The sequence below is a fragment of the Drosophila teissieri genome, chromosome 3R, assembly GCF_016746235.2.
Source record: "Drosophila teissieri strain GT53w chromosome 3R, Prin_Dtei_1.1, whole genome shotgun sequence".
NCBI classification, from domain to species: domain Eukaryota; kingdom Metazoa; phylum Arthropoda; class Insecta; order Diptera; family Drosophilidae; genus Drosophila; species Drosophila teissieri.
The window spans coordinates 14928793-15050688 of NC_053032.1; the positions used below are offsets into that span (position 1 = coordinate 14928793).

A 121896-nucleotide genomic window follows, 5' to 3' on the forward strand; every position below is an offset into this window, starting at 1 on the left:
TGTTGTGGGCTAGTGACTATTGGCTGTTTGGTCCTTTTTATGGTGGGAACATCGAGAATCAGCAAAAAAATCAATCTCATTACCTAGAAATGTAAGGGCTAATGATCCAGAATAGATAGAAATATTTACTGAGTGAAGTACATAATTATATTTTTGTGAGGGTACAAAAAAATCGTAAAATAATCAAGCTAGAATGCCTATAAAAAAGAGCTGCAGAATGAAAGGGGATATTTGACAAAAACAAACAGATATAAAAAATAATAAGAAAGGGTACAAAAACTAGATATATACATATAAATAAATTAGTTATTCTGAGCAAAATACAATTTTGCAAATCAATACGTAATTTAAATTGAAATACACCTTTTAAGGAACATAAAACACATAAATTGCAAAATACACCTGAATAGCCAGCTGAAAATACCCAACTCTGGCATAATATTCGAAGATAGTATATTTTTTACACCCCCCGCTGCATAATCGGGCCATAAACATATCATATTCGTTTGTTTTACTCGGCAAGCAGCAAGTTCGTTGCCTAAGTCTTTTGTTTTAGTCCGCTTGCATTCCCTTTTCAAAGTCGATTGTTATAAACGGTTGCCTGCCAAAACACGGCATTTATGCCAGCCCGGGGCTTCCGTTGAAATGTTAGTCGTATTCTGAATCGCAATAAAAACCCCCCACCCCCGCTGAGCGAAGGACCCTAAAGGAATTGCCGGACTAAACGAAGCTTTGCAGGCATCGTCCAAAATATGGAACAATGAAGAGGGAACCACAAATGACATACAGCATCGGTGGCTGGAATTTTGGAAGAAAATCTAATCATCTGTTGGCACGCCCACCAACCGACCACCGATCTTCTGCGCCCAAAGGCGAACTGGAAAACAAGCAAACGTATTAATTAAATGTGCGCAACGCCTCCCAGTTTTCAAGCTAGTTCCTCCCATTCCCGACTCATTGTGTCAGTTGGGATGGATTCCTTTGCGAAAACGAAACCCTTTACTGGCATCCCGCTGACCCGGAGATGCAATGGTCCAAGTTCGCTGTAAAATCATGATTATTGCCATTATGGGCTTATTAAATATGAATTGTGAGGCCCCGAAATCCAGTCTTCCCTCTTTCTGACTTGTGACAAAAGGCATAAGTCAATGCGGAGTATGCAAATTCCGGGAGGCGTGGCAGCGAGCCGAGCCCAAGGAGTCGAGCCGAGTCGAGTTGAGTCGAGGATTAAGTTGCGCTGACATTCATTCAGGCCAGGACCCAGATGAAACCCGGAGGATCGTTGATCTCTAACAGGATTTGACAAAAGTTAAGCCACAAGTGCCTGCAGCTCGGATCTAATCCAGCCGAAGGGGGAAGGTGAGGGCCCGGACAAGGGAGCTGGGAAAATCCCAGTGACTCTCTCGGCTCAGGTAAATCGGTGGCAGCAATTTCCAAAATAAATAAACAACATTTGACCGGAGATAAATGTGAGCCAATTATGCCAGTCTACACTCCACTGACATTTGAAACGCTTGTCAACGGTTAAATTTAAACAAAATATTTATTTTGTTTATGCACCCAAAAAACGGCGATTCATTGGAAATAGCCAACTTCTTGCTTTCTTTGTAGATGGAACATGAGCCTATCGGCCGGAAGATCGAAGGCCCGTGCTCACGCTGGCCAGTCTGGCTTTTATGGCCAATTTACCAACTAAATAAAAGTAAAACGTAACAAAATCTCTTGGCCCAAAGATGCGCCATTAATTCCAAATATATTACCGAAAGTAATTTGATATTTTCACTCGCACGCCAACTACACAAAAACCCCAATGTAATAAAATTAATTTAAATTCTTCATCTCCCCACCGGCGAACCACCAAAGCCCACAGCGAATGAGTAAGCGCCTCCATCTTGAGCTCGAGGTCCCATAAAGCTGGTCGGCGAGAGCCACAAATATCTGTCGTTTATTTAAATTTAGCTATCAAAAATGTTTACGATCCACATAACTGACTAAATCACCATAAACACCCTGTTCCGTGTTTGGAGTCGCATCGAGATTCGGCCCTCACCTCTCACCTGGAAATATCTCTGACCCCCAAGCCCCTGCTCCTCCCGTGCCTCTGCCTCATGTGGCAACATGCGGCGCTTGGATAGACAAACTCTTTGGGGCATCTTTGCTGCCTCGACTTCGGCCTATGATCATGATGATCATGATTGTGGCTGGGTTCGCCTTCCCCTAGGTGGTAAGTTGTGGCAACAAGTGTCTGCCTGCCACACCAGCTTCCCCCTGCCCCTGCCCCCTCCCTCTGCTCTTGCCCAACCCCTGACCCAGACTCCTGCACCATCTTTGGCACTTTAGCGTGCTGAATGCGCTCATTTATGTGAAATATGATACGCGCCATAATATGCAAAAAAAGGAAATCAAAGAGGAGAAAAAGGAAAACATTTTAATCAATTAATTATCCAAACGAGCCGGCCAGAAGGTGTTCGTGTCCGTGTGGTACATGTAAATAATTTTAAAAGTTGCTTATGTGAAATGTGGCACTTAAATAACGCAGCGGGTGCGATTTGGCATGGAGGAAAAGGTAAAGGAAAAGGAAGAGAAATGGCCATTGGGGGTATCACTTTGCAGATGTAAATTGGTTATTTCTTCAGCCATTAACTACTGGCTTATTATTTGTAATCAATAAAATGTATGTATCAGTAATGAATAAATAAATAAATAAAGGGATTATCTTAAATCCTTTTGAAATACTACAAATTGTAAATTATAAACTATTTGTAGAACTTAGTAGAATTTAGTTGAGCTAGAAGCCACGTTTCTGAGAGTATTGAAATGTGTATAGCTTTTTTATCTTTTCAGATCAGTCACTCCATGAAAATAGATATTTAAGCTGAAAATATTTTGTAGTGTACGTTTTCTATAGCCCCTCAACACATTGTCCTTCTAACGTTTAAACATTTTTTCTTTGTTGCTTAGAAATTTTTGATAAATGCTATTCAATTAGGCTCCCTTGTCGAAAGAACGCTAATCGCATTTTATTGATTTTAAAACGCTTGCCAATCTCCTCAGATTTACCTTAAATTCCTGAACCCTTTTTTTATGACTGCCTTTTTCTGCGATCAGCGATCTCTCTGCATAATTCCCTCATCCGCAGACTTTTTCATTTGTGCTCTTCTTAATTTATTAATGAGCCCCTTGAGCTTAAGACTCCGAAGTTTAGGTTTTGTATTTCGCTTTTTGGAGTCTTTTGTCTCGGCTCGGATACCTAATTAAGTTTTAACAAAATCTTATAATTTTCGCCGTGCATAACTTAGCCCGTTGAAGGGGGCATTTGATTGCTTTCATAAAATGTATTATTTATTTACTTTTAATTGGCTTCATTTGATGATTTTAATGATGCGCAAATATCGGCAGCAACAATTTTTATTCACGCTAATAATATTCATTGTGCGGAGCCAGGTAGAAACAGGTTTTCATTTCGAATTGCGGGGAGCTAATGATATCACACCCAAAATATCAAGGGGGATACACTATACACTCGTTCGCATGAGATGGAAAGTGAAACCCATTTCGACTTCTCTCACCTTCACCTGATGCACTGCGTCCCGTGGTCAGAAAAAACACGCAACAGGGGATCGTACCCATGCCACTCCCCCTTCTAACCGCCCCCTGCGGCGCGAGATGATGCCTCAATCGCTGGACGGTCTTTACAATCTCATCGGAAATCACTTAGATCCCCATAAATAAGACTTGCATATGGGTATACATGTATGTATGTATGTATGTACATTCGTGGCATGACTTGCGTTCAGGAAAATTGGAAAGAAAAAAATCCTCGCCGCGCCAGACAGCATTAATTACGCCTTACTTAAATTCTAATACCCTGCGACTACAAAAATTAAGTTGTTGCCTCTAACAGTGACGCGAATTATCGTGCTGAGCCGAGGCATCTGGCTAGGAATCAGAATCTTGGACTCGGGCTCAGGCTCGGACTCGGACTCGGACTCAATCCCAACCAGTTGGTCACAGCGGGCTCCCTAGTCGACCGAAAAATGCCAATTCATCGGGGGACTGGGGCTGCAGACGCCCCCGCACTCCAATCCAAGTATTAACGGGCATTACAATAAGTATGAAATTAATATTAATTTCAATTAATGTCAAATATTAATGTCCACAAAAGCGTCGAACATCATTTGTTCGCTGTCATTTCTTCGAGTTGTACGTTGTTGGTCTTGATTTTTTCCATTTGTGTTGGATTTTCTGTGGGTCCCTTCTTTATGGCTTATACGAGTATCTGGCGATTTGATTAGCTCGATAGTGTCACAAAAGGCCGTATGATTTATGGGCTCGCTGCTCTGAACAAATGTGGTGAATCAGTCGCCGTGCTGAATGAATTTGAAATTTCTTTCTCAATCTTTGAACTTTTATATGTACATATGTATGTATGTATGTATGTATAGTGATTTTTGCCTGGATCACATCAGATAAGTGGGCACTCATTAGGGCTTATAACGGACAACGGACTGGTGGAAGACACACACATTTTTTGACTTTCCCACCAGCTCTTTGTCTGTTTGCAAATTAGCAACATTTTCGATTTTGGCCAGCTCGTTCGCGGGGAGAAGATCGATTGCTTAATTAAGCCGCGATTTGACAATGTCAAGTGTCCGGCCACAGCAAGGGGGCGATCTCTCAAGAGCACACTGCGAAAAACTAGGGACCACATACTGCATATTTTTGCGAATTAAAATAGTTTACCTCTTGTACCCAGAAAACCTCATGTCAAACAGCCATATTGGTTTACTACTACAAAAAACTAGAAGTGAGTGTTAGTTTTCGATTTGGTATCTTTACCTCTAGCCAAAAGGATTACTAGATGGTATGCATCGGTATGAGTTCTTGAAGAGTTGTAATAGTAATAGTTATTTAAAAAAATATGTATCCTAGTTAATGTGTTTCTCTCAGTGCACCCACAGAGACAAGTTCACCAAATACCCGAAACCAATCCCCCAAAATCCCCATCTCTAACATGCAAATGAGGCGTTGGCGTTATCGATCGCAACATGTGTAGAAACGTATTTTGTATTTTGTATTTTGTTTTTATTACTGTCGATAAGTCGTTATAAATTGGGTTAGAGGTGCGTTCCGATCACAATGTCTTATCCGACCGTCCATCTCCCTTGCACTGCCCACAGCACACTCGCTCCATCCCTCTCTTGGCATACTTAATACGCTTTAAAGGCCTTAAATGATTGTCAAGAGATTTGCATAATTTGGTGGGGTTTGTTTGGCTTGTATTTGTATATTATATGGCCAAACCAAGATGTATACCCGCAGAGTTCAGTTCCTATGTTGGAACATTTTAGAAACATGCGTCAACATAATTTTAACGCCAAGCAACTTAGCATAATCGATCTTATCGTCGTCTGATATATATTACGCCATGTAATTTATGTTGGCCTGGCCCTGGTTTGGGCCCTAAATCAGCCATTAGAGCAGCTCGTAAGCGCGATCGCTGCCCCGTTCCCTTCCAGCAGGCTTAGAAGGAAGTCATAAACCAATTTGGAGCAGCGCCTGGGCCTGGGCCACTCTTTTGGCCTCATCCTCATCCCCTGGTTGTGGCCCTGAATGGCGCTGCTCTCGTGCCTGCTTAATATGTTGGGCATGTGGCTATATTTAAACAGAATCTCGTGCGTACGTGATGTGCTGCGATCTTAAATGAAAACGACGTGCTTATCGCGTTACTGAAGGTAGTGGCGTATGCGAAGGGGTTCAAAAGGGGTTTCAGATAGATAGATTGATGTGCAACCAAGATTTTCTAAAATATTAAGAAGGGGTCGTCTGAAAACTAAACACAAAGCTACATATGTTGACAGATCACTTAAATGCCGAGGAAGGTTCACAAGATTTTCAAGTCCCCTTTCTAACACCGCCTCTGGTCAACGGCTAGCATCTTCCAATGAAAGTATTTTTCCTTACAACCTGTAATTGTCTTAATTCACACTTTTCTTTATACTGATTTTCGTTACTACTTTTTACGGGGAAATGTCGATTACAATCAATGCCTGGCCCCTCATTTTAGTGGGCAGTGCAGAACGATTCTTAATGAACTTGTTTTTCAGTTGACATTCCCGTTCCCCAGCTCCTAAGCCATTTGGATTCATTCATGGCGAGGTGGACTCTTCAAGTGCAACTGCAGCATCCCCTGATTGATATAGATAAGCAGCATCCTGTTTCCTCGGGATCGCTGATCACTGATCACCGATCACCGATCAGCGATCATTGTGCCAGGCATATTAATGAGGTCGGAAGAAGAAAGCAATTAGCAGGGCGGAAATACCATCCGAACCCGTAGCCAAGTGACAATTGGAACTCGGATTGAGGCGCCCACATCTTTCGCGTTGGTTTTTGCTGGACTCGAGATCTGTCAAGCTGAAAGCGCGAATTAGTGTTGATTAAATTATGTTAATTTTTACCCATCACCTCTTCTTGTGGTGCTCATTGGATTGGGTTTTTGTGCGTTTTGTTATTTTTAACTCGCCAACTGTCAGATTTCATTTGTAAGACACTAAAAACGTTTTGCTCTTGCAACCTCAAACAGACAAGAGATCACACGTGTATATGGGTAGATGTGTACTCTTATTGAGAAGGGTATGTAGCAGGGAACTCTTATTATAAATAATCTAAATTATGATAGCAAGTAACTTGGAGCAATGCAAAAAGTGCCCGATTAACATTTAAACTTTTGTGAATGAAGAAGACCTTTTACTATGAAAATTAAGTTTCACCTTGATATTATTGCTCTGCCATAAATTTGGTTTGCAAGTTCACGGATTTATTAAGCCCAAAGAGCATCCCACCTTCGTTCTTGCTGCTCCCGAGGAAGTCTGCATTTTTTTATGATCTTTCGCTAGGCCCGCATCGTGTTGCAAACAGCTTGTCCTTGTCCGAACTGTCCACACAAAGCGCGACAACAGCCGCGAGACAAAGAGCAAAAAATGTTGTACGCAAGTCCATTTAAAATGCATTTACATTAACATTATGATGAGGACCGGCATCGAGAGTGCCGGATCGGATCGGATGAGATGGAATGGGATGGGGATCGGTTTATATCGGCGGACTGACTACCTCTGTGTGGCCAGAATGAGGACCAGAGCTGGGCCAAACAATTACAATTGTATCCCTGCGATTCCGATCGATCGCTGCGATAGCTTTGATGTCGTATTTGGTGTGTTTTTAGTGCAAGATTTGGCGCTTTTTTGTTCGCTTTTCGCTGGCCGCTGGCCGCTTTTCGCTTTTTTCTCATTGTTGTTTCTTTGGCGTTTTTTTGTTTTGTTGCCTCAAACAGAGCGGCCAAAGGTACGGGCGATACTTTGTAGAAATTATTGTTAACAACAGAAACGACAGCCACGGCATCAGCCAGAACCAAAGCCAAAGAGTTGTGCCCAGAGTGAAAATATTTACGAGCCAATCAGGCATTTAAGTATCACATTACAACGTGTTCAATGTTCGATGAGTTGTCAACTCGTGTTTGTATCTGTATCCGTATCCCTATCCCCACCATCCCCATTTACCTCTTTTCTGCCCTAGGGCCGTTTGTGATATGTAGTTTTGTAGCTTTTAAATGCATTTTGTTTGTCTGACTGGCCCAATAAAGCACCCAAGGTTCGCTCTTTTATTTAGATCGGTTTACATGGACACGGACACGTCGTTTGGCTGGGGATCCTCCATCTCCATCTCCAACCACTTCCCCATCCCCATCTCCACCTCCATTGGAATTTAATAAGCGTGTTTCGCTAATTTCCCGCTTGTCGTGTTAGACGACATTGAACTTGAAATGTCAGCAAAAGCGGCATTCCCAGTCGCCGATTTTTTTCTTATTATTGTTTCGAGTGTACCATCTAATTTAGGATCGTGTTGGCTGTCAATTTGTGCGCAACATTTTGTGTTAATTTCAGCGAAATCCATTTCAAAGTGAGCCGCCTGGTCAGCAAGTGTCGCCGTCCCAAATCGTCGCTCGTTTGCTCGTAAACATTGCGCCAAGTGAGCAGCCATAACTCATACGCCGCGTTGGCTGCCCACGATTGCGAATCTCTGAGCTAAACTCAGGGCATCGAGCGCATTTTGATTGTCAGCCTGACTTGGGGTTCTGCCCGGCAACCAAGCAAATGACAAATAAATTTCAACAAAACGCATTTAACTGGGAAGCAACGATGGCAATGTGCTACAATGGTTTCAAACTAATTATAGTAATTACGGGGGATTTCCTCGAACAGTTATTCTTTTATTGTTTTATTAAAGACTACCCCTTACTATTTTTCATTTTATTTAAAAAAATGTATAAATTAAGAGTATCTGTCCCACTGTCCACCTAATTTAGGCGAGAAGCTACAAAATCCAATGCAAACACTTTCACGAAATTGCCCAATTATATTAACAATAAACTCGGCTCTCCCGCCTCATCCCTGGCCAACACCCACGCCACAGAGCCCCCATCCCAATCCCCATCTCATCCTCCCGATCCCCATCACATGTGGCCGGGTCCGCAATTTATATTTAGCCAGCCCACGTTGGACCAGAACAGGAAGCCTGGCCAAGAAACTGGGAACTGGAAACTGGTAACTGGAAACTGGGAACCATGGAGACGATGAGAGCGCTGCGATAAGGAGCAAAGTCGAGGGCGTCGCTAGCGCTTTGCGACTCTGGCTATAAAGCCATCATATTGAGCCAGACGATCCGAGCCCGGGAACCCCGAACCCCGGACCCCTCCACCCGCTGAACACGAGATCCGTACTTAGTCAAAACAATAAACGTGGAAGGTGGAACCTATTGCGAACGTAAATTAAGTCATTAAAGAATGCTAAGTTACGGGGGGAGCTAAGTTACTTTGACTGCGACTGCGACTGCGACTGGGTCGTGGCGCAAACGAGGCGGAGACTTTGTCGCCCAAGTGGTGGTATTGGGGCTACAAAGTCTTGGCTTTCCCCATTCCATGCCCCCAAAACGGGGGGCTAAGTAAGTCATTAAATTTGTCGCTAGACACGACCATGTTGGCCACAATGGCGACAATCCGCGCCAGCTGATGGCGGAACTGGATAATAAAATTAAGCAGACGTAGAGGCAGCCCAGTAGTAGTGGTGCCAGCTCCTCCATTCAGAAAGGAAGTGACAATTGGCCAGGCCAATGAAGACATTTGAGCCACAGTCTCATGCTCCGTCTCAGTCTGGGTAGTATCCACTTAGCAGTGTGGGTGCTGATATATGGCCCATGGAATCTGGCTAAAGTCTGCGATGTTTATGGCCAAAAGGCATAAAATTAAGACCTTCTCCCCAAAGTTGGGCAAAACGCATAAAAGCGCTAATTGAATAAGCAACCCAATGGATCGTGAATCATTATTAGACATTTATGCACGGCTAATGTTCGCGAGTAGGAAGTCGGACGAGAACGAAATCCAATATGGTGCAGTGCCAGTGTAGCCAGAGTAGCTTGCAATAAATCCCACATACCAAGATATATATCTCTGGGCGAGCTTTCGAGTTCCCACAGTTTTCTTTGATCAGCGCTGCTCATTAATCGATGGGCAAATTAATTATGCTAAAACCCAAGCTTAATTGCAAGCATTTTTGGCTTTTTAGCCACCTTATCAACAAAGCAGCATCTGTGGCAAAACTTAACTAATGTTCAATTTAATAAAATTAGTTAAACTCCCTGCAGGTCGTTCGGTCATTTGAATTTCTAAACTGGTGTGCTGTGCTGTGCTGTGCCGTATCTCAGTTTCAATATCTGAAACCCATAAGTTTGAGCGCACCAAGAGATTTATCTACAGGGACTTATCTACGCAAAACGCTTGATTATACGAGATGGGATGGGTTATTTGAGGGGGAGGGGGACACGGGAAAACGCCCGCGCTGAGATATCCGAGTATCGCATTCAGATTGGGTCCGAGATTCGAGTTTTACGTACGACATGACGATTGTTTATGAAACATTTGGCTTAATAAAGTAATCATGGCATGTTTTACGATCACCTCGCCATCGCAGACCCCTCCCACAAAAACCGCGGGCCACTTTCTATGCAAAACGAGTTGGCAATATGTTCGGCAAAGTGCGAAGCCCATTAATGCCCCGCTGTTTCTCAAAATATCTTCTCGGGGATTAATGAGCTTTAATTTGCATTTAGCTCGCAGACTCAGGCTCAGGCTCAGACTCAGACTCAGTTTAGGTTTCTGACCGTCTGAGAACAAAAAGTATCTAGAGACTATAGCAAAGCGACTCGCAGATTATGGCCAAGCGTGCACAAATTGACATTTATTTATATTTGAATGGCGTTTAGCATTCGAGCGGCTCTATAAGTCGCTACTTTATGGCTCTGCGTGGGCTTTCAGTGTGCCAGCTCTGAGCAGGCAATTCACAAAACTTTAATCATATTTAATATTTAATTATTTCAGTCGATCGCACAATGGACACTTCCGGCAAAGGTCAAAATATGAATAATATGATGGATAAATTTATGCCAAAAAAACTCCGCTGTTTGACATGCAAATGTTGTGTTTTATGGCCAATTTGGCATTAATTACAATAACTCAACAGGCCGCGATCGAAAGTCCAGCAGTCACATGCAAATTGACCCGACCTTTTGGGCCCTTCACAAGTGGGATTATACCGTTTGAGTATGGCCGTTAAAAGATTCAATTCACCGTCACTTTCCAATTGAAACCGTCGAAAAGTTCGGATCACAAAAGGTTTAAAGTATATAGTATCGACTTAGATGATTTCAGTGTATATAAGGTAACATTGTAACTTGAGTCTCAGTCTTCAAGCCATTTACCCTGAGATATTATATTTTAATAAATATATGCCTATCATAAGCAATTGAATAATTGTAAAATAATTAATTAATTCAAGACTATACCTTTGCCTTGCTATATACATATATACCATAGGGTTATTTTACCGATAGCATGCTACTTTTTATAAGGCTATCATTTGGTATCGATGGCTTGCCACATCGGCATTGTATCAGAGGCTCAATTTATGCACATATTCGCACCTTTCCTCTCCCAGCGGATTATCTGCAAAGTGTTTGTGCCGGGCTAAATAACAAATTCGCCCATCAAATGCCACAAAGACTCTATCAGTGGCACACGGTCCGCACAAAAAAGGCAGCAGATTGAACCAAATTTCATGGTCCAGTCAGCCACTCAGCCTCAGCCTCTCAGCCACCGGCTTATTGTCACCTCCAGCCTCAACTCGATCCCGAACTCTCCAGCTTCAACTGCAACTCCGATTGCGATGCCAATTCCGATGCTGCCATTTCCATCTCCATCGCCATTGTGGCCCAATGGATGTGGATGTGGCTGTGGCTGTGGATGTGGAGCTGGACCCGTGGGCCGTCTTGGCCCGAAAGGTGCTAAATAAGTTGCTCGAGGAACCACTTTCGTCTCCCTCGTGTCGTCGTGGGCCAATCTAAATATCTTAATCTGGGGGACTGCCTGAAAATTGGCTGCCCGATTCGGTGCGGTTCGGATTGGATCGGTTCGGGTATGGGTTTGAGTATGGGTATGGGTATGGGGACTACAGTTTTTGGGACGCGTTTGTTAGTGCGTAAGCTTTTTGATAGAATTGAACGATTAGAAGTCCATAAAGCGACAAAAACATGACAACTTACGCGGCGGCTTTGCAATACAAGGCGTTGCCAATGCAAGGGATTAATGATGCCACAGCTTTCCGATCCCGATCCCCATCTGCGTTGTTGTGCTTGTTGTATATATCTCGGTGTCGTTGTCGCTGAATATCAAGTCTGGCAGTCGCTCAGCGGCAGCTCCAAAAACCCAGCTCCCGCCACGAAGCTGGAGGATCAGGGGAGCAGTCGGATTCAGCCCCAGCTACCAGCTCCCAGCTCGTTAGTCGTTTTTGGTCAGACGAGATTGCTGCGACAAAAACTGAAAAAGGGTGGAGAGCGCACAGAAAACAATCTTTGTATAAGTCTGGTATCTGAGGGCGCAGCACTTCCCCATGGAGATGACAGTGTGGTAACAGGTACATCGTTAAAAAAATGGAAAATTATTTATATTTTACGATTCCCTACGTAATTGCATAGTTCAATTCAAATACTAATCGCACCCTAATGAGGTATCTGTTTTGCGGAATAATGATAGGTATTAATGATAATAAAGAATTAATATTTTGGCATAATAATACGCATTTAGAGAAATACAAAATGAATGTGGTAAATAGTGAACACAAGCGAGAAATTTCAGTTATTCAGCTGTATGTAATGTTAGGTGTTCTTAATAATAACCAAAGCACAACAATATAATTATAGTAACTTAACTCATTCATACGTTACAACAATGTAGTACCTAATTACTCTGTTTGGGCTAAAAATGTTAACATATTGCTAACAACTAAATATAATCACTTAAATGTAAGAAAGGCGTAAAACTATGAATATTAATTACTCAGTACTCAGACTTAAATAAACAAAATATTTTGTATCTTCGATATACATATACCCAACACATTTCTTAAACTAAAAAACTAAAACTAAACTAAAGTAACTAACTATCTGTTAGATAAAAAAAATGATCTCGTGAGTCACGCTGCCATCCCTAGCTGCAAAGCCCACAAGCGGAGCTACAAATAATCGCCATGATCGTCATCTTCGTGGCTGTTGTTGCTGTTGCCGCATTTCTTGGCGGATTAAGGCGGTCGTCGGGCCAGACCCAGCGACGACTCTCTGTCGTCCACACGGAGTGTCACCGGATCGCACCCCCCATCCCGCAAGCCACCCCGCACCGCACGCCCGGACCACCGCATCCTCGGCCACCACCATTCCTTTAACTGGATCTCCAAGGTGCATTGTCCCTGCAGCCCGGAGACCATTGTGCGCAAGACGGCCCATTTAAAATGTGCGCAAATAGTTGCGCATGCGCGCAGTTAATCTGAGGCAGATACTCGGGGCAAAGACAGAGCCAGGTTGTGTGAGCCAGGCTGTCTGGCCTGGCTGAGGCCGAGGCTGGGTTTCTGGCTAAGCACAGCTTGCTTGTTAGGCCAACGAGTCGGCCTGGCACTTTGGAGTGATAGTGATGGAAAGTGACGCGTTCATGTTTTGTGTCATTTCGCAGCCATTTGATGTATTGTGACAAACATTCTTCGCCCGGCCGCTTGATTTGTCCGTCTGCCGGTAGGAAGTTGATTTCTCATTCGGTTCTGGGCACAAATCCGCAGCGGTCGAGTTGTAAAGACTTTGCTGTGGAGGTTTACGAGCGTACGAAGTTGGTAGTTGCAATTTGTTTGTGATTTGCTCAAGTAATGGGGGAAACTGTGTTAGACAAAAAAAATATACACGAAGAAAAATGATAATTATATGGCAATAAGAACAAGTTGTGGTTAAGTTGTAGTTATAAAATTTATTTAAGCATTAGTTAAACAGCCATCAAATTATCAAATCCTTCCAACACTATCTCCTAACCATCGCACTTTCAAATCAGAAAACAAATTGATTTCCGTTTAATAAATTTACATACATAACACTTGAACTGAGTTTCCAATTAATTTATTTCATGTCAACCTCACATCCGACCCAAGCCAATCGCAAAATGTTCAAACCATAAAGGACAATCGAGAAAGGACCAACAAATGGAACCCAAAATATTGGGAAAGCAGCATTGAGGAGCCTATAAAACCCCAAAACCAATAACAATATCAGTAACAATATACACAACAATAAACGAACGAAAACCAATTTACAATTTTATTATATTTTCGCACACGTATCAAGGAGGAGAGAGGGCAGGATCCAGGATCCTACAGACAAAATGGCCGAGTGCGAGTGGGAGGGATGCAATCAGAGTGAGAAAGGATGATGAGTGAGCAAGAAAACCAATAAAAATCGAAATTGTCGGATGCGAAACGGCGCGGAATTGAATGGGAATCAATTTGCTTGCGAATCATTGAACAAATTGAAAAGGACATTCCAGCATGCATGTGTATATCCACAGGATAATGCACACATACACACACACACACACACAGAAATCCACTGGTACTTCCCGGGACACAAGAGAAGAAAAAGGGGGGGAAAATGCTGAAATTGCTTGCAAAACAAATAAACAACAAGGATGGGGAATGTGAGCGCATCCCGGCAGCCGGAACTGAGGCAAAAGTGTTATTGATCCTTAACCAGGAAGCTGGCGGGGACTTCCATGCAAAAAAGGCACGTTATGTGGCCGGGATAAAGGTCCTCTCCCTGTCCCCCTCACTTCGCTTCCTCTCCCTCCTCGACCAGCTACCCGTCTCTTTCGGTGTCGCCCTACTGCGATTATGTTTGCGCAGCCATCTTGATTGGCAATGTTATAAAATAAATACACTACGAGGGCGGCGAGGGCGGCATTCCCGGCATGGGGGCGGGGCACTTTCCGGAAACTCGTGTAACTCGCCGTATTCGGGGTGGTGCGGTGCCCCCGTGGCTGGCTCACTGGGTGGGTGGCTTAGAGTCGGTGATAGTGCTCTCGGATTAGTGCGCATTGCCAGGAGCAATTGCTGCGGGATTCGGTCGACCGACGAGCACACAGTGGTCGTCTAAAAGGTATGGTCAAAACTTATATACAAGTAATATATAATATATAAAATATATATGATGGTCCATAGTTTCTTAATCTTATATTAGGGGTATTTACAAATTATAAATAATAATATAATAAGAATAATTTAGGTACTTATTTTAGCGAAATTCCGTGTACCTTTAATTTCACCATGTAATAATTTTATTCAAATTGTGCCTAGTTTTGACCCACTGTGCCGGGGTTGGATGAGGGTTTTCTCTGGCTGCTGGTGGCTTATTGGTTTTCAGTGCCGTGCCGGCGGAAGGATAATGTCAACGGCTGACTGTTTGCCAAATTGAGCAGCGCAAAGTGCGAGGTGGAGGCTGGCTAACAGGATTCGGATTCGGAATCGGATTGGGAGTTGGGAGTTGGGAGTGGTTAGGCCATGAGGATGCTGGCGATGCTGGGGCTGGAGAGAAAGGACGAGTGAGTATGGGGTGAGTGGATGTGACTGTCGAGCGATGATGACAAAGGCAATAATAATTTCACAAAATCGTTTGTCATTTACGCATGGCAAACGGTTTTGAAAGTAAACAGCCGGGTCGTCATGGGTCTCTGGTATTCCACGAGATGGGGTAGATCCCGGGCGGTCTAAGCTTTATGGCGGGAAAATGGCAGTGGCACCCCAAGGATATTTATGGCATATAGATATTGTTCATTTCGCTGTTGGCAGGCAATTTTGTGACTAATGTTTGTTTAGCTGTCGTTGGGCATTTGCGGCACTTTTCGGGAGTTGGGCGGCGGGGTAATTGAAGGGTTGGTAGGGTAAACTTTCTGGGGGTTAAGTTGGCGAATTGGTGTTGCATCAGGAACACTGTGAAAAAAATATTCAATTATTCCTTTAAGAACTAGAAAGATGGTTTGACAAATATAAAATACATAAATAATACAAATAATTTAATACTTCGAAAGTGGAATTCTAAAGAACGTATTTTTGATCTGATCCGATTAGTTATATTTTATATTAAAGCCCCTTCTCAGAGAGAACATTTCTCCCCAAACAAATTCTTGTGCCTTGTGCTAATTTTAGCGCGATTTCGACAGCGGAGCCCCACCCATTCCGGTAATATTATACGGTCTACCGAAGCCGTTGAAGCATAATTATGATGATTTATGGCAACCACACCAGTGCCGCGGATCGAAACAATGCCAACCGAATGGCAGCGCCCACGCCCAAAAGCGTTTAGCTAAATGCTATATGAAAATATTATTATATTGATTTATGTGGCTGATCTGCACAATGGAGCGCCTCAAAGGAGAAGCCTTCGGAATTAATTTCCTGTCATTAGGCGGGCATTGTGATCTGGCGAACTGCAGATCGGATTTCCAATGCGACAAAAACCCCAAAAATCTGAGTTTGAAGGGGCTAACAACATGCGGCGGACCAAGGCGAATACAAATCCAAATCTCACTTCAAACAAAAAAGATCACCGAGCAATAAAGTTGAGTTTTATAACAATTTTAGTTAATTTCTGTTTATATGGCCCATCATTAACAAAATTGGTTCCGCCAAGTTGACAGCTTCGAAAACCAACAAAAAAACTTGTTCAAATGGACTTCATTGCTCTACCAGCCGACCATTGTTCTGGTCGGGGTTTTATATTGGAAATGTTTATTGTTTTTCCCCCCGAAGTTATGTAAATTAGATGACCACGGCACATATCATAAAAGTTGAGCGAATTCCAAGCCAGCGGCAACGAGGCGTATGCTTAATGTGCCATTAAAATCAATGACTTGACATGCCAGAAAATGCTATTGTCGAGGCCCCCAAAATCTGCCACTCTACATACTTGACTATTTTACGAGCCCTGGACCAATTTCGTTTATCACTTCATGGATTACTGGGTGGTCCACGGTCCAGCTCAAGTGCCGCATACCCATCCCTCGAAAACAAGTAGCTCGAAAACACATGTAACCGTCTAGATCCCGGATTCTCAGATCCCATTCCAGTGGCTCGTCGCTCGGTTCTTATGTAATTATGCATCCTTTGTCATGCCAATCAAACCGAGATGGAAATGGTAATACGACACAAGTGGCACGCAGTCCGTGTGTCCTTCGAGCACTTGAATGGATATTTAAATTTTATGCCCAATTAAAAACACGATTTCAAGGTCCATAAATTCGAACAGCGATTTCGTTCCAAATTAGCATTGCTTAGGGTTTTACTTTAACGACGGCTGGTAAGTGAAGAAATATATGCTTTATTAATAGGTTTCAATAACAGGAGATTACACTCAAGAATAGGTTGTGATGTTGCATGAAGCCATTTATTTAATGTGTTTGGGAACAGCATTTAAAAATGGTGTAGTAGGTTTAGGCTAATAAAATGACTGAAACTGCTGGAAATACTTGAAATTTAAACAGTTTTAAATCATATACCAGTATGACATTATATAGGCATTCGAACTGCTTAGCTTATTACTATTATTATGATTAAAAGTGATCAGCTTTAATTTGGGTAATTACTATTAAGTATAGTATTCTTACAAATCACTATTTTCGTAAGTGAAAGGTATTTCCTCATTTTATACAAAACGCACCGTTTTAAATGTTTTTGTCTCGTGATTTTTGTTGCTAACAGTTCATTAGTTAACCGCATCAGCTAACAGCAAAAATAATTTGTTTTTATTACAATATCAGCAGAAAAAGTACATATTTAAAAGGCCTCAATTACCGTGGTATATAAAATCCACTTCACTTGACTGTGTAGGGTATATAGGGTGTGGTAAATGGGACTTATCCGTCTCTTTCCTTCCATTGCGCAGTCTCTGGACCAAAATCCCGAGAGCAACACGATTATCTGAGCTTCCAGTGAGTGGGCTTAGATACGAATACGAGTAAGACGGGTAACTTGCAATCCACATGCCCCAGTGGGCGTCGCCCATCTGGTTATCTGAGTATCTCAACATTCGGGGGCACTGGAAGGAAGCTGTTCGTCTGATCTATTATATGTATTACGCAAGCGTTTAGATAATTGTGTCGCAGCCGTGAAACAACAAAAAGTGGGAGCCCCTAATTTATGTGAGGCAAGTGCTCGCTTTGGCACTCATTTAATAATTGCACGAGGCCTGGAGGTCTCATTACCAAGGACGACCCATCAGCCCACTGACCCACCAGCTCCAAATCCAGTTTCCATTAACTGGGTGGGTAATTAACCGAAAGCACAGTGTATAAATGTGACAGAGTTGGTCAGAAAAAATACACACATTGCATTAAAAAGCTACAACTAAATGCTTTAATCATTAACTTAAGATCGGCTTCGTATATTACTAATAACTGAAGTTATAATACTTTAATATACCTTATAACTTATTTTTTGAGTTATATCAAAACGGAATACATATTTCGTACCCCTTCAAGTATTATAATTTGCTCTACTTTTGATAGATTTGTAGTACCTCAAAGTATATACATGTAATATGTAATATACATATATGTACATATGTATTATTTATGTAAGGTCGTCGTGGGTACATCGAATTCAACAACTTTGTTTACGCTTCAAACAAAAATTAGGACAAAACCGGGATTTAAAAAGTCGGAAGCGATGCGACAGCCTCTCAATGAAACGGAATGAAAAATAATGGAAATATCCAATCGACTGAAAGCGCCTGATAAACGACTCCAAACGTACAAAACGTTTGATTTAACTCGCGGAGTTAATAATATTATCGGCTTAAGACATTGTCGCCGATCCGCTTCGTTGTCCGCCAATCGATTTATTAAAATGTCAGAAACTAGTTTCCTTGCCATCCACCGCCCGAACTGCCCGATCTGCTGGCGTGATATATATTTTGATTTTAATGCGTTATAATTTCGCTATAAATCACGCGCCCAGCTTATGACGAGCCACCGAAGCCACCGCGAACGCAACCTGCTTCTGGGTGTCTGAATTGGTTTTATCGGGTCCGTATTATTGTATCCCTAACCCGACGCGATAAGTTGGCCCGTTCCTAACACCTTCATTGAGCAGTCGAAATTTATGGGCCCGTTCCAGCCAGTTCCACTTCAATTCAATTCGAATGCAGATTCCCTGGCCAACAGTAGCGTATTGTTCGCTTTCGGGGGAAATGTCGTCCAAATAGTTAAGCTCCGATAATGGCTTTTTAAAGAATTTCCCCCGAGGTTCATGGCTTACAACACTCGTCGTGTGGGGTGCCTATGCCACCGAATTGAAGAGCTGAGGATTGTGAGATCTCCAAGACGAACCACCCAGATGGCAAACGGTTTTTTAAACGCTCGAATTCCAGAAGCAATTTGCATAAGTCACGAGGGGCATTCTTCCCTTTATGAAACCATATCACCGGCTAATAAGGCTTGTATATTTTGGTATTATCAAATGTTATTGATCGGATGAACTCGAGTATATGTGCATCGGGAAAGTGGAGATCCGCTTTTTTGTGACTGCGATTCAAGTGATAATTTCGGGCATTTGTTAGTGTCACGCTTGGTGGGCATTGAAATCCACTTCTTTTTAAAGCACCTCCCATCATAATAGTTACTATATTTAAACTTATAATTTGAAAACATTTTTAAACACATTTTTAAAGTTTACATTACCGTATGTTATATATTTATTGCAAGTATACGAAGTAAAACCTTTTTACAGTATGTATTCGTTATAAACATTTATTTCAATTGTTCAATACAAAATGCATTAGCAATAAATATTGCAGGACGTACAATCTCATGCCCGAACCCTTTATAAACACATTCTGTCCCAGTTCTCATACTTGAACTCCCAACCCTCGCAAAACTGCAACCCCTCTTTCACAGCCATTAACTGCCTTTGTGCGTATTGTCAGTAAGTCAGTTAGTTGGCCATTGAGGCCATCAGTGCGTCAGTGGTTCGGACCATCACCATCGCCATCACAATAACCATAAGCATACCATCCGATCCATATCCGTCCAATGCGTCCAATCCGTCCGATCCGTCCGATCCGTCCGATCCGTCAACCCCGTTACGCCGTTTGTCGCCGTTAATTAGAAACTATTCAAAGTCTACTTAAGTGCGCACTTCCTGTGCTCTGCGTTCCGTGGAAACGCTCCACTTTTCCCAGTTTCCCAGTGCGTGTGAGCTCAGGCGTAACTGTATACATATACACAAATATATACTCGTACTTATATTCCCCGACCGATACTGCGTGTATATCTTGCGGGCAATAGTAATTGCGGCGCTGCCTCGAAACTAACGAGACAATTTGAAAATAATTGCCTGATATGGCGGCCATTAGGCGGAGTCTGCTCATTGGTTGGTAATTTCTGCTCACTCAAACACTCACGAGTGTTTGGGGTTCGCTGAACTTTTATCTGTCAACGATGCTCAAGTGCCATTGAGTACCCCCTTTCTTCAGATGTGGCGTGGTGTGGGGTCCGGTCCAATGTCTAGACTCTAGACTCTAGGGCCAATAAATGGCTGCGGTTTCTTTCGCTTGATACTCGAAATGCTCCGCTAATTGCGCACATTGTTTCAAGTGATTTGTTTGTTTTCGACTGGCAGCGGAGTTGTTGATTGGCTTTTTAGATTTAATTAGGGAAATATGTGCATGCTAAACTGTGAGAAAATTGTGCACATACCTAAACTCTGTTCCACTTAATAATAAATTAAGAAATTACCATTTTATACTTGTTCAAGTTAAAAGTTTATAAAATACAATGCACATTGAGTTAAAGTATGCAAATATATCACTTACTAATAAATTAAGAGTTATTCAGTCTATCTTTTTAATATTATATCTGCAACATATCTGGAACACATTGTTTAAATAAATGATCTCTTTCTTCGAGTGTACGCAAAATATAACTCAGCTTCAACCTTGCCTCTCCGATCAAGTTTCCAACGAGATTTATTTACTCAACTCAATCAAATGCTGCGACTAACTTCGAGCGGCTTAATTAATTAAAGTCAATCTCGATTTGTGGCCAATTAGTCTTGGGTTTCGTTTGGGCCGTTTTTTCTCTATTTCTTGCCCAATGCCGCCGGCACTTTTGGCTTTATGTGGATCAGGTTAATTAGCCGGCTCAAGCTGTAATTAACTCTTAAAATAAACAATCAATTTGATGGGCATTTGATTTTTCAGACGGCGATTGAGCGCAGTAATTGCTTAATTTGATTAAGCGCGCTGGCCGAGTTGGTAACGAAAGTCATGCAATGGACGAATAAATCATTCGATTAGGGAGCACCGTCTGGGAGTCATCGCCACGATCCACGATTTAGATTCCCATCCTCAACCACATCCTCATCCTCAGCGTCATCCTCATCGTCATCCTGGCTGTCCAACTGTCTGAGTACCATGTTCACATTTCACCCCAATTACCTTATCGCCGGCGACCCATTTAACTTATAATGTTTAACATCAACCCCCCGAAACGCGTGTGTTTGTTCTTGTGGTTGTGTCGATGTTTGTGTTTTTGTTTCTGGCTAGGACTCGGGAATCGGAATCGGGTTCGGATTCCCACTCCTGAAGTACATGCATGTATATGTACCTCATTCCCGAAACCACCACCGAGATTAACGGATGAAGTCAGCGCCTCACTTGAAGTCCGACCCGGGCAATTTTTCGGTTGGCATTAAGTGTTCCCCAGGGTGAGATAGATTTCCAGCCAAACAACCCATCGACTTTACATCATTTTCATGGTCGTTTTTCCATTTTGCCGCTGCGGTTGAAGCGGGACGGCACGACTCGGGCAGCGGCACTCTTCACTCTGTCAAATATTAAATTACGCTTGTTAAATTGTCTTGTTAGAATCAACTGCACAGAATCGACGCAATTTATCATATTTTAATGGGCTCCACTCGAGGAATCGAGCATTGAGCATCGAGCATCGAGAAATTGCTGCTTATCGGGAAGATAGAGAGTTAGGAGGTTTTTTTTTGGTTTTTGTCTCGGAGGAGGGGTCTTGATAATAGTGTTGTTTCCACTGGGACCCCGCTCTTTTCAGAACCGATGAGCAATGAGTTGTTGATTTCATTTGTAATGGACTTTTATTTCACTCGCCCAGTGCCGGGTGTATAATTTTCGACTTTTTCCCGTTCGCCTCACCTAATAATTGAGCAATTGAGCTGGAACACGAAAAGCGCCTTAACATTTGAACTTGGCAGAGTTCCGCAGGATATCAGCGCATGCTTATTATCACATTATGTGCTCATAAATATTCCTAGGCAGGCTCCAGTCCCAGTCCCAGGCCTTCATTATGGCGAAATATATTTATCGGCCTGTGTGCATTGCCCCATGGACGGCCCAATTCTGATCCGCGGATTGGGGTATCCAAGGTATCCAAACCCAAACACCGAGTTATTGCGCTTTTTATTGCAGCAGGATGGGGAGTTGGAGCCCGAGTTTAAGCAAATTGTTGGGGTGGCGAGAAGCCAAGATGAATGGCTGGGTGGGTGAGAGAACGGATCAGTGGGCATGACCGCAAATTGGCGGAGAGATGGGCTTATTGCCGGGTCAATGGTACTGTGAATAAATAGAGAGATCAATCGATGGCTTCGTTTATAATTCGGGAAAGGTTATCCACTGCAGGTAACTTTGGGCAGAATTAATCTTCTCGCTGCTTTCCTTAACGAGCATCATCCAGTTCTTGAATCCAGCACTTAAATATTCTGAGACTTAAAAAGCATCCACTTAACAGGTCAAATCATTGTCCATCAAGATGTCCGCACCCCGAGCACAAAAACTCAAATTAATAAGGTCCAAAAAAGGGTATATACTTCGATATACTCGTATACCGGTGATATCACGCAATGCCTTCCAAACTTTGCATATTGAAACTTTTTTAACTGTTTATTAACGACAAATTATAATTAATTGCAACGCTCACGTGATGGAGATCGAGCAGCCTGCAGATACATTTCAGCAGGCCCAATTTATTTTTGGGCTGCAGGTGTGAATAGGCCACGCCAAGGTACCAACTCGGCCCTCGAGTCAGAAAATAATAAAAAGAAATTTGCACACAAATATCTGGGAATCCAAAGTGCAATATGCCCAGACATGCAAGCCGGGTTGGGATGGGATGGGAGGATCAGGAGAAGCTGTAGCCGTATCTGCACTGCAGAAAATTAACTACTTTTATTGCAATGCCCAATCAAAAGTTTAGCTAAGATGATTGCATCAATATTTTCAAAGAATTCTGTGCATTACTTAAACTATACTTTTCTGGATTCGAAATGTTCATATGGAAATGGAATATATTGGAATTATACAAAAATTAAAGATGGGATGATGTAGCTAAGATTCTCAAATGAACTCGCTTTTTTTTTTCTGTGTGTGACTACATACGCAGCTGAGTGGATGTGGATGACGTGCCAGGCACAGCAGGACTTTTCTCAATTCGGGGCTCGGAGTGGAAGGCAAATGCTGCACAAAATTATTAACACGATTTAAAACACTTTTATGGCATCGCCCGCTGTGAATGAAGTTGTTATGCATTTTATCGCGAGATTTCGCTGAAATTCGCATTCGATAGTCAGGGCGAGGATGGCGCGGGGAGGGCAAACCAGTTGGCCTGGCCAAATGAAATTAACGCTTCGGCCGGCGGTTTTAGCAGCACTTACTTAGCCATTCCTTTTTTCCTTTTTTTTTTTTACTTTTTTCATTATTTTCTGTTCGTCTGGCAGGGCGTGCAAATCAATTTTTGGGAACAATGTTGTTCGCTTCTGCGGTGAAATGCCTTTATTTTCGAAATGGTTTTCTATTGGCTTGTTATGACTGCGTGCATTTGACGCTTTAAATTCCGTAGAACAATCTCGGGGAGGAACAACCCTCACATAAAGTGACAATGCCGAACCAATTCAATTTGAAAATTTCGATTTAATTGTCCTTGTGTTTTCGCTGCATTGTGTGCGTTATTTCTGCCCAATTGGGCATTTATTGTTCGCCTGTTGACTTGGCACAAAACGTGCTAAACCGCCAATCCCATAGAGTGTTTTATTTTTCCAGGGAATCCACACAAAGACGGATACTCCTCCTTCGCTTGAAGTTGAATTAGTTGAAAGCGGCGAGCACAGATCCTTCGGTGGCAATTGTAAGACAATAACTGGACAAAGGACTGGCTGCCAAAGCACGCGTGAATATTTGTTATAAATTTGTCAACCATCGCCCAGCTGCCACTCCTGGCGACTCCTTGAAGATCCCAGGCACGGATAGCGATGCGACACCTCCTCCGAGTCATTGCATTTCCATTAATTAAAGGCAGTCGTCGTCCGGCTGTTTTATTGGCCCTGGAATATCTCAATCTCCACACCCGTGCCCCTGGCGATCCTTTATCCTTTGTCCTCCTAAGTGGACATCGTTTATTGCACGCTTTGTCCGCCGGCCTTTTCAAAATTAGTTGCGCTATTCAGTTGGCCTTCTTTCGGATCGTCATCGGGCTGTAAATTACCCCAGTATATAGCATTAAATATATATATATATATATATACAGACATGTATCTCCCCTCCACCGATTCCACTGCAGTTGCCGATTGCACCCACACGATCCTTTGTATCTGCATCTGCATTCAGCATTTTGCAGTTTGCGTTCGGCACTTCGCATTTGGCACATGTCCCCTCGTTCGGCAGCTGTTGCTGTTGCTGTTGCCAATTGCGATCCAGATCCCTCCTCGACTTGGTAGCGAAATTATGCTAAATGACTTAATTTATAATGTTTTGTTGGGCTGCCAAAAGTGGAGGAAGCGTGCAATGCGTTCGCAATAAAAACGGAATTCCATTGCGGAGTGTAAATGTCAAGCTAGGGGTTGGGGTGCACCTCGATAAGGAATTAGGGGTGTGAGTACGCATTACTCATAAAGGTGTATGAGCAGGCTAATTCCGTATGTAAATTCGAAAATTACAGTCGGCACTTTGGCGTGGACTTATTTGGTGGTGGCAGCATGAAAGTGAAAGTTGCAACCGAGTACAGAACTATTAAAACCCCTATCAATATTCATTTTCACTTCTAGGCAAGGAACGTCTTGGAAAATTTGTAACTTAACAGCACACATGCATGATTTCATCAACTTGTAATCAATTTATTTCACTTTAGCTACAACATCTTAACTACAAGGTTAATGAACGAAAATATCTTTATGATATAATATATTAACTCACTGTATAAGGTTTGCATTTTATATGGGATCCCCTTTTCCTCGCCGATCATCATTAAACCTGAGCCAACTTTCATTTATAACAAAGTTGGTAATTTAATAGTAATCGTGTTGCCGGTGGAAAAGCACCTGCCTGTCGCCGAACCAATGATCATGCCAATGCCCCGTCCCCCCGGCCACCCCTTTGAACCCCTTTCCGAGAATCTCCGCCCATGATCGCCCCTTGCAAGCCCCCCTTTCAAAGCGATCCACGCAGGCTACAAAGTTGTCAGGCCATTAAGCTGATTGACTTGAAATTCGGAGCTCATTTCCCATTACAAGTTGATCAGTTTTCTGCGGGCAGCGACGGGGGCATTTGGGCAGGGGGGTAGAGGGGATTCTAAGGAATGCCAAGGGGAAAAATCGATCCCTTTTAATTTTACGGCTTGTTTGCTTTCACACTATCAATGGTGGGGCAGAGTGAGCGGGAGGGGAGCATCGGCGACTGCTCCACTTTCTGGCCGTAACCACCTGCCTGTTTCCCCCCTAGACCCCCACCTCTCCTCATCCTCCTCACTCCCCTCACCACTCCGCCCATGGCGAGTCCTTGGGCTGAACGCATTTCCCGTTCGCAATTTTCACTCGATCCCCGTCTGATTATTATATTGTACGCACATGTTCCGCCATTATGGAGTTATTATGATCAATAAGACAACTTAAATGCTGCAATTAAGTCGGACCAGCGATTTCCTCCCCCTGTTCCTCCCCTCGCCATCATCTTCCTCACCGTCTTCGGGTTGTTCACTTTCTGGTCTCGCGATCGCGGCCAAATTTGAGACTCCTCAGCGCCAATGGCATCGAATATATATGTACCTATGGTGGTACAGATGGGGGTAAAACAATAGCGCTCTAAAATATAAAAAACTGTTATGTCAAAAAATGTATGTGAATAGTAATAGTAATATCATTTAAAACGATATTTAAAAATTGTAAGTGAAAATTTAAGAATGTAAGTATATGTATATGCTTGTGTTGTTGTGCAAATGGGCATTGCATAATATGACTTAAGTGATCTGTTAAATATTATACATAATAGCTAAACTCTAACAAATGTTACTTTTATTACTACTAGCACGTAGATAGTCAAATATTTGAGAGTACTTACACATTCTTGTGTTAGGACCAGAACTATTATTTTGGCCACAGCTGTTCGTAGTTGTCTTCTCTTATTTTCTCGAGCTACTCGTAATTGGCGCTTAATTCTCCTGCGGGATCATTTAATTTTACGAGCCCGGCCAATTGATTATAATGGACGCCATCAAACTTTTACAACATGCTAAATGCACGCGTAAACATCGCGATCGTCGAGGGGCTTGGGCCTCTCGAGGATCGGATCTTCGGTTCGAGGATCGCTCATCGTCAATCAGTGGAGATGAGATGCAGAGATGCCAAGATGCCAAGATGCAAAGATGCAGAGATGCGGATGAGGAGCGATCGCGGTCCATGGAACGATCGGTGTTTGTGTTGAGTGGTCGTCGCCATTAGGCAAATTCAACGATCGATTGCCGCTCCACTGTTCCACTGCACCGCCTCACCCACGGCACCACTGCACCACCGAACCAGCGAACCACTGAACCACCGAGACGATCACGGATGCTCCAGTCCGGCCAATTTGAGTTTTATCGACGGCAGCAATTTGCAGTTACTTGTGAACTACCTGAGAAGCCGTTGCAGATCGCAGATCGCAGCGGATCCCAAAACCCCAGACACGCATCCGTATTAATAACCACAAAAAATAACGATCGATTGCGGTTATTAGAGGCAATTTGGCCAGCAACATTTTCTCTGCACCGCACAGCTCTCGTTTTTATATATCCTTTGAAAATTTTTTGTTATTTCTTTTTGTTGTTTGATAAATCGTTCCAAATTTATTGGTTGATTAAAAGTTATTGCACTATAGCGCCTAAGTGGTTAATGATACCCATACGACTACCCAATCTGCACACAAACATTTGCTCTAGCCAGAAATGAATTTGATTTTAATTGACAAACGCGTCCAGCAAGTTGCAAACAAATTGGCCAGCTCGATCAGTCCAACAACTTCATCATGGCCGGTTGATTGATCAGGTTGGCCAAGGAATATGTGATGGGAATATGGGTATGAGTACGACATGGGCGGGGACCTGGCTCCATTAGCCATCCAATGACAGCTGCACTCCCCTATTCCCGATCCCCGATTCCCGAGCACCGATCGCTTAGGCCATCCTCCTGCAACCGGGACATGTCTTAATGACACATAAATGATCCCCGTGTGTTTCAGCCTGGTGCATTGGCAGAAATTGTCCATTTCGCTATGAGTGGCCCATTGTCCTTGCGAGACAGTTGTGTCCTTGTGTCCGCTTGACCGCTGGCTGGGGTGTCAAAAACGGGCAACCTTTTGACATATATATACCCCCCGACAATGGCCAGTCGTTTAAAAGGCAGACAATGGATGGAAAACCGGGTCTAAAGTGGCACTCTCTTGACGGCTCTTTGTGCGACAGCTGAGCCAGGATCGCAGGAGCGCAGGATCACAGGACAATGGACTGAGGATCAGGCGATCGCAACGTGCCGCCGGCTATTTACATATGGTTTGGGACCAAGTGTGAAATTCTTTCGGGACTTCAGTTGTTCCCTTTGAGGTCTCAAGTGTGCCTCAATTCATCTAAGATGTTTGTCGAATAATTGACTCAACGTTTTTGTGCCCAGAAGTGGGATATTGCGGAAAATGGCTTAGGGTTTTACTTCAGAGTCTTTGGAATTACATTTTCACAGTTTAAAGGATGTGATTGATATGGCATTAAAATACAAAGGAATGGTTCAATGGCTCATTAGATAATGAAAAGTTAGGAAAATAGTCGACACCATTGCCCGACCAGCTTAGAAATAGCGAAACAAACTTGAATTTACTTGGGAATACCTTCGAATACTTTTCTCTATTTCAGCTTTGCGCTGAAGTATTTCATTAACTTTAAAGTTAGTTTGCTACCAATTGTGCGAAGTTTGAGAGCGTGTGAGAGCAACAGGAAAGACATTGTACCACTAAGTATATGGGTGCCTGCAATGATCGATCGATCGATCGGCCGATCGGGCGGTTGGCCAAGTTATGTATTTGCATACCGGACATTAAGCCCGGCAAATTACCAGGCTCGTGTGCTCGCAATTTGCGATCGTGTCGGTAATTGCCGAGTAGCTGGGACACACACTGTAACCGAAACTAAAACTGATGCTGGGGCTGGAGCTGAGACCTATAGCCTGAGATCTGAGACCTGAGACCTGAGCTTTCCCTTTATGGGACGGGCCATAAAAACTTATTGACAGGCCAGGGACAATTACCAAATTGTAAACGCTGACCAGGCCCTCGAGCGAGCACGCCGTAGAAGCTGGAACAAGGAATCCAGGGAACAAGGTGCACCGGATTCTCATTAAAGCGCACTTAACGAGCCTCGATTTATGGGCGACAAAGTGGAGCCTCGATAAAAGGGCGGCCGGCGCGGCGAAAACTGGGCTAATGAAAGCGTTAATGTAAAGAGGGCAGCTCGCATTGGATCCTCTTACCAAACGATAATGATGATGCAGAACGATGTGGCATGGATCTACTTCCCTGCACTTTGTATTTGCTTTAAGTCACCTGGATGCGAGCCAGGTATTATTCATAGGTTTGTTTGTCCCTGGCTGAAGACTTGTTTTTACGTTCTGTAAGTACATGTTAAAAAAGTGTACATATGGTTTCGCAGGATTCTAACTTTAGCATTCATATTTAATATTTATTTATATTCTGTATAATAATAACTATTAATGTTAGGCATGCACATGTATATTTTAAGTCGTTTGCTTATCAACAAGCTTTAAATGTTTATTGCTTAACAACCTTTGTTATGTAGCGGTATTAGATAAATCTCTATATGTTGGAAACCCATTTAATTTGCTCCTAAAAGTTTGCTGTAAAATGTGTCCATCCCAGATATCCTTGTCAGAAATCCTCTTTTCAAAATGCCATAAATATTTTTGCATTTTAGATTATTAATGGCAGTTAATAATGGTTAAGAATACATGTAGTTGAACTAAAATAAATGTACCCACCATCTGTGAGCACTTTTTCTCGCTCTGTACCTGTGTATCCGCCTCCGTGTGCCACGTAAGTCATCCTGGAGCAGGGCCAAGATTTCCGCTGGTTGCGCGGCCAGGAATTTGAATTTGAACGCCAGACATTTGGGCGTTGCACGGTTGTAAATTCATTTGTTAAACGATGCGCTCATAAAATTTGCGCCCTTTTTTTTACGGCCCCGAAGAGCAGCGAAGGCTCAGGGCTAAAAGGCTGGAGGAAGAAGTTGGCAACGACGGCAAAGAGGTTTGGGCCAACAGGACAACTGGAGGCGTGGCCGACTTCCATCTCTGGCAGATCTGGCAGCAGTGCCATTCTGGCCCAAACCCCCTGCCCCACCTCCCGTTTTCGTTTCCCCCAAAGGCAGATAAAAAGTTCAACAGCAGCGCGATTTATTTGGCCGTCGTCTGCGCAGACACGGCGCCAGCTGAGCAACATTTTTTCGGCCGGCCAGGAGTTTAGACCCGGCTAAATTTCCACTGTAATTATATGTCTCACACAAACACATGCATGCGAGAATTGCGAGAAGAAATTTCAGCTAATTTGCCAACATTTAAATATACAAAAAAGGGAACCTCAACTCAACTCAACTCGACTCAGCTCAACTGGACTCGACTCTTCTCGTCCAGCTGCCCCTTAGAGCGTGTTAATTCGACATGTTTTCCGCCAACGGACCAGGGACATCGGGACATCGAGACATCGGGACCCATTTAGGCCGAGTATTTGCACTGCCATGTGAAATTCATGTGGATTTCATGGAATAAGAACTCGCGTAAAAAACGTCAAATTGCAACACCTCGCGGGCAGATACAGATGCAGGGGTCCAGATACTCGCACTCGCACTCGCACAGATACACGGCATACACAGGCGCACACAAGAATCGTGGGGAAACACAGAGTTCCAGCTACCCAGAACCGCAGGCTCGGCCAAGTCCATAAGTCAGTGGGCCCCCACGTCCTTTGGCCCTCGTAATAATTGCGTATCTGGCAGATGCAATTTATCCGTGAATTTGTTTTTAATTTTCAACACATTCGCTAATTTGATTTTTAACTTCGTTTCGAGCACTGCCTCGGTCTCAATCACAGACAGCCACGGCCAAATTGCTGCACCTAATCGTGAGTGTGTGGATGGGTCCCGAAATCGGGATGAGGGCCCCTGAATAGGACGACTCCAACACCCGCTTTCATTTATAATTTGTGCAACTCACTTTGGCCCAGAGCTCTGCACTAAGAGGGCCAGGCTCAAGAGCACTGCAAATAAACAGTGTGCTTTTTTAAATAACCATTTATATATTTAAAACTTTATCATCACAAATATAGAATCAAAACACTACTTGATTATTCCTTTAAATAATAATAATAATTTGGTAAAAATAAATTTATTCCGCACTTTAATAATACAATATACAATGAAACAACTATTTACTGCTATGAACTGAAATGTTTCAGATACTTGAATCACATTCACCTTGTCGAATAGTGTAATCCCTTTAATTGCTTTCGAAATTTAGCAGCATGCGAGCTATGATCGATTTTTTTCGCTGTACAATTCAGTTCCCAAGTTTGAAGTGTTTTTTCATCCGCCTCTCCCTGGGCTTTTTGTATCTTTTTTAGCTGCACGGGGCGCTGCTTGTTAGTCGCGTAATTTATGTTCCACCAGATACTCGTTGGCGTTGCTTGGACCAACCGACCGACCGACTTGGCTGGGATCCTCCCGATCCTCCCGATCCTCCTGGGCCTCCTGGTCCACCTCCTTTTCGTGGTGTCTCCGCTTGTCTCTGCTTATTTTCTTATCCGTGGTTATCCGCATCGCATCGCGAGTTGTTTGCGCAGGCGCAACCCAAGGGCCACGGGCAAAATATGGAACGAAATAAAACTACAAATCGATTTTCAACGCAATGCGTTCGATGGCCTTATCCTGGGCTTCTTGCCAACAAATTCACGGTGAGCGTGAAGGGATTAGGGTCTATTACGGGCTAAGACCTAATTGTTAAAGCCATTTGTTTACCAAACGGATTAGAGCCATCATAAGCGAACGAGTTTATAAAATAAATAATTTTTTATGTATTTACTACGTTTCATGTTGCATTGCAACGTCATTAATCACTGACTGCGGGGAAGAGGATATTTGATAGGCAACTTTTCAAGTATCATGGGATAATGCTGACCCATTAAACTTTGCCTCCCCCTGGTGACCTCATCGAAATGCCCGTTCTCGTATGTATTTACCAACAACCATTTCCCCCTCGGTTTTTTTTTCGCCCAAATCGCCATGGCTCGATTGCCAGTGACTTGGCCCGGCTACCACTGCCAGCCACTATAATCCACACCTTGGCTTTATGGCCAATAATTTTGCAGGCAACAAGAACATGAACCGGAAACATAACAAATCATAAATTAAACCCTCGTTAAGCGAACTTATTGCCATTGCTGGTCGACGGAGAGGTCTCGCCCATGCGCCATAACTGGCCAACTGAGACTCTTGGCCAAAACCCTCCACTTCCCCTTCCGAACCCGAATATCGCCATCGCCACCGCCATCGGTCTCAAGGAGTCTGAATTCTGGCCAGTTCTGCTCCGGTCCGGAGTAATTTGCTTCATCTTTATGCCTTTCAGTGCGTGGCTGTGAGTTTTATTTTATGTTACTACTTGTTTAAATTATATTGCGCTATTAAGCGAATTTAATGAAAACGCTGCAAGGCCTCGAGAAAAAGAGGCAGTTATAGGATTTCGTTTTTTTTTTCCTCCCCCTCCACTTTTTCTCGACTCCAACCTCGTTAGGTGTAAAAAAAGAGCAAAGCCCAGCAAATCGAACGTGTTTGGGCTGATGGTGATGATGGGACTGGTGATGATGGGTCTGGCGAGGATTGCCGGGGATCAGGGCTGGGACTGGCCAATTGTTTCGGCCAGATCGAGCAGCAAACAAAAAAAAAGAGCGCGATAAAGATAAAAATCCCGGGGACAATCAGTGGACATGCCGCACAAATTGCGCTTAATCCATTGGCATTTCATTATTAAGCAATTTTGCAGCAAACAGCACACAAAAACCGAAAATCCGCTGCAGCGCGCGGGGCAATTTAAATTTTTATGCAATTTGTACAAAAATGCTGTTATTCTTGCGCAAAAGTAGCATAATTATTTCCGAGAAACAGTCGCAGGCAGAAAAGACAACGAACCGAAAAAAGCGCGCTTGTCAACCAAAATCATTGCGGACGACACATTATCCTCACGGCAAAACGATGCTAATCCATCACGAACCCTCAAGATCAAGCCTCGGGCTTTTCAGCCAGAGACCACTGAGTACACTGAGAAAAAGCCTATAGAATAGGTACATGCTACAACCTACCGACCCTACCGAAAAGAGGTCGTAAATATAGATTTTTGTGGAACCATTAAGCTTAAGAATAATTTAATTTGAAGAAATGAAAATTATGGTCTCTAGTTGAGCTCCCCTTTTCCCGCAGTGCACATTCAGCAGACGAAATGTCACTTAAGCATGTGAATGGCCGGCCGGGAGAATCGGAGTCGAGATCCGCGGACGGATTCCTTTCGCTGGGCTAACCAAGTGCGATCTGGGATCAGAGATCGGTTATGAGATCAGAACAAAAGAGCTCTCACTGCAAACGAGGCCGTTGGAACAAACCCCAGAGCCAAATCACGACGCACAGTCTGGCAAGACGATTGTCGATCCCCGATCCTCGATGGTCGATGGTCGATCGGTGAATTATGCGCGACATCATTTTAAATCGTTGTAGCAACGTCAAAGCTAAACACCGATCAGGTCAGCCAAAGCAGCCAAAAGGAGGGCTTACACAAAAAATAAGTCAGTCAGAATCGGTGGCAGACCCAGACCAGATCCCCAGCCAGATCCCTTGTCCAGAACCAGAACCATTGTCTTTGGGTAGCAGCCGCCCTAATTGATGCAGCACAGCCATAAATTTTGATCGGCCAACGATCCGCAATCCCCAGCCTGTTCCCCTTGCAGCTGCAGAGGGTCCCGAGATTGCCATGAATACATCAACAAGAATAGGCCCCTTTTATTTCGCTCAAATCCACGTCACTCGCTTGGTCGATATCTGTACCCGAAACATCCTCGTGCTCCACCTACTCCTCAGATCCTGAATTTGCGACTTTGGAACTGGCGAACGAGAAGGAGTACTCCACTTCGCGATGCTCATCGGGCTTGTAATACATCCCAAGGTCTCCGGTTACCAGCTCCCGCCTGGCCACCACGACGGGATCGTCCATAAACAATATAGTTTGCCTCAGATAGGTGCGAGGTCGCTTGGGACCTGTGGAAAATAGGAGTCTAAACTTTCCCTTCGGTCGGCAGAAGCCAATATCTGAGTAGAGAACCACGGCTCCAAGTGGACTGTCCGTCAAGCCACGAAGCTTAAAAGGAACCCTGAAGCTCTGATCGTCTATTTGGGCAGTGCGGAGATCGATGGTTTTCAGAAGGAACTTCTCAGTTACCATCTGCTCCTTGGCAACGTAATCCTCTATCAGCGATACGGGTTCTCTGACCATATAGCTTCGACCAGGATAGTCCGTCTGCGGAAGGATATTCACTTCGATGGTCTCTCGTGGATGCTCCGCGATTCCGCAGACAAATAGATGGGCCACATTGGGTATGATGAGACCGCCTTTGACCAGCCACTTTTCCCTGGCATAGATCACCTCCTTGAAGAGCGATTCCACAAAAATAGCGTGGCTGTGAAATAATCAATCAGTTAGTTGAAACGGGAAAATCAAATCCACCTACCCCACCCACTCGGACACTATTATATCCACCTTCTTCAGGCCGCAGGGCAGGACTATCTCGTGAATATCACCCTCGACAAACTCGAAGATATCCTCCTTCTCGTTGTCGGTGAAAGCTTTCCTCACAAATTCCGCACTTTCCATATTGCCCAGCGCCATTACTTTGACAGCACCCGCTTCCACGCTCATCAAACTGAGTAATCCACTGCGACAACCCACGTCCATGACTATCTGTTGAAAATCTGGCATAAGTAAATAAATTTAAAAATAAAATATATGTAATATATATTAACCTTATCCTTGAAAAGCCTTTCGTATCGCTTGAAAACCCATTCGTACGCCCTGGTGGATATGACATCGTTCAACATGCTGTCCGCCATTGCTCTCAGAAGATTCTTCTCCAGATCCATGTTCCACTTATTCAAGAATTCTATTTTATATTATAACTAATTCTACTTGTCAAACTTTGATAAACTTTGATTGGTTACTTTAATTCGTATTCAAATCAAATCAGCACAAAGAAAAACTTATTAGTACATACAATACATTTTATTTAAATGGCCTTTTTCATGTTTATATTAAATGTAAGACTTGGAAATCGTACCTCATATTATCCTGGTTTCCCATTTCACGACCCAATCAGCGGCCATAAATTCCAAATAGATTATCGCCCGGCATTTCTCACAGTTCCCAGGCCTTATCGCCATCCAAGTGACACCAATTAGTTATGAGCCAATTGTGGGATCGGACCTTCTTATCAGCGGGAGCAGCGACAGGATACTCTGCGCTCCAAATCTGGGCACCGGGCTAAGCTATCTCTAACGAGTCTCTAATTTATAGGTGACTTGGTGCGCAGTGTCCCGCTCCGTTGACAAATGCCTGCAATTTGATACCCAAACAACACGAACGAGGAGGAGTAGGACCTGCGCATGGGGGCATACAAATTGAAACGTTTTCTGGGCCTACACTGGCTGGCTGGCGAGGATCGGATCGGATGGGATCCATCTGGGTGCTGTTTTTGTCTGGGACTTTGTTAATGCGCCCAGCGGGATGTCCACCGAAATCTCTGCCGGGGGATGCGAACAAGTGTTGACCGAAAATCAAAGATCGCTGGCTCATTTGTGGCGCTTTTGTGCGCGCTAGATAACCAATATTTTATAATCATGTCCAATAATGGTGTGCATATTAATTTCATGGGCGCATAAAGCAACTTTATGGCCTTTTAAGAACTGCCATTAACAAAGCCCGGTCCGTGCACAAACACAAAACGAGCTGACAAGAGATTTTTTGGGCAACCTCGAGCATCGAGCATCGAGCATAGAGAAACATCGAGAAATGAGACAATGCAAATGGCTAAAATAGTAAATAGAGTTATAAACGCATAAAAGGCGTTCATTGTGGGCCCACGGCGTTGGCTTTCACAAATTTATACGAGGGGCCATCAATTAATTAGAGGCGGAGAGGGACACATTTTCACATTCTCCCCTCGGCAATGACCTGGCTTCGAAATTAATTTGTTAGGAAAGTCGTTAACATTTCGGCTGTCCACTTTCTAAGCCCCGCCGCGGATTGATTGTCCACCGAAAAAAAAAACCCAACCCCTGGGCAATTGGAGGCCCTCGATTAACGACCCATTTTATGGCCCAACACTCTCATATTTCTGAATTCCAAGTGGATTACAGGTTCATCTCGCTGAGCAGAAGCTCTTGAAGCTCTCCACTCGCGTTCTATCGCCACGGAAGCTGATGTGCAGGTCAAAGTTCATGCAACGACCATCCTGACCAGTGGGCGCCATGGCCAGCACTCCGCGCACCCGATCCTTGCTCCTCACATACAGGGGCTCGTCCAGATGGAGCACCGTCTGCTCCCAGTGGGTCCATGGCGAATGCGGCGAGGTGGACAGGGTAACCGCTTCTGCCGACTTTCCGGCCGGAAAGCGCACATCAAAATAGAGCACCAGCATATTGATGATTCCAGTTCGCTTCACTTTCAACTGAAAGTTCGATCGAAAGTCCACTGGCTGATTGGGGGCTACAGTCAGGTGGGTGGAGTGTATGAAGCACTCGTCGGTGAGCAGCTGCTGGATGGGCACACACTCCACCAAGGCCTCCTGGGAGAAGGGCTTCCTCACACAGCTCATGTCGATGCCCTCCACGTTGCTCCAAAAGTTGAGATTGGCCAGCCGATGCGGATCATGGGCTCCGATTAGCCACAGGTTTCCAGCGCTGGGCAGGATTAGCCCACCACGGGTAAGCCACTTGTCCCGGGCAAACAGCACGGAGTTTATCATGGCCTCCATATAGAGAGCATTTCTGGTAGTGTAAAATACCGGTCATTTAGAAGCATCATTAATTAGGCAATTCCTCTTACCCCATCCACTCGGAGACTATGATGTCCACCTGCTTAAGGCCGTCGGGCAGCTCCACCTGCTCCACCAATCCCTTGACCACCCTCACCACATCCTCCTTCTGATTGTCCCTCACTATTTCCTCGGCTAGATCCGCTATATCGGTGCATTCCACGGCTATAACTTTGCTGGCTCCCGCTTCGGCGGCAAAAAGGGATAGTATGCCCGTGCCACAGCCCACATCCAGGACGACCTTGTCCCGGAAGAGCTCTCGGTTCTGGATGATGGCGTCGCGAAAGGCCTCCGTGCGTACCGAGTCCCTCAGCATGTTCATGTGGGTCTCCAAGCGCGAATAGGACTGAAAGTAGTCGCTATCCTTGCCCTCCAGGAAGAGCAATCTTTGGTTCGCCGTAAGCAAAGCATTGCGAGACATTTTCAGGATTACAGAATTACAGTTCCAACAGAGTTGTCGTTTGTGAATAAATATTAAAGTTTTTGACAGTATTGACAGATGGAAAATAGGATGATATGACTGAAACATCATTGCCATCCTGCAGTTTTTTTTAAGTTAAAAGAGGAAACTATCATATTTATGTAGCTAAAGTAAAAGATATCAGTAGAGTATCAGTATCCTAATGTTCAGAAATTCCCCCACATTTGGTCACAAAATAAAACCATAAAAATTGGGAATATCCACCATAAACTGACGAACAATACTACGTCATTCTATCGCCATTATTAGCATCTGAATGGCCGGAGCCAGATAAATCAAAATTTTGCATTTAATGGTCCCATTAAAAGCGACCAAAAAAATCGCCCCACTCAAAAGTCCGTGAAAGAAATGTGCCGCCAACACCTTAACACCAGGCCATAACTCGCTTAATCCGCCCAGCCCCGAATTTATTTTTATGGCCAAAACTTAATGATTCCCCTGCCCTGCCTCTGCTCCCCTGCTCCACCATCGAGCACTTTCACTGTGAGCAGCCAAAATTGTGCAACTCGTGGCGAACGGTAAACAAAAATTGTTTGAAATTAAAGGCGGAAAAATGCCCGTCATAATTTTTCAAGTGTCATAAAAATAACTCCATAAGCAGACGCAGCTAATAAATTGGCTCATTAATCAATTTAGTCACAGAGCAACAATAAAAAGGAGCACACACGACAATCGAGCATAATAAACTATCATTTTTAATGTTGCTAAATTTTATGCTAATTTGCCATTTCTGGCGTTCCATAATTAGGTTCGCTCCTCCGGCGGGGGGCCGTTTCAATTTTGTTCGATTCTGCGATTGCGTTTGGGCCCGGCCAACAATCGCTGCCATTTGTTTTGGACGGCTTTAAAAACCTATAAAACTTTTGGCACAAATCAATTAAAAAGCGACGTAAGTTTCCATTAGAGTGCCTGCCTTCGCTGTTCCCAATAAGAATGCCACCCACTGAGGCGATTAAAATGCGACGATGCTTTGCATATTGAATCGATGCCAATGATGTCTGCTCTCTTGCCAACTTGGAGCCCTTCCATCACCAAGTGTTACCACATGTTCGACATGGGCCAATTATGCGAGGTGTGGGTGGCGAGGCGACCCACCTTGATGGTCGATTTTCACCTGCTGACCCACAAGCCAAAGCCCATAAAATCGCACTTTTATGGCCTTAACTCAATCGAAAGCCTTAAATGGAATTTAATTATATATTTTCTAGATAATTAAATAGAACTTGATTCGATTTCGTTTAAAATACAATGATATTTTTGTTTTTAAAACTTATTGTATTTTATAATACAAATTCATACTAGATTAAGTTTATACTAAAAACTTTCAGTTTCAACAGTTCTTGTACAGATTTCTATTAATATTTTTGTTTTTAATGACTCCGAATTGTTACTATATAAGTCAATAACTTCCTTCAGTTCACTAAACTGGGATCTTTAGTAATGTAAATATATTTAAATATTAATTCAAAATTTTTCCCCATCCCAAAACCCTGTTTAATCAAAGTCATCCATTTGACTCCCAGTTCATTTGACCCGAATTTCTTTTCCCATCCGACGGCGAGTCAAATTGTAACCACAGTTGAAGGACAATCAAGGGTGGCTGAAAATGGCCGGGGAGGGTCGATTGTAATCAACCACTTCATCAAAAACAAATAATAACATGTGCTCCCTGAATGCTCAACAAGCGCGACACCAAAATGATTCGAAAACAGGGGTTGATTTGGCCTATTCATAATCGTTTTAATAGAGTGAGAACACAAGTCGAACAAAAGGCTAGGATCTCATATTGATATTCAAAGGATATGGAGTTACTACAACTTCATAGAGCTGAAATCTCAAACCCCTGTTTTGCTGTCGAGTGTAGCTTTCATGTGCTCAATCAGTCATCGATTAACGCACGATTCCAATCCTCCCATCCCGTCCCAATTTCAGAATTTCAGAATCCCAACCACTTTCGGGTGTTAACGATGAGGCAATTTGATTTTAACGGATCTGCCAATAATATTCCGTCCCAACCCCTCCCCCTTCACACCCTTCTCTGCCGAATATAACGCTGCCGAAAAAAAAAAAAATAAATTAATTGCTGGTTGTGCAAAAGTTTGATTGATGCACTTGGCTTGGCAAGGGAATAAATAAAATTTCTGACACATGGGAATTTTAATTAGAATGCCTTTGTTTCGTACCTCAAACTGCCGACCTGGCCCAAACAGACCTTTCCAGACCGACTGGCTGATGAAGTCGTTTCGATAAAATGCAAAAACTGTTCACCACCCCGCGTCATTTCCTTTGCCGGGCCTTCTGTTTCGTTATTTTGTTGGTCTACAAGAACAGTGCTGTTGCTATCTATCTCCAACTGAAAAAACAAAATACAATTGGGGAACAACATGTTAATTTATTTTATTCGGAAAGTCAAAAGTACATATTACTCAATGACTTAAATTCTGTTTTGTAAGGGGCAATCCTGTAAAACCCATATGTATTATTTAAAAGCTTATTTAAAGTAATGTAAATTTAAAACATGTTGTTCCTGTTAAATGTTAAATTTGTAAAATGTAGAAAATAAAACCAAAGATTTACTGCACTTTTCTTAGAAGTTCCTTCAGAAATTTGTGTATTCCAACTGCTTGTAAATGCTATGGGCACCTTTTCCTTATTTAAAATATAAAGCCAACTTTGAGCTACCATGAAAGCCAAGCCGCCAGCACCGATATGCGAATGGCTTGCCAATTAGCGCCCCCTGGCACCCAAGTGGACTCACGATTTCCGAGCGGCTGATAAATTAGCGAAATTTTAATTTGATTTCCTTCACAAATTTCCGCCGAACTGGGCATGGATGTGGCCATGGTGGACTGTGGGGGACTGGATGGCCGGCCGGGTGTCGGAGTGTCCGGCCGCAGTGGACACAGAAGCCGAGGCAGCAAATAAACTAAGTGAATTTATGGCCCCAGGGCAGGAGCGGCACACGTGTGCGACATGCCCACACATTGACACCTACCAATAACCAACTATCAAGTACCAGCCATCCAATAACCGCCTAACCACACAATCCACACTCCCCACACTTCATACTCCACACTCCAATAGGGCTGCAGGTCCCTGGGCGCTTTGGATCAGATCGTCTTGGTTCGGTTCGGTTTAGTTGGGTTTGCTTGGGTTTTTTGTTTATGCTGGGCAGGCACAAACGAGCTGACAATGCCCCATGTCAGGGCGACGGTACGTGCGGCCAAACAAATTACAGGGAAATTGCGTCACCTGCAGGAATTTCCACTCGGCATTGTCAAATGCCATCAGAAATCGTTGGACATGTTGTAACATTAATTTGACATTTTACGGCCCAGGACAGGGATCGTTGGCAATGAGGTATGTATGTTTAGGCCGAGGAGTACCCCATCCCAGGCATCCATATGCATATCGCACGGAGGACTACTTAACAATCTGGTCCAGACCGCAGAGCAGCGCAGGACAACGATTAACCCCCCAGCAGACAGCTGTCGAGCGGACCAAGGATGCTGGAGCCACCAGGAGATCTTGCAGTGGCATCTCGGGCACTCGGAAAAACATGGGGTACTTTAAAACTCAGTCTATGAAGGTAACACACTTCTGAAATTATTAAAAACACCAGAACAACTATAGATTGCTGATGAATTTGTGCCTTTTTGATTGATCAGCGCATGTTGCTATCTACATTGCTATATATCGAACGAAAAGAAAGAAACCAATCTATAGTCTGGAGACTACATTTCCCTCAGTGCAGTTCCAGCTTGGGATGCAGCTCCTGGCGTTTCGCTCTGCCAGCTGGTGCAATCTGTTGGAGCAGCGTAAAGGCATTTCTGGCACTAAAACAAATTGATGCGGTCGGGAAATCTCATTGCCGGCTTAGTGAATCTGATTTGCGGTCATCGGTCATCCTCTCGTTAACCCAGATTCGGATTCCCGTGCTGGGTTCTACAGATGCCAGGCTGCTGCTGCGATTAATTTGCTGCGGTGGCGATAATTTGTTAATCGAAGCATCCTCATCGCAGCTTGCACTCCATCCAGAAAGTTCTGGCAATCCTCTCCCCCTGTTCCTGCTCCAGTTGCAGCATTGTCCAATTAAATCTGCCGAAAGTAGGGTGGGAATCTTCGATGTTGATTCTGCTGCCCGGATTGTTGGTTTAACGGCCGGCGTTCTTTTACGACGGCATTTAGCTAAACTATCCAGCAAACACCACTGGGGAGACTCATCCCTGGGGTGGCTGCCTTGATAGGTGAGCTGCCCATGCTGATGGTGCAGCATTTAATGCGGAAACGTGCCCCAAGTCGAGCTTCGATTAGCGACTAGCCTGGATGATGTGTGCAGGTCAGCAGTGGAAGATCACGCAACAACCATTATGGCCAGAGGCACGCCCACGCCTTCTTAATGGCCCGCCAATTCCCAAAATCCGTCTCGGTTAAATCGAATCATGCTGCGTCCTAAAAAGGGAGTTCTTAAATTTCCATTACTTCGATTTTGCTCATCTACTTTAAACAACTTATAACAAGCGTCCATTTTGATTGAAAACAAAATATTAAGTTTAGTTTCGTTAAGTCTGAGTACATTTAGCTTGATTATAATATAAGTCTTTGTTAATTGTAATGACATTTCAAAATATCCTTTTAAATTATACATTTGAATTTCACGCGTAATCAATATAGTTATCAACAAAGTTATCAACTTGTGTATCCAGAGTCCACTGAACTACACAAATCTATTTCATAACTCTAGGAAATAAAAATCGATTTCACACAGCTGAAGTATTACATTTAAGTTTATAGTTTGTGTGCCAAGAAAAGAAAAAAACGTGTGACAATTAGTTCATCTAAGGCTTAAAGATTTAGTTCTTAAATGGTGAGCAATTAATACATAAATGTGCGACATAATTTCAACATGTTAAACGCCTAGAACATTTCAACTAACATTCTATTCAACGCATATTTCAGTAAGATGCGTGTAACTAAATCATTTTGTGGTAGTTTGTATCCTTACATTCTCACTAACGATGGCGTTGGCAGGACATATCAATGGGCGTATCCCTATAGTATATCTCCTCCACTTTCAGCTCCTCCAGTTCTTGTGCCTCTTCCTTCCGTGTGTACTCTTCGATGTCCTCGAGCATTTTCATTAGATCATCCACCTGCTTGTCGAGCAGATCTTTTGAAATCTTCTCCTGTAACTTGTAGACCCCTGTCTTAGAATTCACACTAGGCAACTGGGGCTTTGAATGCTCCACAAGCTCCGTTGAGTCCTGCTGTTCTGGAACTTGCTCCACCAACTGAGGTCTTGCCCGCTTCAACTGATCTTTTGAGACCGAAATCTTTGATTTCCGATTGGCCAGCTTCTCCACCGTATCCAATTTCTTCGATTTCAGGGAAACTAACTGAGCCATCGAATAATACCGTTCGGAGACCTGCTCCTTCAGCACCACCGAATTTGATTCTTCCTGCTTCTCCATTTGACAATCTAAGGCAGGTTTCTTTGAGTCCGGCTCATTCTCCTGATTGCTGAAGACCTGCCCCACCGAATTTACCTCCTTATCCTGCTCCGCTGCTACCTGTTCTTTGGCACCCTGCTCCTCCTGTAGGTGGCCTCCATGTTCGGTAACCATGTACTCCAGTTCCAGGTCCTCGGCGTCGACGCAATCGCCGTTGTCAACAGCCAACTGCTGGTAGTACCCGAAATCCTTATCGGGATTTGCGAATGCCTGGCGGGCGTGCATCATGGCGCCCCGGAAAGTTGGATTGCAGACGTATCCCTTTGGCCGGACCACTCCTAAGCGACGCTGGTTCTTCTCGAAGTCGACGACCTGGTTGCGAGGCACTTTGGCGTAGTTGCAGGTTCCGTAGAAGTACACATTGTAGGCCGTGGCACCGACGCGGTTCAGGATGCGGGCTGGCCAGGCGCGATACCCGCGCACCTTGGCAAACACAAAGTCGCCAATCGTGAAAACAGGCATCCTGGCACGGCGACGACCCATGTTTTCCACTCAAATTTGCTTATTTTGCAGGAAAATCGGGTTTGGCAAGCGCTTCTTTTTAAAGTTCTGGAAGGTGAAGAAGAAGATCGTTTTCCTGGAACTATCATAGTGCTGCCAGATCGACGCATGACAGTGTGCCAAAGCTCGTGGCAGTGTTGACTAACGCGTATGCCCAAATATTTAAATTATTTGTATAAAGTTTAAGTTAACTTGTGTAAATTGCATTCAAAAAATCTAAAATGTTCATTCCTAGAAATTGTAACGAAACATACACACTTTAAACTGTGCTTTTAAGCCAAGAATAAAGTTTATTGAAAGTGCATATTGATTAAAAAAAGAAATAAATTTAATGAAAATATATTCTCATCAAAGTAACCCCCATTTTGATCAATGTTTGATTACATACATATGTATATTTAAAGAAACCACCCATTCCGAATGGCAAGTGAATTTGGGTCATTTTGGTGGGCGGGCAATGTTTCCTTAATGAGCAAACAGCATTTGCATTAATGGTCATTTGCGTAGAAATTTGCACAACACGCTACCTGCACTCGGATTTTAGCTTATGTATGTATGTACATATGTATGTTAGTTATTCTGCGCCTCTGTGCGTGTGCAGTTCTGTTTTGAATTTTCGCTCACGTTCGCCGTATTATGCGCAAATTGGCTTTTTAAATTGTCGACTTGTTTAAGCTAAACGCAGCTACACTTTATGGCCATGTTCCGTGCTGCATTTTAAGCCATGCGAAATTCCACTGAGCCCTGTCACACTCGCCCTCCATTCGCTTAACTCAATTATAATAATTTTAATTTAGCACAAGCATGGTCTATAAAATGGCAAAATTGCATTATTTACCAGGCGTAATTACAACAATATTTATATGCTAATGAGCCCGTCACTTTGCCCTAACGATGTGAAATTAACCAGGCCAAAGTTCTGGGAAATGGTTGCTTCTACAGGCCAACCATTTTTATTCGAGGGTATTCCACGGCTGTTCTGACGACCTCGGCGGACTGTCAGTGCTCACAACTCAGAATTCAATTGGAAAATGCAATTTACGAGCCAGCCACGAGACCCACAACTCTAATACCCCACAGTCCAGTTCCCCACCCCGACTTTTCCTGCATTTTCCTGCACATTAAGCCAGCTGAAGGCGGCTGGGTGCGAGGGGGGCAGTGGGGGGCATAAGCTACGCATGTAATTTGTAAGTAATTTTTTCAACTATCATCGCACCAGACAAGCGACAGCCACTGCGGTGACGACCACGCACTTTTTACAGAGAGAAAAACACGCATTTAAATCTTAAATTCAAATGGTTATCTTGTTTCTATATTAAACGTAAAAGTAGCAGCTTTCTTCCTGTGCAAAACCCGAAATGCATTACAATTACCTCTGATTGAGGGAATGGGAAAGCCAGGCCAACGGGCACAAGCCAACGCGTTAAGTTGAAGAAATTAAGTAACGAAAGCAGCGAATAGGATTGGGAATAGGAATGGGCCCGAGAATGGGGCATGGAGCATGGAGCATGGGGCATGGGGAACGGCAATGGCAATGGCCATGGCCAACGACGGGCAGGCATAAATTATGAATCATTTGGACGCTTCCTTATGACACCGAAAGGCCAGAAGAAGCCACCTAGCCATGTTTTTATAGTCGGAATGAAAGCATTGGGAGTGGAGAGTGATTAACAAAAGACGAGTATGGGCGACTAACAAGTATTTATGCTGCCATCTGCGACTCGGTTTTTTCCATTTTATTGGCTTCATTGACTGGAAATTGGCCAGATTGTTTGCCTTATGTTTAGCCAAATACTAATTGAAATGTCTGCATTGTGGCGGCGATTTACCACTGCACTCCACTTCAATTCAATGGGCGTGTCCCTCTTTAAATGGCAACTGGGGACATGGGACATGTAATCAAAACTGGGGAAATCGGGCAATGCCATCAGGTTCAGCTCATCAACAGGTTTTTCAGGAGGAAAGGCATTGGGGCTAATGAATGGCTCCGTTCGCTAATTGTGCTCCACGAGAACGGGTTAAACGGGAACATGGGAGGGCAATCAAAATCAGTTAAGCTGTAGCCACATGAACTTAACTAGGAAATAAAATCACACCTATATTATGATAGGTGTGCAGCCAGGAAAATACACAACCGATCTTTATGACATGTCGCTCTTATCTCAACTAAAGTGTTTTAAAAACTGCTTTTGCACCTATTGACTTAGCTAGCTTTTAATAAAGTCTGATATAACAAATTAACAAAATTTAACCAATTGATTAAGAAATCTGTAATCTAACATAATCTAAAATCTAATTTAATATATTTTCCAATAAAATATGTCGCATGAATATTTGTGTTCCATGATTTGAATGAAAAAAGTTTGCTTTCCGTATTGGGGAAACTCCACCTTTCAACTTCCCTGCAAGGCACCGCTGAACAAAAGACTTAAGACACGAACTCGACCACCCGACCACCACTCATTTCCTGCAACACTCGCACATTGCACATTGCACATCGCACATCGCACATCGATTGTTTGCATAATTCGCAAGAGCCCAAGTCAATTAAGTGGCTCCCTAATTAAGTGATTAAAACGCACGCTCAAACACCGTGGAACAGAAGCGAGGAAAATAGTGAAAATATATGCAAGTTCATAAAACAAGCCGCACGCCTCAGCAGCCGGCAGTTGAGTCCACACCCGCAATTTCATACAGAAAGAAATGAAAGGCAGAGGGGCTTTGCAGTTTTTCCAGGAACAAACGCGCTTTTGCATTTTAATGCGGCACAAATCAGGCGGCGAGGCGAACCAGGCCATATGGACAAATGTGAATGTGAATGTGAATATGGGCGATTGGGGTGTGAGTTGGGCTGGATACACGCACACACGCCGCCTTGTTTCTAGCTAATAAATGTTTTTTTAATGAATAAATCACTCGGCGATAAAGATCTGCTTAATAACGTTCATTTAAAGAAGCGAAAACAAAACACACAACCAACAACGGCGCGAAGAAAGCCAAGCTGAGCGGAAAACCAAACAAAATCCAGCCGAAAGCCAGCACCAATGAGTTGGTGTTGAATTCAGACACTTAACTCTTTTAACCCAATAGAGAAACTTTGAATGATTGCGCCCAGCAACGCAATATTTCCTTGCGAGAAAGAGAAATCCCCCTAGAGACTATTTGCCAACGATTGAGCAGCTAAGTAATGCACTTGCTGATGTTCAAATAAAGTGCGGACATGGTAGAAGCTCTGTTAGGAATATGTTAGAGGAAGTCTGTTAATAAACTCTTCTAAGCACTTTTTAGGTATGTATTGGGTATATGATAGGCGAGACACGCGACAATAAAGCTGTCCATAGTTTTTTGTTACCTCTGTTGCCCTACGGATTATTTTATTTGGTTTGTCGTAAGTCCAACTGCAAGCTTGTGGCTCTTACTACGAACTACCGTCCTAAACTCTCGTCCGCTGCTGTGCACACCCAAGGCCTTGTCTGCTGGCTGTCTGCAAGTGCCACAGAATTTATTTCGTACGTCTTCTTCATGTCCATGTCGAGTCCATTTTGATGGCGAGCACAGCTGAAGTATGCGAATAGCTCAGCTGCGATATGAAAATTAATAATTCCCTGGAAGTTTTCGTATGCCAGGCACACTCAGACGGACTCGCTACCTGGGAACGTGTTCTCGGAGTTGTCCAGTGGGGCAATCATCAATGTCAATTAAATGTTAAATGTTGGAGGCCACTTGTGGGAGTTCGAGCAGGATGCAGCTGACCACGGAGAGTTCCTGGATTCCAAGCAGATGAAGCCGTCTTCAAAACGCATTACTCCGATCGCCCACTCAAAGGGGTTAATCCCAAGCCCGACATCGCTCCATCACTCCCTCTCCGCTCCGCTCCGCGGAACATAAATCTACGCCTCCAAATCTACATATTAACGCCAGAGATGGGGCCACTCAATGCCAGCGGACAGCGCCAACGATCACTTACTTTATGATCACTTGAAAACCAATCAAGCACAATAAATAATCGCTCTGCAGCAGGGACAAGCTGCGATATTGAAAATCGCCTCGCATCCAGAAAAGATACAAAGATAGCCAGTTGGGAAGGCAAACTGCAAACTGCAAACTGAAAACTGCAGGACTGCGACTCACTCGTACACATTAAATTATATTCACACTTTGGCCCCCAGAAAATGAAATGGTTTTAAATACGGAGGAAAGCCAAACAAGACGGCGATCGCATTGGGGATCAGCAAACAGCTTCAGACGGACCACAAGACACTCGGAAAAATTCGCAGGTTTTGCTGACTAAACTTGCTCAATAAAATTGCAGAATATTTTTAACCAAATATTGGGCATTTTATTCAATGAACAAGTTTACTGTTTTCTAATGGAGTAGAATAATGCATAGATTTATTTTAGTTAATTATTTAGTTAAGAATGCTATTCGAAGACAAATATGTACGTGGATATCCCTTTTTATTCCCAGTGCAGAAGGCAGGATGCGCTTTGGCCAGACAGTCGGACACTTGGACGCGAAAAGAGGCGGGACTGAGGCTGCGGAGGACTCTTGACCAGAAGACCAGGGTCTGAAGACATCTCTCCCTGGGCCACGCTGCATTTGTGTTTTTTGTGTTTCACTTTTTTTTAGTTCCTGCCCCATGCCTCCGACTCTGTGGCTCGCTTATCATCATAACAATAATGTTAAAGTGGCAAAATGGCAAACTATGCGCAAAATGCATAAAATTTATAGCCAACTGGTCCGGGCACTGGCCAAACAGATTTGTATTTATATTTGTATTTGTTATTGTATCTGTATCTGTATTATTGGCCCATGTTTTTGCGAATTTCACGCTTCCGCTCTTGTACGGATCGGCGGTCAAAAGTGGGACCCAAACCGAACACGATCACAATGGGACACATGCGGCGGCAGGAGCCGATTCTCTTGTGCTGACCGTTGGATCAGCGGATCGGCTTCTGTGGGGGACACCTGGATACATGGGTGCATGGGTATCCTCAATGAGGCACATGCAGGGTGAATGGTGTAGTCGCGTGCATAATCTTTCTCTGAGTAACTATTTTGAAAAGCCATCAAAATGATTTACAAATTCCACGATAATAGTTACCTATCAATTAAGCGTGAAATTTGCGCACTTGTGTAAGCCAGAAATAGATTATACCCCATTTGCAAAACGCTTTCGAAATTAATTATCTTTGGCCATTTTCCCCTGCCCAATCGCTTTCACCATTATTTCTACAATGGCCTTCCACAGATTAATGCCGGTTCAAGAGCATTCGCATAGATCTACATTTGCCCGCGGGATACAGTGTATAATTGGTCATCTGGGAGCCACTCCCTTCGCATGCTTGGCCAAATGTAAACAATTAAGTGGCCAATGCAAATATGAATGAGATTTTCCCCCACAAGCCAATTACTCAAGGCCCGAACCGCTGGAAAAACGAGGAAGTGAGCTGCCAATGAGCGTAAACAGGCAAACACCTTGAAGCGCATAAATTAAACCGCATCGACAGGTCGGAAAAACTCGGAAGGAGTTGCAGTGGAGTGGAGTTGCAGTGGAGTTGCAGTGGACCGAAATTATTTCGGATCCAATCCAGTTTGTGGCTGCAGGCTGGCACCCAGAAGATGGCCAAAAGTCGAGGAATATGGCCAGAATGGCCAGAACTCGCGAGTGAGTGGGCGCTGCCAATTGAGCCAATTGAAAGGCCACAACGCGTATACGCCCCGTTGCACTCGACTGGCCATAACGATGGCTTTATAAACGGCTAAGTCGTTCTACCCCCACTCCCCCATTAAATCGTATAAACCGCTAGACTAACTAATGAAGCGCACACGCATAACTTAATACCAGCCATTCGACATTTGTCGAGCTTGTTGTGGCATTTCGTATTAATAAAACATCCAAGACAATCAGGCGGGCAGCCCAGCAGCGCACAAAAGAGCCAACTAATTTTTGGAAGCGTTCAAAACTCGTTTTTAACACCTCAGGGGTGGAGCCTTTCGTCGGTGCGAGGGAGACGGAGCACCTGGCGGGTGGCAGAGGGAGAGGGACTGATTTGGTGGGGGGGCCATCACTGAAATCAAGTCACAATAATATGTAAATGTTCTCGTGTTTCGAGAGCGTCGAACATTTCGCTGTGGCGATTAATTAAAGACTCATTAAGAATTTGTTCAACTCGGGCGATTAATTAAAAGGCTGTTAAACGTGAAAGGGGCGAAAACAAAGAGTAACCGTTGACTTAAACAATCTAACTAATGTCCATCAAAAGACTCGAAACACAAACTTGACATACATACGACATACCAGCCCATTGGCAAATAAGTAAAATATTTAAATGGCAATTGATATATTACTGTGTGTTATTTCTTTGTACGTAAGAAGGACAAAATTTGACTCAGACTTTACCTTAAGACTTGGCAACATGATACGGATGTACCGCACTGTAAAAAGGGGGATGACAAATGCCTTCGGTGGAGCTGCTGATAAATGCCCACCAGTTCGGGGGCTGTTTGAAAAATCGTTTGGCCAGAGATCACGCAACGGCCAAATTGAAACGTCACCAGTCGCAAGCGGCCAAGATTGTTATTGTTGGCCGACTGGTGCTGTTTCTCCATGAATATTAACACATTAAAATGGTAAACGTGGTTGAGTGAAAAATTAACCCAAAGCAGCCGAAATGCCGCTGCGGCTGCAGCCTAAATTATGCAAAGTCATCAAGTCAACGTTATCCAAACATCAATGGCCTGCAAGGCCTGGGAAAAAATTAGCATAAGCCCAGCGTTCGACGGACTGAAGAGGAGCTCCTGCAGCCTGAGGGAGGATTCGCACACTCCGGAAAAGGGGGCTTACATTTTTGAAATTCCTCTATGGCCAAGGAAATATTTCAATAATATTTACTCCATAAGATATATGAGCTTTTCCTTTAAAGATTGATTCAATTTTACATACTAGCAATGATGACTCTATTGAAATTGGGAAATACTCTCCCTACTTTCATCTAAACTAACGAGATTTGAAATTAATTTTGAAGATTTGTTTAAGTTGAAAGCGTTTAAAGAAAGTTTTTGGAAACAGAAAGCTTTTCCTTTAATATAGTAAATATTTAGCTAAATAGTTAGGAATGCAAGAACAAGCGTATTTAAATTGGAAACATATTCATATTCCCGCATTATACATTTTTGTGAAAGGAACTAGTAAATTTGTGCGAGTGCAGAAAGGCCGAGTTAAGGAACAGGGAATGGCCCAGGCATCGCAGGAATGCCACATTGATGCAGTCACTTTGATAGCGCGACATTAGCAGCAATTTATATGCAAATGCAGCAGCGCAGGGAAGAGGAGCGAATGGGATGCAACGGCGAGTACCACAAACTGATTGATGGTCTCATTTCAAAAGATGCCAAAGTGCGTGAGCCAGAAAGCAAAAGGCAAGGCAAAGAACAAGGCCTGGAGACTGGATACTGGAGACTGGAGAGGATTGGGGCAGCACTGGGCCATGTAGGCCAGCATCATTAATGCGAATCATTAGCAGTGCGCGCTGATAAGATCGGGTGCAAATTATGCGGCAGTCGCAGCTGGAACAAAGCCCTCGAAAAGTCATGCCCTCCAACTCCTCCCTTCTGGCCATGATTATGATGCTCGGTTGGCCAGGGATTCCCGAGGGGCGGCAAGTGCGTAATTTTTAATTGCCAATTAAAATTGCTCCAATGAAGATGTGTAAGCCGCTCCAAAAGCTAGAACTGGAAGTCCTTCGGCCGTAATTAGGGGATGGACTGAATTTACCTTATTACAATTATTTGGGGCGTTCACCAAAAAAGCTTTGTAATTGGTAATTCATTAAGTATGAATTACAATGCTAAAATAATTTCGTTGACATAGTTGCGGAAAAAACAAAAAATGCTTCGTGTATTGTTATGATACTTCGTCGTTAAATACAATTATTAATATGAACAATATTTAATTAATTAATTTGACATAAGATAAGCATTTTTAAACTAAAATAAAATTTTGAACTTTAAAAAAGGGAAATAATAAAATATGAAATTGTACTTCGAATATTTGAATTTCGCGCGTAGTTCAGTATTTCTCATTTCCAGTATTAAGTATTTCCAGAAGTGTGGCCAGCTGACCAGCCTTCCATTGGCTCCAGCGGGCCGTTTTGGTATTCGCAGCGAAAAACATACTGAACCAGAGAAGCCCACACAAATTCGCAGCTGGAGAAGAAGGAAAAGCCATAAAAGTGTGGAAATGGAACCCAAATAGGCCACAGAAAGCAGCAAAGCAGCAGGAACAGGATGAGCGGCGAGGAGCAGTCGAGTCTGCTGCGCGTACTCATCAATTGTGCGGAGAAGGCGGCCAACATAGCCAGGACATGTCGCTCCAACGAGGAGCTGCTGGGACTGCTGGTGCAGGAGAAGAGCGGATCGGAAGCCAACGAGCGGTTTGAGCACGATTTCAAGACCCTGGCCGATGTCCTCATACAGGAGACGATCAAGCACGAGGTGGCAGCGCTATTTCCCGCCATGCAGGATGCCATCCTGGGCGAGGAATCGCCCAATTTCACCAACAAACTGGGCGAGAGCGTCACCATTGCAGTGGGCGCGACTGAGGAGGACACCGCCTCCTGTCTGCAGGCTGTCCTTAGCGGGCACGAGGGTGCTGCCAGTGCCCTGGCTACAGAAGTCCATCGGGAGGTCAGCTTCAGCAGCGAAAAGCTGGGAGAGATTGCCCAACTGCCGGATGAACTGGATTACGCCAATTTGGGCATCTGGATCGATCCTATTGGTTCGTAGCTCCCACAACTATTTTAATAGTTTCCAACAGGATATGTTACTTTTTAAAATTACACCGCTTTATAAATCGTATATTTTTACATCCGTTTAGGATGAAGTAGATCTGCCCACTCCACCTTTCGATTGGGATTATAATTTATTATATTTATACATCCAATGAGAGCAGAATGAGTAATTCTCGAACGCATTTCTAGATTTTGTTTGTTTATGTGTGTATTCCTTAGAAGTGATATCACCATCAGAAGCAACGCCGAACCGACGAGCTAATACACTTTTTCGTTCTTTAATACAATTATTTGTACTTTTTTCTGACTCACACGAAATTAAAATATTTGTATCTTGCAGACGCTACCGCTGAGTACATTTCGGGCGACACCATGTTCACCGACTTCCCGGGCATCACATCTACCGGCCTGGACTGCGTCACCGTGTTGATTGGCGTCTACGAACGGGACACTGGAGTGCCGGTGATCGGAGTGATGGCGCAGCCCTTCGGCGAGAAGCTGGAGGAGAACGTTTACAGCTCCTCGATGTTCTGGGGCGTTTGCCTGCCCACGCTAAGGGCACACAACTGCGATTTCGAGGCGCGCGATGAGAACCGTCGTTTGGGTATCTTCTCCAGCTCGGAGCAGTCCGATATCCTTCAGCGTTTCCTCGATCTGGGCTACGAGTTTGCATTTTCTGCTGGTGCTGGGCATAAGGCCTTGAAGGTGATTACCCACGAGGTGGATGTGTATCTGCTTAGCAAAGGGTCCACCTTCAAGTGGGACACTTGTGCTCCCCAAGCCATTCTCCGTGCCCTCGGCGGAGATGTACTGGATTATACGGCCAGTGTGGCGGAGCAGAGAGCAGTACCACTGAAGTACCTGATTGAGGATGCTGAAGCTGATGCCGATTGGAAGCGAAATGCAGGTGGTATAATCTCTGTGCGCAATGTCGATGTTGTGGAGGAGCTGCTCACCAAACTGGCTGAGCAATGAATGTTGTTGTTATTTGTTGTAATCTCATTATTGCTGTTGTAATTGATTCGATGTGTGGCTAACAGTGAGTCGAATTCGTAGGGATAGAAACCATTGCATGGATGTTGTTAATAAATGAAACCGGCAAACTTGTAAAAACATCTATTCACAATCGTTTTTGTACAACAAAATACATGGCTGTTTAATTACAAAATGTCCCATTGCCAAAGACCCCAAATATGCGTTTCATTTGCAATTAAACTTAGTATTGTTTGTTTTCCTTACTCAACATTAGTGTGGATAAAGGTTGCTTTATTAAGTGTAGTCTACTTATTGGAGGTTTTGTGGTACAAACAATGAATTCTGAGCATTGAAAAAATTCAAGAAATTCTGCAAGAATAACCAATGCAATAACTAAGGTGTTAAGTCTCCTAATCGACTCACTCTAATGTGCTTAAATAAATGTAAAATATTATCAAAATCATGTTTGAAAATACACTCTCGAGTACACTTAATTCTACGATCATATGCGGGAAAGCGATCCATGTTGGATCCAGTTGGTGCGGTGCGCTCGTAATATTCTGCAGATCCATAGAACGAATCGGAGCTCCAAAACTCTTTAATTTCTCGAAGCCTGCAATGAGGGGATTATTAACAAGGTGGGCAGAAATTGAATGGGGTAATGTACCATCTAAGTATATAGCACTTCGTGACATAGACGGCATTTAGCAGAACCTGGGCCATCGGTTTCAAATGTCCTTGACCTCCTGACCTCCTGACTCCCAGCTTTTATCTTCGCTGAAGGGCGCCAAGCAATTGGCTTAAAGCGCATACAAATAATTAGACGTAAGAATATTGTAACCACTTTACCATGGCACGTAAACCCGAAAAGCAATGGTATGTTATCAGAGTTAAGCTCAAGCTTATAAATGCACTCTTAAAAAAGTCCAAAAGTTGTTATAATAAACGCTAGAAGACACAATCTTGTGTTCTTGATTCTTTTAAGCATAAAGTTTAATTAAATTTAATTTAAGAGCTTCGTGTCACGACCAAGACTTATCGATAGCTGGCGCCAGTGTCACTAGTAATTTGCCCACCTCTAACCTTGTTCATAAAAATAAAAACTAGCGTTCCATTTATTTTCCTATCGGCCCGAGCGCTATTTCCAATCCATTTACACGTCTCAATCCTGGAGTACAGAGCATTTGGTGAGGCGACTACCGAAAACCACTCGACCGCTTCTGGATGTGGGTGAATCAACAGTGAAGTAGCGAAGAGTCCAAAGGATACGACCCAATCCACTTGCCAACGTTGGAGAAGGAGCCGCCATGAATGCCCTGCGGCAGTTCTACCTGGAGATCCCGGTGGTCACACGGGCCTACACCACGGTGTGCGTGCTGACCACCTTGGCGGTGGTAAGTGCCTCCCGGATTGCGTTCTTAATCGCGGATGACGTGTACGTGTATTATCGTTGATTATAATTGGCCAACTTTCTAGCATCTGGACCTGGTGTCGCCGCTGCAGCTCTACTTCAATCCCACGCTGATCGTGCGCAAGTTCCAGATCTGGCGCCTGGCCACCACATTCCTGTACTTTGGCACCATAGGCATAAGCTTTTTCTTCAATATGGTGTTCACATATCGCTATTGCCGCATGTTAGAGGACGGCTCTTTCCGCGGACGCAGCTCTGACTTTGTCATGATGTTTATCTTTGGCGGCGTGCTAATGACCTTCTTCGGAATCTTCGTCAACCTGTTGTTCTTAGGCCAAGCCTTCACATTAATGCTGGTCTATGTGTGGTCACGCCGCAATCCGCTGGTGCCCATGAACTTCTTCGGGGTGCTTAACTTCCAGGCGCCTTACCTGCCATGGGTTCTACTCTGCTGCTCCATGATCCTAGGAAACACCGTGTGGGTAGATGTCATCGGCATGGGTGTTGGCCACATCTACTACGTGCTGGAGGACGTCTATCCCACACTGTCCAACGGCTACAGACTGATCAAAACCCCCTACTTCTTGTAAGTTCCCTTCGAAATGGAATATAACTGTTTCAATAACTACTTTTTGACCGTAGGAAACGTCTCTTCAATGAGCACATCGAACGTAACTTCCAGACGGCTGCCGAGGATCGACCTGGCGGGTTTCCCTGGGGCGGCGAGGGTCAGCCCCTGCTGCCGGAAGAGAATGCAGATGACGGACAGGATGAAGAGCCAGCGAATCCAGCAGCGCCGGCTGCTGCCGTGCCGCAATAACAAAACTAGTAAACTTGATTGTTAAAACGTTCTTCTGTTCAAAACGACGACGATGACAACAATGTTGTGTACCCCTCCGCCACCTTCCGTTTGGTGCTTGGTGTAATTAGGCGTATAGTATTGAGAGAAAGGCGTGCAATAGTTAGCCAAAGTTGGTGCAGAGCGTGTGTGTATTTCATTTATTGGTTTGTTTTCTGATGTAGAGCACACTTTCCATCCGAGATGTTCTTTAATTTATAATTTAGCCCCAAGGGATGAATCCACGACAGATTGAACCTACACTGCACATGTGATTATATACATATATACAAACATGCCACAAATAAATCATTATGTAAAAAGACCAGTTTGCACGTTTCAAATCCTTGAAAACGCTTAGAAATGCAAAAACGTCTTCATTCCTTATAAATCTTTATTATTTTCGAGACTGAGCTTTATAGGTTTTACTGTGAGATAAAAATAGTACTCAAATGCGCGCCAAGCATTTGATACGTTGCCACCTGTCAACTCAAATCGAGCCTTAATTCGAAGTTAGCCAACACTGGCTGCCTCAAAACAGTTGTTATTCCCTCAATTATTTTTTAGTCAGCTGCTAAAAAATATAGTCTTAGAATGTTATATGTGAAATAAACTCAGGATGTCCCGAATTTTGATGAGCCAACTGACCCACCCGCAGCGCGTCCGCCTGCTGTACAAAACGATCCTTCGCCTGCACAGAGGTGAGATGAAAGATGCCCCTTTGCCATAAATTGCATACATTTTAACTGAGACTTCGGCACTCCGTAGGTCTTCCAGCGGAACTGCGTGCTCTGGGCGACAACTATGTGCGGGACGAGTTCCGGCGACACCTCAAGTGCAATCCCATGGAGGCACAGCTATTTATGACAGAATGGGCCGTAAGTTTTACGTAATAAACAAAAAGGCGCCATTCTAAGCAAATCCTCCATTGCAGCGATATGCGTCCACAATCACCCAACAACTGGGAATTCGAGGCAAGCCCAAGGGGGATTTGGGCGAAGAGATTGACCCGACGACAGTGGAAATGCTGAAGGACGACCAGGTAGTCCAACTATACGAGCTGATGCTGGCGGCCAAGGGAGTAGAAGATGTGCAAGCCAAATAAATTAGTTGATTATTTTATTTTCACTGTTTCTCCAAGACCTTGTACTCGAATTTGATGCCATTCTCCTCCTGGAGACCAAGTGGCGTGTCCGAATCGGGCGTAACCTCGCGGAAGCTGTCCGGGATCGCGGGAAAGAAGGTGTCGCATTCGAACTTCTGGTGGATTTTGGTGATGTACAGCCGGTGACATCTTGTCGAGGCCATGGCTTCCTCGTAGACCCCACTACCACCCACAATCCAAATGTTCTCCACCTCGTTCTTGTCCTCGAGCGCTTTCATGGCCGCCTCGAGATTGCGACACAGCAGTACTCCCTCGGGCAATTCGTTGTCCTGGAGTGTGGTGCTCAGCACTATGTTCAGCCGATCGGGAAGAGGTCTCTTGCCTTCCGGCACTCCGAAGTAGGTTTTCCTGCCCATCACAACGGCATTGTGCTTGCTGGGATCGCTTGTTCGCTTGGTGGTGCGGCTGAAGTACTTCAGCTCGGATCTGTGGACATGAAACCTATAGCTGCGGTGTAACCTTCATTGCCACTCACCTAATGCGCCACGGGAGATTGCCATTGATGCCGATCCCGAAATTCTCGCAAACTGCCACGATTAAATTGAAGCTTAGCATCCTGAAACTCATAAACTTGAAAATGGTCTTCCGAATTATCAAGTCGAACAGCTGGTATACAAAAAAGCGGGAACCGATTTCGATTGCAAAGATTACGTACCGCACATCGGTATTAAAAGGGACATTTTCGTAATAATTCTGATCAGGATCGTAGGTCGGTTTCGCCCCACTCCCATGTAAACAATGTTTCCAGTATTCAATGTGCCACGTATTTATTTATTTTTAAATTGATCCACTTTTACCATATACATATGTAGGTAATAAGGTGTTCGTTTACTTTTACCAAGAAGTCGAAAAGACTCTTTTGACAAAACTTTACATTTCAAACGTTTTTAAACCTGATTATTTCCAAAAGGTTACAAGATTTTGATTATCAAAATATGTTTTTTATATTTGTATAGCGCAGCGGTGGTGTTCCGCTTTGTTATATATTGTACAAATTGTGGGTTACCAAACACAATCAAATTTTAGGTACTACTCTGGTCCCTCCAGCAGCCAGTAGGTCTCCATCTCGCCCTTGCCCTTGACCTTGACAAATCCCCGTGCTTCCACCTTGTAGCCCACCTTCCTCACCTTCAGCGCAGTGTAGTTGGATAGCTGGATCATCCAGGGATCGCTGCTGCTCTCCATTCGCGAGGCGGTGTTAACGGTGTCCCCAAACAGGCAGTATCGAGGAACCTTCATCCCAACCACTCCTGCAACCACGGGTCCCGAGTTGATGCCCACCCGTATGGCCACTCCAGGAAGGGCATGGGCTTTGACCTTCTTCATCACCCTCAAGGCCAAGTCGCAGGCGTGCTCGGCGTGCAAGGGATTCACATCAGGAGCACCCGAAACAGCCATGTAAACCATGCCCACGGTCTCCACTTTGTACACAAATGGGGAAATGATCTCCTCGTCCAGAGCCGAAAACACTTTATTCAAGGTGGTCACAGCCTGCATGGCATCCTGGATGTTGTTGGACCCACTGTCATAGACATTCAGCACCTCGATGAAGATGACGGACACTTCTTCGAAACTCTGACACACGTGTTCCTCGCTCTTCCTCATTCGCTCTGCAATGGGCCGCGGAATCATGGAGTACAGTAGCTCATCGCCCTGCCGTTTCCACGAATCTGCCAGTTCCAGCGACTTTTCCAGCTCGTCCGATCGCTGCTCCTCCTTCTCGAACATGATCTCCAGCTTGGAGCAGTGCTGCCATCCTGCCATCACTAGCTCTCTACTCAGTCCATGCGGATTGAGATCGTTCAGATACAAACCAATTCCGTGCAGCTCATCCAGATTTTCGATTAGAGGACTGCACAGGAAGATCAGCGAGTCCACATCTTTGATGTAGAACATCTGACCCTTCAGCAGGATGGATCGGAGTCCCACCGAATGGCGCCTCTGTCCGGTGGCGGGATCGATTTCGTCCTTGGAGGTGCCTGCGCCAGCTGCCTCTTGCTTGGCGTTCTCCGCACTGAACTCCTTGGCACTGGCCAAGGCCATGGCCTGCGCCTCGTTCAGGCTGCTGGCTTCATCAAAGTTTTCGAAGTCAAAGTTCAAGGCCGCATCATAGGCGGCACGGTTGTGACCCGTGCGAATGAGCTCGAACTCGAAGAGGACTGTTCGCATCTGCAGAATGGTCTGCCATTGGATTTGAGTGTCCTTGGGACGGCGGCACTTGAACCGATCCAATATGTGGCTGCCAATAAAGGTCTTCGGGTTCACCCCAGGATTGTGCAGAATCCACGTCTCGACAATCTTCTCGCCCGCAAGTGTGATTTTCATGTCGTGGTCCAGCACAATGGTGAAGGGAAACAGCTCGAGGAACACGTTCAGATCCACCGACGGCATCTTGAGCTGGGAAGGATGTGCGATGACATTGACCCGCTTGGCCATATAATCGCGATTATCGAAGTCCAGCCGATACTTGACAATCACGGTCAAAGGACCGTCCGTAAGCTTGATGGGACCGGCTGTGCCGCCGCATATGTCATTTTGGCTCTCCAGGACGTAGGCAGTCATGTCCAGGCCGTAGAACTCCTTTGCCACCTCTGTCATCTGGCCAATCAGGTACTTGGACATGCCAGTTCGGCCGCTGCGGTAGAGGATCACAGCCCCATCGTCATCCATGTTGGTCAACTGCATGCTGGGCGACTTCATCTTGGGATACGTGAAGCGCATCTGCACGTGGATGTTGTCGATGGACTGCAGGAAGTCGCAGAAGTATCGCCCTGTGGAGCGGATCATCTTGTCGTAGCCGAAGTTGCTGAAGAACCGCACAAAACAGCGCCCAAAGAAGTTCATGCAGAAGTCGAAGGACTCGCCCGTGCTGGCGGACAGGGCAGCCGCAAAGTCCGGCATCAGCTTGTCCGGATAGATCTGGTGGGTCTTGAAGCTCTGGTGCTTGCAGTCGACTATCTGGCAGACCTTCCGCCAGGTCTCCATGCCGTACTCCTGCTGGATGTAGTGCTGCACGCTCTCGTACAGCATTCCGTACATGGTGGGGCAGGATGTGAATGTGCTCGGTGCTCTGAAGTCCTGTCTATCGTCCAAATTGCTTTCGCAAAAGTTTTCCTGTAACGAACCAAAGTGGGCAGTCACATAATCAGGGGTGGAGGTCAGACAAAGTTTTTCCATCGTTCAGAGCTGGTAATTAGGTAAACTGTGTTCGTACCCCGGAGGATTTGGGGCAGTTACGTTGCCTTGGGTCAGGGATTAGGCCAGCAAACTCGTATATAACTCAAGTGATTGATAGTGGCTTAGGATGTTGCTGAAACGGGCCTTGCTCCAATTTGGTAAGTTAAAGTGAAAATTAAATTGTATTCTGTACAAACTAAGAAAAATCTGAAACATGAAACCAATTTAATAATTGTTTTGTTGCCTGATCCGTGAAATCTACTTCATATTTTAAGAGACCAATTTAAAATCCATTTAAATAGTAATCAATGTAAGGTGACATATGTATTTTCAAGCCGTCAAAGGATATCGCCTTATCTAGGCGGCAACAACACTCAACGAAAGTGTTCTTTTCCCTCGTTTCATTTGATTTATTGCCCCGACAGTTTAATTTGAGTTCATGTGGCAGACACACGCAGGGAATCCTGCGGTGGGAGGACTCTCCTCAAGGTCCTTCAAGCCTGTCACGTTCTCGGCGAAAGGAACATAGCTCACTGTGCTTAACTTATTTCCGTTTCCTATTGCCGGTAATTCGCTGGTGGCAGTGCCGGCTTTTTCATTTTTTCCCACAAAGACTAACTAACTGAGCCATACATAAATTCTCGAACATCCTTGACGAGCTTGAGTGTATTTAATTTTGGCAGAAACATGCAAATTTCCGAGAAGCCCAAGGTCGTAAAAAGTAGATAAAATGCTGTTTGAAAATGCTGTTTGATTAATGGCCAGGGAATCTACATTGTCAAATAGAAGATAAGCGCAATGCTTAACTTCTGCTCCTTTGTAGATTAGATAATAATACTCAGAATTTATGGTAGCTATATAAATTGATTAATAATGGATTGGATGCTAAAGTTAAAGGGATTATAGTGCTAAGCTTTGTGGCCAAGTCAAGTGTAGCCTTAACTACAAGATTTAATCCAAATGATGTAGTATCTCTGGTTGATAGCTTCCCAATCCTTTGACGAACTGCCTTCCTTGCCTTGACGAACTGCCTATATATCTCTTTGATTAGTAGACCGTGAAATTAGCTTATTATAGCCCCAGCAATCCCCATACCTTATATTGCTTTCCTCGTTCCAATCCCCTAGCTGAGTTGCAGCAGGTTCTTCAGCATCGGAGTCGCGTTTGTCTCGCTTCTGTGCCTCGGAAAGAGTTTTAATTTTATCCACGGGGCATTTGCCTTTCGCTTATTTATAATTTAAGGAGGCATATACGCCTGCACACGCACAGCAGCCCCGGATGCGTAAAGTCGGGTGTATATACGCGCACTCCACGGCGAACTCGCACTTTTCCGGACTCCGTGTTGCGTCGTCGGCAGTTGCTATTGTTACACTAAATTTGTTTTGCCGCCTGTCGCTGCTTCCTTGGCTTCTGGCTGCCTGATTTGCTTTTGCTTCATGATTTCCTCTGACGGACGAGCTTCGTGAGTCTGTCGGCTCTTTCGCATCCGTCGGATCCGTCGGCTTCCCGTGGAGCTTTCCCTTTTGGCCGGGACGATGTCGGTCGACTGAAGCGTGCCTCTTTGGCGGTCAGGCCTTTTATAGCCCACCCACTAACCAAGCTGCAGTTGGAGCTGTGTTTCCCACTGTATTGCCCACTTTGGACCTACGTGCCTGCGCCTCGACACGCACTTCTCTGTTTGACCATCGTGATCATCATCATCATCGTCGGTGTTATTACAGACCAGGAACATCGGCAGTCAATGCTCTTTGCCACAATTGCCACTTTCTCTCCTTCCGACACAGTATCAACATTGACACACAACCGAAGGAGTCATTTTTCTCCCCGTTCACTTCCTTTTATGGCCCCACTCCCCCACATCGATGTATATGTGTGCGGTGTCCTGGCAAAGTATTGTCCTTTGGGTCCTTACCAGGGCTGAATAGCACTTACCAATAGACTGACGACCAAGTTAGTCAGTCATGCTGTTCGTAGCAATATTGAATTTCATATATATGAATTTCCCTTCTTATTCTCTGAACAGTGTGAACCCATTCTCGGTAATCATTAAAAACTCGAGTACTTTAAAAATGTATCCCAAGCCCTGAAGTATCGAAAACAGCCTGTCAAATGTATCACTGTAACTGAGTTTTTCGCTTTGCCCGTTTGCCATTTCCCGGACGGAGGAATGGTTTTGTGGCTCTGTGCTTAATGCTTTTCCTTTTTCACGCACTTATACATATATACAAATAGATGTACATACATTTGTTAGCCCGAGTCCTGAACATATTTGACGTGTTGTTTTAAAGCAATTTAAAAGGGATTTCACAGCATCGGACAAAAAGCCTTTGCCCCACTTACCCGAAACGGATTTCGGGTAGTCTTTTAAATAAACGTTGACAATTTTATGGACAGACCATTATTCCATCGAAAGGACGATAATATGCCTGGTCGAAAAAAAGAAGGAGAATTTCTGCCACTCAAAAAGTCATCAATTACAGAACTGGCGCTTTGCGTAGCATACTTTTTAAAATATTATATTTACGTACATTCCCAAGAAAAGAACTTAATTATTGCCGTAATAATTATCAAACAAAAGTACCTCCTAGCAAGGCAAAAACTAGTGACGACTAGTATTCAACTCAGAATTACTACCCCGGGCTATTTTCATTTTCTTGGTATGGGAATATTTTTTGAACGGAACATCGATTCTAAACAAATGTGGTTTATTTTTAAAAATTTTTTTATATTTTTTGTCAGTGTGGTTACCTCTCAACCCCACTTTAACCGCTTTTCCTCCTATATATCCATATATTTTTTCAAAAGCCTCCCTTGTAATATTTTTGAATGGTGTATCACTCGTTATGTTCGGATAACTACAGCTGATTTAAATTTCTTCGTGTATATGAAGTAGTCTCCTTCGCACGCTGTCATGGTGCGCTTCGTCACTACGTGTACTAGCGTTCACAGTGATTACACAGGCAAAAAAAACTAAAAAGAATAAGAGGAAATAATAGATACAATGCTTTTTGCTAATGATCCTTTTTTCCTGTGTAGTTGTTGTCTATATTGCACCGGAATTAAGTGTTCGAGCTAAGGACACGCAGAGTGTCATAATTTAATTTATATAAGGAACAGGCGAACGGACGTTACTAGATGCTTGAATGGGCTAACGATGGAACTTCGTGGGTTGCAGATGATGGTGTGCAAAGTGACACGCAAACCGGCCATAAAAGTTATTAAAAATGGGTTTTCCGAAATGAGGGTTGTCTGCGGCAAATGGCAGGGGCGTCTGGTAAATTAAGTTAGTAATTGAAGAGGCAGGACGCAGGATATTTCAAGAACTTGAGCTCATAAGACTGTTGTTTTGATAGGTGGTAATAAAAGAAATTAAGTTTGTCCCAACATTATAAATAAATAGGTAATATTCATATTTTCCCACCCAAAGTCTCTATGTCACAATGAAGCAGAGCTAAATTTCTTTTATTGCAACAAATTACAAAAGCCACAGGTGTCGTACAATCCTTCAGTGCATGGTGAATCATTGTGAATCATACATAGATACATTTCATATTTTTATATTCCTAGCCCTCAGGTCCCTCCAGCAGCCAGTAGGTCTCCATCTCGCCCTTGCCCTTGACCTTGACCGTGCCGCGCGACTCCACTTTGTAGCCCACTTGACGCACTTTATCGCCGGTGTACTTCGACAGCTGAATCTTCCAGGGATCACTGCTGCTCTCCATTCGCGAGGCGGTGTTGACGGTGTCCCCAAACAGGCAGTATCGAGGAACCTTTTGGCCCACAACTCCAGCCACCACAGGTCCAGAGTTGATGCCAACTCGAATGGCCACGTCTCCCATGTCGTGAGCCTTGAACTTCTTCATCACCCTCAAGGCCAAGTCGCAGGCGTGCTCGGCGTGCAGAGGATTCACATCAGGAGCACCCGAAACAGCCATGTAAACCATGCCCACGGTCTCCACTTTGTACACAAATGGGGAAATGATCTCCTCGTCCAGAGCCGAAAACACTTTATTCAAGGTGGTCACCGCCTGCATGGCTCCCTGAATGCTGTTCAATCCTTCATCGTAGACGTTCATCACCTCAAGGAAGATGACGGACACCTCCTCGAAACTCTGGCAAACCTGCTCCTGGCTGAGGCGCATTCTCTCGGCAATGGGCCGAGGAATCATGGAGTACAGTAGCTCATCGCCCTGCCGTTTCCACGAATCTGCCAGTTCCAGCGACTTTTCCAGCTCGTCCGATCGCTGCTCCTCCTTCTCGAACATGATCTCCAGCTTGGAGCAGTGCTGCCATCCCGCCATCACTAGCTCTCTACTCAGTCCATGCGGATTGAGATCGTTCAGATACAAACCAATTCCGTGCAGCTCATCCAGGTTTTCGATTAGAGGACTGCACAGGAAGATCAGCGAGTCAACATCTTTGATGTAGAACATCTGACCCTTCAACAGGATAGACCGCAAGCCCTGGGAGGATCGACGTTCCCCAGTGGCGGGGTCGATCTCATCCTCTAAAGCAGCTTCATCATCATCCACCGGATGGGATTCACTGAACTCCTTGGCCTTGGCCAGCGCCATTGTCTGGGCTTCATTTAGGTCCATCTCGTCGTAGTTCTCAAAGTCCATATTCAAGACGGCATCGTAGGCAGCGCGGTTGTGACCGGTGCGAATCAACTCGAACTCAAAAAGCACGGCTCTCATCTGGATGAGCGTATCCCAGTCGATGGTGGTGTCCTTCGGACGACGGCATTGGAACAGGTCCATTACGTGGGTGCCAATAAAGCCCTTTGGATTGGCCCCGGGATTGTGCATAATCCAGGTCTCAACGATCTTCTCACCCGCATGCGTAATCTTCATGTCGTGGTTTAGCACAAACGTGAAGGGGAAAAGATCGAGGAACACATCTAGTTTCACGGTGGGCATTTTCAGCTGCGAAGGATGGGCCTCCGTATTAACGCGCTTAGCCATGTACTCCCGGTTGTCGAAGTCCAGACGATACTTCACAATCACGGTTAAGGGACCCTCCGTGAGCTTAATGGGACCAGCAGTGCCTCCACTGATGTCATTCTGGCTCTCGATCACGTAAGCCTTGATCTCCAGGCCGTAAAACTCCCGGGCCACCTCGGTCATCTGTCCAATTAGGTACTTTGACATTCCAGTGCGACTGCTTCTGTACAGGATCACAGCTCCGTTGTCATCCATGTTGGTCAACTGCATGCTGGGCGACTTCATCTTGGGATAGGTGAAGCGCATAATCAAGTGAATGTTGTCGATGGACTGCAGGAAGTCGCAGAAGTATCGCCCCGTGGAGCGGATCATCTTGTCGTAGCCGAAGTTGCTGAAGAACCGCACAAAACAGCGCCCAAAGAAGTTCATGCAGAAGTCGAAGGACTCGCCCGTGCAGGCGGACAAGGCCTCGGCGATGTCCGGCATCAGCTTGTCCGGATAGATCTGGTGGGTCTTGAAGCTGTTGTGCTTGCAGTCGATGATGTGACACACCTTCCGCCAAATGTCCACGCCGTACTCCTCCTGCACGTAGTGCTGCACACTCTCGTACAGCATCCCATACATGGTTGATGTTTCTGAAAAAAATTGAGTGAATGGACCAATAAATGTATAAACAAGATAAAAGTACTTTAGTATCTAAAACAACGTGGCTACATTTTTTCGCCATTTGTTTTTCGATTGTTCCTTTATTAATTTCTGTATTTTATGTGGGTCAATCAGAAGTAATTATGCCATCTGTAAAGCCATCATAAATGTTGCAAAACATAAAAAATAACTACGAAATTGTTCTCATTGGGGTAAGTCTCTTTCTATAGCTTTATTTTCGGTAAGTAGTACATGTAAATCTTGCTTATAGAAGAATCTCCCTTATTATTTCAAACTGTTTTACTCTACAATACTTTTCCTCTAATTTCACTAACTTTGTTCAACAGGTTCCGTTGGCCGAGTTTCACTTTAAAATTCACGTTCGATGTTCATTTGCCGTCTTGTTAGTTCATAAATTTCCTAGTCGCGTTGCTTTTATTCCGCTTTTAGTTTGCAATTTATTTATAACTTCCGGAAAATTCAATGAGGCGCACATATGCTGGCTACAATTCCCAAGGCACTAAACGCACGCACTAGCACTAGCACTCGGTAAATAGGTTTTCCATAGCTATTACTTTGATTTTTATTGGATTTAACTTTATTGGCACGAGGAGGATGCTTTATATGCTGTAGGCGCTGCCATGATGTCCTCAGCTTGAACTTGTGTAGCGCGAATGGGAAGCTTGCTAGCTGGCATCCAGGACGCGAATGAAGCGCCTGTCGTTTGTCGCCAGGACTTTATAGCAGCTCGGCAATCGTTTTAGACTCCTCCTACCCATTTGCTGGGCGATCTAGGAGGGTCTAACTCCCTTTGGCAGTGTTACATTTCATGTCAATGCTCCTTGTTGATGCCAATTCACGCTTACATTTCGATATAATATCTGAAAGTGAAAGTTTTATTGCTTTTCCACCAATAACTAACACGCACAAACGCAGCCCTCGTAGAGGTCGTCACGTAAATCTTCATAAAGGTTCTCGTTTACTTCCTTCAAGTACGTTAATATTTCTTGGTATTTTGTTTATCTCCCTTTTTGATGTGGGATTTTGAGACTTGTTATGCGCCACAATTTACATTTACATTTAAGAGGATTTAAGAATTCCACAGAATGAATCCTGGGACATACACACATAAAGCTTCCCACACAGACACACACAAATGTTGACATTTTAATGGGCATTCCTTGCAGGAGTGATGATAACGGTTAAACAGGACTTGTATTTGCCTAGCGCCCTTTTTTTTGGTACCTTACAGCGGCCATAAACGTGACAATGTATTTAATTAGCGCCCTTCTCAAGCGGCCCCTTGTCCGTCCAAATCGAATGGGCCACGTGCTGGAAGGGCGTTGACATCTCACTTGTGGCTTTCGCTCCCAGGAGCAGACAGTAGACGACGAGTCTGCTGGGGAAACCCAATCGCCCATCGGCAAACACGCAATCGAGGAATAAAAGATGTAAGACGAACCAAACGATGAAAATAATGAAACCATTTGATTGATGAGAGGGACGCTTTTGCGGCTTGTTATATTGCTAACAAGGCCCTGTAATATTTACTTTAAAAATCCCAAAGCAATTAAGAAATATTTCAGTCAGTTGTTGCTTTGGGACCGGTTTAGGTTACATCATTCTAGACCACTTAAAATACTCAAACCTCTTCTTATCCGTACGGTTTTATCAATGTGAGAACCAGACTTCGCCAAGTCCAATTATTTTGTCATGTAAAAGATATAAATAACCTACCCTTTAAAATTAAAAAGTAAATTGTATTTGCTTCAAATACAGAAAAGTTTTTCATTTAACAATAAAATAAGTTTGTTTATCTGAAAGAATTTCTGTTTTCTGCCAAGGCAAAAATAATACACCCTTTTCCTATGCCGTCTGCCATCTAATAAGTATCGATAAAAACGATTAAGTTACTTAGTAAAGGGAAAAGGTTCATATAATTTATTAGACCCTATATCAAAACTAAAAGCTTTTAAAAGTTGTTTATCAGCCTGAGAGGCGTTTTTATATTTTCTTCTCTTTTTTGGATAAGCTTGACTTACTTAAAGTATTTCCCACGGAACTGGTTAATAAATCGCCCATTTGCAAAAAATGCACAATGTATTGTAAAATTCATTAGGAATTTGAGAAATCTGAAATGTAGAACTATTTGCCCAGTCCGACCTTGTTGAATAGTTTGTCCTTAACGATCTGAGCCATCAGGCCATGTATCAGTTCAATTGTGGAGCGGCTGCAGTCTCGCGTGGCCTTGGACAGCTTATCTTCAGAACGCTTCTCGTTGACATCGGTACCTGTGGATATTAAAGCTGGTAAATTTGTGCTCAATTCTTAAATCGACCCGTTATGTACCGCGACCTAAAAAGTTCTCACTCTGCTCCAGCTTCTCGGAGAGATCCATGATTTGACCGGTGGTGTACTCTGTATTGGTGAGCAGACCCGAGCTGCCCAGTGTGTTTACCCAGTATTTGTTCCACAGAGAGTCGAGCAGCTTGCGGTCCAAGGCCGACTTGAAGTAGCTAATTTCCAAGGGATAGTACTGTTTGCAGTGGACACCAAAGTCCTCGATCTTGTTCAGCGGGATGGTCTGGTACTCCGATGGCTCCTCGTTTGGTGGCTTATAGCCCTTAGGATAGGTGCGGAATGCGCCAAGGCACACCTTGCCAGCGGAAACAGTGCGCACAGGATCGACCACAATGGCCACGAATGGCTCCTGGTATGTCTGGTTGAGCATCTGGGTGGACACATCGATGCCAGACAACCAGCAACCGTAACCAGGATGGCTGTGGTACCAGCCCACGGCATGTTCCATGCGTCCCACCTCTTTGGCCGCCTCCATGTAAGCGGTCATGTACTCGTACGCTTGGGCCTGAGCATTGACGCGGGTCTCCGTGCCCTCCACTGGCAGTGCAAATGCATCCATGACAATCTGCAAAGAAACGATGTATAAATTGTGGGACCTTCTCAAACTACCAAACTCACCATTGTGTTGTCCTCGACCTTGCCAAGCATTAGACCCATTACCTCCAGAGTACCGCCAGAGCGGGCGTGCATCACCATCTTAAGGAGCGCCAGAGCCGAGATCTTAATGTCCTTAAAGAAATGGGGATCCTTCTCCCAGGGCTTAGCGTCGATGATCTGACGCTGTTGCTCTGCGTCGTAGCGAAAGATCTCGTCACAACTGGGCAACGTCTGGATGTTGTTCTCCAGCTCCCAGGTCTTTTGTGCGGCGTCTGAGTCCATTGCGATTTTACTTAGGTCAATAATAATATTCTTTTGTTGCACGTTTTGGTTTTCCGGCTCTATTCTAGGGATGACACTTGGCAATACCATCTGTACAATAAATTCCATGAAGGTACAATCGATTACATTTATCAATCGATTACTCTATGTTATGAAATTAGAATACTCTCATAAACTATTAAGTGACTATTTATTTTTTTTTTAAATAAAATACATTTTGTATTGTTATTTATTTTAATACATAACGTTTTCTGATTTAATTTTGCAGTTTGCGATACACATTCTTAACTGTACTTTATCTGCAGTTGTCCAACACTGCAGTAGGGGCTGTGTTAGCTGGGCTTCACTACTTTGTGATTATATACAATAAAAGTGTGACAATGTGATAAATTACTTGATCTTTAATAAAGATTTCGTTTCCCTTCAGGAAAGAAACTACTATCAATAACCACTTAATTAAAAACACTTTTTTTTAAGCAAGTTGTCAGTTCCCGCGCCCCAAAATTTAAATGTAACGCATAAGCCGGCGCATTAAAAGCGGGTTGGCATGTCCTGCGCGTCCATTGCAAAAAAATTCCTGCACAGAGTTTTCGCTACAATTAACTTTGGCAAGCTCGTAATGTAGGCCGTAAAAACCGTGTTTGGTGGTAAAGTGTGAGAGAAATCGGTGAAAAGTTGTTGGCCGTTGTGTGTACGTGTATTTGCAGTGTTATTTCAGTCCAATAGCTGCGGCTTTTCAAAGTGCTCGCTTCGGTATTCGTTTTCCCCGCACCCAAGCCGCATTTGCGACGCCGCTTGGAAAATGTCGCTGGATGGCGCCAGGTTGCGCTACGAGGACGAAAATGGTAAAACCGTGGTTCTGGCAGCCAAGGGGCGCTCCTTCCAGGTGGGCTCCTACTACAATTGCGACCTCATCCTGGAGGGGCCGGAGGAGGAGCGTCTAATTTGCGAAATAAACTGCGACGCCTTCGGCAGGGTGAGTCTGGATGGCAGGAAACCCCCCTTTACCGCCATAACATCCCGCATATTCCGCCCTCAGGTCATCATATATAACAAGTCCAGCGAAGACCCCATTCATCTCAACGACGCGGCCATCCATGCTGCAGGCAAGCGCCCTTTGCTACACGGTGGCAAGATTACCATTCGAGACAAGGTCTACACCTGGGAGTTCCCCAAGTCCTCCGAGCTACAGGAGGCGCCATGCACACCAGAGCGCCAGTTGCCCAACGAACAGGCCTCCAACTCCTGCCCTTCATTGAAGGTAATACCCGCAATCTGCTCCAGCTAGTACAGTCTTCCAAATCGCATAATTTCCCCAATTTTTTTTGATTCAGCAATCGCATCGTCTACAAGCCGAAAAACGCCTCACAGTCCACAAGTAAGTAAACTACAGCAGGCAGACGCCTGACCGACTACCTGGCCAACCCCTAAAATGTCTTCGGGCAACAACAATAGGAAAAAATCCCTACTTCGAGCATGTGTTGCCTGCCTTTTAATAGTCCTCATAAAACCTTATCTCTCCCTATCCCTTTTTAGTTTTCACTATAGCATCAATTCGGACGACGAAGGAAATACTTCTATAGAGTCTCGTGATCAGAATGAGAGCCATTTGGAGGAGGTTTCCCTGAATGAATCCATTCCACCCACTACAGAAGAGACACCTTGCGAGTCCCCGAAAGTAAATCTACTGGAGTCTACGCAGAATAAGGAAAACACCGCAACGCCACCAGGTAGCCACCAGAAGCTACTCAAGCTTTGCGCCATGTCCGACGTGGTGATCACCTCTTTCTCGCCGCGCGAGACTGGCGTTAAGATCGAGAAATCTTTTACATGTGTGCGGAAACCGGGCTACACCACGACGTCTTTGGCTGTATCCACGCCCAAGAGCGTCTACAGCACCCCCAAGGGCGGTGTGCTCTCTGAACTGAACGAAGACAGCTGCAGCCGAGACCTGATGGACTTTAGCACGCCATCCACCTCAAAGAAGACCAAGCGGGAGTCTTCTATGTTTCTGATAGACCTGACCACCCCATCAAAGCTACGACAAACACCCCAACAGACGCCTGCATTCAAACACACACCGAAACAGACGCCCATCAGTGTAGACAGCACCGACGAATCCTCAGATGCCTCCCCGTTAGTCATTGACATTACTAACTCTGACACACCGCCATCACCAAGCCCTTCGCAACGGTATAAAACTCCTCAGCGTCAGGCTGGCATCACTGGCGCCACACCTAAGAGAACGCCCCAGTCCCTGATGAAACGGGCGCTGCTTACCAGCACTAAGAAGCAGATCGCCGCCAACCAGCCCGTTAAGACCACCCCCGTGGTCACCCCCAAGCGGCCATCTCTTCTGGAGGCTCGTCGCCACTGCCTCACTACGCCTCGGCGTTTGCCATTCCACCCACAGCGGCGCACGCCAGTCCAGCGAGAAGGACAGGCGCGAGGAAACGCACCCAAGACCTCGCCACGCAAGCGGATATCTCTAATGGAATCTCCCAGGGAGAACAAGGTCTCACAGCTCAGAAAGTCTTTTGCGGCGGCCAAGCGTAGTCCCGGAGTTGACAAGAGCAACAAGCTCGTAGCCAAGGCACGTCGTTCGCTAAACTCCCCGAAATGTGGTTCCCCTAAGCCTGGATCATCCATGCCGTCATCGCCATGTTCAAGAAAAGCAATCGATGTTCCCCAGATCAACAGCTCCACTCCGGAAAAACCTGACGACTCAAAGGACGAGCTGAGCCGCACGTTCACAATAATGGATGATACCCAAGGAAAGGATCAGAGTGGCGCAGTGTTGGCAATCGAAGCGGTGACTGCTCTCGTAACTGGAGAAGTAGAGAATGATGTATCATTTCAGCTGAGTTCGCTAGTTGAAAAGGGTTTGCCGTCAGTGAGCTTAGAGGAGCCTACACCTGTCCAAGACAAAGTTGAATTAATCGGGCCAGAAACAGACGCGGAAGGTAAAGAAGATTCGTCACAGGACAATTTGAATCCTAAGCCAGATAGGGTCATAATCGAAGAGAATGAATGCGAACTAGATTCTTTTGTCAAAAATGAATTGGAAACAGCCAAAAGTCAAGCGGAAGGTAAGCAAGAAGATTGTGATCTTCAAGATGAGGAAGAAATCGTAACATTGTCCACTACAGTCGACAAACAACTTGAGGAAGTTGTTATTGAGGATAGCATTTGCGAAGAGGTTCATGCGAATATTCCTGAACAAACTCATCAGAATGGTATGTAATTATGATATGAAATAAATAAAATAAAAACTAAAGTTCTAAAACCTTTACAGGTAATTCTGAGAAAGTAATCGAGGAAAGTATTTGCGAAGAACTGCCATTGGAAAGTAGATCTACTGGTAACTCACATTTAATTGGTAAGCAATTTAAACTTTGTAATTCCCAAAATACATTTTCATTTTATTGCGAAAGGTGAGACATCTCAAAAAAAGGACCAACATACTCCAAATGCAGATACCCCCGTGGTTCGTAGAAGCTTGCGCCGCCTTTCTGTTGAACAGAGGGCAACGGCCACAACGCCACGGAGAAGCACTCGGCGATCCTCGATGGAAGCCAGCAGTAAGCCGTTACCGGAGAACGACAACAAGCGTTCGCGCCGTGCTTCCTGTTCAGCGATGGACAGTCAAGACGTGGTTACTCCCCGGCGGAAGCGTCGATTTACGCAAGAAATGTCCACACCAACTCGTCAATCGATGCGTCTTTTGAACACACCCAAGAGGACACTTCAGGTGGATGAATCTGTTGGCGACATGGGAGTCATATTGGAAGAAGTTGGTCCCGAAGATGGTAGGTTGATGCAATATCATTTATGGAATGGATAAAATATTTAATTTATATTATATTTGTTATAGATAATAAGTCTGCCGTAGCTGACGACGAAAATTATGGCAACGAACTGCCCGCTGATGATATCGACAAGGTAGATTACCACGGCCTAAGAGATTTATTGAAAACACCAAAAAGCTGCAGCACACCACGTTTTAAAGGGTTAAGGGAAATGATGCGAACTCCGAAAATTCCTGCCTCACCAATTCTGGGAAACATGGCAGAACTATTAGAAACCTCTGTTGGTAGGACTCCATACCACGAGAGGAGGAGCATTGCAGTAGCTCGCATGGAGCACGGAAAGCAACTAGACAATGTTCTGAAGACGCCCAGCGCCCGGAATATAATGGTGCCAAATGAACCAGCTAGCGCAGTTTTAAAGTCTCGCGAGGATTCCTTAGCGACAACCACAGAATACGATTTGAACATGACGAACAACACATTGCACTTGGACAAGATTTTCGATGACGTGCCCGAAACTACTGCGGCTAATATGGAAGACACGGAAACTGAGATAAATGTGACAACGATCAGCAACGCGACTGGTGTTGATCCTTTGGGGTCGTCAAAAAGGAATGAAACCGTGACATCAGAGGCACTGATGAGTGTCGGTCAGACAGCCACAACGCGCGATTCCCTGAAGGATCCCCTGACAAGCACCACTTACAAAGCTACCATGCAGGCCAATCCCAATCTTAGCGCCTTTGCAGAATGTGGCTCCAGGTCTTTTTCGCCCAACCCGAACGAGATGAGTGGAATCCAGTTGTTAGACCAGACGTCCGACTCAATGTTCTCCGAGGCGCTAGTAGTATCGGCCGTGGAGTCGTGCGAAGTCACTGTGGATGAGACGAGGGCTTTAGGCCAGACCAAACCTACTGATAACATTGAGGATCGCTCAGATACAGACTCAAATGTTGGCCTTACTGAGCCCCTGGTATTTAGTGATGATGAGGAGCCCAAGGAAGCGGAAGCAACTCCCAAAAAGTCTGACGGTGCTCAGAATACATCTACAGCCCACAAGCTTGAAGAATCTGTTGATCTGACGGAAAACAAAACTGCCAATGAGACATTAAGTAAATATGAGAACGATGCGGGTACTATTAGTGAAATTTCACTCATTGAAGTGGAAGACAGCACAATTGAGGGTAGTACTTGCGACCAATATCTCGAAGGTGACAAACTTCAAGAAAGAAACACTCTCTATATCGAATCAGCTAAGTCCGATAATACGGAATCACCACTTGAGGAAAATATTAAATCTGCTGTGGTGGATTCGACGATCCTAGAGTCAGAGGTATTTCCTTTGGACACAACCGCAGATAGTTCGATCAATTCTACTAATGTTCCTAATAGCAGTCTGGAAAAAACTATACCTGACCATGATCTTAAACAAGAAAATTGCAAGTCCACATCCGATGCCCAAGCCACTGCAATTACATCAGAAAAATCCTTTACCAATAAACGTGAGGTGAATACTGATGAACCACCAATCGAAATATCGCCTAAAGAACTTGATGATGATACCTCCAAACCACCTATTAAGCACTCTAAAGAACTTTCCGAAGAAAGCGGAGCAGATAAGGTTTCTACTGCTGAAGAATTTCCTTTGGACACAACCGCGGATAGTTCAATCAATTCTACTAATGTTCTTAATAGCAGTCTGGAAAAAACTTTACCTGAGCATGATCTTAAACAAGAAAATTGCAAGTCCACATCCGATGCCCAAGCCACTGCAATTACATCAGAAAAATCTTTTACCGACATAGATCGATCAGTTGTCAACGTATCACCATTCAATAAACGTGAGGTGAATACTGATGAACCACCAATCGAAATATCGCCTAATGAACTTGATGATGAGACCTCCAAACCACCTATTGAGCACTCTGAAGAACTTTCCGAAGAAAGCGGAGCAGATAAGGTTTCTACTGCTGAAGAATTTCCTTTGGACACAACCGCGGATAGTTCAATCAATTCTACTAATGTTCTTAATAGCAGTCTGGAAAAAACTTTACCTGAGCATGATCTTAAACAAGAAAATTGCAAGTCCACATCCGATGCCCAAGCCACTGCAATTACATCAGAAAAATCTTTTACCGAAATATCCTCCAAACCACCTATTGAGCACTCTGAAGAAATTTCCGAAGAAAGCGAACCAGATAAGGCTTCTACTGCTGCAGAATCTGATCAACCAGAAACTTTGCCCTCCCAAAAAGATTCACCAGCAGAATCTAAGCAACCATTCACTGAATCACATTCCGATGAACTTGTACAAGAAACCAACTGTAATGAGGTTTCCATTGATGGTGAAGTCATTAAACCAGCCATTGAGACTTTGCCTTTCGTGGAACAAAAGCAAGTACCTGATGTTTCCACTGATGCAGAACCTTATCAACATTGCATCAAAAGTTCGCCTCTTAACGAAGAGAAAAATCAAACTGATGAGGTACACTCTTCAGTTAATACTGATCAAGAAGTAGAACCATATCCCGTCAAAGACGTTTTAAAAGAAGCCAAAGCTGATGAACCTATCCAACCCGTCATCAAAACCAAACCTATGGAGGAACTTCAAGAAGAAGCGAGACCTGATGAGGCGCCTACTGTTAGTGACAGTCCTGTTAAAGGATTCATCGAAACGAAAGCTGATGATAATATCGTTAAACCAATCATCGAAACATCACCTAGGATAGAACCTCCAGAAGAAGCATGTCCTGATGAGGTGTCTTCTGTAAGTGAAAGTGATAAAGTAGCTATCGAAGGGCCACCTGCCGAAACATTGTCTGTGGAAGAAAATACTATTGATAAAACGACAAAACCAACCATCGAAGTGCCTGATTTAAGTGAAATTGATCAACTAAACATGGAAAATTCACCAGCCGAAGAACTGCCTGAGAAAGAAAAACCTGTTGAAACTATACAGCCAATCATCGAAACATCACCCGGCGATAAAGACCAAATAGAAGCCAGTCCTACAGAGGTTTCATCCGCTAGTAAAATGGATAATGTAGTTGTGGAAACTAATCCTCAAACAGATGAGATAATTCCTCCAGATGAAATTAAAATCTGCGGGCAGGTATATACACGTGATACTAGCATCAGTAACACCATCGATGGGGTCTCTGATATTGATCGAGATAAAATTCAGGATCACCACAGTACTCAAAACTTATCTTTGAATTCTTCCTCTGAAGTTCAATGCGTAAGTAAAGCGGAAGAATCTTTAAACAATTCCACTGCAGCATTTGAAATCGAACATTCTGAAGATGTGGTGCATGCGACGACTTCTATAGACGCAGATATTTCCAAGAAAAGTGAAGAGGAGAAAATGGAAACTGTGCCAATTGACGTAGGTTGTGCTAATCATTCTTCAATTGCGTGCGTACTTGCCAATGTAGTCTCAGACGGGGATGCCAGCAAAGCTGTTTCAAAAGATAAGGACGAACTAGAAATATCAACCAATTCATCTAAAATTCCCCCAAGCTGCACCCAGGATTCTCTCAAGACTTCTCTTTCTGTGACATCAACTTCTCAGGATGAAAGCGGTCAAAAACACGTCGTATTAGAGGAATCATCGAATGAAATTATGGCTGCTGATAAAGAGAATTCTGAGAAAAATAAAGAAAACATATCGGACGATACCTTGAGCGTAGTTGAGCAAACTTCAGTGGAACAAACTTCACTAATTCATCATTCTTCATCTTTAACAGATCAGAATACAGATGTTTCTATCATGGAGGAATCCGAAGCTGTCGCTGCAGAGGAATCTATGGAATGCCAAGCTAACAAGGATTCTAAAACAGAGGTGATTCAGTTAGATGCCTCTACCATTGTTGAGCAAGATACACTAGATGAAAGTACATCAGTAATAGAGGATATTGATCAATCCACGGAAATTACTACGCCTGAGGAAGTATCTGATGTCGACAAAATAAAAGAAGCTAACACGATGGACAAAGAAGAATCCACTGAATCCCAGCATTCTGATCAAAAGGATAATGACGATGAGGTTATTCTATTGGATGCCTCAAGCTTAGATGAAAGTTGCACAGAACCATCCGGCTCAGTCCACACACATGCAGATATGGAGATGGTCAAAAACGAAGGAGAGAAATGTAATCAAAGCCAATCTGACGATGAGGTGATTTTGTTAGATACCTCAAGCATTGTTGACCAGTGTTCACTAAATGAAGATTCGTTAATTCAAGATCAAATCGAAGATACTATTCCACAGGGTATCTTAATTCAAGCCAATGACGCAAAAGAATCTGTGTCTGAAGAGCCATCTAACCAAAACGGAGTAACGGAGAAGGTGATTCAGTTGGATTCCTCGATCATAGTTGAACAGTCTATATGCAATGCAAATTCTATTAGTGAGGATTCTGTCACTGAACCAGCCACCGAAAAAGAAATCTGCCCTAAGATTTTAACTGTAAACGCTGCTGCCTCTTCACCACACCATTTGGAGTCGCAAAAAAGTGACCTAAAAATAAATCAGATAGAAGATCTCCCAGAGGATACCACATCTGCATCAGCAATAGGGCTAAATTCCTCAAGTGCCAATGTCGATCTTCTTAATGTTTCTTCAGCACGTGACATTGAGTTCCCTATTTCTAAAGTAGAAGACAAACCTAAGGACGTTTCTGATGCAATGGCAGATGCACAAGAAGCTCCAACTGAAGCAGAGGATGCTGTCATGCAAGAAAGTGACATTTTGATAACCTCATCACACACGGATGAATTAGACCTGCATAGATCGCTTCCTCAAACTGAGAATGTATCGAGCGAGGATGTTCAAAGTGCTAAAGATGGTCACGAAGTAGAAGAGGTGGAAATAATATCGGAGGAAAATGAGAATATTGTTCGCGCTGCAGAGCAGAAGGCACAGCCCGGTGATCCAGCTACTTGTAGTTCTAATAGTTCAATAGGCCAGGCACCAGAATCAACGGCTGTCGAAGCCACTTCCGTTATACCTCACGAAGATCCCGCTGACGTTAATCAGAAAGAAACTGACGAATTTAAATCTTCTATTTCTTCTTCTAAGGCACCTTCAGCAAACGAGCCACAAGTTGTAGTCACTATTGAAGAATCTGCCGACGTCACAAAAACAAGTGATGGCGAAGACGCTACGAATAACTTACAAGAAAAAGACAATATACCCATGGAACCAGATACTGTTCAAGAACAAGAAGACGGAACACATATCAGGACAGTGTCCGAAGATACATCTGCTCCAGCAAAAACAGAGTCCACTTCTGCAGTTGGTTCTGACCAAGAAATGTTAGCCATTAAAGATGATGCTGGGCTCGGGCAGCCCAATGCTGAGGATAAACCATCTGAGGAGCCTATCCACAGTACTTCAACAGATTCGAAAAGTAAAGAGCGACCCGTTGTTATACATAATAAAGTAGAGATCCCTACTTCCGAACCAACAATATCCCCCGAGCCAACGGAGATGTCCCTACCTAACCGAAGGTCTTCAAACCAGGAAGAAAAGTCACCGCATGAAGAAGACACTAAGCCAATAAAAAGAGTGACTAGGAAGGGATCGGCTTCCGCTGATAGACCTGCTGAGGTCGAGCGTCCGAAGAGAGTGGCGAGAAAACCGTCTGCTGAGGTTTTGGAAATAGAAGACCGTGCTAGGGATACTAAGCAAGATGTTGATCTCAGTATTAAATCTAGGGGTCGAGCTAGAAAACCGCCATCGGATGTAAATGAGGACAAAGCGGAAGTTATTACAGAGAAAAGAAGAGGGCGAACACGAACTCCATCAGTAGAAGTTACTGAAACTACAGCAAATGTCGAACCGAAAGAAAACGACGATGACATTAAATCTGAAGAAGCTCTTCAACCCATCCTAGAGGAAGTACCAGAGCCAGAAGTTGAGGAAAGGATCGAGTCAAATGCAGAAGAGGAGATCATTATAGACAAACCCAAGAAACGATTACGGAAGGCAACTTCAAAGGAATCGGATACTCTATCGGATAATATAGAAAAGATTAATACTGATTTGGAAGTTGTCAAAGAAGCTGGAAGTACTCATTCGAATAACACCGAGCAACGAGATGATCAGGATCCTATTGTCTTGCCAGCCAAGTCAGAGGTGGAAGCCGATTTAGAAGGTGAAAGGGATGTGCAGGATACCAACCTAAAACAGACCACTATAGAACGACCCAAAAGACGCGGAAGAAAGGCATCTGCTGAAACTGACACCGCATCCGAGAAAATCGAAAAGGCTGAAGATCATTTGGAGGCCATTAATGAAGATGGAAATCAAGATAACAATCCAGAGATGGAGCGCCAAGTATATATGGCAATTATACCAAATACAAGCAATGAAGAAGAGAAACTAAAAACAGAAGTTTTAGAAGATGTAGAGCCAAATCCAAAACGACGAGTGCGGAAAGCATCTGCAAAGGAAACGAACACAACATCGCCCAAAAGGGAAAAGACTGAAGATATTTTAGCAGCAGTAGTAGAAGTGGAATCTGCGCTGTCCAGTAAACACAATTCGAGTCACTCGGAACAAATGGGACCAAAAGAGCCTGCGCCGGTTGCTACTTCAAATATATCCAAGGAAGATCTAGATCCAGATAATGTGCCAAATGTCTCATCGGAAAAAAGAGTGCAAAAGGAATCTACAGAGGACAAAAGCATCGTTCCAGACAAAAAGCATAAACTTGAAAGCCGGCGCTCTATCGAAAAGCAGGACGATGTACCGAAAGAGACGGGTAAAACTCGGGCGGAGAGACCAAAGCGAAGAGGTCGTAAGCAATCGGACGATATAGTAGAATCCAGCGCACCAAATGACGCACACAGTCCTGAAACGGAGAAGGCGTTGGTTTCCGTCCAAGAGGATAACCCAAATCCAGCTGATCAAGATATACCGAAAAAACGAGCCCGAAAATCAGCTGAGCTTAAGCATGCAACTGTAGAGGAGCATGCTAAGGAAGATCACGTTGAAAGACCGAAGCGTAGAGGACGCAAGCCTTCCGTAGACATTGATCACGTTGCCCAAGATGTTCTGGAAAAACCAAGGCGGAGGGGTAGAACACCGGCAGAGCATGAATCTCACCATCTGGGCGATGAAAAGCAGGAACCAGTTGTAGAGCCTGCGAAAAAGACCAGGCGCATTGCACGCAAGGCTTCTGCGGAAACGGTTGAAGTCGTTTCAAGTAGCGGGGAAGAGCATCTTCAGCAAATCGACGAGGCAACCGAACCAGTCGCAGAATCGGAAACGGCACCATCCGAACTTATTCCACAGGAGGGCGAGGAACATAAGACCCGGCGACGCGGACGTAAGCCAACTGTGGAAACGGTTGAGGGGTCGATAAAAAATACACCAACAGAGGAACCAGTTGCCCTTCCCACTCATTCACGCAGACGTGGACGCAAAGCTACCGAAGATGAGGCCTTAACAACTGCAGATCTGGCTGAGCCGAAGGCAAAGGTTCGTATACGCAGGGCGTCCTTGGAGCCAGAACATAAGGTAGAGACCTCAGCAGAGTCCCACCAGAGTTCCGAGGTCGTGGAACTGCCAGCGGCCAAGACAACGCGCCGCGGAAGAAAGCCAAGTGCAGATATAGAAGCGACCTCACCGGAAAAGAAACCACCATCTCGACGAGTCCGCAAGGCATCAGCGAGTGTCGATGAGGAACCGCCAGCGGCCAAGAAAACGGCAAATCGTCGCGGTCGTAAAAACGAAGCTCATGAGGACGAGGAAAAAAAACTGATCGACTTGCAGGACTTGCCTACCGAAATTGTTTCGGCACTCGTGGTCACATCGGGAAACCCCTCGAAGGCTGCCGATGAAGAAGAGCTTACTCCACGCCGCCGAGAGGGCCGTAACCTGCCACGTAAAAACTACGAGGAGGCACCAGACGATGATAAGCCGCATTCCGGACTGCGGCGGGCACGCAAGCCTGCGGCAAGCAAGGCTCTGGCCAACAAGGCGTCAGAGTCTGATCCACTTCCAGCTACGCCCGTAACCAAACAACCACCTGTGAAAGAAGAATCTACACCCGACAACACAGTTTCTCTTCCAGAGCCCACTACCTCGCAGCGACGCGAAGGACGAAACCTGCCGCGCAAGAACTACACGGAGGCTCCGGACGACGACAAGCCCACACCGGCTCGTAGTCGCCGCGTACGTAACCTGACTTCAAAGGCCTTGGAATTAATTGTGGACTCTTCGCCGCGTCCGGCGACTCCGAAAAGGCCGAAGGGCAAGGGAGTAGACGTTGAGGAGCCACCAGCAAAAAAGGCCACCCCAGAGATTCCATCAACAACAGAAACGTCCGGACCTGAGGAGGAGCCGGTGCCAGCAACCAAAGGGCGCGGTACTCGTCGAAAGGCTGATCACAGCGATTTGGAGGAACCGGAAGTTAAAACGGCCAAAAAGAACGTACGCGGCGCGGGACGTAAAACCAAAGTCGAGACTGAAACGGAGGAGCATCCACCCATTAAAAAGCCGCGGGGCGGATCACGTGCCAAAACGCCTTCGGAGGAGGTGGCCATTACTCTGGAGGAGGAACCGGTGAAGAAGCCTGCCGCTCGCAGTCGAGCAAAAGGCGCCAAGGCCGCAGAGCCGGAGCAGCCCGCCGAGGATCCCCAAGTCGAAGTCACCTCCTCCAAACCGGCGCCGGCAGCTCGAGGTGGACGAGGCCGGAAGGTGCACTTCGAGGCGGCACCGGAGACCTCTGCTAGTGAGAGTGCGCCATCATCACAGCGCGCAACTCGATCACGACGAAAGTAAAATCACATCTATTTCATTCATAAGCTTGAACTACTCTGTATAATTTTTTTAGTTATTTTTTAATCTGAACTACTTCAATTTACGTTAACTTGTGTAAAAAAAATGTTTCATTTATGTATCAATTAATGAAGGCATGTTAATTTTTAATTTCTCTTGTTAAATCCCCATTTCGGTGGAATATCGTTGGGATGGCTCCCCTAGCGCAGAAACAAAAACTAACCTTAATAGACTTAAGGCATTACAAAATATTAATACATATACATATATATAGTTTATCTCTTAAGACATTATCAAAACTCCCCAAAAATAATAAAGATTCGTAAACCAATTGGAAAAAAACATATTGAAGAGGCAGGTGTATGAATTTAAATCAATCGTTGCAATCATCTTTATTTTCTTTAATAATCACAATAAAATGTAGTTTTAATTAATTCTGCTTTTTGGTATAGACATATACATATATTGCTGGTAAGCATTTTGTAGATTTTTGATTGATTACATTTGGGATTTGGGTAACAAGGGGAATTGAGGAAAGCTTGTTGTGTGTATATATAGCATCCAAAAATCATACGCCATATACGGCGTATGATTGTGTTGAGTACATAGTAGAAATATTGTACATCATACAAAGTTTGAGAACATAATCGTATAAAATAAATTACAGTACTCGTCAAATAAAATAACAACATAAATTAATCAGGACGTAAATAAAACAAGATTGAATGCGAGTTCCTCGACTATCAGATACCCGTTACTCAACTAGTGGGAGTGCGATCGAAAAAGTTCAACATTTGTTATTTGTCGTTAGAGTGGGCGTGGCAGCATCAGAAAACAAATTTGCGCTGTGTCTAGTTCTCCGGAATCTCAACTTTCTAGCTTTTTGAGTTCCCGAGACCTTGACGCTCATACGGACGGACAACCAGACGGTGGACACACGGACATGGTCAGATGGACTCGGCTACTGATCCTGATCAAGAATGTATATAGTTTAAACGGTAGGAAACGCTTCCTCCTGCCTGTTACATACTTTTCAACGAATCTTGTATACTCTACGAGTAACGGGTATAAATAATAAAAGCTTCAGCTAAACAGAAGTAAAGCATATAAATTAACAAATTATAACTTACATCTCACTGGTACCGGTAAGCTTGGGATAATACTTTCTAAAGCTTCTACAAAAACACATGCGTACTTAAGTTTGTCTTAAGGGCTAAGCTCTGCAAGCTAAATGCAAACAGTTTGTGTATGGTGTGCGTCGATCTAAGTCGTTATCGTTCGTTAAAATCCTCAAGGATCCTTAGGCTTTCATAAGGACGTGCGGTTCTGACCGCAACGAGTCTGTTAGGTACTGGATCTTCATGGTCTTTTGGAAGTATCTTTTCTCGTTGGGTGAGTTAACCATATAGACTATTGGACGGACGCCCACGTTGCGCCACAGATCGGCAATGTGGCTGAAAAATAAACATGAAACCAAATGTCGAATTAGTATCAGCTCTCAATAAAATAATAATTATTAGAATAATATTGTCTTACAAGTTAATCTCATCTTTGCAGAGAAAAACTACGCTTATTCCTATCACGGGTGCAATTATGTTGCGAAAAATAGCGCCGTAGATAGAGGTAATAAGTGTAGAGGACTTGAGGATGGCCAGTGACAAGTAGGTCTCGTGCCAAAGGCCGCAAATTATTTCAGGCTTTAGTTTTCGGAGCTGAAAGAAACGGATGAGTTAAAATAAAATATATAATAATAATCAATTTATGTTTCACCTGGTAAATGGCTAGTGGTGATCGACTGATGACAATTGTGCGCTGAGCAAACGACTCGTCGGCAGTCATAAACTTCTGCAGTTGGTTTATCATCCTGGCGCTGTTGTCGTGCAGACGCAAAAACACTGTGGTCTCAGCAGCCTCCGCCTCCAAGAAATCGGATAATTGCCTGAGGGGAGCCACCGCTTCCGCTTCGTACTGCGACCTGTGTGCGATGACTTATAATAATTTAAAGGCATTTCCAGTTGATTGATGGACTCACCCCATTGGGTGTTGCTCTGTGATGTTTAGCTTTTGCAACTCCCCCAGCGGCTGTGCAACATTTATTTTTGCGGGGTTAGCCACGACAATTTCACCGCAGGACGTAAGGCCGGCATCCAGAAGCACGTTCCGATATCCACGTGCAAGACACTGTTTTAAGGGGGTGGAAAAGGGGATGTTATTGATTTTCGTGCTGCCAACCACCCGGCTCGTGACGTCACCCACCTTCTTAATGGCTGCCTTGGAGTTTTCGGGCGCATCAAAGCCGGCCGCCCGGTTGGCGATTGGCCAGTAACTGGGCCATTCCTCCGGAGAACTGAGAAGGCTTAGGAGTCGCTTCTCGTTGGGACTTCGTTGCAGCTTGACGAATTTGGAGGCGATGCAGACAACGAGCAAGGTGAGAGTGCACCACGGGATGGCCAGGTTGCAAAAGAGCCAGAATACGTTGAAGCAGAAGAAGATCAGGCTCACGGAGCAGCACAACAGCTGGTAAATCATTTTGAGGGCCAGCCACAACAAACGCCAATAGGACATTCAGCACAGAACTATGTGGATGTGCACATGGATGGATATAAATGGACATAAAGGTTGCTGATCCAAGGTGTCTTATGTCTGTGTGTCCATTCAGATGCACTTACCCTAAATAGAATGCGTGCCGCCACCACCACCCGCTAGTGCACCACTTGCCACTCCCTCCTCAGATGCTTTCGATTATGTGCTGTTTCTTTGATTGTGCTGTTTGCTGGATTTTCTATTGCGTGCAGGCGGCTTCGGTTTCCTTATAGCAAAGGGCCACTTTTCGAATGGATTCTTTCAATAATAACCGTCGAAAAAGCAAATCAAATTTCGCACAATATACGCTCCGTACATTTTCTCAGCCAGTTTTCTATCGCTGCTTGCGCTTATCACTTATCGTTATCGTCTTTTAACCCCGATCAGCTGTTTGGGTATCGATGAAGTATGGTTGTAAGGGCGCGCTTTTTTGAAAGTCATAAGTCAAAATAAAATAAAACTACAAAAATATATAAGTTATTAGCGTAGTTTTATATATATTATAGATTAAGTGGCAGTTATAATCCCTAACAGAAGGCAAAGGAAATGAAATACAATTCCCAAAATATTTCAAGCAATTCATGCAGTAATTTTTTAATCTTTTAAAGTCCCATTTAATCAGCGGAAATTCTACAACTTTGTGAGTAGCCGTATCCAGCGGCGAATAGTAGGATGGGCCAGGCGGGTGTAGACTCCTGGATAGTACGGATCCGCGCAGCCTACTCCCCAGGATACGATTCCGATGAGGGTCCCCTGTGCGCTGATCGGACCTCCGCTGTCGCCTGAAAATCGCAAAGTTCACTGTGTCATTATCAAGCTGTCGATTATACATAATTGTAATTATCTGGGCTCACCTTGGCATGCGTCTGTGTTTCTGGCGGCCGCGCAGAACATTCTGAAAGATAATGTTAATTGGGTATTAATTGGCTTTGCCTTACCAATAAACACTTGATAGATAGAGCATTAAATGGAGATTTATCTTCAGGAACAACACCGTATCGAAAACTACTATGTTGTGATAGGTGCCAATTATTTTGAATTCGCTCAAGCTAGAAGCTTTGCTAATTATTGTGGCTTGTATCTTCTAGAAGAAGCAGTGAGTGAAGCAAGAGTGAGATAAATTCTAAATTTGTTGAATCAAGCCTCTTGGTATAAAAATAACTTATGAATGGAATATGATGCGAATATGACAAGCAAGACCATAAATGTATCCTTTTGTGTTCCAATGATAACCGGGAGCGGCCCATGTTTCCATTCCCCTGCTTACGCCTCGGTGACGCCTCCGTGATGGCGCAGATCGTTGTGGCACTTCTCTTGGTTGACTGTCAGCACCGTAGTGCTCTTGAGTACCGGCGACAGGACGGGATTGGAGGTGCTCATGTGTCCCCAGCCCGAGACGACGGCGGGCAAGCTGTCCGAGATGGCCTCGCCCACGGTGGGCAACTGAATGGGCGCCACTTTGCCCAGCGGCAAGCTGAGTGCACCGTCCGCCGTTCGCAGAAGGGCCACGTCAAAGTTCATGTCCGCCCGATCGTAGGCCGGATGCTTGTAGATGGCCTTGACCGGCTGAACACTGCCGCCCGAGGTACGCTTGACGCTGCCCTGGCGGAGGGTGAATTCCCGCGGCTGCTGCTCATGGCCGTCGATGCAATGTGCGGCCGTAATGGCCCAGTTGCTGGAGAGGATCGAGGCGCCGCAGATGTGGACCGTTTGGCGGCGTAGCGAGAGCTGGTATGGAAACTGGCCCTCGGCGGCCTCGCGCCCGTTCACAATCCGACTGTCCGGCTGCCGGGGGACGGCAGCATCTAAGCGAGATGCTTCCAGGATCACAAGGACCCAAGCTATGAGAAGAAACGGAATCGGAGCTCGGCACTTTTGCATGACGCTGCGAACGAGTGGAAACTAACCAGTATTGGGAATCCGTAAGTCGATATATTCAATGGCGCATTATCAATCACGGCTGTTATCTTGTGGGGTACACGATTTCTGTAGAAGCTGCACCGTTGCCCGTAATTAGCCATTGTCGTTTGGGTTTTTTCTTTGCCTATCTTCCAGATTCTCTGATTTTATTACTGCGGTGACGACGGCAATGAACTTCCGCAAGAGCATCGGGGAAATGCCGAAAAGGTTAACCCAATTTGATAAATAAGTTAGTTCCTGAAAGTGCAATTGTAATGGGGAGATCATAATGAAATGTATGCCGTATAGAACATCCAATATCCAATTAACGTAAAATATCTTTTCGTTTAAGTAAGTTCTATTTATTAACGGTCGATTTTTTGAGGTATAGAAATCGTGGTTTGTGGCTCTATAAATCGATAAAATTATAATTAACTTTCCTAAGTCAATGATTTTAACTCAAATGATTTTATTTAGTCGCATGCTAGTAAAATATTTACGAAATTTTTTTTTTAATTATTTGTAATATTTTTAATGTGTTACAACAAAAATTTGTTGAAAAAAATACTGAACTTCTTGACCAACATCGATAGTCTTAAAATGGTATCGATGTTTTAGCAAAAGGTCGCACAGTGGAATACTTGCCCAACTGAGCTGCGGTCACACTTAGTCTGCAATTTTCAAGATTTACACACGCGCGGATGTTTTTGTGCTCTTACTAAAAAACATAAAATTGCAACGCAAAGAGCAGCTTAAAATCGGGAATAACCTGCTACGTAGGCTTAATAGTAACAATAAAGAGTTTACCGTATACGATTCGCATTTATCGGCACAACTGGTGCGAGTGCGACAGCAATAGCAGGCCGAGTGCAGCAGTGCGATTGCAACGAAGCAAAGGGAAAAAGCAAAGAAGTTATTAAAAACTGATTTCGGAGTGGTGCTCTGAAAGCGGTTTAGAAACCCAGATCAACAATAAACTTCCGTATAGTCATGGAAGCCTGGAAGGGCTAACAAAAAACTATACGGGAAGGGAGTTTTCGGCCCCGCGGAAGAACAACAACAACAGACACTGGAAGAACAAGACTGCGACGGCCACTCCTTTTGTGTCCGACTTCGAGATGTGTGCGTGTTCGTGTCCGCGTCCGCCTTTGTGTGTTGAGCAATTGAAAACTGGTGATTGCTGAATAAATTAAGGTAGCTAAATTAATAATTAGCAAAGCAAGTGGGGCTAATAAAAAGTGAAAATCTTATGCGTTTTCGTAAAGCGAAAGAAACTACAGCTACAGTTAGAGATAAGAAGAGCTCTCGCACACATACACCAAAGCGGAGGCCGAACGAGCGAGTGTGCGTGCTTGTGCATGTGTTTATGACTCACGGCTGGTTCAGTGAGAGAGAGAAAGAGAGCGAGAGTGGTGGCTTGAGTAACAGTAACATTAACAATACCGAACGCAAAACAACAACAAATCCGCCGAGCGTTTAGAATTTTCCAAGTCGAGCGTAACTAAACGCATTTGAAGAAAATCCCCCGCACACACACACACTCTCATACACAAAGAGAGAGAAAGCCGCTGGAAAATGAGCTTTACGAAGTGGTTCAAAAAGAAGGGCGGAGATGGGGGATCGATCTCCGAGATCGGTGCACCCACAAACTTCCAACGGCACTTCCATGTCTCGCGCAACCAGGAAACCGGTGACCTGGAGGGGCTTCCAGCGCCTTGGGTGCGCTTGATGAACTCACAGATCACACGCGATGAGCAGGACAAGAATCCCGATGCCGCCTACCATGCCGTTAAGTACTACAACTATTCGATCAAGAAAAAGGAGAACGAGGTCTTCAAGCCCTTCATCACCGAGGACGTGATCCACGAGGAGTCCAAGGAGATAGAGAACTATGTCAACTACAAAAACAAGCACAAGTCTCAGGATCCCGAAAAATCCGACGACGATGGCAGTTCAACGGCCACGGAGACGGAAAGCAGCAGCGGCTGTGGCTCCTCGGCAGGTAATAGCAACAGCAGCAGCATCAACGACAGCAGCCAGCAGTCTACGGTGCCGCTGGACGCCCTGGAGGAGGTGTTCAAGGAGCTGAAGTCCAACCTGGAGCACCGCGAAACGCTGAAGGCCGTGCCTCAAGAGCCCCCGCCAGTACCGCCCAAGAAGTCGCCCCACACCATACCGCCCAAGCCGCAAATCAAGCCCAAGCCTCGTGTCACACAGAAGTTCTCACGCACTTCGGATATTCGTCGCGATGAGGACTCCGACAACCAGCACAAGATCAATACGGACACCATCATCATCAAGCCAGCCGGCGGTGCCCAGGATGCTGGAGCGGATGATAATCCCGACGAGACGATACTGCGCCGCTCTAAGGAGAAGAGGACTCAAAAGACCGACGCCGAGATCTACGTGGAGCTCCGGAACATTTGCAATCCAGATGACCCGAGGGAACGCTACAAGACCACCCAGGAGGTGGGCAAGGGAGCTTCCGGCATAGTTTTCATAGCCGGTGATCTGCAGAACGAATCGCAGGTGGCCGTCAAGACCATCGATATGAAGAACCAGTCCTCAAAGGATCTCATACTCACAGAAATCCGGGTGCTAAAGGACTTCAACCACAAGAATCTGGTGAACTTCTTGGATGCCTACCTGCTAGAGCCCGAAGACCAACTATGGGTTGTCATGGAGTACATGGATGGCGGCCCGCTGACTGACGTCGTTACCGAGACTGTGATGAAGGAGCGCCAGATCGCCTGCGTCTGCCGCGAGACGCTCTACGCGATTAGTTTTCTGCACGCCAAGGGCATTATCCACCGGGACATCAAGTCAGACAACGTGCTGCTGGGCATGGATGGCAGCGTTAAGGTGACGGACTTTGGGTTCTGCGCCAACATCGAGGGCGATGAGAAGCGCCAGACAATGGTGGGCACGCCGTACTGGATGGCGCCCGAAGTGGTCACGCGCAAGAAGTACGGTAAGAAGGTGGACATCTGGTCAATCGGTATCATGGCCATCGAGATGATTGAGGGCCAGCCACCCTATCTATACGAGACTCCGCTACGCGCCCTCTATCTGATCGCCGCCAATGGTCGGCCGGACATCAAGAGCTGGGACAAGCTCAGTCCTAACCTCCAAGACTTCCTCGACCGCTGCCTCCAGGTGGAGGTAGACCGAAGAGCCACTGCCGACGAGTTGCTCAGCCATCCGTTCCTCAACGACTGCAGCGAGGTCAAGGCTCTCGTGCCCAACATTAAGGCGGCCAAGAAGGTGCTCCGACGCAACGTATAGTTGCTATGCAATCACCGGACGGCCAGGCTGCTCTACGCGTGATCGGAAGCGGAATCGGGATCGGGTTCGGGATCTGCCCCGTGTGTATAATGAGTTTTCAATGTAAATTTGTTTTGTGTGGACGAAACCGGAACTGGAACTGGAACAGAATGCTGATCGTAGTTTTTGTAGTGTGTACAACCGTAGAAATGGCGAGAGCAGGACTAGGACCCGGCAACTCCCCTTCGAAAACAGGTAAGTCCCAGGTAGCCCATCTGGCCGAGCTCATTATTCAAGCGAAACGATATCCATTTCAACGGAAACCTTTTCGCAATCGCACATGTGGAAACAGAAGATGTCGGTTTATTGGCCGATGGGTTGGTTCACTGCGCTCTCTGAATTTTGTCAAAGACCTAGACCCAAAACAGCGATAGTTGCCTATCTCGAGACTTTTAATCAGTAACTGGCTTCGCTTCGAACAACAGATTAAATTCGATCAAGGTTGCGAAGTGCACGAGGCTTTTGTGTCTGATTAGTTTTTTCTTGTATACCTAGGAAAGGGAATCTTTAACGCGGTCAATTGCTTGCAACGCCCTATAAAGCAAATATGATTTGGTGGCAGACAGCTCAATATGAGTTTAGAAAGTCATCCATCAGTGAATCGGACTTGGACTAGCGGTCAGTTACACCCCTTGTGTCCTAGTTTCTTTCGTATTTAGTCCAAAAAATGAGTCACTTTTATATTTATGTTTAATTTATTCTCAAGTATTTAATATTCTTTGTTTATTATGATTCAACCATAGCTGGAAATGTTTGATAATATTTTGCTTTATTATGAGACACACATGTTAATCAAAAATATCATTATTCAAACATTTTTAAATGAAAAATTCCACCAAAATATATAATTTTGACATTTTCAATGATATCTTTCCCTAAAAATAAAGTTTGTAGTTTTCCTACTTGAGAGCACACACCGTTACTTGGCTAGCGGTGCAATTGTTTATGTCTCATTCGTTTGGACATCTATTACGTGTACTACGTAGAGTTTTTGCACAAACCATCCCATTGAAAACTGACAATGGACAAAAAAGCAACAAGAAAAAGAAAGAAGCCGCTCCGGCAGTAACAACAAACAACAACTCAGTACGCAATTTAACACGCTCGTTCGCATTTCCTGTTTGGAATATCGCTTTGTCTGGCCAAAAAATATTCATACATCATAATAAAGAAAACTTTAATTCAGGCACACAGACAGCAAAAACACCTACGCGCAGCGAAATGCATTTGTATTGGCCTTATCAGGCGCGTACAACATGCTGTTTAAGTGCTATTGTAATTCCCCCCAGCTATAGAGAAACCGGAGCGGAATTTATCAAATTCTTAGAACAATTTTCGTCCATTTCAAACGTGATAAGCAAAGCCAAAAAAAAAAATAGATCGTGAAAGTTCTACGAGAGAGTGCAAGAGATGGGGTGGCGAGAGAGCGAAAGTGGAGTCAAAGTCAAAGTGAGTGTGTGTAACACAAAGAATGAGCGTGTGTATAATTGATTCTGATGGCGGTTCTCCGGCTCTTCCTCCCTCTCTCACTTTTCTTTGGTTCTTCTGCATCTTTGGTCGCCCTCCCACTTACTCAACTTAATTGCTTCTGCGGCAGGAGTAAGCGAGAGGGGTGATGGCGACGTCGCGACTCGGCTGCGCTATTTATACCCTCTCCCACTCCCACTTTGGCTTGTCTCTTCCCCTCCATTGTGATGCACTGGCTCTGCATTTTCCAGGGGCGGATCTCGAGGCAAATTTTTCAGCGGGGCTACATTTTAAATGTGGTTTCCACTGTTGGTATAATTGAAAGATACTTTCATAGCCTATGTTTGTTGACCGAAATATTAGGGGAATATTCCTTGCAAACCGCTTTTGGATCCACCCCTGGTCTCTTCTCCAACTTCTACCGGATCTCTAGGCTCTTTATTTGTTTATATTACTGGCGCATACTTTTGCTTTCCGTTTGCGGGAGAGTGAGTGAGAGATTGCGATAGTTCTGCTCACTTGCGGATATTGAAATCTTGAATGCTGGAAGTACTGAAAGACGGGAGAAGGAAGGACGTTCAGGAATTTCGCAAAAACTGAAACATTTTCTTCGTTTTCCATTCTGGCTTCTGGGCGTGGAACCTCGATCTTGGGGCAAAGTACAGCTGGCTGCACTGAAAAAATACTTACTTACTCTTTGAATAATACCTAATAAAAACAAATTATTCGTTTGCTTATGAGTATCTGCAAAACATGATACACTAGTTATTAAATCTCAACTTAAAAATATAACTGTGTTAAAATAATGTTTCCGCTGTTATCCATCCACACTTAAAGGTCAATCGAAAAACCAATTGTTTCTTTCTGTGTATCCAGTTGTGCGTTAGTGAGTGAAAGGGCCTCGTGAATCCCCAGAGTCATTTGAAAATGGTCTAGCGACGCCCCAAGACCAAGACCCAGAAATAATGACTAAACCACTCACATATATGTAGTTCGATTTGGAATGGCGCCGTCGAATGATAATTTCACCTTGCTTGAAAGGTTTTTCGGCTATTCGCCTGCGTGTGTGAGTGAGTGTTTCGTTTATTGAACTGAACCGCACAAGTTGTTGTTTGGTTGGTAGCTATGCGGAATTTTAGATGATTCATTCATTACTTTGCGCCAGCGACTTATTTTTCCCATCGAGCGCTGAGGGGGGGTGATTTAGTAAACGACCTCACCTCCCCCCTGCGCTGATCACGCAAACCAACAATGCAAAGTTGTGTTTTATAATGAATCCGATCCGAATCCACTGGCTTTAGTAACATTTGCCAACGATTGCCATGTTTTGTCAGAGTCTCCAATGCCTGCGACATACTCATCCACTCACACACACGTATTCAGTGCAAGTACACTCGCAATAAAAATATATATTTTTGCGGAGCGACTCATTGGGTTGCAATGTAATGTTCGCAGGCATTGGTACACGAACCACACGTGAACTTCTTTCGACCCCCTTTGCATCTGGAACACGCTCTTATTAGTTTGACAAGAAAATAATAATAAGATGCACAGCAAGAAATTGATGCATTAGCCGGAGATTTGGTTGCAGAGAACTCCATTATTTGGTTTATAATATGATTTTGTATTACTTATAATGTATTGTTTACCTGTGCATTTAGATGTTCTCGTCTCGTCTCTGATTTCGCTAAGGGAAATTTGCGGGGAAAACTGAAAAAGCTCCACAGGCCGCGTTTCATTGAAACCGAAGCGTGACTTTGGAGCGGGTGCCGCTTCACATGCTGATAAATATAACCAATTATTGTGCTGATAATTGACGTGCTCCGCTCTCCCATGGCATAACAATAGTTCTTTTCACCAACAGAGATATCTAGGCGGGGGAGGCGGTCGAACAAAACGGGCGAATGACGCCAAAAAATTATGCAGATACCCCCCAAAATAACATATCGAAAAGGGAAGGGGGCGCCATTAAATGGAATTGATTGTGCATTATTAATAATAATGTGCAGTTCAGCTGGCCTCGACCCCCCCCTTAACCCAAGGATTTTCCACCTGTCGTGAGTGTAACGATCTATTTTTACCGCCTTCTTTGGCCAGCTATCAGCTGGTTGTATCAATTGCGGTGATAAGGGGTTCGCCGATAAGGAAACAATTCTTTGATTAGCTCACTTTGACTTACGCTTCTCGAACTGTGTGTGTTTTGCCCACATACTAAAAACTTGGCAATAAATTATAGCATATCAAAAAGAAAAAAAAAATGCTTTATTTGCTAATAAAGATTTTCACCATTAATGACGTCACGAAATCATGATGTGCGATTTATATTTTTATACTCTCAACTGCAAGTACAATTGTTTATGTTAAATCAACTTTGTATTCGTTGCACATTTAAGTGCGAGCATCAAAGTCTACAATATTCGTATATTTATATATTTTAGTGCCCATGATTGTACATTCTTGGGCCCATAAACGATTTTCATGGCGACGACAATTATTAGAGGTCGATGATGTTAATTATTTGCCATCGCACTTTCAGTTTGCCCCCTTACTCTTCGGCAGTGCAGCTCGTAATCCGATCTGAATACTTGGCAACCATAATTAACCATAGGATTTTATCTCTTTTCTTGCAGCACGAGACAGCGAGGGCAGAGAGATGAGCAGAGGCCGGAAAACTCGAAGGAAACCGTCGCCAAACCGTGGATCCATATCGCATCGCTCGAGCAGTTCATTGACGGCAGGGGGGCGGGGTTATCGCTTAGATTAGATTGTCCTATGGCAAATTAGCTTACTTCGTACATGGCGCATACACTCATGTATGTATATGTAACAACGCACACAAACACGCACATATGATATAGATACTGTATTATTAAATGTAGGGACATAAGTTTGATTACTCTTTATATACCCGTATATATACATAATTGTGATTTAAGCGATTTTATCAAATCAGCATTATGCGACTCTTTATAAAATTCGTCGTAGTCAGTAAGTGCAAACGAACCCTAACAGAGAACATGCAATACTTGTTGTAAATTACCAAAAAACAAAAACAAATGAAAAAAAAAAACAAAAAATCAAAACAAAACAAAACGAAGGCGATAAATATAGCAAGTCGAAATGAGTGTAACAAGTGCCATTAGGACTAGAGCTAGCAGCAGCAAGCGACACACCAGCAACAGCAAAAGCAAAATTATCTCCACAATTTATGCATTTCCCATAGAATACAGATATCAATGCAACAGATAACTAATTAGAGACAGCTAGCCAGAGCTTGTATGTATATTAGCTGATATTCGCAGTGTGGAAGGGATTGAGAGATAGGGATAGGAATAAAAGTTTGATATTCCATTTTAATTAGTACAAACGTAAGACTAACGAAAACGCCACAAAAGAACAGATTAAAAATATTTCCTTGTTCCTTCCCTGAAGATATTTGCCATACGCACAAAGAAAATTGCAATTGTAATTCTAAACAGAACCCTATCACAATAGAGATGTTATTTAACGCCGTAATGTGTGTGTCAAAGCTAAAGTGAAATATTGAAACGAAGAAGGTCCCCAGAGGGCTTATATAGATCATATAGAAGTGGTATACGTACACTAAACCTAGTCCCATCGGGAATTACAAGCAATGCCAATTGCAGAAGAGTATATATTGAAGAACAACATGGTTTTAACTACCTTTCATTTCCATTACCCTCTTAGTTCGATATTTTATGCTATTGCCCACCACAAGATCTATGCGAAAAGTATGTCTATAGCTAGTCGTCAGTCTCGACAGATATTTTACTAAAACACAACGAAGGCGAATGTAAAAAGTACATTCAAGGATCTTCCGCCAGCCGGTGTTAGCTTTCTTTATCTGTTAAATATACACTTACCGATAGGGATTATCTTTTACTTGCAATTTTGATATTAATAGGCAAAATGGATAAATGGATTGCTGCTGCTGCAGATCGGTTCATAGTTAAATTTTATATACGAAATGAGATCCCAATATTTGGCCTATAATTATGCATTCATAATTTTTAAAGAGCTTAATTATTAATCGAAAATATACTTGATTTTCTTAGTTTAGCTTAAATGAGTATTAGGCAAGGCAACGAACGGATAGTATTTAGGGGCAGTAGGAACGGGGTTAGATGGCCTTTTTGGAAACCGAAACATACCCGACATTACATATTCGCAAACGCATTTAAGACGAACGCAAAATTTGCTATTAAAAACGTAAAGGTAAAATGAAACTTAAGTCTTGAAACCAAACAAAGAACAACAAAAAGTAGAATAATTTTTTATACGCAACTTTTATTGCAAATGTAAAGAGACGAATAGGAGAAAGAAGAAGCTGACATCAATTTTGATCGATTCGTAATTATATTAATATACACTAAAAGAATTGGCTCTATTTCAATTAAACGTAAACGTAGTTAAAATACAAAATGCATATTATTGTGCAAGGTCAACACGACTTGCCAAAATAAACATAAACAGTATAATAAATAAAAAGATCTAGATATTTAAAGAAGCGGAGAAACAATAACGATACATTAGCGCTTTACCAATCGCTTAATTCAAAGAGCAAACCCCACTATACGTTTTATGTTTTATGTGCGCACGTTTAGTTTGCTTGGAACCTAAGTCGTAATCTATATTCTACCATTATTTAGATTTATTTTGCAATTTACCACTTAAGTCAACCTTATACACAGACCCAAATCCATTTAGTACTCGTAGTAACCATCCATTTCGATCATTGAAGATGATGGACCCTCACAATTGTATGTATTTAGTTTACCTTGCACTGTAATTTTTATTTTGTGTTGTTAAATATATCGTTATTTACTTATTCGACCAAAACGTTCTGTTTTAAAATTATTTACCTTGGGGTTGCAGTCAAGATAATAGCAAATGATCTGGAAACACCTGATGTGGTGGAACTGGGTTCTTCGGCTACATTTATTTTCAACTGTTAAAATAAAGGATCCTGACAGTACATAAAAAAACACAAAACAAACTAAAAAGCAGACTTTCAGTAAGAAAATATACAAAAGACTAATATATAAATGTACTGAAAAGCTAAGTTCGTAAAGCTATTACTTTGACTGCACCTAACATCTGTCTATTACAGCCACACATCCTCGCGATATTTGCCCTGCGTCTTCAGTTCCTTCAACAGCTGCGAAGCTTCCTCCTCCGAAAGATGCATCGCCTTCTGCAGGCACCGACCTAAGCCACTTGCAATGGACTGCGAAATCTTGGCGCCATCGGCACAAATGTATAACACAGTCTCCGGCTTCATCAGGAACTTGACCAGATCCTCGCAGTCCTCCTCCAACATTTGTTGCACATAGATGGGCGACTCGCCTCGCGAGTAACACATCCGTAGGCGCTCCAGCAACGAGCATTGCTGCCAGGCCACAAGTTTTTCACGCTTAAGAATGGCTTCTGGGGTCTTGGCGCCAATGTATAGCCAGGAATGTCCACTTTCCTTTTGCAACTGCTGTTTTAAAAGCTCCTTGTGGGCTAGGAATCCAAGAAAGGGCGCCAGACCTGTGCCAACTGCAATAAGTATTTGGTTGCTGCCCAGATCATGCTCTGTGTAACGGAATAGGTTGCTTATTCGTGGGTAGATAACCACTTTTTTGGGGTGCTCTGGACTACTTTGCTGCGCAGCCGCCTCCAACATGCTGGTTGTGACTCCAGGTCTGTGGCTGAGCAGCGAGTAGATAACGCGGAGTTTGCGATTGCCATCCTCCAAAGGACTACTAGCAATTGAGTAGGGTCGCGGCAGCAGCCGTGGCAAATGCTCGGCCAGGAAGGCCAGTGATGGCCTGCAGTTGACGCACAGTTCAAGAACATCAATGAAAAGCAGACCTTTTTCTAAGATTAGCGATTGGTAGTGCTCCGTGGCCTGTTTAGAAGATAGACAGGACAAGAAACCACGCTCTTTGTCATCGTTGGTAAATTGGGACAGGGCGCTGAGGAGCTGCTTCTGCGGAACAAAGTTTAGGGACAGGCAGTGGGTAAGGATCTCTCGGGGAGTTGTCGTTGCTGGAATGTGGGCGGGTAGCTTTGCATTCTTTTTGGCGCAGTGGAGCACTATTTTCAAGTGGCAAGTGGTGTCGGCCTGGTCTAACAGTTCCAGCCGATGCAGCAGGCTTTCCACTTGTTCCTGGTTATTAGTAGGCAAAATGCCAATGGTGTCCCCGGGTTGGTAGTCAAACGTGGACTCCAGAGTCAGCTCCACCACGCGTTTCGTCTCCGTTGCCTTATCTGCAGCCACGAGCACCTTGCTCTCCTTTATCTCCACTGACCTTGGCTGGAAATCCAAGCGGGCGAATGGGAACTTCAAAACATCGCCGCATTTCAGTTGGGCGAATGCTTCGGTGGGTGTCTACAAATTTATGCTTGAAAAGCTATTCCCACAGTCGATTCTGACTCACCTGCTCTCCGGCCGCAAAGCACACCTCTAGATTTCCGACCAGCGGCTTGGCGGGAATGTATTCAGTCAGAATATAAGCTCCTATGTCCATATTTTTCGGACATACCAATTCGCTTGGCCAGCAATCAAAGCGCCAAAGCAGAAGTGTTGGAAAGTGTTTATCTGTATTGATTATGCCTGTACCTAGGTCACCAAAATAAGTAGCTTAAAAATAAATAAAAATGTACAATTTTAGACAAAACATATTAAAATAGAATAGTTAATCCTTTAAATATATGTTTTAAAAATGAATCATGCGCAGGCATGATAGGTACTTTGTTACTTTCTGAAGTACCTAATCAAAAACTGACCTTTTTCAACATTGCACAGTGCGGTGTTATCGATAGACACACTCAGTTATCGTTAGCATGAGAAGCTTTATTTGTTGCTGCACAACAAGCCGAAATCTTTAGTAAAACCTATAAGGATCTATTTCCAACAGAATGGCAGACAACGCCAACAGTGACGACGAATTCCAGGACGCGATCGGCGAGGAGATAACCGAAAAAGAGGCCACCAGCACGCGGCAGAGCGAAAAGGATGTGGATGAGATCGTGGAGAAGCAAAACCAGCTGGCGTTGGATGACGAGGCGGAGCAGGGCGCGGCTGGCGGAGATTCCATTGCGACACCATCGACTGTGGACTCCGAGCTAAACATTGAGGAGCTGCGCGAACGGGAGAAGGATCTCAGCCCAGAGCAGCTGGCAGCTAACAAAGAAAAGGCAGATAAGCTGAAGCTTGAGGGCAATGAATTGTTCAAGAACGACGATGCCGAAGGCGCCGCCAAGACCTACACAGAAGCTCTGGATATTTGCCCGTCGACCAGCCCCAAGGAGCGAGCAGTGCTGTACGGGAACAGGGCTGCTGCCAAGATTAAGCTGGAAGCCAACAAAGCAGCCATCGACGACTGCACAAAGGCCATCGAACTGTGGCCGGAGTATGTGAAGGCGCTTCTGAGGTCTACCATCAACATTTCACTTACGATTTTGTATTCTAAAGTCTAATTACATCCTACAGGCGCGCCAAGCTCTATGAACAAGACGACAAACCCGACGAGGCCCTCGAGGACTACAAAAAAGTTATTGAGATCGATCCCGGGCAGCAGGACGCTCGCGAGGCTCAGGTTCGCCTTCCGCCCATTATTAACGAGCGCAACGAGAAGCTCAAAAACGAGATGATGTCCAGCTTAAAGGACCTGGGCAACATGATACTCAAACCGTTCGGGCTGTCTACACAGAATTTCCAAATGCAACAGGATCCCAACACGGGCTCGTATTCCATAAACTTTAACCAAAAACCCAGCTAGTTAATGCTCCGCAGAAGAAAAAATAAAGATACTTTCGAAGATGATGTGTAAAATAACAGAAAACAGTAGCAAATCGTACATTTTACACCTCAATAGAATATACAAATGCGTAGGCATACTAAAAAGTTTGAGGTAATAAGAGATTAATTATATTTAATATAAAATGCATGGTGTGATATGCTAATATTATATTAGGTTTGTTCCGCATTTGACTGTCTTGTTCACTAAATGTTTTTAATAATGTAATTGGTTTTTTTATGTGGGAAGTTGAGGGATTTCTAATAGACAAGATTAAGTCGAAGTTTTTAGGCTATCACAACTAAATCGCCATTTGTCATCTCTGTTATTCCGATACCGATAACGATTGGCTTGGGCAGAAGCAACAGCTGACTGTGACACTTGTGTTCCCTGTGAAGAAGAAGAGCAATTTGTTGGAAAAATCGCAATTCGCAAATTACAAAATTAGATTCGTGCAATATCAGGTATTAGGTGCCCCTTTATTGTGGGCCAATACAGTGGCGTGACCGTGGGCAACGGTGCATGCAAAGATCCGAGAGAACAGCGCCCCCTCAGTCCTCCGTACCCTGATATGAGAGCAGTCAGGCGGATCGCAGCCAGTTGATTCCATCCTAGTTGCTAGCATGTTCCGGAGTCGCAGCTGGTTTGGCGGACCCTGGGGCGGGCGGCCCAAGAACCGCCTGTCGCTGGAGCACCTTAAGTACCTGTACAGCATCCTGGAGAAGAACACTACCGTGTCGGAAAGTAATCGTGGCCTGCTGGTGGAGTCGCTGCGCTGCATTGCAGAAATACTGATTTGGGGTGATCAGCATGATTCGCTGGTATTTGAGTGAGTAACAAGTATCACAATGTAAAAAACATTATTCCAATTTGTTTTATTAAACAGCTTCTTTCTGGAGAAGAATATGCTATCATATTTCCTGCACATAATGCGACAAAAGAGTGGAGGCTCGAGTTTTGTGTGCGTGCAGCTCCTACAGACTCTCAACATTCTCTTTGAGAACATACGTAACGAGACGTCCCTGTGTAAGTCCTATTACCAAAATTGTTTGTAGTGCACTCGACGTAATCATTCCTCTACGTTGCAGATTATCTGTTGAGCAACAACCATGTAAATTCAATCATGGTGCATAAGTTTGACTTCTCCGACGAGGATGTGATGGGCTATTACATTCTTTTCCTTAAGACGCTAAGTCTGAAGCTGAACACCCACACAATACACTTCTTTTACAATGAGGTTTGCACTGGCTTAAACACATCTTTATATCCATTTAATGTAACATTTTCTTACAGCACACAAATGACTTTCCCTTGTACACAGAGGCTATTAAATTCTTCAATCATCCCGAGTCCATGGTGAGAATTGCAGTGCGCACCATTTCCTTAAATGTCTACAAGGTTCAAAACCCGAGCATGTTGCGTTTTATCCGAGACAAGTAAGGCTTTTATCTTCAGTTATGAGAGCTCCTTTAAACTTTTTTTTCCCCCTAGAACGGCTGCTCCCTATTTCAGTAATCTGGTCTGGTTCATCGGAAAACACATTTTGGAACTAGACACTTGTGTCCGCACAGATATAGAGTAAGAGCCATTGTAATATCGCCATCCGCTTTATAGTACTGAATTCCTAATTCATCCGTAGCCATCAATCGAATCAAAAGCTTTCCAATTTGGTGGCCGAGCATCTGGATCACTTGCATTATTTAAGTGACATTCTTCTGCTGGAAATCAAGGATCTGAACGCGGTGTTAACCGAGCACTTGCTGCATAAGCTATTTGTGCCTCTGTACATATTCTCACTTACACCAGCTCCGCCTCCGCCCTCACTGGCAGTAGTTACCCAGAATCTAGCTGCTGTGCTTAATCGCAATGTTGACATCGACATTCAGGAGATGCACAATCCGCGAGTAAGCTCCATCGTAGCCCTTTTCCTGCTCTCATTGGTCTTCTTGGTGGTTTCTCATGCCCCCCTAGTGCACGCTCTTGCATGGGTGATCCTTAATGGTAACCACAGCGTATTTAAGGAAGGTGCGGCTGAGATTCTTAATTCATACGTTGAGCACCGCGAGGTAGTTGTGCCTGGTTTCGGCGAGCCCAACGAGAGTCTCGAGCAGGCTTTGGATACCGTCACCGGTCAGTCCAGCTCGTCCAGCTATGCTCTCAGCGAGGACAGTGGCGTGGAGTCGTCTTCTCCAGCCACCACAGAACTGGACTCTCAAGCAGATGCGATCGAAGCGGAGCAGATAAAACTGCGCAACATAACTGATGAGGAAAAACAGCTGCTGCAAAAGTCATCTTCCTCAACGAAGGCCGATATTGCAGAGATGGTCAACCCCTTTTTAGACACGGTCCTCCATGCTTTGGACTGCACGGAGAACGATTACCTTGCCCTGCTGTCGCTGTGCCTCATATATGCAATGTCGCACAATCGAGGTAATATCCATGGAGATTTTCCTTAAATTTCTATTGGTGCTTTATTTTTGGCTAACGTTGTTTAACTTTCCATTGCTCTGATCACCCCATTTCTGCTTCATTCTTATTGCTTTCTTTGTGTGTAATGAAAATGTCACATTCTGGTACATGTCCCAATCCGTTCAGATGGTATGTAACTCGTCCACTTCCCGTACTAATCAATCATATGCATCCACCATTGTTTAGTTAATAAATATTTTGTCTACCTTTCCATATAGGCATTAAGAATGAGTGGTTTGAGCACGTTCTGGCAAAGTCAACGCGTGGCGCCTTCAGTTATAAGACAGCCTTGATTGAGCATCTGTTAAACATCATCACCCAGTCCAGTCAGCCATGTATGTACTCAAACTCGGTCGAACTTCGGTTATAGCTCTTTAATGAAAAACTCTTTATTTCTTAAAGCGTCCCGCATTCGCTTGATTACCGTTGAGATTGCTTTGGAGCTACTGGTCACTTTCACCCGGCCCAGCTCGGATGATTCGCGCTGCATTACCGCCGCTCAACAGGATCTGCTCTTCAGCGCCCGCAACCAGTCGATGGTGGTCCTCCGCAACTTCTACAAGTCGGAAGACATCTTCCTTGACCTGTTCGAAGACGAATATAACGAGATGCGAAAGGCGCAACTGAACGTGGAATTTCTGTGCATGGACTCTACCATACTACTGCCTCCCACGGGAACGCCCCTTACGGGCATCAATTTTACGCGACGCCTTCCCTGTGGGGAGGTGGAGAAGGCCCGCAGGGCCATTCGTGTGTACTTCCTGCTGCGTCGCACGTGCCAAAAGTTTTTGAATGAAAAGGAAACACTGTTGCCGCTAACCAATTTGGTTAATCTGGTGCAGGTGGAGAACGTACTTGATCTGAGTAAGTATGCCCATATGACGATGCATATATTTGGGCTAACCATTTTCAATCTTAACAGACAATAGTGACCTAATAGCCTGCACCGTTGTGGCTAAGGACAGCAGCAAGCAAAGACGCTTCCTTGTTATTGACGCACTACAGCTCATTCTCGTCGAGCCGGATGCAAAGCTATTGGGCTGGGGTGTGGCAAAGTTCGTTGGCTTTCTGCAAGACGTAGAGGTGCAGGGTGATAAGGACGACTCGCGCTGCTTGCACATCACCGTGCACCGGGGTGGTGTCACTCATAACCGCACTCCGTTGCTCTCGGCCAAGTTCCTGTTCGACGATCACATTCGTTGCATGGCTGCCAAGCAGAGATTGACAAAGGGACGCAGCAAGGCGCGACAGAAGAAGATGTACCAGATAGCTCAGCTCATCGAGATTCCTGGACAGATGGACTCTCCCGTCTACGCTGTTGGTGGAACCATGGCCGCATCCAGTTGCGGCGGAAGTGGTAACAGCAGTGGCAGCAGCTCGCGCAGTGGCCACCACCGTCCCATGTTCTCCACGTCCAATCGAGTGCCTGGATTTGCAGCGGTGCTGCGTGGAAGCAATAGCGCTGGGGTTAGTCGGACCCAGATGGCCCCGAATCGCTCCATCGAAGGGTAAGTTTAAGTCGCTGTGTTCTCATGTTTCTCATTTCCATCCTCATCTGTGCGTCTTCCTGCAGAATAAGAAATGAAAGCGCTGGCCGCTCCCGACGCCGCAGTCCCAGCTCAACTTCGGGCTCGAATCTTAGGGCCGATCACTCGGATCGGGAGCGATCGCCCAGTGTTAGCATGGGCAGCCACAGCTCCTCGCAGTCGCGGGAAAACTCCCAGCCCAGAAGTACTGGAAATCGATCGCGGGAGAGCAGCCCTAGAATGCCCAGGCCGCGGTAACAATAAAACATTTTCGTTAGCTTTGTTGTCTTGGAGTGGTTGTTCTTATAGTTAATAACTAAAACGTATTGTAGTGTTTTAACTAGTTTTTTATTTTTTAAAATTGAATTTCGTTCAAAACATCAACAAGACATGATTCTCAAAATTTGCTAGATTATTTGGCTCTTAGGACGGTTTAATTTCATTAAGATATACTTAACAATTTCTGTAAGATTGACTAAGTTTGCTCGTAATACTACTTTGTATAACTATGTATAGAGATATCCTTTTTCATATATTTTTTATAACTTGCGTATTATTTTGACAAATAAACACCGAATAGCATGTATTAAAGCTCTCCACATTTATCTGTCCTTGTTATTCTATGTGTTTATTCATGTACTTATCCTGATGTAGTTGATCTTATTATAAAATTAACTCATTTCCAGCTCTTAGTCGTATATCGAGATATAAATAAATGTTTAATATTTTTTCATTCTAGGTCGGAGGAGATTCCTCTTGAGGATTTCCAGCACTCACGCAACAACAGCCCGCACTCGCGGGGAAACCCCTCGCCCGCCTCTCGCTCTCACACTCCCATCCGCGTGCTCCACTACGACCAGCTATCCGGGCACAGCGGCTCACCACGTGAGGCGTCCCTGGGGGGAACTAACGCCCTGTTAAGCCAATTGAATGGTCTGCCCCGTGAAGTGATTCCAGCGCGGAGCTCCGAGGAAACATCTTTTATCGGGGGCGACGGAAACGAGGCCACTGGAGGATCGGAGGGCAGGCGACGGGGAGCCATAGAGACGGTCTAAGCTAGAATAGAAATTTTAGTATTATATTGGGAGGAGCCGTATGCTTAGATTGTTGCTAAAATTTTGTTATTCCATTTGACTTATATGGTGGTACACACTCCAATACCTTTTCATTTTAAATAAAAACTAATTTGACGAATTTGACCTCAAGCGATCTATATTTGTCTTTCTTTTGTGGTCAGTCCATACTAAAAAAATTATTAAAAATTACGGAAGCGGATAAAGGGAAGAAATAAGTTTTTTCCCTTTAAAACAAGCTTATCGGTTTTTCAGATTAATTTCAGTTTTAAAAAATGTTTTTAATTTCACTGAATGCCGTGCTATCATTATTTAGTATTCTTATAGATTTCAATCTTAAGTGAAATTAATGGAAAATAAACTCAAATTTTTGTTTGTATAATAATAATATAATTAACGGTGTATACAGGTTTAAAATTTAAGGAATACCCCTAATTTCAGCCTTTTGTGTGAATGGCAACTGCATTAGAAATCAGCTGTCGCTTGTTTTTGTTTCGTGACATAACCGCAATTTACTAAATCTTAAAAATCAATTCAATTATTTAATGAAAATTGCGGCAAACTAACAAAAACTATGTCCCACAAGTACACGGAGCTGATTAAGCTCGGCACGCAGTATGCTCGCCGGATGAATTACCTCTCAAATCGCATTTTCGGCGAGGTGGCTCGCACCACAAACGAGAAATCCATGAAGGTGTGTTCCCACGATAAATGTATTAATAAAAATGTAATTAAGTTTGATCCCCACTACCTCAGGTGGTTCGCATGTTCTCGGAGGAGCCAATTCACAAACGGGACTACGTGGTCAACTGGTATCCGCGGCACGTGGAGACGCACCTGCTGATGAAGAACCTGCGAGACTACGGCCTGTTTCGCGATGAGCACCAGGACTTCAAGGAGGAGATGAAGCGACTGCGCAAGCTGCGCGGCAAGGCGCCTCCCAAGAAGGGCGAGGGCAAGAGGGCCTCAAAGAAGTAGTACAATAAATATTCTAACATTCATTTTTATTGAACCTAAAGCTAGACTTTTTGGTTGCGAGTCAGCAACTTGGCACTGCCGGCGAAGACTACCTCGTCGTTCTGCCTAATGTCGTACTCCACGGTGGAAATTTTGCGAGACTGGAGCAGGCGTACGGTCACCAGGGTGTCGGTCTCAATACGACAGGGTTTCAGAAACTTGAAATTCTGCTCGAGAACCACGGTGCCCGGGCCTGGTAGCTGGGTACCCATTATACCCGCCACCACCGCGTTGAGCAGGGCTCCGTGGACGCGGCGCTCCTCGCTGGGTGTTTCCAGGCTATGGATGTAGTTGTGGTCGCCGGTGAACTGGGCAAACTGCTCTAAGTCGCTTTGGGAAAACCGCTTAACCACTTGCACCTGCTGAAGGGCTCGGCTGCTCAGCTGTCGGAACGTTTGGGAAAGCATTTTGCAGCTCAACAATCTCGGTGCGTGTTGCAAAATCTTGCAGCAACAACTGACAAAGTCTTACGATGCGTTCATCGTGAGCCTTGACCCGCCACTCTTGCACCGTCCTCAGCACTGAAGGACTTAGAAGTATATCCCGGTCAACCTCACCGAGTTCCAGTAATTGGTAAAAGAGCGCCAGGCTATGCAGCACTATTTCGGGGTGATCAGTGCGTACAAAGAGACCGGTTATCAGTTTTAGCTGCTCTCTAATTAATTGGGCAGCCGTTTTGTCTGCAAAAAGAATAAGATGAGCAACAAGATAGGTCTGAAAATTAGATGACTGCGTACCCAGGCAAAGGTTACACAATGCCGCGATTCCGTGCACTTTTAATAGCTGATCCTGCGTCTCCAGCGATGCCAGGAATACGTCCAAGGCATCCGCCTCCAGGAGATGTGACCAGTTGATTGGATCGTATGCAAAGTTGGCCAAGTTAGCAGTCACTTGTTGCTGGGCCTCTAAAAGCGAAAACCAACAATTAGTTCACACTACAAAGAACCATTAGCTAAAACGTTACCGATGTTGGTTGTTGTGTAATACTCGTCGACCAGGTGACCGATGTACTCCCGCCGGTCAATACCCTGGGCGGGCGTCCTACGCTTCAATGTCCTGTGACTGGAGAACATAAAATATAAAAATGTCTTGGAAACAAAGCCGCAATTTCAAATTAGACCCAAGATGCCATTCACAATGGCAAGTATTCCTGATTAACCATTCACACGAAAACGTGGTCAAATACAATAGCGGGCAAAATAATAACTATTCGTGATTAATGCCACAATTCATACAACTAGCAAGTGGGTTATTTTACAAGAATTACATATTAATTTGTTTGCAAACATAATAATTTTATTTCGAAAATATCTGACATATAAATATTGTTTAGAAAACGTTACACATTTTAATCAATTCCTTTTCCATATTAGTACATTCATATTAAGAAGCGAAATACTATATTTCAAAGAGTAATTTATTAAAGCAAATTTAGTTCATTTAAGGTAAACCACCATCCAGTAAAATTTCCTTCTTACGCAGCGTCCTCCTATCCTGAAGCCCTAACTCTCTTCCTTGCAGGGACTGTCTGTACCCGAGAACTCTGTGTCATTGGAATTACTGAAGTGGCTTCTGGCAGCTGCAACGGACTTTGGTGGGACGTTGAAGAGTGGGTGGGTGGGCAGTAGTTCGTTAATGGTATCGCCCAGGACCTGTGGGCTGTTGGCGCACTCCGAGTGCTGGGCAATGGAAACGCCGCTAAGGGTATAGCATGTGTGGTAGAGATCTTGTGGTCTGAAAATAACGATTTCATATAATACATTATCAAAAAGTGCCATTAATCCCTTACTTTCCAGGTTTATCTATAAGCCCGCCGTTCTGCTTTTGGCAGCAGAGCAGGATGTACTCCTGCAAGGCCTCCACATCGAACAGGGTGTGCTCCATTTGCTGGTCGACGCCGGATAGCGTAGCCTGTGTAATGGGAATGGTGGCGCCCACCCAGAAGGAGTAGCAGCCATCAACCAGTTTGTTGGTCCTCCCCTGAAAGCCGCCTTCGAAGGTCATCTGACGGCGCAGTGTCCACTTGAGCAGAGCCTGCCTGTCGCATTTATCAGCCTCGTTGAGCAGCGCCAATCCGGCGATTCCGCAGAAAGTGTAGCCGCCATGGGCCTCCAGACCAGGGGCTCCGCCAAAACCTCCCTCGTATGTCTGACACTGGGCTATCCAATCGCCAGTTCCGGCAAACAGCTCCTTTATTACTGGCCCGGGAAGATTTAGCAGTTTGGCGCAGGAGATGGCGCAGTAGGCGCCACGCACATCCGTCTCCCCATCCACGTGGAGCCGGAAGGAGCCGTCCGACTCACGCACACTGAACAGAAACTGGACCAAAGTCGGTCGGTCGATGGCACGGTACGCCTGCTCTGTTCCAATGATGCACAGACTGTTCACTGCTGCATAGGTGGGCGCCAGATGGGCATACTGTCCGGGTCCTCCTCCAAAACCTCCAGTCGGAGAGCGGCAGCTATGGAAAAGTGGAACAATTTAGCATTACGGATGGCTATTAGAGGAATATCCTTTACAACGCACTTGCTTAGAAACTGAACCACGTGGTCCAAAGTCTGGTCGTCGAAGTTAAAGCTAAGTATCTGGGCCGCCTGCAGGATCCAGTAAACGCACCACGGACGACTGCTGTCCAGGCATTCGTAATTGGAGGGCAGTCGCCTCAGCATCGCGTCCAGGTAGTACTGGTGCTCCAGCCGGAAGATCTGGGTGAGGCGCGGGTGGGTGAACATCATATGCTCGAAGCGGTCGAAGCATTTCTCCACCGAACCCTCCGTTTTTTGCTGCAAGTATCCAATAGGCTCTTATCTTTTCCTGGCCGACATATAGGGATTACTCACCTGCTCGCGGGATGTGGTGGTGGACACCTTCTCGTCGTCGAACATGTAGCTCTTCAGGCGCTGGAAGTTGCGGAACAGCAGCTCCTCCTCGGTTCCCATTTTACCTGAATTCGGTTAAATTAAATTAAATAAATAAACTAAAAAGATTTGCCGAGCAGGAATTTAAAGAGAATGGTTTTTTGTTTGTGTGAAGCAAACTCGACTTGCAACACTGCTTTTTATGTGATTGGGGTATTCCCTATGCACAAACGCTGGTTTTTTTATGGTGTGACGTTTTTTCCTTCATTAAATGGTTCATTTACTAGATCTATTTAATTATAGTCTAATTTTGGTTATTTGCCTAAATGTATGCCTGTTTCACAGGTCAGCCCACTTAAAACTAGTAACTGTCTTGGAAATAATGCAATTTTAAAAATTATGAGCGAATATATAAAATTAAATTTTTATAAACCATTAATTCACATTTAAAAATCTAAATACTCAGTTATCGATGAGACATCAAACTTTCTGAGGTGACAAGATTAAAGGCGGTGGATTGAGAACTGGAGTCTATCATAAAAGTTTCAGGTGCTTCGTCACTAGTCCAAAAGCTATACACTTCCATGAATCCATAGACCATGAGGCACACCAGAAAATACGCCGTCAGAGTGGCGAAAACCTGAAACACAATTAGCAATAAGATCTGCAACAATTGTATTTTATCAATTTACATTGTTCGGCCACCGACATCACAAACTCACGAAAAAGCTTCCCTTGAGGATCAGGAACAGCCAGCCCCTCCAATCCAGTTTGCCAATCCACGTTAAGAGGGGTTCCGATCCCGATGAGACATTTTGGGGACTCGGATCACCTATGCCACCTATGGCACCGATTTCTCCGCCCTCGCCCCAGCTATCGGTCCTTAAAGGAAGGTACCAGTCGTAATAGAGCTGTGTAAGCATAGGCACCTCGAATGGCGACTTTTTCTTGATTTTCTTTTCATTTGCGGATTCTACGAGAGATTGAAACTGGACATCCTTCAAATGCTGAAAGCAGTCGTTGAAATCGGCCAGAGTCAGCTTACGCGATTTGTCGCAGTCATCGGACTTCGTGGGCCTGGAATGGAAAATGTGCCTTTTGTGGGTGGCCAGTCTCCTGCTCTTTTTCTTGTAGGGATGTGCCTGATTGGCTTTCGGCTCCTGCATCTAAGCCAGGAATTACAAAGGTAAAGTAAGATTAATGATTCACTTTAGTGTTTAAAAAAAGAGCTTATTTAGCATGGTGTATGTAAGCAAAAATATGAATGGGACACTCAAATTGTGTTCCAGTAGGCCCCGGCGAGATTCGAACTCACGATCTCCTGTTTACTAGACAGGCGCTTTAACCAACTAAGCCACGGCGCCATGTTCACGCATGTGGCAAGACTTTAGCTTAGTGCTTCCCATACAACGGAATGTGCATACGAAAACACTGCTTGCTCGCCTTGATGCGATGCAAGCAGTGTAAGAGCTTCAAGCCAAATACGCAAGATGGCGCTAGTGTGAGAGCGTGGATATGATTGCATAAATGCATGCAGAAATCAATTAAGATATATTTAAGTTCATGGAATTTACTGTTGATGCAGCCATAATACTGATTATCAAATGGAGCTAAAATATTTACCGGTGAAGGCGCCCGCAAATCCAAAAAATTTGAATCAAACTTTCCCTGTTTAATTTGGTCCAGTTCCTCCTCGGACACGAAGTTTCCAGGATCGACGCCCTCGTTGCTAAAGATGTCGTAGTACTCCCCCGGACCGGAGCAATCCGACGCCGGTTCGCACTGCTCCGTTTCCACGTTGAAATAGCTCCGTTTCCCAAAGTATCGCTCCTCGCAGTTCAGCGGTGTGCAGTTGCGCAGGTAATCCTTGTCCCAGTTGCGACAGTCCTTGTAGTCCTTCCGCCGCCGCAGCTTGTTGCTTTGCGGATCGAGGGTCTCGAAGCGGGTGTCGAAGTGCAGCACTTGCTTCGCAGTGGCCACTGCATCCGTGGCGTGGGCACTCGTGGCTGAGATCAAAATAGGACAGCTGCCCACCCGGTTGTACAGGGACTGCACAACGGAAAAGTAAAGGAAATTTGATTTAATATGTGAGCAAATGTATTAAAATGCAAGGTAACAAGCGAAATGCAATTGTAAACCTGTAAGAATCAATGATGCACTTACCACAGTGGGCCACACCAAGGAAACAATTTCACTCTTTCCCGGTTCGATGGAGCCGAAGTCCCCGCCAAAGATTCTTCCCATCGCGTGCACCTGCTCTCCATGGGTCGTGTTCACAATGCATTCCCCATCCGAGACGACGGTGAAGTCCAGCGTCTCCCTTTTGTCACTCCGGATGCGGTTGGTGACGGTGAGATCTGCAGGGACTAGTCAAGCGAAGGAATCACAGCGAATCGAAACTAGACCTCACCGAAGATCAAGCCAATGTCCTTGTCCCGAGGCACGCGCACTATGACCTTTGTGGCGCACAGGCTGCCGTCGGAGCTGCGTCTGATGAGTAGGACGAAGCAAACCAACAAGTACTCAAACATTTTGTGACTGAATTTGCTTGGTTACTAAAACAACAGAGTTTTTGCTGCAAACCCATGCGCATTAAACTGTATTCATAGCGACTTATCTGACCATTTCTGCATATTTAAATTACTGTTTCATGTGGTTTATATTCTTGATCCATTAGGTGATCCTGGTACATCTTGTGGCCAGACCCTGGATCAGTCGATAGTGCCCATATAAAATTCCTCGAATACTGCAACCCTTTGAGGGCCCTTCTTCACTTACTTTTGCGCGAGGGTCTTCTCACAATGAGGATCCCTAATGACTTGTTGTTTAATTAAGTGTAATTTTAGTGCCAGGCAACCCTAACACGAGCTCCTTTCCATATCCTGGCTTACACTTATGTCGTCCTGGGCACGAAGTCGCTGTATCCATGGCCGCGTTTACTGCATCCATTGCAATTTATGTTTTAATCATCAAACGCGACCCAATTAATCAACGTTGCTGGCCTTAATTTATGCGGCGGAACATTGTTTTGAAGTAACCCAACGCGACATCGCTCGACAGGTGACATTTTGCGATGGCGAAACCTGAGTGCAATGCATATTCATACCGAGCCGCTCGTAATTTATGCCGAAACTCAAAACTAATTTGACAGGAAATAATTAATTTGGCTTCGAAAGAGTCCAAAATAAAAGTGCTGCCAGCCAGTGCCACTGGCAGTGCCAGTGCCAATTAAAATTATTTCGCTTTCATTACCCATCGGAGCAGCCGTAATAAAAGTCTTACCCCAAACCCCAAGCCCAAAGCCCAAAAAACCCCCAGCACCATCCTCTGTCCAATCCCGGAGACAAAGACAGCGAGAAAAAAGGCAAAAACTAAGCAAAGCAAAAAAAGTTTAAATAATGAAATCACTTCGCACCATCTCGAAATTGCTCATTAACATTTTGTGTTTGCGATATCAACTTGTGAAAATCACAGGGCCCAGCAGCCTCTCCGTGGCTGTTGCTGTGGCTGGAGTCCGGACTCCAGACCATACTCCATGCTCCATGCTCCATACTCCATCCAAACTCCAAAAGACCAGGCCCAAATGCAGACCCAGACTCCGAGGCAGCAGCAGCTACTTGGCTTTTATTTATTATGCCATGTGGTTGTTGTCGCCGTCGAGAGGTGTTGCAGTTGCTGTTTTCTCTGTTTTCCTTTTTTTTATTTATTTTTTTTTTTTTTGGTGAAGCTGACTCTTATTAGTTGGGTCAGTCCGTCTCACTTTATTTTTTGCTTTTTTACTGTGGAGGAGGTGTGAAATCGGTTGAGATCCCCTCTTGACCGTCCCCTTCAACTAGATGGCCTCTCGCTGGCCGGCTGGTTTCCTCCGCGGGTCGTGATTTGTTTGCAAAAGACACAAACAACTCCTCGGACTTCAACAATTTTTCTAAAGGTCGTTTGCTTTACATTTGCCTTTACTGAATGAAATTCGCGCAGCAACCTCAGACACAGAAAAAAAGGATTGTTTATCAGGAAGCTCGAAACAATTCAAAGGCTTTCTAAAAATATATAATATAAAAAAATTAATACAAATTTCTAAATAAAGAAGAAGGAATAACTAAATAAAGTGCTATAGAAAGAGAGCCACTTAATACTATTAAATTCGTTTTAAAATTAAATGATTTTCGGTTATCTTGGGTTTCAGAAAATATAATAATAAAAATATAAAATCTAATTCTGTATATATTTTTATATATTAATTTAATGTAACTGATTTGTTTTAAAATAACTAAATTGGCTTAAAGATCTCTATCTCTACCGCACTCCAACGTGGCGTATACTTGTTTTTGGCAATAGCGCCTCTTTTCTTCGGGTGCAGTGCATCACACATCCCAGCAGCCAGGAGAACTGCAGTCAAAGTCAGGAGATAAGACGACTGGCCAACTGACTGGCTGGCTGACTTGGTGTATTTCAGTAGCCATTCGATTTATGTTAAATAAGCTGAACGCGAGCTCTGTTTGTTGTAAAATACCAATTGCCAGGCTCATCCGCACGGAGCAACAGAGACGGATGGAGCTGAAATGCTGGACTGCGGTTCGGAGTGGAAGTGGGAGTGAGATTCCTCTGTGATTCACGTTTCTGCATCATTTCATTTCATTTCTGTCTTTTTCGGATTTTTTGTTATTTCTGTGTGTCGTTGTTTTGCTGTGTTTTGCTGCTGCTGCTGGTGCTTGTGTTGTTGTCGTCGGACTGCATCAGATTTCTTAATTTAATTGGCTTTATGCAAGAGGTTCTCATCTTCTGGTCGGGGGAGAACTTTATAGACAAACTGTCTGCAGGTCCTGTTCCTCCCAGTTCCCCCTGCTGCTCCCGCTCCTCCTGCAGGCCATCTCCCATCTGCGAGGCTGAAAAAATCGTGGGAATCGTCTATCTGGGCGCGTGTGGACTCGCTGCAAATGCAAAACAGCTTAACCCAATTTTTTGTTTCTTCGCCGCAACGCGAAAAAAAAACGAAAAATCAATACGAAACAAAAGAAAATGCGGCACGTAATTGTAAGTTATGAGCAACAGCCGGCGCAGTCAAAACTACAAACACAACGGCCAGAATAAAATGAAAATCGTTGAGGTTTTCCATCATCGCGTGCAGGTTGGCAGCGTTTTAAGAACAATTGCATCGCATTTAAGCATAAATGCTAGCGAAAACTCCGCGCTGCCACACTCAGAAAAATATCTCCTGAAGTTGTTGGCTAAAACCATTTGGGAAATTCTCAAAAAGGCTGCAGAGGGACAACTCCAAAGGTGCTATTCGTTTTATTATAATTTTGGGACATTGCGTTCTGAGTGGTAATTAGTTGGTATGGTACTAGATGCTACTTTAAATAAATTTAAAATTTGTAAGCTACTTGGAAATTTGTAGTATGTGCGTGTATTGGTATTAGTACGCATTGGTATAGGCGGCTGTGAGGGTGTGTGCGTCACTTAATCATCAGCGTGAAATGAAGAAAATGAAATGGGCGAGTTGAGGCCAACTGTGCACTTGGCTCTTCTTTCCTCGCTCACAAGTAGAGTGTACATATATAATTAAGCCATAAATTCTGTTTTTATGATTTTCAACAAAGTTATGAATTTATGGCAGCCCACAAAGCACTCAAATGCAGACACACACACACACATATACACACAGACACTCACAATAACTTACGGCAAAAACGGAAGTGAATTTAAATGCGCGCGCATGCGAAATGGAAGCAAATCCCCCTGCCCCCCGCAGCACTCGTGAGAACAGAAAGAAAATGAAAAACCGTCTTGAGTTTCCAGAGAGAAGACCAATCGTGGAGCTGGCCCGGCCATGTTTGGCCCGTAAATGTGTCGAGCACTTTGCCCAGTTGGCTCGTAAATTTAACGCTCTTAAGTTTTATTTCTTTCACTTTTTTTCGCCCGGTCTTGGTCTCCATTTCGCTGATGGATGTTGGCCGAGGGGCGCAATAAAATTTAAATATTTATTGTACTCTATATTTTGTTGCCATGCAAATTTGGCCGAGGTCCTACATTTTCCATAGGGTGTCCATTTTAGACGGCCTTTCGGCTGCAAAAAGTACACCGAATTTGCGGCATTAATTGCATCAAATTGCGCCGTGTCGCTGGAGAGGAAGAGCCACTGCTCACTGGGTCAATTAGCATAATCGCTTTTGAAATTGCAACCCGAACTTGCAACGTGCTGTGGCACTTGGGGCGCTGCAAACTGACGCGTATCTTCAAGTGGCTAATCGCCCTCGATGCCATCGATCGTCGGGGTTGTCAAAATCGCCAGTACTCGAGGGCCTCCGGACTTCAGCCGATGTCGGTGGGTAAAATGAATACTATAATTGCCGTAATTACGCGAAATGCTCATAACTGCCCGTGTCATGGCTGCTTCCTAATGCGAAAATAACGTTATTAATTTCAAGCCAAGTGGAAAGGGCACTTGGCCGCAAGGGCCACTTGCCACTTGATCTAGGCAGCGTTACCAAGTTGAAAAAGCCACCCCTGGGGAGAAATTAACTACATTTTACATTGCAATTATAAAAACACTCGAAATACTCTGCTTCAGGAGGGAAAACTGAGAGATAGGTTGTATTTCATAGGTATGATCAAATGGTTTTACCCTTTTAAATGAGGGATTGCATGGTATATTTTAAACCAGAGTTGTATATCTCCGTATGTTACTAAAATGGTAATTAATATGCGGGGCAGGCACATTATTTTGCATGCAACTTTAAAAGAGTATCAGCTAGTCTTCTCCCTGCTTGCTCGCAGTATCCTGTATCCTTCGAAAGTATCCTTTTCAAGTGGACCCTGGACAGGAGTATTCAAAATGACTTGTCACTAGCGCGGCATGCGCTAAATGGGCAGGTGCAATTGAGTTCGGCGACTGGGAGACGCACAGAACCAGCGAACAATTTTATTGTTGCCACACACTCGAAATGCGGCCAGAAGATGGAGAACTGTGGGGCATAAATTACACTCATGGCGTTGCAACGAGTTTAGGCGAAAGAGTGCTTATCTCGGAAGGAAATTAGCTGATAATATGCAAAACACGCCGCCAAATTGCAGCCTGAGCCAAATTTCAAATTGTTACCCAGCGCAAATAAACACGAGCATGCCTATAAGCAGTGGAGCCCATTTAAAAGCCATTTCGCTCTGAACTGCAACCACTAATTCGTTCTCTAAAGATGCATTTCTTGTTGTTTGCTAGTTGTATGCAATTAACTCTGTCTTAAGTTCTTCAATTCTCCAGTTTATAATTAATCGCCTGTCATATATGTACCTATCACAAGCAGTTTTCACTGTACTTGCTCCAAATATCCTTGGGTTTTTAAACAGCAAAGCAAATGCATTTTTATTCGCTGTGGTTCTACGACGATGTAATGTAAAAGTAAAAAGTCTAAGAAAATGCATTTGGAGGTGTGCATAAATTCCGATGAATGTGAGATCAGCACTAGAAATTTTATTTCTCCCTGTTTGAGCGATGTTGAGAACTCATGCAACTCAAGTACCCTGAGTTAATCCACTTCAAAGAAAAAATCGTAAAGATCCAAGGCAACTATGCTTTTACCTGAACTTTGTCAGCTCAAAATAAATTAAAATGTGATATATTTAGATTAGATTTGACCTTATCAACACTTTCAAAGTTGAAGTGGAAATCATCAATCAATTTCCTTTGCTTTATCACCTATCATTACCAGTTAGGATGTATCTATCTATTGTCAAAATTTAATTATTCTAAGTGGAACCCGTGAGTAGTGCTCTACTTTTCAAGATATGGAACCTAATAAACAACCTCTGAAAAGCGTGAGATATATGGGCGCCGTGGCTTAGTTGGTTAAAGCGCCTGTCTAGTAAACAGGAGATCGTGAGTTCGAATCTCGCCGGGGCCTATCACAAATCGGTGATTATAATATTTTTTACTTCTGGCCTTCCATTTTTAAATATTTATAATTAAGATACCGATATAAATATACCGTATTCCAACGAATCTATTAATACTTTTCGTTTGTTAGATAAGTTGTAGTCTGACCCCGACGTTTAAACACTGTTTTATGCATCCATTCTTGTTTAATAAAATTTACAATAGTTTTCCATTGCAACCTATTGTGCCCATTTAAACGGCTACAAATTGTCTCATTTAAACATTGAAACGCTTCTGATTTCACAATTGCGACGTCAATGGCAATTTGCTGTGTTGTCAGCTTGTGGAATTGAGATTCTAATGAGTTGATTGAAGGCTGTAAGAGCAGATTGCAGTGGGGCGGGTGCCCAAGTCTGGATCTACCAGATCTCCCAGGCTATTTGATTAGTAGACCCCAACCGACCACAATCCGCTCCGGCGCAACGTGAAATGCAACTGAAAACGGCAAACAGAAAACGGCAAACAGAAAACGGCAGCGGCGGCAAATGTCCATCAAATGTCACGATCTGCTGCCTGTGCAGATCAATCGTTCGATCGATCGCTCGATGGAGCGATGGATCGATGGACGGAAGGATAATTACCCGGATCACGCAACTGGAATGAAGCGGAGTGGCGGTGCTGCAATTGCAGTCGTCTAGCCTAGAAGCGCTGGGTGACCTTGCAACCGCATTTCCCACCCCGCCCCTGGGAATTATGACTGAGAATGAAATTGGCCACTTGGCCAGCTGTTTTTCTGTTTGTCTCTTTGTCGGTCCTCTGTAGACCCGTAACCCTGTATCCCTGTATTCCTGGCCCTGATCCTCCTGTCAGTGTCAAAGGCGTCGCTTATCCAGGATTAACTTTCTACGTTTCCAGCACATGGCAGAGCGGATCAGGTGCACTAGGAAAAGATTAAAACAAAGAAGTATCCCTTTTTGTTAAAGAAATGTGCCTGGATTAAATGAGAAGTAGTACTAAATTCTATACAAATTAACAAGAGATTTCAGATTCAACCACTGCAAACCTATAAGCTTATAGAATGTAATAAGTTCGAAATCAGTTAGATAGAACACATTATTTCTCCCAGTGTTTGGGGCGGAAGCACCTCGAGGGGCCTAACATGTGCATCTCTCGGATGCGAAGGTACATTGACAGGTTTGGGCTGCAAAAATTATGTTGCCAGCGTTCTGAGCGAAGTCTCCTGCCGATGTCGGCAATTATTTATTATCCTGTGTGTGCCCGCAGCCATTGCCACTCTTGTCCTTTCCCTTCCACGCTCCCCCTCCCTCTGGAAACCCCTACCCCCAACCCCCTTTGTGGGCCAACCCCTTCTGTCGCTCGAAATCAGTGCCGCCACTTCGTCGTCGTCGCCATTTAAGTTTGCTTTTTTATTTTTTGTTGTTGTTTGTTGTTCCCTCCACTTTTGTGTTTCATAAATTGTCGTGGTTGATTTTTGGTTTTTTCCTTGTTGTTGTTGTTTTTCTTGTTATTGTTGTTGCTCAGGGCGACGCCTTGCCTTTTGTTGTTGCTGCCACCGCCTGCTGTGACTGAGATTCCTTGCCTCGGCGAGAGCGAGATGGCCATACGGCCCAGAGCGAGAGGCAGCGAGCGAGAGGCAACCGGAGGTGTCTCCACCCATATTCCAGATTCCAGTGGCTCACTTCCACATCCACATTCACTTCCACTCGCTCTCGGATTTGAGTGGCAATTTGAGTGAGACTGCGACTGCTGCAGTCAGTGGGTCTTTCATGTGAGGCATTTGATTTTTCGGCCGGATAACATGCGAATAAATGTTTCCAATTGATAAGAGATAAAGTGCAGTGATTGGGTGATTTAATAGTTCAATTATACCACTGCAATTGGAGCAATTATAATTATCTTCTGTATACTACATGGATTACAGATACTGAAGAGCGAAATGAAACCTTATTAGAGTACAACTTAATAACTTGAAAATATTAAAGATTCAGTTTTTATCCCCAGTTACTAAAAATGTTCTGATACAAAAAAAACTTTTCAGCTCATACACATACAAACGAATCAAGATGGGAAAGTTGGGCTTATAGAACTTCTAATGTGTGTTATTTTCCAACAACTCCATTCATTTTCCGAAAGCCCCTTAATTGCTTTTAAATTTGATAGATTCTACCCAACCCATATTTATAGTTCAAACTACTTTTGATTTCACAGGCCTAAAGACAATTCCCTCGTGATTTCCACTCTAAAACTTACTAGTCTGAATCATTTTCTTTCTTCTATTCAGCTTTCAGCCCTATCGCATCATATACTCGTAACATACGCGGCGACCTGCCCCCATTTGTTTTCATATAACAGCTCCATAATTTTCTTAATGAACGATTTTCTGTGTGAAGGTTGCCATTGTCATTGCGTTGCGATGTAAAGGCGTCATCGGGGGGCTTGGGAAGTAGCGGGGGGTTCGGACCCCCCTTTTCAAACAGAACCTTTTAACGTTAGTTTGTTGCGTTGATTTCGAAGCAAATGACAGAATATTGCGGTTGTTGCCAATTACTCACGCACACCAATGGACTCGATTGCATTTGGCCCGCACGTACACATGTATGTATGTATATGCATCGCGTCTAAATGTGCGTGTGAGCCCCCGCCCCGCGCCCTTCACCCTGCGATCTTGCCTTTTGTTGAATGCACTTTCAATGGCATTTGTGATTCGCAATTGGCTTGTAATTGCTATATTTAGCGTAATGGCAGTCAAGAACCCAGCATTATGCACTACGGAAAAAGTATCTAAGGCCAAACCGCCCACGCTCACCTGTACAGTGAAGCCCACACGAACGGAGGGGCTCTTCCTCTTGGGACTTTCGGTTTTCATATCATTAAAGCGGAAACCCCTTGGCAAAACTGGGTTACATTCCTAGCATTCGCATGAGCAGCGACTGCAGCCATTAACCTCTAGCTTGAGTTTGAATCTGCGGGCCATAAATCACACTTCGACAAATATTTGTGCCCAAAATCAATCCATACGTTTCACAGAAAAGAATCAAAAAAGTATAAAAACACAAATCCACTGGCCGCAGGAACCTGTCCCTCGAAAGCTGCGCCTTCAAGGCTTGACAACAGCTTCTGGGCAAGAACAAAGAACTGTTAGGAATCGCTGAATCGACTATTCTATACCCTACATTACTCCCAAGCGTAAGTTATTCCTTTTAATTGGAAAAATTTTCTATATGTTTAATAATTTCTTATATTAAATTCTACCCTGTTATCCCTATAAAGTATGCAAATAATTCCGGATGCTGTTCACCTATTTAGGTTTCAGGACATCCTGAACGGTTTCTGATTGCCTGTAAATTAGATAAGTTTGATTAGATCAGTTTGAAGTGGTGCACTACCAGCAATTTGAATACTATTTAATCTAATTGTGTGCATATTAGCCAAGTTGGTAAAGATTGATCTGGAGCCCAAACATGTGTACAAAGTGAGTGTAAGCCGAGCTCAGATGCCCATTCGCAGTGCTAAGGGCATCGCAAACAACAAATACTCAACACGTGTCCTGTGCCTCCGAACTGTGGGATTGCGACTGCGATTGGATTGGATTCCATTGGAGTGGGGTGGGATGCGGTGGGATGGGATGGGGTTACGATTGCCGGGCCAACAAGCGCCAGTCTCCAGTGGAGCTGAGCATGGGACACTGGCGCGGCTTTTCGCCTTGTTTACGCTAAGATGGCGTATTGTATAACATCATTATGTGGACTTCGTTCATGTTCATGTCATAATTTTGCACAGTTCAGGCCGAGGAGTCAGCACCAAAGTCAGCAGTGCATTCCAAGCGCCAGTCCCCGTCCCTCACCCTCTCCCTCTTCCTCACCCCCTCACCATTCGAAGTCTTCTGTTCCAGGCCCAGAAACAATCGCATCTCCAGCCGCGTCTTCGGTCTCCAGCTTTCCAGGCTACAGCCTTCAGGCTGCAGGCTAAAGGATTGGAGTCCGGACTCGTGAATAGAATCGGCATCGTTCTGGGTATTGGCATCAGAATGTGGCGGCCGCTGTTTGTGTCATGTTTGGGGCTGCGTAATTAAAAATAAATTTTCGCCCTCTAAGAAGACAGGAGCGGATTTAACGATACCAATGCGGTAATATATGTATATTATGTTTACTCTAATATTAACATGACAATTTATAATCAATTATGCAATTATTATCAATTTATAACAGCAATTATAGCCATATATAGCATTGAGTACTTAAATAATAACTTAATAAATATACGAAATAAATAATAATATTTCTCGCCCCAACTGTTTATGCGCCCTAGCGCTTTTTTAGCCCCCCGCAGCTGCGCTCCTGTTGGCCATTGGCTGCTACAGCACTTTTCGTTACTTTTTTAATTTAATGAATATTGTGGGACAATTTATTAGCGAACATATTGATTTCAGCGTTTGCCGTGTTCCACCGATGTCTCGTGTGCATGTGTTGTTGTTGCTAAGTTTATACGGTAGTTACCAACATAAATAGCAGCAATTTGGCCAGACACCAACAGCAGAGGTATTGGGCCGTGAAAGGGGGTCCTATATGGACGATCGGTACGATCTGTACGATCTGTACGACTTGGTCGATCTGTGGCTCTGGATTCGACCCGGACGCAATCGCCGCTTGCTGAACAAGCGTACAATTAATATGCCCAGGCTGCCGCCGTCGCCGCCCTCGCCACAGGAGGTCCTCCGCAGCTGGGCACAGGTTCCCAGTTATCCCCACATATCCCCACGTATTCCCAGTTACCCCCACATACCCCGCGGATGCCTACTGATCCCGATCCTGGTGAGACACTCTGAGCCCAAACTGTGGGGGAGCCCTGCCACATCCCTGTGTGTTTTTGGGTTCGCTGTATTTGACTTTCGCATCGGCCGAAAGCTGCTGCTGAGTGCGATTTATAGCTCTTAACAAATTGTTAATAAATATTTTATTTATATTGATGAGACAACACGAAATTATTCACAATTTACTCATTCGAGTTTTGTGCGTGCTTCATCCACTGGAGTGGAGTGCCTCCCGCAACTTTCGAGCTGCTCCTGATCTTTAAAGTGTTGTGTCCCCTAATTAAACAAAATGTTGATGTGTTGAATGTTGACTAAGAACAGCTGCCTTTGGGAAGTACTATCAATATTCCCGATTTCAATGCATTTCATTCAATTAATTAATTAAATTGCTAATTAAGTGTGGGGTATATGTGACAAGGACAGCTTAGAAACTTAATGTTTAACATACATTCTTGGTTAATAAATGCTTATATGTATCAAGGCTAGAGTCTGGGAGCTCCCTTTAAAATCACAAGCTTAGATTACGAGTCATTTTTAAGTCGATCAGAATTATACCATATATTTCCGCTTATCTTCGTGGCGCTCAGTGATGAAGAATTAATTTCAGTGTTCATCTGCGCATTTGTTTCAATTACCGCGCAGATCCCCATATGGTTGATCTGTGTCCAGTCCGCGTCTTCCGATGACACCCTGTAATTAGCGCGTGAAATGTATTCGCTCTATTACTGTTGCTTATTTTTTCGGCCAATTGAAATGGAATTTAAATGAGCTGCGGGCAGTCGTGTTGGCAGGAGTGGTGGTATTGCACATCCCACTCCCCCGCTATCCGCCATCCACCGTCCACCATCCAACATCCAACATCCCATTTCCCATAACCACTATCCACTATCCACTATCATGGTCAGCAGCTGTCAATCACAATGATTTATGTCGCCGCCTGTTGCGAGCGAGCGAGAGCATCTGAGCGATCCAGCAGATCGCTGTGCATTTGCCTACATCAGCGAGTCAATTTATCTTTCCGCAGTTGCAGCGACGAAACTCATCAAGCGGCGGCTTCTTTCTTCCATAAGCGCTCACCTCCCCAGCCACCCGCCCCAGCCCCGACCCCCTTCCCAATTCCTTTCCCTCACCCTTTGGGCACCACCCCCCACTCGAACTGGCGCTTATACAGTTTTCATTTGAATTTCATTTCAGTTTATTGCTTAATTGTCGCCGCTTTTGATGAATTGTTTGTTTGGATTTGCCGCGACATTTGTTCAGTTCAGTCTCAAAACTGGTCGTTTTTCACTCTTCCCGCCGGAATGTCACTTCATGTCTTTGGACCCTTTGGAAAGGAGTCATAACTCTGAAAGATATTTAAGAAATTTCACTCTTTAGTCATTAAAAAAATATAATTTTATTACTTTTGAATTATAAAAATAAGTTGAAGTACTACCTGCAAGTTCATTTGTAGAGCCCTAAAACAGATTGGTTAGTTTGCTCATAGGCGGACGGACGGACGGACACGCGGACAAGGTTATATCGACTCGAAAGTTGATGCAGATAAAAAAATATATGGTCCCGAATATACCCTCTACTGCGTCAAAACTTTCTGGCTGAAGTTTATTTAGTCTCTGCAAGAGTACAAATAGTATGTAATTATGTAAATAAAAATGATGCAAGCTTAGTGATCAAAAATAGTATTACTCACGTATACAAAAATATTGCAGCAATCATTGCGCTAAGTGTGCTTAAACTACATGGTTTACGTCACGAAATTATTACAGTTCCACTATTTGCTATAAGAGTACTTTTGCTAGGGGGTCTTAAAAAGTGATGGGAAACCCTGGCCGGGGATTGCACAAACTCAGCCTGGGGGGCCTCTTTCGGCCGATGTGGCAGATGTTTTCCCTGTAATTTGGCATTGTTAGCCGTCTGGCGTTTGGCCCGATCCGTTCGTGCTGCAGCCGCTCGATCGGCGGCCATCTTGGCTACCTGGCTACCTACTGGAGCCATTTATATTCGGCTGGGTGGATGGATGCCCGAGTGGATGGCCAAGACCGATCGACCGGGGGACATTATCTTGGCTGTGGCATCACAATTTACCAATCAAATATCAAACGCGCCACCAAAGATGCTTATTAATGGCGGCCAACGGTTGAGACGCGGCTCCGTCAAGCTGCAACTTCTACTTCAACTCTGTACATCCACATCGACATCGACATCGTCATCGACTTCCATTCCCAGCTTCAACTCGCCACGAATCCGCTTTCAGTCCCAGCCGCACATAATTTCCACGAACTCTCCATTGTCGATAATAATTGATTTGATTGATGCTTCGACGGCTGCCGATGCTGCTGCCCCAGCCTCTGATCTTTCCACCGCTGATTGGTCCCCGCAGCTCCTGCCCCCCCTTTTCCACGCAGCCTCTGTTTTTGTTTGGCGAGCAATTATGGGGATCTTCAGCATCGTCTTCTATAGGGATTTGGAAAAATGGCGTTCTCAAAGGAACTCTAGATCCTCCTGCCATGGTTGGTGCTTATTTCTAAATTCTATCATTTATAAATTCCTTTTGGTTGGCAGCGGCTTCTCGAATTATAAGTATAAAATGCGCAGTGTTAGGAATAGGAAAGTTATGTCCTGGTTATTTTGCCTGGAGATGTTAATCATGAAAATGCTCCATTAGGCAGATAGGCCATCATCTTGTGTGCCCCTCACAATTGAAACTTGAAGATTTAATTTATTGAGCCCAACACTATCTCGCCCTAGATCGCAGTTCCTGGCACCGTTTCCACATGCTCACCCCTTTTCCCTTTCTCCCCTGACTTGTTAACAAATTACGCCAGAACAAAAGCCCGAAGGGGAATTTGCATGCTCATCACGACGACGCCGGGCTCAGATTACGATCGACATAGCCGCCAGCTGACCTTAACTCATGTCCAACGCTTTCGGGGGATCTGGTGATCTGGCGATCTGGGGATCTGGGGATCTGGAGGATCT

At 44.4% G+C, this 121896-nt stretch overlaps 22 protein-coding genes and 2 non-coding genes across 34 annotated transcripts; 10 read left to right on the top strand and 14 right to left on the bottom strand.

The window, feature by feature from the left end:
- Positions 1-32835: 32835 nt before the first annotated feature.
- LOC122621425 (protein arginine N-methyltransferase 1) lies at positions 32836-34005 on the bottom strand. 3 transcript variants are annotated; one of them, XM_043799279.1, is made up of 3 exons: positions 33854-34005; positions 33571-33791; positions 32836-33510 (listed from the first exon to the last, which is right to left on the bottom strand). In XM_043799279.1, the coding sequence occupies exons 1-3, from the start codon at positions 33968-33970 to the stop codon at positions 32904-32906; spliced, it is 945 nt and encodes a 314-aa protein (XP_043655214.1). In that variant the 5' UTR covers positions 33971-34005; the 3' UTR covers positions 32836-32903. The 3 variants fall into 3 exon arrangements, with proteins under 3 accessions (XP_043655214.1, XP_043655213.1, XP_043655215.1); XM_043799278.1 differs by having other exon boundaries at positions 33562-33791; XM_043799280.1 differs by having other exon boundaries at positions 33562-33787; positions 33854-33987.
- A 1202-nt stretch (positions 34006-35207) lies between these two features.
- LOC122621444 (protein arginine N-methyltransferase 1) lies at positions 35208-36406 on the bottom strand. The gene is made up of 2 exons (XM_043799298.1): positions 35931-36406; positions 35208-35872 (listed from the first exon to the last, which is right to left on the bottom strand). Exons 1-2 carry the CDS (start codon positions 36338-36340, stop codon positions 35245-35247), a joined length of 1038 nt encoding a protein of 345 aa, XP_043655233.1. The 5' UTR covers positions 36341-36406; the 3' UTR covers positions 35208-35244.
- Positions 36407-39599: 3193 nt separating this feature from the next.
- LOC122618874 lies at positions 39600-40004 on the top strand. Its single transcript, XM_043795469.1, has 2 exons — positions 39600-39760; positions 39845-40004. The coding sequence occupies exons 1-2, from the start codon at positions 39600-39602 to the stop codon at positions 40002-40004; spliced, it is 321 nt and encodes a 106-aa protein (XP_043651404.1).
- A 948-nt stretch (positions 40005-40952) lies between these two features.
- On the bottom strand, positions 40953-42479 carry LOC122620858. Its single transcript, XM_043798528.1, has one exon. The coding sequence runs from the start codon at positions 42391-42393 to the stop codon at positions 41413-41415; it is 981 nt and encodes a 326-aa protein (XP_043654463.1). The 5' UTR covers positions 42394-42479; the 3' UTR covers positions 40953-41412.
- An 8108-nt stretch (positions 42480-50587) lies between these two features.
- LOC122620723 (inositol polyphosphate 1-phosphatase) lies at positions 50588-52319 on the top strand. Its single transcript, XM_043798322.1, has 2 exons — positions 50588-51191; positions 51545-52319. The coding sequence occupies exons 1-2, from the start codon at positions 50702-50704 to the stop codon at positions 52177-52179; spliced, it is 1125 nt and encodes a 374-aa protein (XP_043654257.1). The 5' UTR covers positions 50588-50701; the 3' UTR covers positions 52180-52319.
- A 932-nt stretch (positions 52320-53251) lies between these two features.
- LOC122620809 (derlin-2) lies at positions 53252-54753 on the top strand. Its single transcript, XM_043798439.1, has 3 exons — positions 53252-53573; positions 53656-54176; positions 54233-54753. Exons 1-3 carry the CDS (start codon positions 53487-53489, stop codon positions 54408-54410), a joined length of 786 nt encoding a protein of 261 aa, XP_043654374.1. The 5' UTR covers positions 53252-53486; the 3' UTR covers positions 54411-54753.
- A 179-nt stretch (positions 54754-54932) lies between these two features.
- On the top strand, positions 54933-55550 carry LOC122620857 (succinate dehydrogenase assembly factor 3, mitochondrial). Its single transcript, XM_043798527.1, has 3 exons — positions 54933-55129; positions 55197-55306; positions 55363-55550. Exons 1-3 carry the CDS (start codon positions 55048-55050, stop codon positions 55531-55533), a joined length of 363 nt encoding a protein of 120 aa, XP_043654462.1. The 5' UTR covers positions 54933-55047; the 3' UTR covers positions 55534-55550.
- LOC122620856 (dihydrofolate reductase) lies at positions 55531-56219 on the bottom strand. Its single transcript, XM_043798525.1, has 2 exons — positions 56069-56219; positions 55531-56019 (listed from the first exon to the last, which is right to left on the bottom strand). The coding sequence occupies exons 1-2, from the start codon at positions 56158-56160 to the stop codon at positions 55554-55556; spliced, it is 558 nt and encodes a 185-aa protein (XP_043654460.1). The 5' UTR covers positions 56161-56219; the 3' UTR covers positions 55531-55553.
- Positions 56220-56622: 403 nt separating this feature from the next.
- LOC122621390 (soluble guanylate cyclase 89Db) lies at positions 56623-58632 on the bottom strand. Its single transcript, XM_043799237.1, has one exon. It carries the CDS (start codon positions 58630-58632, stop codon positions 56623-56625), a length of 2010 nt encoding a protein of 669 aa, XP_043655172.1.
- Positions 58633-62333: 3701 nt separating this feature from the next.
- LOC122621624 (soluble guanylate cyclase 89Da) lies at positions 62334-64337 on the bottom strand. The gene has a single exon (XM_043799549.1). It carries the CDS (start codon positions 64335-64337, stop codon positions 62334-62336), a length of 2004 nt encoding a protein of 667 aa, XP_043655484.1.
- Positions 64338-66328: 1991 nt separating this feature from the next.
- LOC122620607 (COP9 signalosome complex subunit 5) lies at positions 66329-67695 on the bottom strand. Of its 2 annotated transcripts, none has more exons than XM_043798162.1 (3): positions 67338-67695; positions 66714-67284; positions 66329-66649 (listed from the first exon to the last, which is right to left on the bottom strand). In XM_043798162.1, exons 1-3 carry the CDS (start codon positions 67686-67688, stop codon positions 66504-66506), a joined length of 1068 nt encoding a protein of 355 aa, XP_043654097.1. In that variant the 5' UTR covers positions 67689-67695; the 3' UTR covers positions 66329-66503. The 2 variants fall into 2 exon arrangements, with proteins under 2 accessions (XP_043654097.1, XP_043654096.1); XM_043798161.1 differs by having other exon boundaries at positions 66708-67284; positions 67338-67692.
- A 443-nt stretch (positions 67696-68138) lies between these two features.
- On the top strand, positions 68139-80286 carry LOC122622160 (titin homolog). The gene is made up of 7 exons (XM_043800388.1): positions 68139-68574; positions 68638-68859; positions 68933-68976; positions 69135-70834; positions 70894-70977; positions 71033-71407; positions 71473-80286. Exons 1-7 carry the CDS (start codon positions 68401-68403, stop codon positions 80196-80198), a joined length of 11325 nt encoding a protein of 3774 aa, XP_043656323.1. The 5' UTR covers positions 68139-68400; the 3' UTR covers positions 80199-80286.
- Positions 80287-80598: 312 nt separating this feature from the next.
- On the bottom strand, positions 80599-83125 carry LOC122622161 (glycerophosphodiester phosphodiesterase 1). The gene is made up of 6 exons (XM_043800389.1): positions 82865-83125; positions 82452-82771; positions 82228-82376; positions 81966-82170; positions 81732-81907; positions 80599-81649 (listed from the first exon to the last, which is right to left on the bottom strand). Exons 2-6 carry the CDS (start codon positions 82758-82760, stop codon positions 81496-81498), a joined length of 993 nt encoding a protein of 330 aa, XP_043656324.1. The 5' UTR covers positions 82761-82771; positions 82865-83125; the 3' UTR covers positions 80599-81495.
- Positions 83126-83393: 268 nt separating this feature from the next.
- Positions 83394-84659, bottom strand: LOC122621376 (trypsin-4). Its single transcript, XM_043799221.1, has 3 exons — positions 84046-84659; positions 83633-83673; positions 83394-83560 (listed from the first exon to the last, which is right to left on the bottom strand). The coding sequence occupies exons 1-3, from the start codon at positions 84657-84659 to the stop codon at positions 83409-83411; spliced, it is 807 nt and encodes a 268-aa protein (XP_043655156.1). The 3' UTR covers positions 83394-83408.
- Positions 84660-85341: 682 nt separating this feature from the next.
- Positions 85342-93535, top strand: LOC122619669 (serine/threonine-protein kinase PAK 2). The gene is made up of 2 exons (XM_043796728.1): positions 85342-88196; positions 92099-93535. Exon 1 carries the CDS (start codon positions 86253-86255, stop codon positions 87960-87962), a length of 1710 nt encoding a protein of 569 aa, XP_043652663.1. The 5' UTR covers positions 85342-86252; the 3' UTR covers positions 87963-88196; positions 92099-93535.
- Positions 93536-94400: 865 nt separating this feature from the next.
- Positions 94401-96062, bottom strand: LOC122619670 (methionine synthase reductase). The gene is made up of 2 exons (XM_043796729.1): positions 95915-96062; positions 94401-95865 (listed from the first exon to the last, which is right to left on the bottom strand). The coding sequence occupies exons 1-2, from the start codon at positions 96002-96004 to the stop codon at positions 94594-94596; spliced, it is 1362 nt and encodes a 453-aa protein (XP_043652664.1). The 5' UTR covers positions 96005-96062; the 3' UTR covers positions 94401-94593.
- Positions 96063-96292: 230 nt separating this feature from the next.
- On the top strand, positions 96293-97321 carry LOC122620909 (tetratricopeptide repeat protein 1). The gene is made up of 2 exons (XM_043798589.1): positions 96293-96910; positions 96970-97321. Exons 1-2 carry the CDS (start codon positions 96396-96398, stop codon positions 97256-97258), a joined length of 804 nt encoding a protein of 267 aa, XP_043654524.1. The 5' UTR covers positions 96293-96395; the 3' UTR covers positions 97259-97321.
- Positions 97322-97641: 320 nt separating this feature from the next.
- Positions 97642-102476, top strand: LOC122619283 (protein CLEC16A homolog). 4 transcript variants are annotated; one of them, XM_043796108.1, is made up of 12 exons: positions 97642-98105; positions 98163-98302; positions 98365-98513; positions 98570-98712; positions 98768-98854; positions 98916-99706; positions 99872-99874; positions 99964-100080; positions 100148-100609; positions 100668-101253; positions 101319-101525; positions 102011-102476. In XM_043796108.1, exons 1-12 carry the CDS (start codon positions 97900-97902, stop codon positions 102324-102326), a joined length of 3207 nt encoding a protein of 1068 aa, XP_043652043.1. In that variant the 5' UTR covers positions 97642-97899; the 3' UTR covers positions 102327-102476. The 4 variants fall into 4 exon arrangements, with proteins under 4 accessions (XP_043652043.1, XP_043652045.1, XP_043652044.1 ...); XM_043796110.1 differs by lacking the exon at positions 101319-101525; XM_043796109.1 differs by lacking the exon at positions 99872-99874.
- Positions 102477-102809: 333 nt separating this feature from the next.
- On the top strand, positions 102810-103356 carry LOC122619048 (28S ribosomal protein S33, mitochondrial). Its single transcript, XM_043795735.1, has 2 exons — positions 102810-103038; positions 103101-103356. Exons 1-2 carry the CDS (start codon positions 102919-102921, stop codon positions 103320-103322), a joined length of 342 nt encoding a protein of 113 aa, XP_043651670.1. The 5' UTR covers positions 102810-102918; the 3' UTR covers positions 103323-103356.
- LOC122619049 lies at positions 103332-104569 on the bottom strand. Its single transcript, XM_043795736.1, has 4 exons — positions 104326-104569; positions 104099-104266; positions 103833-104041; positions 103332-103744 (listed from the first exon to the last, which is right to left on the bottom strand). Exons 1-4 carry the CDS (start codon positions 104432-104434, stop codon positions 103364-103366), a joined length of 867 nt encoding a protein of 288 aa, XP_043651671.1. The 5' UTR covers positions 104435-104569; the 3' UTR covers positions 103332-103363.
- On the bottom strand, positions 104099-106300 carry LOC122619046 (protein farnesyltransferase subunit beta). Its single transcript, XM_043795734.1, has 5 exons — positions 106202-106300; positions 105888-106144; positions 105151-105822; positions 104326-105095; positions 104099-104264 (listed from the first exon to the last, which is right to left on the bottom strand). The coding sequence occupies exons 1-4, from the start codon at positions 106298-106300 to the stop codon at positions 104864-104866; spliced, it is 1260 nt and encodes a 419-aa protein (XP_043651669.1). The 3' UTR covers positions 104099-104264; positions 104326-104863.
- Positions 106202-108762, bottom strand: LOC122619045. Of its 5 annotated transcripts, none has more exons than XM_043795730.1 (6): positions 108630-108762; positions 108383-108576; positions 107843-108268; positions 106942-107385; positions 106682-106859; positions 106202-106305 (listed from the first exon to the last, which is right to left on the bottom strand). In XM_043795730.1, the coding sequence occupies exons 1-5, from the start codon at positions 108748-108750 to the stop codon at positions 106686-106688; spliced, it is 1359 nt and encodes a 452-aa protein (XP_043651665.1). In that variant the 5' UTR covers positions 108751-108762; the 3' UTR covers positions 106202-106305; positions 106682-106685. The 5 variants fall into 5 exon arrangements, with proteins under 5 accessions (XP_043651665.1, XP_043651664.1, XP_043651668.1 ...); XM_043795729.1 differs by having other exon boundaries at positions 106682-106883; XM_043795733.1 differs by lacking the exons at positions 108383-108576; positions 108630-108762 and having other exon boundaries at positions 106682-106883; positions 106942-107208; positions 107265-107385; positions 107843-107975.
- Trnat-agu lies at positions 107510-107583 on the bottom strand. Its single transcript has one exon. It is a non-coding gene; the product is annotated as a tRNA-Thr (tRNA).
- Positions 108763-114040: 5278 nt separating the features above from the next.
- Positions 114041-114114, top strand: Trnat-agu. The gene has a single exon. It is a non-coding gene; the product is annotated as a tRNA-Thr (tRNA).
- Positions 114115-121896: the final 7782 nt, after the last annotated feature.

What these genes read in the sequence shown, in the direction of transcription:
- LOC122621444 (XM_043799298.1), bottom strand. Translation starts at nt 36,340, where the DNA reads ATGTCTCGCAATGCTTTGCTTACGGCGAACCAAAGATTGCTCTTCCTG. An exon ending in ATAGTCTCCGAGTGGATGGG is followed by an intron (nt 35,873 to 35,930) that starts GTAAGAGGAATT and finishes TTACACTACCAG; the next exon opens with AAATGCTCTCTATATGGAGG.
- LOC122619046 (XM_043795734.1), bottom strand. Translation starts at nt 106,300, where the DNA reads ATGGGAACCGAGGAGGAGCTGCTGTTCCGCAACTTCCAGCGCCTGAAG. An exon ending in GTGGTTCAGTTTCTAAGCAA is followed by an intron (nt 105,823 to 105,887) that starts GTGCGTTGTAAA and finishes ACTTTTCCATAG; the next exon opens with CTGCCGCTCTCCGACTGGAG. An exon ending in CTTATAGATAAACCTGGAAA is followed by an intron (nt 105,096 to 105,150) that starts GTAAGGGATTAA and finishes CGTTATTTTCAG; the next exon opens with ACCACAAGATCTCTACCACA.
- LOC122622160 (XM_043800388.1), top strand. Translation starts at nt 68,401, where the DNA reads ATGTCGCTGGATGGCGCCAGGTTGCGCTACGAGGACGAAAATGGTAAA. An exon ending in AAACGCCTCACAGTCCACAA is followed by an intron (nt 68,977 to 69,134) that starts GTAAGTAAACTA and finishes ATCCCTTTTTAG; the next exon opens with TTTTCACTATAGCATCAATT. An exon ending in AGAAGTTGGTCCCGAAGATG is followed by an intron (nt 71,408 to 71,472) that starts GTAGGTTGATGC and finishes TATTTGTTATAG; the next exon opens with ATAATAAGTCTGCCGTAGCT.
- LOC122619049 (XM_043795736.1), bottom strand. Translation starts at nt 104,434, where the DNA reads ATGTTCTCCAGTCACAGGACATTGAAGCGTAGGACGCCCGCCCAGGGT. An exon ending in TTACACAACAACCAACATCG is followed by an intron (nt 104,267 to 104,325) that starts GTAACGTTTTAG and finishes TTTCGCTTTTAG; the next exon opens with AGGCCCAGCAACAAGTGACT. An exon ending in ATTGTGTAACCTTTGCCTGG is followed by an intron (nt 104,042 to 104,098) that starts GTACGCAGTCAT and finishes TTCTTTTTGCAG; the next exon opens with ACAAAACGGCTGCCCAATTA.
- LOC122619669 (XM_043796728.1), top strand. Translation starts at nt 86,253, where the DNA reads ATGAGCTTTACGAAGTGGTTCAAAAAGAAGGGCGGAGATGGGGGATCG.
- LOC122621624 (XM_043799549.1), bottom strand. Translation starts at nt 64,337, where the DNA reads ATGTATGGGATGCTGTACGAGAGTGTGCAGCACTACGTGCAGGAGGAG.
- LOC122621390 (XM_043799237.1), bottom strand. Translation starts at nt 58,632, where the DNA reads ATGTACGGAATGCTGTACGAGAGCGTGCAGCACTACATCCAGCAGGAG.
- LOC122620909 (XM_043798589.1), top strand. Translation starts at nt 96,396, where the DNA reads ATGGCAGACAACGCCAACAGTGACGACGAATTCCAGGACGCGATCGGC. An exon ending in TATGTGAAGGCGCTTCTGAG is followed by an intron (nt 96,911 to 96,969) that starts GTCTACCATCAA and finishes TACATCCTACAG; the next exon opens with GCGCGCCAAGCTCTATGAAC.
- LOC122618874 (XM_043795469.1), top strand. Translation starts at nt 39,600, where the DNA reads ATGTCAGGGCGACGGTACGTGCGGCCAAACAAATTACAGGGAAATTGC. An exon ending in CAGGGATCGTTGGCAATGAG is followed by an intron (nt 39,761 to 39,844) that starts GTATGTATGTTT and finishes AATCTGGTCCAG; the next exon opens with ACCGCAGAGCAGCGCAGGAC.
- LOC122620809 (XM_043798439.1), top strand. Translation starts at nt 53,487, where the DNA reads ATGAATGCCCTGCGGCAGTTCTACCTGGAGATCCCGGTGGTCACACGG. An exon ending in TGCTGACCACCTTGGCGGTG is followed by an intron (nt 53,574 to 53,655) that starts GTAAGTGCCTCC and finishes CCAACTTTCTAG; the next exon opens with CATCTGGACCTGGTGTCGCC. An exon ending in ATCAAAACCCCCTACTTCTT is followed by an intron (nt 54,177 to 54,232) that starts GTAAGTTCCCTT and finishes TTTTGACCGTAG; the next exon opens with GAAACGTCTCTTCAATGAGC.
- LOC122622161 (XM_043800389.1), bottom strand. Translation starts at nt 82,760, where the DNA reads ATGTCCTATTGGCGTTTGTTGTGGCTGGCCCTCAAAATGATTTACCAG. An exon ending in CCAAGGCAGCCATTAAGAAG is followed by an intron (nt 82,377 to 82,451) that starts GTGGGTGACGTC and finishes CCCTTAAAACAG; the next exon opens with TGTCTTGCACGTGGATATCG. An exon ending in CACCACTAGCCATTTACCAG is followed by an intron (nt 81,908 to 81,965) that starts GTGAAACATAAA and finishes CGTTTCTTTCAG; the next exon opens with CTCCGAAAACTAAAGCCTGA.
- LOC122619045 (XM_043795729.1), bottom strand. Translation starts at nt 108,750, where the DNA reads ATGTTTGAGTACTTGTTGGTTTGCTTCGTCCTACTCATCAGACGCAGC. An exon ending in ATTTGCGGGCGCCTTCACCG is followed by an intron (nt 107,386 to 107,842) that starts GTAAATATTTTA and finishes TTCCTGGCTTAG; the next exon opens with ATGCAGGAGCCGAAAGCCAA. An exon ending in TCCTCAAGGGAAGCTTTTTC is followed by an intron (nt 106,884 to 106,941) that starts GTGAGTTTGTGA and finishes CAATTGTTGCAG; the next exon opens with ATCTTATTGCTAATTGTGTT.
- LOC122619670 (XM_043796729.1), bottom strand. Translation starts at nt 96,004, where the DNA reads ATGGACATAGGAGCTTATATTCTGACTGAATACATTCCCGCCAAGCCG. An exon ending in GCTTTGCGGCCGGAGAGCAG is followed by an intron (nt 95,866 to 95,914) that starts GTGAGTCAGAAT and finishes ATAAATTTGTAG; the next exon opens with ACACCCACCGAAGCATTCGC.
- LOC122620858 (XM_043798528.1), bottom strand. Translation starts at nt 42,393, where the DNA reads ATGGGTCGTCGCCGTGCCAGGATGCCTGTTTTCACGATTGGCGACTTT.
- LOC122620856 (XM_043798525.1), bottom strand. Translation starts at nt 56,160, where the DNA reads ATGAGTTTCAGGATGCTAAGCTTCAATTTAATCGTGGCAGTTTGCGAG. An exon ending in AATCTCCCGTGGCGCATTAG is followed by an intron (nt 56,020 to 56,068) that starts GTGAGTGGCAAT and finishes TCATGTCCACAG; the next exon opens with ATCCGAGCTGAAGTACTTCA.
- LOC122621425 (XM_043799278.1), bottom strand. Translation starts at nt 33,970, where the DNA reads ATGGATCTGGAGAAGAATCTTCTGAGAGCAATGGCGGACAGCATGTTG. An exon ending in AAAGGCTTTTCAAGGATAAG is followed by an intron (nt 33,792 to 33,853) that starts GTTAATATATAT and finishes GATTTTCAACAG; the next exon opens with ATAGTCATGGACGTGGGTTG. An exon ending in ATAGTGTCCGAGTGGGTGGG is followed by an intron (nt 33,511 to 33,561) that starts GTAGGTGGATTT and finishes ATTATTTCACAG; the next exon opens with CCACGCTATTTTTGTGGAAT.
- LOC122621376 (XM_043799221.1), bottom strand. Translation starts at nt 84,659, where the DNA reads ATGCAAAAGTGCCGAGCTCCGATTCCGTTTCTTCTCATAGCTTGGGTC. An exon ending in CACGGAGGCGTCACCGAGGC is followed by an intron (nt 83,674 to 84,045) that starts GTAAGCAGGGGA and finishes ATTATCTTTCAG; the next exon opens with AATGTTCTGCGCGGCCGCCA. An exon ending in AAACACAGACGCATGCCAAG is followed by an intron (nt 83,561 to 83,632) that starts GTGAGCCCAGAT and finishes TGCGATTTTCAG; the next exon opens with GCGACAGCGGAGGTCCGATC.
- LOC122619283 (XM_043796108.1), top strand. Translation starts at nt 97,900, where the DNA reads ATGTTCCGGAGTCGCAGCTGGTTTGGCGGACCCTGGGGCGGGCGGCCC. An exon ending in CACCCAGTCCAGTCAGCCAT is followed by an intron (nt 100,081 to 100,147) that starts GTATGTACTCAA and finishes TATTTCTTAAAG; the next exon opens with CGTCCCGCATTCGCTTGATT. An exon ending in CCGAATCGCTCCATCGAAGG is followed by an intron (nt 101,254 to 101,318) that starts GTAAGTTTAAGT and finishes GTCTTCCTGCAG; the next exon opens with AATAAGAAATGAAAGCGCTG.
- LOC122620723 (XM_043798322.1), top strand. Translation starts at nt 50,702, where the DNA reads ATGAGCGGCGAGGAGCAGTCGAGTCTGCTGCGCGTACTCATCAATTGT. An exon ending in CATCTGGATCGATCCTATTG is followed by an intron (nt 51,192 to 51,544) that starts GTTCGTAGCTCC and finishes TGTATCTTGCAG; the next exon opens with ACGCTACCGCTGAGTACATT.
- LOC122619048 (XM_043795735.1), top strand. Translation starts at nt 102,919, where the DNA reads ATGTCCCACAAGTACACGGAGCTGATTAAGCTCGGCACGCAGTATGCT. An exon ending in CAAACGAGAAATCCATGAAG is followed by an intron (nt 103,039 to 103,100) that starts GTGTGTTCCCAC and finishes CCACTACCTCAG; the next exon opens with GTGGTTCGCATGTTCTCGGA.
- LOC122620607 (XM_043798161.1), bottom strand. Translation starts at nt 67,688, where the DNA reads ATGGTATTGCCAAGTGTCATCCCTAGAATAGAGCCGGAAAACCAAAAC. An exon ending in AGGTCGAGGACAACACAATG is followed by an intron (nt 67,285 to 67,337) that starts GTGAGTTTGGTA and finishes GTTTCTTTGCAG; the next exon opens with ATTGTCATGGATGCATTTGC. An exon ending in TGAGAACTTTTTAGGTCGCG is followed by an intron (nt 66,650 to 66,707) that starts GTACATAACGGG and finishes TAATATCCACAG; the next exon opens with GTACCGATGTCAACGAGAAG.
- LOC122620857 (XM_043798527.1), top strand. Translation starts at nt 55,048, where the DNA reads ATGTCCCGAATTTTGATGAGCCAACTGACCCACCCGCAGCGCGTCCGC. An exon ending in GATCCTTCGCCTGCACAGAG is followed by an intron (nt 55,130 to 55,196) that starts GTGAGATGAAAG and finishes GGCACTCCGTAG; the next exon opens with GTCTTCCAGCGGAACTGCGT. An exon ending in TATTTATGACAGAATGGGCC is followed by an intron (nt 55,307 to 55,362) that starts GTAAGTTTTACG and finishes CCTCCATTGCAG; the next exon opens with CGATATGCGTCCACAATCAC.